This window comes from Apteryx mantelli, chromosome 2 (genome assembly GCF_036417845.1).
Source record: "Apteryx mantelli isolate bAptMan1 chromosome 2, bAptMan1.hap1, whole genome shotgun sequence".
Taxonomy (NCBI): Eukaryota; Metazoa; Chordata; class Aves; order Apterygiformes; family Apterygidae; genus Apteryx; species Apteryx mantelli.
In genome coordinates this window covers 148,770,820-148,914,998 of record NC_089979.1, presented here as the reverse complement: position 1 = coordinate 148,914,998, position 144,179 = coordinate 148,770,820, and the positions used below count along the sequence as shown (strand labels likewise).

Sequence of the window (144,179 nt, the reverse complement as noted above, 5' to 3'; positions counted from 1 at the left end):
GTTCCAAGAGAGCTGTAGATATGACCGGGGCAAGGGCAACAGGCAAGGAATGAGGTTGCTTGTTTGGCATTGCCTTTCGTTTAACATTATTTTCTGTGCAGCGTGTGTTTCTGGCATAGGTAATAGCTGGCACTCTGTCTTGAATCGAGAAGTCCAGTGACCAGTCGGTTTCCTTTCAAACAGAAATGAAGTGGATGAAAGGTTCAAAAAGCTTGGTGGTGATAAAAAATTAATTAGGATAATCAAAGCTAAAGGTCATGGCAAAAAGTTATAGAAGGTTCTGACAATATTGAGGGATTGGTGGGATTCCAGCCTATCTGGAAAAGGGGTAGAACAGATATTGAGAAGACACACAAGAGAATTGAACTTTAAGTTTGAAAGAAATGACTGAGTGGAATAAGTGTACAAAATCTTGGGTGGCATGGAAGAGGGAATAACAAAGGTGGTTATTCACTGTTTCTTATAAGGCAAAAATTAAGAGCATTGAGTGTAATTGTCAGGCACCGTGTTTAAAAGGAAAACAAATATTTTTTTCATGTGGCATATAATTAAACTTTAAAAGTCGTTAATACAGGAGGCACTGAGTCCAGAAGTATACAGTACATTCAAAGAATGATTGAACAAGTTCATGGAAGTTAAATCTGTCAGGAAATACTAACCATTGTGGCCCAAATGCAAGGGCAGGGTCAGGAAGGCTCTGGAACACTGACTGCAGGAAGCTGGAAGGAGCCTGGCAAGGAGAGGACTGGCTCTTTGCTCCTGAGGTCCCTCAGTAAGTGGGCCTGGATCAGCAAGGAATGCTTTGTTTCCTTCACCCTTCCACCAACTTCACTGTCTCTGTGCTGCTCCTTTCACACTTCTAAAAATAGATTGCAAAGAACTGAAAGAACTGCCTAGACCCCACTACAGCAGAGGTAATGTCATTTAACTGTCTCAGAGATGCTGTCTTTCCTCCAATCTATTGATGTTCCCAGCTCAGAAAAAAACAACACATCTTACTGTTTTTCCTTTCATGCTTAGCTCTTACAAACTCTCATGTCATGAAAATTGGCAATAAGCAGGTAAAGCTACATGTATTGCACAAACACTATTTGCAGACTATTTGCAGAATTGGGTCTAGAAGAAATAAAATGAAAGGTGAATTTGCAAATTCATTTTGTATGCTCAGCCAGCCTATCTTCAGTACATAATGTTAAACCTTTGCAAAATCACCAATTTTTATTTTCTCGAAATGCACTAAGCAGTATCAATGACTTTTATATGAATTGGGCTGAATATGGGGACTGGAGCATCTCTCATATGAGGAAAGCCTGTAGAAGAGAAGGCTGAGAGAGGATCTTATTCATGTGTACAAATATCTTAAGGGAGGGTGTCAAGAGGATGGAGCCAGACTGTTTTCAGTGGTGCCCAGTGACAGGATGCGAGGCAACGGGCACAAACTGAAACACAGGCAGTTCCATCTGAATATGAGGAAATACTTTTTCACTGTGAGGGTGACAGAGCACTGGAACAGGTTGCCCACAGAGGTTGTGGAGTCTCCTTCTCTGGAGATATTTAAAACCCGCCTGGACACGATCCTGTGCAACGTGCTCTAGGTGACCCTGCTTGAGCAGGGGGTTTGGACTAGATGATCTCCAGAGGTCCCTTCCAACCTCAACCATTCTGTGATTCTGTGATTCTGTGTTTCATAGCCATCTTCCTACGCATGCATCATTGAGTGGTACCAGCAACCTGATGGTATCATTGATGAGACCGACCCTTCTTAGTTCAAGACTTCATGTGATATCTAGCCACAGCTGTGGCTCAGCCCTGCTGAACAGTGGCCAATCTGTTGCTTCCTTGTTTATTCATGGCTGGGTAGAATTTACAGAGTTTAGAGCTAAAAAGGATTATTGTGCATCTGGCCCTACCCCCTCTCCCATATCGGATGGCTTCATTCATGACATCTGATTGCCTTCCTGGCCTTTCTATTACAGACTAGAAAACCTTCCTGATCCTTAAATGGCAAGCTTTTGAAGAGATGGCTGAGATGCAAGGGTGACTGGGGTATGACAGCTATTCCTTACCTATGTAGATTTTAATGGTATTATTGTTTATACAGGGGCAAATTGTCCTTAAGGTATTCAGAAACAAGCCAAGCCATAGTAAGGCTGAGGGGAGGTGGAGGCTGCTAGATATCTAAAGGCATCCAAAGCCTTTTAAAGCAGAGAGTTACCACCACTGGTTTTGCATGGCTGTGGTAACTGACTGTCCAGGTGTTACTCAAGAGTGGCATGGTGGGTGCCACAGTAGCATTTTAGCTTTGACTAGAGTGTGCTTTTGTAGTGAATCTCCTAGTCATCCCTACCTACCACATTTTGCTTGGCATTGCAGGACTGTTTTGGAGCATACAAAGTGGATTAATTCCCGATGAAACGAAACTGAATGATGCGCTCCAACCACTAAAGTATATCTGGTCCATTGGACCAGACTAGAGCTAGCACATATCTACTCCCCACACCATATAATATGAACTTTGTGTCCTCAGCACCAACTGTTTCATTCCACAGATCTGCTCCTGCTGTGCTACAATATTTGTTAATGGGAAAAAAAGCTGATGTTATACTTAGGAACTAGTTATCACTTTAAAGTTACATTCCTGTGGGACTGGAGAGTGATACCAACTGCAGCTAAAGGCTTTAAAACTCAGAAGGTGGAAGGGTGGAAGTACTGGATGCTGAAAATCAGATTGTTGCACGACCTCTGTTTGCCCTGTCAAGGGGTCACTGAGACTTGTCTGGAATGTGCACTAAACTTGTAATTTATGTTTGTGGAGAATGTCAGGAGGAAGATTCATGTCTGGATGTGCAGGTGCTCCATTAGGATTTAGAAAGACATGGATTGATTAGGTGGTTCTGGCCCCATGCAAAACTAGCTTTGTCAGAGACCCCTGACAAGGAAGCTTGGTGTATAACCAGTGAACCAGGCTGCAATTAATAGAGCCTCAAAAACGTTAACAGTAGGTAACTAAGATAACTTTGGGAGTGAATGGGTTGGTGATCACATAATCACATCCGATATGCTGGGCCTGAACTTTTAGGGGATGACATACTGCACCTATCAGATGTGGGAACTGACCTTGCCATGACCTTTAGGTCTGGATCAGCAGAAAATAGGTATCAGTGCCTCTGTGTGTGTATGTATGTACGTGTGATACAGGAGGGAAGTCAGGTGGCCAAAAGCGTTGCCATCCTCATTGCTGCTACTTCAGGAGCACAGTATGAACGAGACTTGGGAGCAGAATATGTCTCAGAGGTATTAATGAGACTTAGATTTAGCTGGTAGGCTTGTGTCTGTAGGAAGGGGTAATCCTACGGTCCAGAACAACAGAGGGACTCGGGCAATCCAAGGAAATCTGCTCCATGTTAGTAATTTGCTTATATTTTGCCACATGACCTTTTCTGACACTGATACTGAATGAAATGAGAGGGGTGAGAGCTGAGCACATGCAGTTCGTCTCTGTTAAATTAATAAAGCTTGCTGTTAAAGTGCATCCTGTGGATCCGGCATTCGTTCACCTGCGTATCCTGCTCACTGTTTGGTTTCTGTTCTGAAGTATGTATAGCACAGGAACTGGTCCATTTGCTCAGTTCTATTTCTTATCAGATTTCAAGGACTGTCTTGGTAGAAGAGAGGGGTTTCAGGAAGCGTTTCCTGTTTAATGAGCACTTCGACTCACTTAGTTAGGAACACCGCATTGGAGGGGTCACTGAGTCAGGTCCCCAACTGTCATTGGCACTACCTCATAGAAATCTTGTCATACATTTTTTGAGTCTAATCTTGAAAGCAGTGAGAGTTTTGGTCTTCAGGGTCTAACCAGGTGTTACCTTAGGTGTTTCTTCTTTGTCAGAAAATTTCTTTTAGACAGGATTTAGTGCATGGACCAATGCGGGGTGGTACTAAGTGCAATGCAGCTCACTACATGGGGATGTGGGAAGCCTGCTCCTTATTCCTAACTTTACTGGTGGTTTTCTTTACTACCCTTGGCAAACTACACCACCATTCTGTTTCCTTTTCTGTACAATGGGAATAATGATGCTGAGGGCCTTTAGAAAAGCTGTTTAAGGTTATAATGAAAGTCATAACAGAGCTGAGTGGTGTGGCTGCTGGTTGTTGATACTTACATGTGCAAATTTTGTTAGAGGTAACTTGGGAACGTAGGAAATAGTACAAGGGTGGATGTCCTGAGTCATCAGATCTAGTTCTCTCTCGTGTGGACAAGCATGTCATATAAACTTCTTAACAAACTTGTCAAGCTTCATATTAATCTGCTCAGGGCTTTAACCACTTCTTTTTGAAGACTGTTTCATAACTTCGCTTCTGGGAGGTTAAAAGCCTCATTCCGATTTCCACAATAAATTTCTTCATGGCAGGGCTATGCCTATTTGTTCATGTGCCAGCATTGTCTTTTAGCTTACATGGCACATCTAAATCCCTGATATATTTAGAGAGAAATGTCATTCTTGGACTTTGTTTTATGATGCTGAACAAGCAAGCAAGCAGTTTTCATCTGCCCTTGCAAAAGTCCGTCTATTCCACAAAGTCCCTCCTTTACTTGTTCTTATGGGAACTCATCTCTTTTGAGCACAGAGGACCAGAGTTTTACACACTACTTAGACTGAAATTTTAAGAATACCTCACCTGATTCATTTTAGGATTGTATTTGCACTTCTTCAGGGCCATGTTAGTGGCCCACAGTCATTCTGTGATTGACTCAGTCAGGCAAATATTCTTCCTCTTCTGTTCTTTCCAGCTATCAAGCTTCCATCTTACAGCAGAAAGTCTCTAAAGAGTGTGTTTTTGCATTAAGTAGTATTAGATCTCATCTTATTACTCCAGACCTCAAACTCAGTCAGTTTTCCTAGAGAATATTATATTATTTACCATACCTCATTAATGAAATTATTTAATAAAATTAATCCCAATAAGACCCTTGAGGTAGTTCCCCTTGGGAGCCCTTCAGTATTGTTCTTCTGTCAGCACAGCTCCCTGAATTATTTGTGTAATCAGCTGATCTCCTACATGTCTTTTAATTTGCAATTTTTGCATCAATCTCCATCCTTTCCAGCTTAATATATAAACCTTATTCTTTTGCAGTTCTTCACTGTTGATGCCATGCTTGATTTGACAGATTCATTAATAGCCCTTATTACCAGATTTGTGATTTCAAAATGCTGGGGGTTTATTTGGTGCATAAACATGCATTTTAATTCCATTTCATACTCAATTTTCTTTCCAAACTCTATTTCTATTAGCCATCCTGTCTTTTTGTTTTCATATACTTATGAAACCTAACTCAGTTTTGTAACAGTAACCTTGTCCCTTCACTCTCTGTTCTCCAAGATGCATTTCTTGCCTTTGGTGTTCCTTGTCTAATCTCATTTATTTTTCCTAATATCACTTATGAAGTGTTGTTAGTTGTGGACCCCCCCCCCTTTTTTTTTTTACACTTTTACTGTACTTGGGTTGGAGGTTCAAAAAAATATATACTTTTAATGACTCAGAGAAATTTCAAAGCTCTTCTATCACACCTGAAACTATCACACCTGAAAATCTCTCTGCTATTCTTACTGTCTTTACTATTATTAGTATTTGTTCTCTAGGCTAAATTTTGGTAATTAAAGTTCTCTTTTAGGATTCCATTCTTAGAACTGCATATCTTAAAGGGTTTTCTTAAATATGACGATCTAAAGCTGCCAGTTTGTAGTCTTCGAGTTTTGTTCCTGAAAGTTAACCTAGACCTGCTCTCCCAAGTAACAGGTAAAATTTATTTTCCACAGTACTGTTACATAACAGTACTTGACAATTATATGAGAATTTCCGTGTAGAGTTATAGATGGGGTAGCAGAGCTGGAAGTTCAGTGGAACCAATTTCTGTGATAAAAGCATTTACATTTGGCTGTAGCTTTAATAAATTCCACTTTTATGAAATTTTCTTCACTCTCATCTTCCCAGTCTGCACAGCTATTGCTCGATACCAAGTCGGTTGTTGGTTCTTTTCAATAGTGAGCTTTTCATTTTTCTCCCTCACAGTCCCGCCCCCAACAATTTTTCTACCAGCACCGCTGCATCAGAGCAAACTTCTCCATCCTTGCCTTGTGCAAAAGAAATGGATAATTTATAAACCTTTTCAGTGGCTTACTTCCCTTGCTGTCTCTTGCTGAGCTCATGCAGCACAGCCTTTTAAGATAGCCTTCTGTCTCTTACTGTTACCCTTTCTTGCCCTACCTTACAACTTTTGTTGCTTGCCTAAGTAGAAGATAGCAGGGGAAATGCTGAGTTAACCCAACCAACTGCTATGGGAAAATCTGTAAAGGAAGCCTAGTGAATGGATGAGAGGAAAACAAAATATTAAATACCAGTGCATTTTGTTTCAGCCAGTGCTAAATTCCACAGGAAACAAGGGCCAGATTTTGATATCTTCATAACTGTGAAATCCATAATGTGCTGACGGAGATTAATCAGTAGTTCACATGGTTTTTTTTAGGCTCTCTGTAGACTCAGGCTTTATTTTTAACCAGTTTTTCAGGTTACTAGAAAAGCTAAAAATCTTTTCTTTTTTTTTGTTTTCGTGTTAAACCTGTGATTTTTGAAGAACAATTCATGGGCAAGAAGTGAATTCCAGGAGATTCCAGGGTTTGACATGGAGTTTAGGAATGCATAATGCTGTGTAGTCTACGTGCATTGTGCACCTGCCTGCTTCCACAAGGCATTTAAGTTATGTTTTGTCTCATAAAGTCCTAAATGTTGTGGGAGCCACCATCTCTCTCCCAGGTTTATAATGCTATAGTTTGAGCAAGGCTCAAACTGTGTTAGAATGCCTCTGAGTTTTTCTTTGCTGGAGTCCTGAGAAATCACACCTGGGACAGAGACTTATATTGGCAGACCATTAGTTCTGTATGTTCCCCAAATAAAAAAGGTTATTCAGGCAGAAGTACTTTTGCTGATATGATGCTATAACTGCGACAGGTATTTTGCTGAAATTACAATACTGCAAAATGTCATGAGTAACATTTTCAGGGTAAGACAACATCCAGATTGTGTTGCCCTTTGTTTATGAGAGGAAAGAGTATCCGGCCAGGCTACTTCTCTTTCACTTCCATATTCTTCGTTCAAATTTCTGGAATTCGGGCATGCTGTAAAGTTTATTGTTCTAAGTGGAAATTTAGGGAGCTCAGCTTCTTGAGATCAGAGTATATGTGTGCTAAGTAGGAAAACAGAGTTTTGTAGGAATTGAAACTGGTAAGGTTGAACTATTTGTTGACTATCTGTTGGTTTGTTCTAATTTTCTCTGAATTTGATTGTTTGTGATGATTCATTTGTGAGGTTAAAGACTTTTTTGAAAGACATGTATGCTAAAAATCCCCAAAGTAATTCAACAATATTGTCTCCTTTCCAGCTCTGCAAGGTGGACTGATGAGGGTTTTAAAGTAGATTTAGATGTATACACTTTTTTTAACTTCAGTGACAGGTGTATGTTTTAGACATTGCAGGATTTCAGTGGCTTGGGAGTGGATTCCATAAATAACAAACCACATATTGGAAATATAGGTAAATTACTCAATGTAAGACATGAATATTGAGAAAAAAAAGATAAAAGCTTTGTAAAATTTCTTGTGTGTTGGTTTCATGTAGCTTTCTGTAAAGTGCAGATAATTATATTTACCTGCTTGAAAACTCAGTAATATATGTGAAACAGTACAAAATTTCAAAGTGATAGACCTTGTTAAAATTATTACTATCATTATTGATAATTATGCTAATGGCTGTATAATTTTAGAGATGGACATAGTTCTCACATTTGACCAGTTACAGTAAGAGCTTCCTGGAAACTTTTCACTTTGAAAAATATTGAAATATCACAAATGTTTTTGCTGTGCTGGCAATACCAGAAATAGGGTGCCTTTCAAAGTTATTCATAAGAGAAACAAGGACAATCTGTTTACCTGTGCTCAGAATATATGGTACTTTGTTGGTTGGAGCACTCATTTAAGATGCGGGTTGTTATATCTCTGTTTGACTATATATCTCCCATTGGAAATGTTTGACTTTGCAGACCTATTTTTCATGAAAAGTTGGAGGAGACAGGGAGGAGGAGGAAGGGAAAGAGAGAGGGATCAGAATAGTTAACATTCAGTTGCTTAGAGCCATAGCAGAATTCAGATTGGGTCCTTATCTTGCCTGAAAAGCTTGAACACATCTTGCACCTGTGTGAGATGCCTTAAATCCGATTTTATACAAAATTTTATATACATGGAAATCATATCAAACTTATCAGTTTTAGAGGAGAATAGTGTGCTGAGCATCCTATTCAGTCCTATTGGATAAGCAGTTATATTGGCTTGGGTTCATAAGCAGAATGAATGGTTGACACAGACACTTGAATTTGAAAGATCAGCTGTAGCTTTACATGCTGCATTAGTACATTGAAACCAAGGAGGCTCCAAGTCTAATATGTAGGTTTCAGGCACCTTCAGTGCTCCCTGATTGCTCTCTGGTTAGGAGATGCCAAAATCTTGTTCATTTTATGGACCATATTGTGTGAAGAGATAGAAATCCTAGTGATCTGGATCTGGTCGTCTTCATCCGTTATCCAGTACTCAAGGGCTCTGTCCTTCTGGGGCTAGACCTTCATAGAGTCCCAGGCTATAGCTCAAATTTTCCCAGTCTCCCATGTTTTTTACTGCTGAGATCTGACCTTTGGCAATTTTACCAGACTGAAGCCTTTCCCCTCCTCGCCTTTGTCCATCTCCACAACCACTAATAAAGCTGAAGCTGAGTTTCTGTGTGTCTTCTATTCTGCTGATGCCCTGCAGAAGGCAAGAAATCCAGATGGTCACAGCCAATTTGTCCTCACAGGAAAGTTCCTTTTTGTCCGCTTGACTCTATCCCAACCATGAGTGAGATGATGAGTGATTTCTTCTCTGTATCTGGAGGCAAGTGGTTTAACTTCCTGGTGAGACCTGGATTATACATGCCTTTGGCCAGTTTTGGGCTGGCAAGGTGTACTGACTTTCCTGAGAATGACTTAACCTCATCTTCTACCTGGCCAAGTCCTCTGCCAGCTCAGCAGATGGTCAATTCTCCTGACACTCTCTGTTAGCATCTCATTTGGGGTGGAGCATGTTTCTCAGAATGGGATTCATCTCATGTCAGCTTATTATTTTCATTAAAAATATGCCAGAAAATTTAGAGGGACAATTGTATTCTTGTGTTGGATTATCAAAACAGTAAATCTGCATATTTTTTTCAGAGACCATTGTAGTACATGAGACCAGAGCCCTTGGTGGGTCTGAGTGGCCAGCTCCAAATGCCTTGCCAACAGATTGTTGCATCAAGAGAAAACCCTTAGCTTTTGGGCAAACCTAAAAATGAGGGGGCATCCTGTCAGTTTTTTTGGTCGTCTTTATCTTGTAATGCATTGCGACCCTGCTAAACTGGACCTCATTGTTTCATCTACTGTGTTCATTTAACAAACCATTGCTTTTTAAGGGTCATGGTAGGATCCTGCTTCAGTGAACCAGTAGTAGTTTAAGTCTGCCTGCCTTCACTTAATACTTTAGGCATAATCTAGCACAATGCTCCTAAAATGAACTACAGAATGTTGTTAAACATTTTTAGATTTTTCAGAAGTTTTCTTGCATTGATACGTAAGGACCGTTGCATTTATGTGATACTAATGTGATATCAAACCTGATGATGGAAAGCATGGTTCATTTAATCAAATGCACTTGTCTATGAGCAGACATATTTTTAATTGCTAAGCAAAGTTTATTTATGTTAGAGTCACCACTCCAAATGACCTTGGCAATTTATGGTCCCCTGTAGATAATAGCTCTCTGAATGCAAACAGTAAGCCTGAGCTCTGTAGGTGAATAAAATAATGCTTTGCTGTGTGTTAAAAGAAATGTTCAAGTATGCTTTTTGGATGGCTTAATAATAGCACTGAACTAAGAGCTATTTAATCACAGAATCGCTGAGGTTGGAAAGCACCTCTGGAGATCATCTAGTCCAACCCCCCTGCTCAAGCAAGGTCACCTAGAGCACGTTGCACAGGATCGTGTCCAGGCGGGTTTTGAATATCTCCAGAGAAGGAGGCTCCACAACCTCTCTGGGCAACTTGTTCCAGTGCTCTGTCACCCTCACAGTGAAAAAGTATTTCCTCATGTTCTTTCTTTCCAACAGTTAACCTTGATGCCAAATAGACATTCAGCATTTTTTACTTTAATTTGGTTAGTGTGGTCCCCTCTTAAGTTTATTGCTCATTTTAAAAATTTGTTTAGTTTTCTTTTTGCTTTATGATAGTTCTTTTTAAAGTCTGCTGCCACATCGCTAGCAATAATCAGTCTTTTTTCCTTTTTTCCTTTCTCTTGCTCTTTTTTCTTCTCTTGTATAGCTCTATATTTCCTTGATTGCATTCATTTTCTATCTAAAAGTGAGGTTCAGAGTCATTGCTTATTGAAATGATGGTTTATAAAGACTCCTTGGTCTTTTTAATTAAATTTCCTTTTGGTATACTGAAAGTCTTGTTCTTGCACAGGGTTTTGCCAACATCTCTGCTTTGTCTATGCTTTCCCACACAGATGCCTTCCACACTTCCCCCTCATACATCTGTAGGTTTGGCAGGTTGGTTAGGAATTCTCTCAAGTCAGCACAAAGGAAATCAAGCCTTTTAAATACTCTCTTTTTTTCTTTCCTGAATTTTTTGGCTCAGTCGTCATTCATTAAATTTTGCTGGAATTCTGTCATGAAAATGTTGTGTTAGCTAGTAAAGATGTTTTTTCTCTGTGTCACAGCTTTGTGGGGACCTGTTTGAGGGAGTGTTAAAAGTAGCCTTAATAAAAATAAGTTAATGTTATTAATAAAATTGCGAGTAGCTCATGTGGTGACAGGCTGATCTGTCTTTAAAAACAATTAAAAAACATAAATCATCATTTAATTCTCATAAAGCTTTTTACTCTAAAGTTTTATAAGCAGCTCTTTTATATATGAAGAGCAAAATACCACAGATGAATTCTGCTTTGCAGAGCTGAGAGGAGAGTTCTGCCCTGAAGCTTTACTTTGAAAATGCGCTTTAAAAATAAAAATATTGATAGGGTGAGAGATTTCTGGTTAGTGAAAAATCTGTAGTATTTTTTTAAAAAGCAATGGTATTGTTCATCTTATTTTACAGTAGACCTTCACATCAATATTTACACACACAAATAACTATTATAGAAGCTCATCGAACATTAGAAATAAATAGCAAAGCAATAGAAAACAAAAGAGAAAGCTTTATTATACCTCTCTAGAAATCCCTTATTCACCCATTCTTTGAATAATGTTTTTAGTTCTGGTCCATTCAATGTAAAAAAAAAAAAAAAAAAAAAAGGCAAAACAAAGGCATCAAGGATGATCAGAAGTATGAAGTTATTTCCATAGGTGGTATGAATGAGTCCGGCTTAGTAGTCTTCAGCCTGGAAAGAAGTTATTTAAGGATTTATAAAGGTCTACAAAATTGTGAGTGTCATAGAGAAGCTGGAGACTGTGAATGAAGCTAGTCAATGAAGCAGGATCAAAGCAAGCAAAAGGAGGTTTATCTTCGTGAAACATGTTACATGATGGAAATTTTTTGCTAAAAGATGATGTTAGTGAAAAAAATTTAGATTATTTCAAGGACTGGACAGGCATTTAGAAGAAAAATCCACTGTGGAGTAAGACAAACCACACCAGGCTCAGGAAATACCCCAGACTGAAAACAGTTGGAGTCAGGGAGAGTGTAAGGGGGGAAGTATCATGTTTGTTTACCCTGGTTTTACTGCTTCCTAGTAATGCTTACAGCCATTCTTGGATAAAGAACACTAGGCCAGATGGACCTTTGGTCTGAGCCAGTACTAGACACTCTTTAATTCTTACTTAATATAGAAGCAGTGATAAAACATGTATATAAAATATTTTTATAAAATATATAGAATGTAAAGCATTTATGTAAAAGATAGCAGGAAATTGATGATGAATATAAGTTACTAGCTAAAATATGAAGGCTATAGAAAGGCAAAAGAGTCCATTATAAATGGCTAACAGAGTTAAAAATAACAAGGCTTTTAAACTAAAGGATCACTCAAAGATGTAGTTTTTAGCTCTAACCAAAATAATTTCTGCCAGCGTAATCTTATTTCAAGTCAATGGAATGCAGCTTCTAATCTGATCCTTTCCAGTGTGTGTTAGTGTTTTGTGTGTTGAATTTACAATCGAAATCACTGTGCCCTTATTTTGCAGTTGGGATTTAGCTCTTTTAAAGTTGTAAATAGGAGACACAAAAAGTTACAGTATATTTCAAATGAAGCAGAAGGATGTTTCCATCTTACTACTTCGAGGTATTTGATGCTGGACCACATAACAGTTTGTTTAAAAAGCATTTGTTGTCTGTGATTAGCAAGGCATATGTTAGATGGCTAACTGGCAGATTTCAAGATATAGTTGTTACTAAAGAGGTATCTCAAATGGGGAGATTTTTAGTGGTTTCACCAAGGGCTAGTCCTTGATCAAATACTTAAATATTTTTATTAGTACTCTAGACAGTGAGATAAGATCTTTGCTGGTAAATTTTGCAGATCCAAAGATAAGTAATACAAAGAATAAGAGGAAAGACTGTGATCTTTTAAGAAGTACCATTATAGAATAATTTCTAGATTCCAGGTTAATTAGTCAGAGTCCAATAATATTTATTTTTAATAGTCAGATGTAAAATAATAGGTTTGCGAACCTGGAAGGCAAATGATACATATCACAGGATAAGAGTTGGTTTTGAAAAACAGAAAAATACAGACTTCATTCTAGTTAATTGCTTCTCTTTGTAGTACTGGGGCAAACAAGCTCATATGATCCTTGGAGGTACGTAAGAACAATGCCAGGTAGAAGGATGAGATTGTCTTTACAAGTGGTTGTGTGGAATCCTGACTGATACTAGAATATTGCGTCCACATGCTGAGATGGCTTTCAAAAGACTGGATAGAATTCAAGGGAGGAAAACGGAAATGATCTTGGGGTTTGGAGAAAATAATGTTAAGCTGTTGGAGTACCAGCTATTTATACAACTATGAAAAAGAAATGGCTTTTGTATTTAGTGTAAATATTTACACAAAGAAAAGATATCAGAAAGTCTGGAACTTGACAGCATTCCTGGTAAAGATATGACAAGGTCTTGTGGCTGGAATTTTGATTAATTTGGATTTAAATAATCTGTAGCTTCCTAAAGATAGTAATGTGCAGTTTACCTGGGGACATGATAAGTTCCTTTTTTCTTAGGATTAGATATCATTATGACACTCCCAGGACAGGATCTTCAGTGTGGATGTCCATGTCAGGCTGGATGATTATGCTGTCGTTTTTTGTTTTAGATTCAGAATATTCCTGTCTTTCATCTTTGTAGACCTGTCCTGAAGAGGATCCCTTATGAGATGCATCATACTTGCACCTCTCTGCTAAGATTCTGTCCATGCTGAAATCTAATCTTCAGAGCTCTGGTTTTCATTTTCAGTTTCTTTCATGGTGCAAAATAGCATTTTCTCCCATTGGAGGTACTCTTTCGTCGTTATTGTTGTTGCATTCCTCAGTGTTTCAGAGATTGGTTATATCTAGAGGTGACATGGCCTGGATCAGTGCTTTTAGATACCACAAAGACCACTGTCTTCGATGTAGTCCTTTGTGTCTTGCTCAGCTCAGCATCAGGCTAATCAGGTTTGAGGCCTGAAGATATTTTCTCACACGCATGTTTGAAAGGACTTGAGGCATTTTCACTTTTTGTGCAGAATGGTTGTAGCTTCTTGTTCTGTGCCAAACTGCTTAACGTCCTCAGACTGTTTTTTTTTTTTTTTTTTTTTTTAACCTGGCACAAAGCTTTGAATTCAGTAGTGGGTGTTGCAGAACATCATGCAATGTTGTGCTATGGAGAGATACACAAACAAGCTGCAAAAAAAGGTACTCATCTGCTTGAGGAAGAGATACCCCTTGCTTGCTGGAAGCAATGGAGTTGCATCATCCTGGCATTCCATCCCATTTTTGTGGCTATATTGTTGGTTTTTGGAGTCTGTCAGAGCTTTTCTGTATGTCTTCTCCACATCTTACTGTGGCTTGCAGCGTACAGGAAGTCAGACTTGATGTTGTTTCTTCCCTATCACTCTTTTGAACTTAGGAAGAATTGTAATTTTTTTCCAAAAGCATTCCTAACAGTCTTCTCATCTAGTCTTTAAACTGTCCCACCTACTCCTCTTGCCAATGTTTATGCTTTGCTTTCATTTATTTAAAATTTTTGGTGACTGCAAGGCCAGAGAGAACTGGAGAAATATGTGCTATAATGTCCTTCCTACATAGATTATACTGGGTCTTTCAGCACATAAATACTTGAGTTTCTCTTTTCAAGTTCTGCTGACTGTGTAAGAGTTAAGTAAAGTATAATACAATATGAAGGGCTTGCACAAAGACTAACAGTGTCTGTGATGTCCAAGAACTACAATTTCTTAGGGCATCTTCGGTGAACCCAGCAAACTTAAGAGAACTGTAGAGTCTGAAAATGAACAAAAGTTAAGAAACTGCTGATCAAAGTGATTACCATGCTCAGCCTCATTACTGTGATTGGTAAGCATATATTTCAGTCTTCAGATCAGTTTTTCTTTTGGTTTTCTGATTAATTTTTAACATAGTCACAGGCACTGTAAGTATTCTGACCACTGTAACAGCAGCTGAACTGAAATTTGGTTATACTTTTTGTTGTAAATGGGGAAGTTATTTTTTATTAAGCAGTATACATGGAGAGTTCCAAAGGATGCATATTGATTATAATTAAAATTAATAAAGCAAAGAAATTGCAAAATAAATTAAAGAATAGAGAGATTCAAATCAGCCTGATTTTTCTATGATGTGTTGTTATTATAATTATCATATTATTTTATCTTTCCTATATAAGCAAAGCAGGCCAAGAGAGCAGATTATTTTAAAATACCACTCTCTCTTATAATATAGGGTGCCCCCTATTTTTTAATGCACCTTTTTAGTTTTTCAGCATTTAGGTTATTCAAGCTATACACTTCCCTTAGCAAAGTCAGTGCTTGAACAAACAAATACAGAAGCTAATACTGTGATGTCTGAATGTGAGTTGACATGTGGATACTTTATTAGAAAAAAAAAGTAAAATGATATGCAAGATGGACATCAGCTGCTTATGCAGGGACCAGAAGAGTTAACACAATCCTTACAGGTATAAACAGCTGTCATCATCTCTCTCTGGTATTAATATTCCTCAGTAGAAGCAGCAGTTTCAGTCCTGATGCCTACACTTAAAAAACTCCCAACAAACTAGAGAAGGTTTGGGGAAATGCTAAAGGACTGATCTAAGGCAAATTTTTTAATTTTTAGAGACTTGATCTTTTTATTTGTTGAATAAAATGCTGAAAATATAACTGGTTCATGATTTTGAAGGATCTTGTGAAGAAAGAGGATATTTGATTGGAGGTGTTTTGAAGAAAATATGTGGAAGAAAAAAGTACCAAGATCCTAGTGGCTGGAAGATGAATTTAAGTTAGAAATAAAGCATATGTCTTCAAGACAGTATAATTAACCACAGGGATTGTCAAAAGTTCCTTTTTTTTCCCCCCTGGATTTAAGTTATGCTTATATTTCTCTGAGCTAAAACTCATCCTTTACAACAGTTTAGGGATCCATGGCAGGAGTACTGGTCAAAATGTTAGAGATCAGGTAGCTTCAGGAAGGTTTGCCTACACTTGCCAGGAGTTAGGGATGGCAAAGAACAAAATTTGTAGAACTGAAACACTTATTCATCCGTGGCGGTCACTGTGTGTGGACAAGGCTGATGGTTGACAAGGATGCATTTCAGGCAGTGGTTTGAGTCATTTTGAGCTGTTCTAAAATTACGTTGCTGTTGAAAAAGGTGCTCCCACTCTCTCCAGTGACAGTGCCAGACTTGTTGCCATCCATCTGGGCTGGAAGCAGCACTCGTGAGTTGTGTGGGAAACTGAAGCTGGCTAGCCGTGTGTCTGCCAACTGCTAAGGCTAGTGCAAAGAAGGGGAAGGAGTGCATGGCCCGAGAAGGGGAGAGGACAGAATTGCTCTTATAAGCTACAATGAAGTTCTCAATCAGTTTAAGTGAGTTGTGAAACTTCACTCTGATATTTTTACTATTTTAATAAGGAGCTAAGAAGCTGATGGATATGGGTAGCAAAATACTTTTCATACTGCTTAAAGTGCCTCCACACAAAAGGTTTAGCTGATCTTATTAAATCCATTTTTAATTCAGTTTAAACTAGTACAGTGGCTGTGTATGTTGCAAAGGTTTCAGCAAAGGTGAGGCTGAAGATGGTCCAGTCCCTTTTTGTAAGAGGCTGGAAGGGCTAAGTGGCTCAGACTAACAATTAAAAGTTTTCAGCCATTAATGCTCCTCCATCCTGACTGCTCATCCTTTATTCTGCTGTTGCGAGAAATTATTTTAGTGCCTTGAGAATTTGGGTTCAAGCTGTGACAAAGGTAGGATGCATAACTGTGTGCAGATTTAATTCTGAATGAAAGAAATGAGTCCTTTTATGTATGTTATTTAGGAAAATCTCATGAAATATAATCTGGGTCTTTTTTATTGTTCTGTACAGAGGCTGTTTGAAAAATGTGTTTCCTACTTCACAGGAACTGTCTCCATCTATAGGTATGTCCTGCGGAAGAACCCATGAGAGTTTTGTAGTGACTGGAAATGAGTGGCATTTCTTCTGCCTCTCTCACTCAGGTAGGCAAAAATCTGACCCCAGCATGAAACTGGAGTTCTCCCATATATGCACTGAGAGCACCCCAAACTAACAGAGAAGACTTTCTGTTTTGGACATTTCTGTGACTTCAAAGGGCTTCATGGCTTTCAAACCATTGCTTTGTAATGGGGATGATAAACACATCAGTGAAACCACTCCTTATGGCTACAGGGAATATAGAGCTGTACAGGTGCATTGGACTAGAGTTCCTCAGGCAGTGGAGTCTGAGACATGCAAGAGTAGAGGTAGGTCATTGAGGAGAAAATTGTCCTCTGTAGCAACTTCATTAAGGATTTCTAAGTGCTTTCAAGATGTAAATAAGTTTTCAGAACAATTCTCAATGATATTCAGAAAAAAAATATAATCACACATGTTTACTGGTTGCTTAAAGTCACAGAAGAACCTCTGGTAAAGTTAACAGTATTCAAATATTGGCTTCATTGTGTTACATCCTTTAATTTGTGCCTTTATTCAGCTTGTCTTTAGTATTGGAGTCTTCCATATTATTGTCAGAAAACACTTCAGTTTTTGTGCTGACTTTTTAAAAACACAGTTATAAGATGAGGGTAAAGTTTAGGTAGAAGTGTCCCCCCCTATTTTTCCCTTTTCATGAATGGTGAAAATAAGGGAGATAACAGAATGAAGGATGAATGTTTTTCATGTCTTTAAGGGGTAAAGATGGAAATTAAAAAAAAAAAATTGCCAAAGACTGTATTTACATTGTTCCTGCTTGGGCATTTTTTATGTGCCAGTTATAGTAAAGAATAAAAATGCAAAGAATTTCATTGTTATATTGGTGAGATCAAACACGGTATACGAGATAATACAGGCGCTGTATTAGGCTTCTTAAATGAAAGTTGTTATGCTGCAATTTCAGTGTGTTTCACCACTGAGAAAAATTGTCCCATTATAATCTGGTTTTATGTAGATAATGGATGAAATTCATTTTGCAGAGACTTCATAATTTTGTTTTGGTATATGAATTACCACTTTGTATATGCCTTTTGGCATTTTCATGCAAATTATCTTTTCATCAAATGTGTTTTTTGTAGCATGAGCTCTGATTTTCAAAAGATTAGCATTCAGAATAAATGGATGCATAAGTATTGAATTTGTGCAATTAAAATCTCTATGAAGAGAGAGGAAGTGGTTTAAGAAAGAGTGTACTGAGTTGCTCACTGTGCTTAAAACTGTTGCAATGACAAGAGTTGCTTGTGTTGACCCTCTGTTACCAATTTAATTGCTCATGCTGATATAAATTTTCCCATAGAAAACATAAAGTCAAAGTTTTTATAGAATCGGTGGCAAACACTGAGGCATCCATTGCATTTCTTCCATAACATAAAGCATTCTTTCTTAGAGATAAGTAAAAATAAAGTATATTTCTCATGGTAGTGGCTGGAATTTTATTTGTTCCTTGTGAGCAAGAATCAGAAATGGGCATCAGGCTTTTGTTTTCTGCACAGTCAGAGGATGCCTCAAATATCCCTGCTGGCTGGCACTATCACTGTTTGCTGTAACTGTTGCAAAATGCAAGTCATGTTTTTAGTGAATTGGGTATAATCTGTTAGTAGTTTAAATAAGTAGAATATGAGTCTTCTATTTTTAGAGAAGCTTAAACCAGATTCTGTTTCTATTCATGAAACAATTTCTGGATTGTTCAAAATTACAGGGACAATTTCTGGTAAATATAAATTATAGACATCAATATTTTTCCTTCAAATTAGATAGGTAATTTACATTTATCATGTGCTATTGCATATGATTTTTGTAATTTTGGTTATAGTGTTGAACACTGCTCTTATGAGGAAACTCATATGGGTGGACTGTTTTGCCTGTACTGTCAAATCTTTATTGCTTTACATGAAGCCAGTCTTTACCTGCATAGAGCTTGTTGCAAAATTGTAGCCATAAAGACTACATTAAAAAATCTGGCAGGTATAAACCCAGATATCTTGTATATTTCCTATCAGAAAATCATATTTTGCCACCTTCTAAGGATAAAGCAAAGTAATATTCTGTAAATTACTCTGAAGATGCTTGAGCTGTATTCTCTTCCTGCATACTTTTTGATATGATCATGGTTAAGGAGAAATCCCTGTAATTAAAGGTAGCTTGATCTCTGTTGGTCTGTCTGTCTGTCTGTCTATCTATTTCTATCTATCTATCTATCTATCTATCTATCTATAAAAGAGTATATACTTATGCTACATTCTACTGACAGTGGTAGAAATCCCTAGGGATGTTAAAAAATCATTATGCAGAACTCCAAGCAGAATTAGAGCCAAAAGTTCACTTTCCTCTTTATGAAATATTTTTTGCAAAGAAAATACTGGAAAATGAATGGAAATAGATCCAGATAGCTGGAAAATATGAGGACCATGCCATAATAAGTAAAGTTCTCTTGTTCTTCCCCTAAGCAAAAACCGTGTTGTAATCAAAATGGACAGAATGAATTTAAATGCCTTTGCCTTAATAATCTGTCTAACAGTGATATAGCTCCTGTCACATAGAAGTCAATATTTATTAAATGATAAAATAAATGTAGAATTAGAGTAAGGCTTTTTATTTGTAGACACAATTACAGAAAAATACATGTGCATGTTTATGCTATTTACTGTGATGCAGGAATTATTATATGAAATTTTATGAGTTTTAATAGGCAAAAAGTTAAGAATTTAGATAACAGTGGTCCCTTATCTTAAACCATGATTTCAGTTTTTTTTTTTTTTTTTTAAGTTTAACCTTAACTCTGGATTTCCCAGGTTTGTACTTCATTTTGGTATAATTAGAACTATTTTTTTTTGCCCAGTCTCCCTTACAAATGTGACCTGATTCTGTTGTCCTTTTGTCTTATTTGTCACTCACTTGTAATGATTTTTGAAACTCTTTCTTGACTTTGACCTAGCTGAACAGAATATTTTATAGTATAAAACAAAACTTACTCTATAAAACAATAAAACAACCCTCACATAAGTATTTCTTTAGTTTTGCTAACTGCATCAGTTTGTTTATTGTGCCTGTTACCTGAGCCCAGGTCTAAGGCAGTTTTTTTTTTTTTTCTATTGCTCTTGGAGACATTTTCAGATATTCTTTGTTTAACAGCACAGTGGAGGAAGAACAGTTATTTTGAATTGCTTTAAATGCACCTTAAATAAACATGAAAATAAATGAAAGTATAATTTATACTTGCCTTTTCAACAGTGTTAGTATTAGATTTGTTTTTCCAATCTTTTGAATTGTGGCTGAAATGGAGCCCATCTTTTGAAGTATTTAGTGATTTTAATGACCTTTCAGTTGAGTTTGGCAATCTGTGGTCATTTATTCAGTGTCATTTTGGCATCAGTTGGCATTTCTACAGAAAAGATTAAACTGTCATTACCAATAGGCCCTCTAAGGGAAGAGAGATGCCTAGAGGGGAAAGTAAATGTGCATAATAACTTAAAGAAATTACAGTGATCAATACATAGTTTTAATATCAGTGTGCAGCAGTGAATATTATACATGGTCAAAATGTGTTTTTGTTGGAGAATGCTTGACACAGTTCCTGTTACCAAGGTAAAGGACTTTTTGGACAATGCATATTACTTATGTGTAACCAGTTCTGGGAATATTAATAAAATTGCACCTCCTACTTGGGTGTTCTAAAAATGCTGACATGATAGTTCCTGCAATCGAACAGCAATTTGGAGAGCCACAGAGGGATCTAGCTTACAGATCTTTATTTTGAATTTAACTTGTGTGACATTTCCATGTTTCAGCTAGGAGATGGGCTTTTATATATAGTTCATGGAAAAAAAAAGTAGTGTTACAGAGAATTATGAAAGGAGGAATTGGTTTCATATACCACTGCTTGTATGGAAAATTTTTTCAAAAAATGGCATGTAGTCAGCAGAGGGTGATGAGATTTATTCTGACTTTAGTAAGTTAAGAGTATCTTCTTTCTGCCTTATTGTTTCAAGGACACCAGCAAAACGCTGAGAAGGCCTGGAACTGATAAACGTTGTGTTCCATCTTCTTTTTTTCTTTCCATAGACTTTATAGGAGTTTAGAAAAGTAAAAAGAAAATAAGTGGGAGAAATTTGCTTCAAATACAAATCAAAATTGGACAATAAATAAAAAATTGAAATTGTTAGAGGGAGGCATACAGTTGGTCTTTGTGCTCTGGGATATTTTGAATTCAGCAGCAACTTTGAATGTCATGTGCTGTTGGTCAGAAAGAATACACTAGGAAAGAGGAAGCAAAGTCCTGTGCCCAAGGACTTGGATATGTTTGCTGGTCTTCCATGGACTTTTCGTGTGACCTCAGGCAGGTCACTTACATTATTCCTAGATGAGGGAAAAAAACCCATCTGCCATTCACATCTAAGAAGAGTTGGCATCCTAGACGAGGAATGCCATTAAAATGCAATGAATTATTATGCTTTAACGTTTATTCTTAACAGAACCCAAATTGTCAATATAATTACAAAGTACAGAAGATAAACAGTGGTGGAATTCAGGATTTGATAAAGGGTGGTCTCAACTTGTATTTAGAATATAAGCTGTTTAGGGGAGGGAATTCTGACAGATGTTCATACAGAGCTGATCACAGTGGAGACCTAATTGCAGATCAGGACCAGTCAGCAGATACCACAATGCAATGTGAAAGCATAGCTTGCAATTCAGCCAGATAGTAGGATATCAGTTAAGAATACAAACATAATAAAGAGAAGTGAGAGGGTCAGTGTAGGAAAATTAACCACCTCCAGTGGCATTGTGATGATCTAGTGACATTGAGACATACTTGATTCATAGCTCTTAGGCTTGAAATTTTTCATACAGGTGGATTGGTAACAGAAAAAGAGGAGTAGTTAATGAAAGAGTCAACTTCAAGTAAGGAGGGAGAAAGAGCGGGAGGAAGAGAAAAGCTACTGGGTTAGAATTAGATTAATGTGACTATGGTCTCTTCCTGTCCTGATGCTGCATCTGTGTATTTTGATAGTATGTACCCAAGAAGCACTAAATGTCACCAGAAATACAGTCTTCATTTTCTTTATTTAAATTGAGAGCAGGCATGTTGTTAACAAGAGGAGGTACTCTCTGTTTTTTTGGTGTGTTTTAAGAATACAGCTTGATAAATGAAATTCCCCTAAATCACAGCATCAATCTCTGTTATTATTTTTTAATATACCTAGTGATTACAGGATTTACTTTTACACTCTAAAATCTCATGTGATTTTCTCAAAGACCTTGAATGAAGTCACAGCACTTGCCAAGATTCTCTCTTCATTGGAAATAATGGTGAGCAGCCAAAGCAATGAAGGTTACTGTGGCTCTGTACCATTTCCATGTTAGAAGTTATCAGTAGTTTGTAATTTTATTCATTCTGGTTTTGCTACAGTTATCTATTTGCATTGCTGGAAACTCACCCTTCCTTCATTATGCAGAGAGTTTCTGCACCATGCACAGTAGATTTTCAACTCTACTTAACAGATTGTTCAAAGGTAAACTCTGAGCTGCAGGGTTTTACTATTAGACCTTGTACAGTTGTCTTTTATATTGGTTGTCCAATCCTTTCTATTCTAAATGCCTTCTTTTGTCTAACTTTGATACTTGGAGCTGAAAACTTCCATGACAGTTTCTTCCTGGAACAGCTCTTCCAAAGGCTAAGGGAAATATATATTATTTTATGTTTTAAAAATTTCTCTCATTTTTTTTCTTTGAATAACTTCAGTTATTTCTGCTGCATTTGCTATTTTTGCCCCCAAAATTGAAATGAGGCAGAAGAGGAAGGGGGTTTATATGACAGATGAGTCTTTCTCTGTTGATCTCTGTCTAATTAGCTTTGGGAAAATAGCATATCTCGAATTTACCATCTGACAACTGCTCCTGATTGCCTCTGCGTTTACTGCTGAATGTTGGACTGTAACATTTTGGACATGCTGGAATACCTGAAATATGAATAGGGAAATTCTCCTTTCTGGAGTATGTACTACACTAGGAAGCTGGGATTGCTAGGGAAAGGCTGATCAGACACTTCTACAAAGATGAGGAGATACAAATGGTGATGGATTTAAGATGGGGTGACGACCTGTGAGAAGGATGTGCCTGACGGCTGAAGGCAGTTACCATGTCAGCTGTACAAACCTAACCCACTTGTGTTCTCCTTAGCCAACAGCCCTGGAGCTGGGGTGAGGAGCCAAAGCAGGGGAAAGTGAGAGCTGGGGCAAGACCAGCTGGTGAGACAGGAGGTGCAAGGGATTGTGTTTAGGAGAGAAGGTGAGAATGGGGGCAAAATGGAAACCAAGGCTATTCCATTTGAGGAAACATCTACAAGTAGGTTTTTCAGAGAATGGCAGTTTGTTCTTTGTCAGCTCAGCTGGCAGAGGTCTGTATGATGGGTTTAAATGCTGCAGCCCTGGGTTCTGCTTTTTCTTTTTTTTTAGAAAATAAACCAGAAAATTGCACATGAGAGACTAAGAAAAGTTACTGTGGATGCAGTGTCAAACACCCAAAGGTTAGGAAATGATAATTTTCAGTTTGTCTTGGCAGTCTCAGTAAATACTCTTTCCATATGTATTATGATATAATCCTTAATTACATAGAACAATATTTTGGGGTATAATATTTTAATGCTTTTAATATCCTACCTGCTGTACCTCATTGTGCCTGCTGTGTTCTCCTTGTGTAACACTTGTCTTTTCACCCTGTGATTATGTATCCAAATCTGACCTTCTGTTAAAAATATCAAATATGAAGTTCATTCCAGCTCCTGATGCATCTTGGCTTATCTTGACACATCAGGCTTATCTGTTATAGACTTCCTTCTCTTGGCCCTGTGACTCCTTGCCTGGCAGCCTGTTCTTTCTTAGTTTTTATTATTGATTTTGTGTCATTTCATATATACTGATTTTAATGTTGACCTAGACCTTTTAAAGTTCTTTATAATGTGAAAATTTTCTGCAGAAGTATGTTTTCTTTTCACGCTGCTTTTGTGAAGTTTTTTTGTAGCTGTATGAAGTTTTTTTAGGAACTAGAGCTCTCATCGGTGGGGTGACAATGTAAAACTGACATCTTGAGACTGAATGCATCTGCTTTTTTGTTTACTGCTTTAGATATTTCTTGATGGTGTTGGCTCTGTTGTATGAGAAAGAAAAATATGAACTCAGCTGAGCTCTGTATAGTGTGTATTTCATAATATAGTCTGCTCTGGTCATGGTCATATATGCTTTGTAGGAATAGCTGTCTTATTGCGTCCTGGCATCTGCTTGCTAGTAATATTCTGCAAAAGATTGTCACCCAGAAAACAGTTAGTGGGATTAAACTACCCTGGCTAACTTTGCACTGGAGCATATTTGGTATATAAAGAAATTTTAGAGATGGTACTTGTCAAACTCTGGTGTGCCGGCAGAGCATGCTCCAGCTCAGATGTAAGGAGATTTATACATTTGAAATCTGTGGAAGAAGGATAGCAATGGGAGAGAAATGGGGGTGAGGCAGGAACAGACAAGAGGTTAGCCTGGGAGGCACTGGAAAACTAGTCTGCAATTTTCACTGTGGCTGTCTTCACAATAGTTTTGTGAGAGCTGACCTTTCTTCCCTTTCGCCCTCTTCAGCTCCTTGTCATATAAACTGTGCATCTGTGCCCTGTGGTAGTGTGGAGAGTGTTAGTGCAGACAGCATGCTTGTGATATTACCAATGGGATGTGTTAGAACTGCTCTGATTTTCAAAATATGATTGGTTATGCAATATGTTTTCTGTGTGGGTGGTCTCGCCAAAATTACCTCTGAACTGCTCTTTGGAGTTGTGGAAATATTATCTGAGGATGGGCTCGTATGACGTAGCCTGCGCGTTATGCTCAGACTAAAGAGATTTGAGAAAGGGAAGCATGAGGTTAGTGATTCTCAAGGTTCATTCAGTCTGGCCAGGAGGAACTTAGCTTTGTTGAAGGCATCTGGTGGTTGGATGCAGGATAAGAAGGATGAGGCAAAGTAAGTGTAACGGTCACTCAAGCATTTTGATTTGCTTTAGTACTACATTCTGTGGAAAGTTGAATATGTGGCAGTAGTCTTCAATAAATCATATCTGCGTGTATGATTTCAATAAAATACATTTTTAAACACACCTCCAATACAGCAACATGTTATTGAAAGTATCAAACAGTGCAGTGTTTTCACAAATTCAGCTTTAGATTTCAGAAGAAGAATGCATGCTCTGTGCTGCAAGCTTTTCTTTCTATTTGTGTCTTCCATAAACCTGAAATGATAGTGGTAACTTTGTGCAGCCAAGCACTACGAGTGAATGGAGAAAAGTGTGAGAAGCCACAGTGGTATGGAGGAAATCACGTGGCTATTGCTATCTCTAGGAAAAATAAACATCCTTTTTGCCACTACCCCACAAAAATGTTTTTCTACCTGGAAAAAATAAGAAGCGAATGTGGGTAGAATACTGAAAGGAATTAATGTCTATACACAAAAGACATTGCCTCAAGTAAATATAATGTTTAACAAACCGTTTCACCTGAGAGGAAAAATATGTCATTACAGCTGAATTTGGGAATTAGATCAAATCCATGGAAGGGCATATAACAGTACGGTTGAAAATTAAATTTCAGTTAAATTTCTCATGGTGCATAGTCTAAAAAATATTGCAAGTTACTTGTGGAGGTAAAAGAAAAAAGAATATATATACTCATTAAAACAAAAAAATATAAGCGTATGGCAGAGCTCTAGACTGTCACTCATTATGAAATATTTTCTTTTCTAGGTTTCTGTGGCTGTGCATTCTTTTTTTTTTTTTTTTTTTTTTCATTTTTATGCAATGTTTTGGTTGCTAGCTGCAATGGTTCGCATCCTCAACCATGGTATTCTGTATTTTTCCGAGAGTTGGTGGCTGATTCCATCAATATCTGAGAACAGAGTTGCAGGTGCAGAGAGACAACATTTTCAAAATCACAAGTTGGAACATAAAGTTGGGACATGGAAAGCATGTTTTTTAAGCTTACCGTTTGAAAGAACTATTCCAAAGACAAAGATACACTTTAACAATGTGTATTTTTGTAACTGTTGCCAGCTTCTGATTCAGCAATGGCACAAGTACATCTCTCCAAGTGGAGGATTTTTTCCAATACCATAGTGTTCTGAATGAATTTTTGATGAAAGACTGAGCAGGAGCCATTAATATTCACTCAGAACAAAAGAAGAGCTTTACTAATGTCAAATCCCATTCTATTTTTCTCTTTATCCAAACACCGTTCATCATTCTGAACACTCATCCCACCAAAGTGCCCAGGGTAAATGCAGAACAAATTCTTCATGCTGATATGCTTTGAACAAACACTTCTAGTTTTTAAAAAGGCAAAGTGTTTCTTGATTTATTAAATGAAAGACCAGGACATCTAGGTGTCCTGGAAGGAGGTGACAGGAAACTGAGCTACCATGTGGAAAGACACAGGGTTGTCCAGTTAAAACCAGGATATACACTGTTTAGTTCTTCAAACTAGTGACATACATGAGGATAGTTCTACACCTTGTATTGATTTTCTGACCTATCTAGTTGCTTAATGAGTCTTAAATATTGGCAGATAGACTATTTGACATAATTTGACTCAAAACCTATTTATTCTCTTTTGCAACGAGCAAAGATGTGAGAAACTTTAGTCTGTTTCTCTGTAGGTTTGAATCAAGACAAATAATATATATTTCAGTATATAAGAGGTGATAGAAGAACACAATGGTCAATTCTAAATTATTTTTTCCCCATGGATAGAAAATATAAACATAGACTTTTTTCCATACCAATGAGTACATTTACTGCTTTTGACAGGGTATATTGTGCAATTCAGAGTGCAATAGCCTAAACCATACTGTGTATAATACTTCTGGTAAAAGAAGGAAGCCCAAGTATTAGTTGTAAACAGAGATTTACTTAATGATATAATCTTATTTTTATGCCTAATTGCTTTAAAATTTTAGATGATTTTAGCCTTATTCCCAAGCTCTGCCCAAATCAAAAAAATTAAAACCTTTTTTGGGAATTTGGAATACATGTATTGATTACACTGGCAGAACAAATCAGCTACTGTATCTGTCTTTATAGTTTTCCTGAAAAGATTCCATCTTAAGGAGTTCTGAAATTATCCTGATAGTGATTTCAGCAATTTCTTGTTTCAACGCCTTAGGTAAATTAAAAAAATCCTATTAAACAGCATTTTTGAAGGCTTGTGTTCTTCAGATTATGATGACCTGAGTGTGATTTGTCTCGAAGTTCACATGAACTTAATCTGATAGTTATGGGAATTGTTTTTCACAGATAAAATTGAAGATTATTTTGTATTGAAATATTGAAAGCTGTAATCTTCAGGATACTCTTTAAAAGAGGTCAGGAAACATTAAACTACATCTATCAAATTTATCTGTGCTAAGCTGTCATATTAACATCCTCTTTGCATTGTACCACCAAATATTCAGGATTTTGACTAAAAAACAGATCTTGAAACCCAGGAAACAACTAGGCTGCTGTTTCTTTAAATCTGCATTGAATGATGAAGGTGCTTAGTAAATTCTACTATTTTACATTTCTTGGGAATGATTATATAGTGGGTGCAGAGCACCAGCAAGTGACTCACACAAGTGTAATATTTTCAACTAGTTAAGGATTCTGCCATTTTCATATGTGAGAATTGCATATGGCAGAGAATTACTCATGTATTTAAGGTCTGAAACATGATTCTGATTTGGCAGAACTGGACCTTTAGGGATTGCTTTTGTCTGGTTCCTATCAGATGGAAAGATATGGCTACTTACATGAGATGAAAATTGGTTTTGATGCTCTTTTTAGAATATATAGCATGTTTATTTTTAAAATGCTCCTTTTTTTTTCTTTTGTAGGTAGAATACAAGGAATCAGTAGTGGCTTAAAGTGCATCATTAACTTGAGTCTCCAACAGAATGAATTATGATCTGTAGAGGACAGAAAATCTTTGAGGAATGTCTGTATCTTTTTTTCATGTTGTCTGGAAGTCATTTTACACTAAAGGAACTGAATAACAACACAATTTCTGTACTTTTAAAATTAAAGCAAAGCAGGAAAGACTGACAGAGTTGAGTAGGAAGTAGAGACAAAATGAATTTTATGTAACAAAACCTGATTTTGATTAAATTGGACAAATGGCAGATTCATTTAAATTTTTGCATATGGACAGAATTCACTTATGTGGTTTCATAACTTGTATCTGCACATCTATTAAGTCATAGCTGGGATAAAGATGACATTTTTGCAGTTAAAATACAGATGGAAGCAGCCTTCAAAGCAAAAAGCTAACTGAAGATTATGAAATTAAATCTTAGTGTTTTGTTTGACTCCAGATAAGATAGAGAACATATCATTCAGGGTCATTAAACTTGAGTGCAGACTTAAAATACTTAATTCATTTTCTCTAGTTTACTTATCTATCTTTTCTTTTTTATGTTTTGTCTGTTATCCCTTTCTTTTATGTTTGTATTTAAGGATTTTAAAGAATTCTATAAGATTCAAGAGTTCTCTCCTTGAAGTACCTCTGATTTTTAAAAGCTGAGTCTTGGAGATAAAGCATTTCTTCCAGGGGGGTCTCACTTCTCTCAACTTGGTCTTGACAAAATGCTAATTATTTATTCTCCATTTTAAGGTTGTTGGCACTCTCATGTAGGGTCATTTGTTTTGTTTTTGTTTTTTTTTGAAAGTGACTAACAACTATATACATCTTTCACTTGTCAGCTGCTTTTATTTTTAAAACTTTTAACTAGCAATGTGTGTAAGCACATAACTTACACATTTTAAACTTTAGTCCCTTAATTTGACTTTAAATGCTGCTAGTCTGATAGATGCAATCTCTGCGTGCATCCAAGTCATTATGAAGTTATCTATATAGTACTCAGAAAGCCACTGGGGCTGTTTCATTGGTCCATTGTTCTAAAAGTTTTTATATTAAAAAGATTCTGCAGTTATGTGGTAAGCTAAAGTCTGATGATCTGACTTTTTCTTAAACTAAGAAGTTGGAGTGTGGTTCCCCAAAAGAATTGGATACCTGAAGTGAGACTTGCACAGAATGCCATTTTCGAAACTCGGAGGTGTGTGAGGAGGGTGCGGAGGAGCCTGCGGATCTGTGACTGGGTTGTTTAAGTGTTCAGTGTTCTCTTTCCAAAAGCTTCCTCATCTGCCCGATGCTTGTATCCCACCAAGATCTGCTATCTGACCTCTTCAGGTATTTGGTGCCTGCCTAGCACTCCACAACTGAAGCAGGAGAGTCACAAACACTTTTACTCTGAAACTGGACTGGGTGTTTGGGGGGGGAGGGCTTATGACCATTTTCCCATTAGATCAGGTGTGATGGCATTAATCTAAAAAATGATAGATTTTGCTTCCAGCCCAAAATGTGTTTGAGCCCATATCTTCCAGTGTAATGGCTTAATCCTGAAGTTTGAGCATGTGATGGGGGGTCCCGTCAGGCATTTTGCTGAAGTTGTACCATGAAGTAAAAAAAAAAGAGAAGATTCAAGGGCCAGAGAAGGATCTTGGGAGGGAGCAGCTCTCTCTAGCTGACTGATTTGGTTATCATAGAGTAGGGATGGGGTATCTGGGTTCTGGACCCTGCTCCAAAGACTGTTTATACATTTAACAATGGTGGAATAATAATCTTAAGCTTCTTATTGACCTTGTGGCCAATATGAGATTACCGTGACTTTTGTTGTGATATTCTTTTTTGTACCTCAGTTGATTTTTAGCTGTAGAAACTTCTAACATCTTAAAGAAAAACCCTGTGGGTAACATTAGTCAAGTAGTGGGTGTTAATATCCTAGGATTTAAACGTAAGCTTGGGGAAGGTGAATCTGACATACTTTGCATTTCAGTACAGAGCGTATTATAGCTGCATCTTCATCTTGAGAAAAGTTTGTTTAAAAAAATTAATAGAAAATGAAATATAGAGAGTTACTTCTGAAGCTCTAGAATAGCATACGTGTATATAAGATTAGACATTTCCCGCCCCCAGAGTTTGCAGGTTTGTATTACAGATTATTATTATTGCATATCGAGATTGAGAAAATTCTTTAGCTGTAGTGTAAAGCTGCCAAAATACATTTACCACAGACCTGAAGGCAAATATCATTCTTCTAGAGACAGCCTCAGGCTTTGGAGGGTTTTTTGCTGAAAGGCAGGCTCAGGCTTCCCATGAGATCATCAAAGAGATAAAAAGACTAAAAGTTCTTCAAAGCTAGGCCTTAGGCCCTAACATAAATTAATTCTCTGGTGATAGTTTGTGTATGTAAAGAAAAAAAAATTACAAAAAATGCAATTTAAATAGAACTATATCCATCTAGACTTGATGTTTACTTTTTAATATCATCTATTCTTTTTAATACGATATAAAATCATCTTAATATAGCTTTAATTTAAACTTCAGAAAGCAAGGAAAGAACATGGTATAATCTCTCTCTCTCTCTCTCTCTCTCTCTCTCTTTCTTTCTCTCTGTATGCCCAAGTCTCAGAGAGGTTGTCTGCATTGTTTCATGCCAAATAGTTACTAACTGTAACCCAACAGACATTAAAATTAATTTGCCTAACAAATACCTACACTGTTATTTTAACTCTATGCTGCATGTTACTGCAGTTATTTAGTAGTTATAATTTAGTATAAGGTTCTGAATTAAAGAATGCTCCATGTTCTGTCCTCTCCCCCCTTTTTTCTGTCTTATTTTTTAAGGTATATTAACCATAGGAGTTGCTTAACAGATAGCAAAATGTTCTAGAGAAAGCATTTTCAGTGCTGTAGGTGTAGTATTAGAACTTAAGAATTAGTTTATGCTGGAAATGACTTGACAGAAATATCACTGAAAAAGAGCCAGATACTGTTGAGAAACTCTGTGATATCAGCATTAGAACTGTAAAGCTGGGAGTCATGAAGTCCGGATTCGTCTCAGGCTTCCTTTCTTCCTACGGAGGTGCCACTTTACTTCTTGGCCCCTTGTTCTCCACCTTGTAAAACAGGATTGTAGGAGGATCATAAGCCTTTGGATATACAGCAAGGAGTGTTCCAATAGAGTAGCTATTTAATGGGGTCTGAATTCTCTTTGCAAAATTCCAGATGTTCAAAGGAGACCTAAAACAGCTTGTTCTCAGAATAAAGTCTGCTGCACCTCCCAAACCTCTGGCCAGGGAGAGGACTTAGAACAGCTTACACTATGACTGTGTCCCCCATCAAAGGCTCTCACCATGTATTTATAAAATTCTTTAAAATCTTATCCACAAGAACCTGTGTGAGTGTAAAGCTCTTATTGTTCTTTAATATTATCAACAGCAACAAGAGATCTAGTCCAAAGGCAATATTTTTGGATAATTTGTAGTGTACGAAACACTTGCTATGTTATTTCTTTAAGCTTCCTCTTCTCAGAAGGTACTTGCTGGGTTGTTTCACCTGGTGTGGGCATTAGCATTCCTGGGCTTGAACAGGTGTAATTCAGTATGGTAATTTAAAGGTACTGTTATATGAAGAGCACTGTAGGGCTAAGTTTTTATTATGAATTTATAGGAAACTATTTTTTCCTACAGTATAATGTGAAAACCAACATATTTTTATAAGTAATATGGTGGTACTACTTTATCAGTTGAGAAATATGCTCACTTAGAAGTATCAGTATGTAGTTAATTGCAAGTTTAAATTCCAGTGATTCCAGTAGAATTACTTATTTACAAGGTAATCAGGTCCCAGGAACTTGTATAGCAGTTGAAGCAGGAAATGCCAAATTTGTATCCAGTATAGTTTTGAAGAAAACAATAAAGACTAAAAGTAATTCTGATGATTCTCTAATGTGAAAACAGATTATATAGTTGATAAAGCAGAACTTCTTATGTAAAGTTTATTATTTTTTTATGAGTGATGGAGCAAAATGAAGCCAATTTAAAAACAAAACATTAAAAAATCACTGTAAATCATGATAAATTCAGTGCGCACTAATGTTTTTAGTGTTCCTTGTTTCCTATGTTTATAGTAGTAGTGCTGGTCTATTGTGATGTTCTTTGAATATAAATAACATGAAGTTTGACAGGGTAGGCAGTGTATTGTGCTAGATTAACTAAGTTAGAAAAGTTGGAAAACTCATGAGTTTTCAGGCATAAAACCTCTTCTTCAGGCCTGAACACATTTGCATTCAATTTTAGTTGCTTATCTTACAGATGTTTTGCTACAATCTGCACTGTTTCTTTGGGTAGTGCTAGATCAGCTTTTTTTTTTTTTTTTGGATGTATGCAAAAGATTTCTGTATGAAAAGAAAGTATTTAAGCTGCAACTAAACTATGAACAATAACTAAAATAAAAGCTAAAGTTTTATGTAACTTGATTTAAGAGGCCAAAGAATTGCCAGATCATGAAGCATTGTAGTCTGCATGAGATATTTGATTAAATCCTTAAAAAATACTATGTGCACTTCTTTGAATATTAAAATGTTACTAAATGCATGGCGGCATTTCTAAATTAGGTGCTTGTCACTTCATCAATGATATATGCAGAAATGTATTTTTGGTGGATGATGGAAGAAGGTGTTTTTATCATCTTGTCACTGTTGTCATGGAAACTTACGTATATCCTTGTTAAACAGTGTATGTAAGGATCTAACATTCCTCTACCTCATTATTACCAGCTATTATTTTTTTTGATGTATTTTCTTCAACGCTGTAGATCAATGCTTAAGAACTTGTAAGTTGCTCTCCTGAATTACAACTGTAAACTCAATTACAGGATTAGGCTGTCCAGAGAGCCCTTGGAACAAGGTTCTTTGTTATAAGGTTCTTTTTAATACAGGGTTATTACAGTTTTATTTCCAAATCCATTGTAGCCTGTTAGGAAGACTTCAAAAATAGTATTTACTGTATTCAAGCAGATTATTTCGAAGCAGCAGCTTTTTGGAAAGAAAGAGCTATATGTCAGACACTCTAATTCTGTCTCTTGAAAACTGTGGCTATTTTCTGAATGTGCATTTTATATATTAACTACTTTGTCTTCAAATACACTGCTAAATTCATAGTACAGTTATTGTGTACAGTTGTCTTAACCTGTCATTCATGGAACTGTAGGCTAAGAGGGAAGCCTGATTTGACAATGCAGATTTAAACCTTCCCAAACACAAAGTATGTGCAATTTCTGTTTTGTTGTTTAAATTTTGCAAATGACACAATTCACTAAATAGGAAAAAAGTAAATATTTTTTCCCAAATCAGAACTATTCAACAATCAGTATTATTAAGGATAATAAGGATGTGTTTGTTTCACACAATTACAGCTTTATTTTTGACTTTTTGTGACTGAAGATTTTCAAAGCACACCTATCAATTAGTTTATGACTTGAAATTGTCTTGATCAAAAAAATGAAGTTATTTGAATAGTTTTTCACCACAGAACAAGAGTCTTCTGTTTCTTCAAATGTGTTCATTAAGTTTCTTTTGTTACCCTGTTTGTTTTTTTCTTTTCTGTTCTGGGGAGCTTTCTGAAGACTGTTCTGGAATTTAAAAGCAGTGGTTTTAAATAACTGTGCATGAGGAATGTGATTATTGGTGCAGCATTAGCTGTCTATAGCAGTTTGATGTAAAATTGAACTTACTTGAGGATCGTAATAACATGAAATGTTCCGGAATGGTAAAACTAAGCTTTTTTAAAGGCATGTGTTACTTATTGTATTGTTCCCTTCAGAGATAGTAGGACAAAAGTACAGCATTCGGTCTTTTAAAACTCAAGAAGTGCAAAAAAATTAAGAGAAAAAAAGTCCACTTAAATACAAATACAATAAACCATTGTGGGTTTAGTTTCTAGAAAAAAGCATTTATGGGTGATGTTAAATGAATAAGTGAGGATTATAGGCTGGTGGAGCTCATTAAAAGTGAAATGAAATTTATAAGGAAAGTCTAATTTTCTCTTCCTGCTCCATTAGATTCTATCAGTTCAGACAGTTGAATTCTAAATAATGCCCCAAGAAAAATTTCTGGTAAGAACACATGCCCAGTCATAAGGCTAAGAAAATGTGTGCAAGAAAGCAAGCGAGTTTGCATATAAGCCATATATATATATTTCTAATATGTCAAATTACATTAAGCTGTATTTCAATATATAATCACTGAAAGAAGAAGGGGAATATCTTTAGCTTTTTGGGATTTACCGATGCAAAATAAAACTTGTCTGTCACTACTGGCTTCATACATTTTGCCTACAATCATCGATAATTTTAGCTGTGATTTATAGCAAGGTTAAATCTCCAAATTCTCATTGTACATTTCTGTTTTTTTTCTTCCATAGGATTTAGTTTTGGATATAATGAAGATCTTGTGAATGAAAGTCTTTGGTATATTATCTAAACTTTGTTTTCTGCATTTAAGACGTCCTAAGAGAACAATCTTAAATTCCCTGTTCAATCCCTCTTCTGCTGAATGAGATTTAGCTTTTATGAAGACCTCACAGAGTAACCCAGTCAGCTGATAATTTCATTTTTTAGCCATCTTCTGTTGAGTTGCCTTCCATTTACTGGGAATGATCTGCTAAAGCCAGACATTCTTTAGGAGGATGAAATCGAGCCACAAGGTAGAGGGTAGCTCAGGTGTGTAGTGCTCTCCACCAGCTGTAGGTGACTACCAGTGTGTAGATGTCTGAAATCTGTTAACACAAACCCCACTGATGGAAATGAGAGCTCCAGCTGTGTGGGTAGTTGGAATAGTTATCTTGGCTATTCATTATTAAGACCTCCTGAGTGCTGAAAGCCTGAACTGCCATGCCCCAGAACCATTAGCTCTGGTGGACTTCCAAACCTGCTTGGTCACTTGACTAAGGTGAAAAGGGTTTTATGACACTGGGCAAGAAAGGGAAATGCTATAACTACATCATGTAGAATAGATTAAACAGTTGCAATGTAGCCAGATATGAGTGATTCTAGTCTGAGCTCCTGATGCATGAATTTGTGAATACAGCTGTAGGATCACGATCATGAAGCATTATAATATGCATAAAGCATTATAATATGCATGAAGCAGATTTTTCAGTTTTCTGGTTAAACTTGGGAGTGGGGGAGGAAGGAGGGAATCAAATGCCCTGTATTGTTGAGAATTTAATTTCTTGGCAAATGAAAAATTAAAAGAAATAAGTGAAACTATATAACGCATTTAGAAAATATCATCACCATTTTCTTGGGCTAAAAGCTATTATGCAAGGAGCTTATGAATATTGTCAGACAAATGAAACTTTTTTTTTAGAACATACTTTATTATGTGAAAAGTTTTATGCTGGCCTATTTCAATATATTGTAACTGATTACAGCTAAGGTAACATCTACGTGGTACAACCTTGTGCCATGAGAAATACTCCCACTTCTTCTGAATGAGTTAGTGTGATCTGCTTTTCAGGATACTTAGCTGTGTGGGAAAGAGTTTGTTAACTCAGGCAGTGTCATGCTAACATAGTTACACTGCTTCTGTTAGCTAGATTAAGTCCTGCTTCTGTTAACTAGATTAAGTCAGGCATTACTACGTGAAACTAGTTGTACCATGCAAGCATCTTAAGTGCTGTGACATCAAGGTCCAGTTGTGCTAGACATCTTCTCAGTGAGCATTCATTTGGTCAAAAAACATCTGTATTTGTGGTATGTAAGGCACTGGAAATTCATTAGGTATTCTGGGATTCACACATTAGAGTTCTAACATCTCATTTGTATGTGTCTTTAAAAATACTATTCCAACTCTCATGGATTTACCAAAATCTTTATAAAAGAATTTTCATTGATTTGAAAACCTTCGCTTAGAAGCATAAGATATTTGCAGATTTTGAAGTGTTGTTGATAAATGTTTTGTGATCTGTTCGTGATCTGACAGATACAAGCTTATGGTTAAGCTTCTTCTATAAATAGAACCATCTCTTGAATTTCTTTTGTTAATGTTAATTGGTGTTTCATGTTCAGGGGAGATTAAAATAGGCAGTTTGGCAACCCTCGCTTTCTTTCTGTTTGTGATTGTGATGCTGATAGCCTAACTATGAACTTCCGTGTGCAGCGTTGCTAGTAACTTCCAGTCTGATAGATGGATCTTTCTTGAAATGAGAAGTAATTGAATTTCAGTGTTTACCAGTTCCTTGCGTGCTTTTTGAAGAGAGACCAACAGCTGTGTTGTGTTGAATTAATTGTGCTTATTTCAGTGATGTGTATAGCTGTCCAGGGAGAACAGAAAATAATGTTGTCATTTCAAGGAAGTCTGTGGGTTGATTTTGAACTCAGTGGAAGCAGGATGGTTAAAGCATTAAAACTGTCTGCTTCTGTTCTTACTGGAGTTTCAGTCCAGAATTGCAAAGCAGTGCAATATTCACAACCTACACCTCTTACTATAGTGCTGTGCAGATTTTTCCAGCTGAAGTATCTCAGTCCTTAACTTGCAACCTATGTTCAAGTACCCCATGAAGAAGTCTGCTGTATATGTTTGAGGAGCTTGTGGCATTTCTGGTACCCTTTCTAGGACAAGCACGGTTACTGCTGTTCAGTGAAGTGGTAGAGAACCTCTTTTAGCCCAGTGATACTTGCGGATATTGCAAGTCTAACAGGGGCTTTTGGGAACTGTCCACAGAATTGTTTGTTCAGTGACAGAACTGCGACTAACTGCTAAATTGCTGGGTGTATCAGGGTCAAATGAGATAAGGCATTTTAACTTGCTGGGCTAACGTCTCCCAAATGCATTTCTTAAGAGACCATCTGATGAAGGAGCAAGGAGGTGGCAGGGGGGTTGGCCAGGTATGGACACAGCTGTGTGATCAAAACAGAAAAGCTGTGCAACAGTGTGACTGAATCATTCACGTACTGTGCCAACTGGTGCTAATGGAGAATAGAGCTTCTTTATTCCCCGTGCTTTCTCTCTTTCGGCCTCATCAGTAAATATGCATTTAGGCCAAGCACTCAAGTAATGTTCTGTGTCAAAAAATACTGACACAATCACGTGATGACTGTAGGTGTCCAGGGATTCAGCTGTCTCCTTTCATGTGATAAACTGTGTAGGTTACTTCTGGAAGGCTTTTCTTCTTTGTCTGAAGTTAATATGCAGTAAGTTTGATGTGGGAGTGTAAGTATAAGTTGCTTACTGCAAATATTGTGGTTCTGTGAACAATCTAGACATCACACATAATTATTTTGATTTTGTTGCAGTTTCTTTAACAAAACAGCCTAGTTCTTACAGCTAAATTTGAGGAAATATACAGCTTATATATAAAAAGTCTGTGCAGAGTGACTGGACACAGAGATTTGGAGTTCTAAAGCACTTCCTTATAAAATTTGAATGAATTATAATTGGGTACTTCCCTGAAGAACCCACTTTGCCCTGTTGTGTGTGTGCACAGCTCCTAAGATATTCTTAAAATATCAAGAATACAAGAATAATGTATTCTAATTTTGTCATGGCTTGTATGTATAGAAATATTATTTTGTGTATGCACCTTAGCAGCCCATTAGAGTGTTGTTTTCTTAAAATTTCTGTGCCATTGGACTTTGTGATAAACAAATCTCTGATGTTTAATGCCAGAACATATGACTACAAATTCCATTATAGAGAGTGGAAAATATTTCAGAAATGTAAGTTTGGAGGTTTTGGTAAAAATGCAGATTTTGCAGGTGAAAACTCATCTTTAATGAAACATGCTTTATAACATGCTTTTTAAAGATGTAATACTGTCAGTATTTAACTAGGTCTTTGTTCAGATTAGATTTAGTATTTTAGAATAGCTTTTAAAATATCTGTAACCATACACAAATAGCTATTATGCCACACATGCCTGCTGATCCTAGTTTATTTATTGCCTCTTATGAAAGTAACTTAAACTTGTTCTTGACCTGCAGGTTCCTAATAGAACCATAATGCACTTCTAAACTGTGCAACTCTTAATTGTTCATAAGAAATTCTTTTCTTAGTTATATCTGGATATATTTATTTGTCAGGGTTGTTTTGGTGTCGCTTTATTGCACATGCAATGTTAACTAACAGTACTCTGTGTTTTGGGGAGGAAGAAAAGAGGGGAGATGGGTTTCTGTATCTTACAGTCTCTTCTTACTGCATCTGTTACCTGAAGCTTGCCATATTGAATAACTTCTGTATGTTTAGTTGGTATTTTTCCCTTGCTCCTTTAGAGCTTGGTATTATAATTTTCTTTGATATCATGAGCTATGGCAGCTGTCCTGCAATCCTGGTATTATGAAGGTTGTATGGGACACAGCACATTTGAATGCTCAATTATGCCTGGCCCAGGAGATGCAAAATTGGGAAAGAAAATGAATTCTTTCAAACCAATTAAAGAAAAAGCAGATTTTTATTATGAGGAAATCTTTATGCGAAAACCACAAATAATCTGTAAATATTGGTATCTCCAACCACTGAAAACCCACCAGATATAATGTAAGCTGGTTAAAAAGCTAAAAAACAAAAAACAAAAAAAACCCTGAACAGTTTTGTCTCTGTCATTTTGACAATATTTGATTTTCAGTGCAAAAAATAACAAAAGATTTCCCCACATTTGACAAGTTTTGCAGCTACTAATAACTCTTTCCCACTCTCTTAAATACTTTTCAATGTCTCCACTTAAAAAATTTATTAAATATATGAAGGAAAGGGAAATTAACAATCCTGGAAGAATACAGTGTTGGCAGTATTATCACAAAAATCCAGAACTGAAGCCTTGGTGCTACATTTCTGTGTGGCACTTCTGTAGATGCTCTGTCTCCTTGATGTGTGGTCCTTCAAGTCATGCATGAGTCTGTTGCTTAGGAATGTATTTGCTATGACCATAATATTCAGAAATGACCTGTTATTATTAATACCCAACTCAAAAGACTAAACTGTTTGTTTCCACGAAGATAAGACATCTTAAGCTCCAAAAGTAGCCAGTGTAATTTATAGGTAATCCTCACCTGTGCAAACCAGACTTCCACGTTTCAACCTGAACAGCAGCAATGCTTATCCAAATCTGGACTTTTAGGAGCTTATGTTTGAAACAGTGGAATAAAAAACCCTGAAGTTTTCTGTACTATGAATGTATAAGGAATCGTGTCTCCTGATTATTATGGACTGAAAGCTGTTCATGCCTTTTTTTCTTAAAAATTCTTTCAATTTTTCAGACTCTTCTTTAACACAGTCAAATGCTGTATTTTTTCCATCCTTGAAATGTTTCTTTTTCAAAAGAAATGTATGTTTTTTAAAAAAGCTCTAGGAACATTTTGTTTGGGCACAAGTACTTAATATTCCTTAAAGAGTTCTTTTTTTAAGAGTATGCATTCCTTATATCTTCCATATAGATACAGGCTCCAAATGGAAATCTACTACTCTAGAGATTTTGCCTGATTGCAAACCTCTGTAGAGGTGAATCACTCTGCTAGATGAACTTCAAAATCATGACCTCTATAAAATGAGAAGTATACATGCTACAGTTAGGACAGAAAAATCGTATTAAAATGCTGCTTAATCCAACTGGTCCTATAATACATCCTTGCTTGTTTTACAGAAGCAAACACTGTGGCACTATATCCATTGGCAAAAGGATATTTCAGTTTCATTGCAGCTGGAATGAATGACTTCATACTGAAAAAGGTTGGTTTTGAGTCTACAAGTCATGACCATTTTTTATCAGTGAATGAAAATATGTATGTGTGTAAATACATAACCATGTATATTTGTAAATATGCATACGTGTTTGTGTATGCATAGGTTTCCACTTCAGCTAACCTAATATGCAGAGCATTTAAGGAATTTTGTGTTTCATGGGAAAAATATGTTTTCTGAAAAATGTACTAAAAGTTCGATCCACTGGAAAACTGGAAGAGTGTGTGTGTGTGTGTGTGCATGTTTTTAAATCAAAAAGCTCTGTCATTGGACCAACTAAATAAAGTTTTGTGATAACTGGTTTTGGAGTCTGTGATGTCTTAAATCTTAGAACTGGGTAGTTTTCCCATAACCTTAGAATCTATGTTCCTCTTTTAAGCCTGTTAATTTTAGTGAATTACTTACATTATGAATTTATTGAATTACAGGATTTTAATTAAATATGTTCTTAGACATTTTAAAAATAGTTGACCGGGAAAGGTCACAATTATGTTTTATCAGTAAGAAGCATTAGCTCTGCTGAGACTGATAGCTAGCAAGGCCATCTGCAGTGCCTTTCAGTTCACTCACACTGAATTGTTCAGATAAAGACTGTCAAGTGCTGCCTAAATAAGGAAGGAGCCTTGGTAAAGTTAAGTGCAGTGGAGGACACAAATGAAGCATTGATTCCAGGCATGCTGTAGAGTCTGAGCTGTTTCCTGCAGCACTGAATCTTCTAGAGTTTTTATTGTTGTTTTCTCTAAAGTACTAAAATGCGAGTATCTGTCATTCAGGATTTCAGGGAGGATGAAAATGAGGAGGGAAAGGAAGAGGAAAAGGTGAGTGAAAAAACAATAGCTTTGAAAAGTACTTATTTCTTTCTCTTCTTACTGTTTTAGAAGAATAACCCTGGAATGATTATCTTTCTTTTATAGGTCTTCCTCAAGCCTGTTATTGAAGACAGAAATATAGAACTGGCCCGAAAATGCACTGAAATAATAAGTGATGTAAGTGATAGTGACTGTTTGCACCCTAACATTTGCATTTTTTTTTCAGTGACTATATTTACCATGTGTATACATTTGCCATATATATTTATTCAGATATGTACAATGCTATGTGTGCCGATTGAAGGCTCAAATACAAAAACAGAGTAATACAAAAGCACTGCCTACTCTGATACCTGAAATGATCAACCCCAGCAGGATGAGCTTCTCTGAGTGCTTGGGCAGTGTGAAGCACAGGCACTTACGGGCCTTGGGAAGGAGGAAGTTCTGAAATGTCGGTCTCACAGAATGATACTGTTACAGTGGGTCTGCTCTAAAAATGAGAGGGTTTCTCCCATGAGAATTTCTTTGCTGATTTCACAAGGAAAATGCAGTATCTTTTCTAGTTATAGCCTTATCCTGTCAATTTTTATTGGTTAAAACGGAACTGGGCGCCAATATGCATAGCTGTAAGGAGGGAGGATAAAAATCAAATAGATGAACTTTGATTAATATCTGTCAGTCTGTTTACAGAGGAAGTTAAATTGCTATGGTGATAGAAGTTCAATACTGCTTAGCATACTATTCTTGACTTAGGCTTATAGGAAAAATTCATTGAGATGTTAGGGTATCTTTAAAAATTATTTAACTTGGTAATTGAAGTCAAGAATTTCTAATACTTTTAAAATTGTAGATCAGGTATAAACATTATATAAACATTGCAGATCAGGTCTGAGATATTTCAATTGAAATTCCAATTGCTTCAATGCAACGACATCAAATTTAGCTTGGTTGATGTTTATTTCCATGTTCTTCTGGAAACGTGTTTCTGAAAAGTAACTTTTGTCATGTGAATTGGAATTAGAGTGATAGTTCTCCTTCACAGCCTGTTGAAGATGGCAGCTTGCAGCTGAGAAGACGTTACTGGGGAGAGCATGACTTGCTTTAACAAGTGTTCTTCTAAAGAAACTGAAAAGTGAGGGCTGGTTCGTATTGTAATATGATGTTTAGATTCAGGTTATTATTGTTTAAAGTGAAAGAGTATGTTGACTTTGTAAGAATAATACATACAGAATCTACACGTAAGGTACAAATTCATTAATAGGGCATAGAAAAGCATAGATAAGTGCCAGAATGACATTATCTAGGATGTGTAGGCATTACAGTGCTGGCTTGAAAGTGTGACTTGACAAGGTCAAAGCTTCCTCTTTGTCCATAGGCCATCTTGTAATACTTTTATCTTCATGGGATGACTGCTGAAAATTGGATAGACCCTTATGAGAAGCTAATAAGATGGCTCCCTTATAATCTCAAGCTATTTTAGAAAGTAGTAGAAGTTATTAATATTTTTATTGATGACTATCTACATTCTTTCTTTGGGAAATAAATGGCATGTGACACAATAAGTGCCTGCTAATTTATGTAAAGGCCAAAATGAAAATGGAGCTGCAGCACTAGCCTGACCTGAAAGATATTCACTGCTTCTGTGCAACTTGTTTTTAAACATGGTTGCTGTAAAGGCAAAAACACCCTGAAAAATGCTGAAGAAATTTTTGCTTTATTTGAAAAGGAACTGTTACTGAGCTGTGTACCCATTAGGAGTAATATTGGCTGTGGCTGTTAATTAACTGATAAATGGAGTGACTATATTTTCTCTCATTTTCTGCAGAGGCTTGGGGCTAAGGTGAATAAGTTAAACCAGGTTCCTGAAGTCTATAAGGTTCAGAGATGTGGGCTTTTGCTGAAAGCTTGTGATGCATTTAGCCTGTAAGTGTGTCAGATTTTCCCTGAGATATGTAAAGCATAATGGCATAGCGTCATTAATGCTTTCAAAGCGATAGTAATGTGTAATGGTCCAGAACCAATTTAATTTCAAAGAAGATTCTCTGTGTTTTAAAATGGGACCCAGTTTTGGGACTTATCCAGCATCCACTGAAATCAGTAGGTGTTTTTTCATTGGCTCTAATGGAATATGAGTATGGTTCAGGGATTGATTTTTGTCTCCCAGAATTTTTTTGCTATAATTAGAATTTCTTGTGATTAGTGGGGGTAAGTTTCCTCTCCCTGCACATTTTGTAAATTGTGGAGGCCAATAAGCTGCAAAGAGTTTGCATATTTGCTTTTGATTTTTTTGACTTATCAACATTCACAACTTTTTAGATTTGCTCGATGCTTTTTTGCAGGAGTCTTTGCCCAAACTGCTTTCTGTTTGTGTATATGTATCATTGGTGCATGTCTGTACATTTTATGTGTACAGTGGTTATGGGTCTTGCAGTTTTACCCTAAGATGACCTTGTGACAGCAGCCTGTGTCCTTGTTGACCACAAGACTAGATGATTGTCCTTTTCTGCCTGTGGAGCTGTCAGCACAACCACTCCGTCAGAATGCAGTGGCGTGAGTGCTCATGACTTGAGATACTGTGATTGCATTGTGCTCACCCGGCATTCTTTGGAGTCTGACTTTAAATTGGCAATATTATTTCAAAAAACAGTTGTGATGACAGTCCTTAGTGCATGTGTAACTGTCAGCCTTGAGCTGTATGTAGGGGGAAGGTGTGAAGTGTGTATGTGCTCCTGTTGTTGAGGAAATCCTCCATTGCATTTGAGGTTGGCAGATGTTTGTTCTGTGGCTGTGATACCCCCTGAATTGTTCTTCTCCAAAGCCATTTTATTTAATCTCCCTCCATTAAGCAATTTTATTTCAAAGATTTTTTTCAAAGCTGTCATGTGTACTGGGTTTATATGAGTTACCTTCCTATCCAGGCCTTTTCTCTTCCGTATTGAAATTGAGCCTGTCCATTTGCTTGTATTATTTGTATTTTATTATCTCTTCATCTCTTCTTTGTTTTGATTATACAGTGTGATGTTATGAATACTATTATAAGCAGAAAGAGGAGTTATTGTACAAATAAAATGATCATTAACCAAATTGTCATAATCCTTTCTTGTGGAGAGGAAGACACTGTGCCGTGTGAAGATGCTACTGAATTTTAGTTATGCATGGCACCAATGTTTCTTTTCACCTACAGCAAAAAATTGCACCACTTACTATCTAACTGCCCCTGTATGAAGTCCAACTGTGCTTTAGCATGTCTTCTCCTCAGCTCAGCATCAAGTTCAAATCTTACTCCTCATTTGTCATGCAATAATTCTGTGGTCTCTTTGTTATAAAGCAGGAGCTACAGAGGCACAGAGTCAAGTATAGAAACAGAGTGCCTTGCCACTGATACAGTAGGCTTGTTGCCACTTCAGGATGGAGCTATTCCTCTGGTCTGACCATTATTAATCACAGCCTCTGACTCAGGACGACTTTGAAGTCCAAATTGGTGGAGGCTAGGAAAATACCCTGGGGCAATAATCCTGTATACTTGCCCCATTCTTACACTTCTGTCTAGACTTCTGTGGGCCACAGAGAGAGGATTTTGTATTAGATGGATCTGTGATCTGACACAGTTCTTCCAGTCTTATGAGAGATTATAAATTAAGAAGTGTGGGGATTGCAAAGGGAATCGGTAGTGGAAAAAAGTCCATTGTGCTCTAGCATAGGAACTAGATGAAACAGTTCAGACCTTTTTGTGGCTTTTCTAAGCTTAATGGATCTTTGAGAGATGACGGTTCTGTAATGGATCTTTGCATGATGACTGTCAACATAGTTAACACCAGTGATGTCAAAATACTAAGAGCAGGGTTTACAGTTTACCTGTATTTAAATTTGATTAATATGTGCTCCTGAATACAAGGGAAAGGTGGCTGCTTGGATTAGGCTGCTAGGACCAGAGCCATTCCCTTAGCCTGCTCCTGAGTTTCCCTTGTGAGAAAGACTGATAGAGCAGGCCATGGGCAAGATGAGTTTCCCTAGGGAGCCACAGCCTGCAGGTTGGATGACTTTGTTTGTAATATAAAGTTTGGTTTTGCCATATAAAAGTCCACTGAGGAAAAAAAATTACAATTTGAAACTTACTCTTCTGTTGTCATATATTGCTCTGTGATTACCTAAGAGTACAGCGTCACACAAACAGGTTACATGGACCATTGGATTGGTGAGGCCCTGAGCAAAGTGGTGACAGACTGTAATTTTGCACCCTGTGTTCCAGAAAAAGTTTTTATTTAAAATACACTGTTCCCTTAAGGGAGGCAATATGACTTGGTAATAAGATGTAGACTCCTTCAGTAGTCCAAATCTGGATGAGATCAGTAAAAATTTTTCCCTGTGTGATGGTTATGTAGTTGCCTGTCTGAAATGAACTTGACCTTATCTAATCCGTTGTGTGGTGGACAAAAAGCTTACATCAGAAAGGCCAAGAGCTGATTCTGCGTAAGCTGCCATCTTTCTGATGAATTTTCCAAGTCACTTTTGAGTAACGTAGGCTAGAACTGGTGATGTTCATTAAGGTTTCAGAGAAAGAGGAAATGAAGACTGCATATTTCGGTAATGTTCAGGCGCAGGTCATACTGCTTCTGTCAGTGCTTGTCAGCAAGTCTGCAGTGTGTAGAATATGCAAATGAGGTTAGAGAAATGGTAGCAGATAACAATCAGGAAATTTTAATCCTAAATAATTAAATTTTCACTGAACTAAACCATGCTATGTACAAAGAAAGAAATGTCAGTAAAAAACGTTAAGGCTGCTTATTGGGAGTACCTTTAAAAGTAAGGACTATCCATGTAAGGTGTCAGTCTTTTTAAGATGTAGTCCAGCTCATCATATTCGCCATGTTCCTTCATACAGATCCTATCTTAGAAAACTCCCTATATCTTCACCATGTCCAGTTTCATCATACATTTCCTACTCTTGACAATCCCACTAATACAAAATGTAAGTCTGACTTCATCAACAGTCAGGTGATTATTTTTAGGTAACTGCTTACTGGACCTGCATACTGCTAGAAATATTGTTTGCCCCTGAGTAAGGAAAAGATTGGGACTTTATGTTGTTTTTGAAAAGAATAAGCACTTGTTTTTCTGCAAAATACGCTTTGTTTCAAAAAGAGTTTCTGTTGTGCATAGACAGAACTTTAGAAGTGGCTCAATTTAAAATTTGCTCCCTTTTAAAGAGTCTCTGACAGACCTGCATGTCACAACTATCTGGGTGCTTTGTAGCCAGTGATTTGGCAATGACCTTCTAAATTTATTCATGTAACTCTCGGATTCATAAAGAGACATTTTATTATACTATAGTAAAATACAGATTCTGTGCTTGCAATGTTGGGGTTAGAACCTGGTTTAACAATTTTATCTTTGAGATCAAGGAGAAAATGCTTTCTTCAATTACCCTTTCTTTAGAGATACTGGAACATCTGTGAACAGTGGTGAAAGTGTGCTGTAGGTATAGAGAAGAATTCTGTCTTTTTCATCTTTAATATCAAAGAGTTTTGTGATTTTTCACATAGACCTGATACCCTGTGTGAAAACTATGTATTTCCCTATGTGGCTTAATTTGATCCAGCCTGTGATATTTGCTAGCCACCCAGCATAGTACCCAGAATTTTAGCATCCGGTCTGAACGAGTAGAATTACTCTAATAAAGATAGCCATTGTATGCTTTTCTATTTTTAAGAACAATTAAACTTCTTTTTTTTCCTCTTTGTAGATACACTATAAGGAAGAGTTTGAAAAATCTAAGGGCAAGTGCATATTTGTACCTGACACCCCTCAGCTAAAACATGTGAAAAGTCTTGGTGCTTTTATTTCTGAGGTAAGACCTAAAAGATTGCAGAATTCTCTCTTGGTACTTATTCCTCCTCAAAACTCTCTGAATTGAAGATGTGTGTTTTTCAGTAGGGGAAGGAGGGCTTATTCCAAACAACAATTCAATTCAGTTTAAAGATCAAGTGAGTTAAAGAACTGGAATTACTTTATGCTGGGTGTGAGTAATAACAATTTGGAGTTATATAACACTTTTCTTTGAGGGTTCCACGCTATTTTATTGACAGTTCTGAGACAGTAATAGCTGTCCCATTTTATAGATGGATAAACTGAGAAAGTGCAAAATGATTTCTTTTAGTTAGTTATTCAATAATGACAAGGTATGTGAATTATAACTGTGCGTAGTTGCCCTGCTGTGGAGGATTCACAGCCTCACTACCAAACAGGAGGAGAGAAGGAACTGTTATCACCCCGGCCGTCAGTGAGGGAGCTGGGGCAGAGATCAGGTAAATACCATCTCCATGTGCATCAATGCCCATGCATGCCCATGTGTGAGTTTTTTTAGGTCTTCATGTATGCACACGTACACACGTATATTACTACAGTGATAAACAATTGGCATCTTCTGAATGACAGAGCACAATTTACCACCAGCTCTTTGTGTCGCAGGTATAAGGTGTCATAGGGTTGCATCTTTGATTATTTTTCGTAGCCGAGAATAGCATTAGGAGTTTTAACTGACAGACAATTGCTTTTGTTGAGGAGCTGTTGGTTCCGAGTGATTCTTCTGTCCTTGTGACCCTTGGAAAACTTAATTTTTTGGTGCCTCATTTTTTCGTGCTACCTCTTTGTTTATGATAAATGATATTCCACTATCCCTATCTGGAGTTATGTAATTTATATACATTCTCTATACTATGATATATATTTGTTTGCTGTACGTCTACATCCAATATAAATGCATCTGACTGATATTTTTGTGCTATTTATCTTCATATTTCTGAGATAGAATAATTCCCAAATAGCATAAATATGAAATTATATTAACTTTCTAAGAGACAGACTACTGTATAGTCTACAAAAATGCAATACAGTGAAAAAATTTATAGAATCCACTTGTATGATATCAAAGAAAAGCTGCTAATCATTAATTGAAGAAGATTTACAGATACAAGGATATTAGTTTTTTTTTTAAAAAAATACAATATCTTTTATAGTATGAAACTTTTGTATAGTCTGCTGCTAGATGCATTACCTAAACCCAATAATGTGATGAATGGTTTATCTGGTAAATTACTGACCTCTAGTGTCTCATAACCTGTTTTGGTGAAACTTGAATACTTCTAAAATTGTCTCTTGGCAGCATGTCTACTGAACTGAAAAGGAGCCTTCTGTTCAGGAGAACATCAATAAATACTATAGCAAATTATTGATATATAGAATTAGTCTCTAATAAATAGTACAGTAGGTACTAGTAATAGTACTAGTACTGTACTAGTAATAGTACAGTAAGTTAATGACATTAGACAGTATAATTTCAGGTATTCTTTGGTATTTATGATTACTTTCAAAATAATACCTGATATTATTGTTTTTTGAGTTTGAAAAACTTTGATCTGGAGGAAAAGCCCCTCAAATTTAGAACTATTGTTCTAGCCTGTCACAAGGCCCTTTTATTAGGAATTGCTAGTATTGAGCACTGGAGAAAGCACAGAAGAAATAAAAAGGAATTTAAAAATGAGTCTGTAATATGAAAAGATTAAGTAGAAATGATGACAGAAATGCTAGTTTCAGTGTTCCTGCCTTTTCCAGTTACATTTAATTGCTACTACATACTAATCAGTAAAATATTTTACTACTGGCTTCTCATTGTTCCCATTGTGAAAAACTTTGAAAAATGGAATGAAAAATATAGTTTGAGTTTTTTTGGAAATGATTTAATAAAGGGTAGAGACAATAGCTGCCTTGCTTACCTTATTTAATACTTTCCTCCAAATTCTTGAATTTAATTAGCTGGTACTTCACATAGCTTCGTGAATTAGACACGTGCATCTGAAGTATTTTAAAGTTATTATTTGAAGATCTATTTTTGCTTGAAAGTTTAGAAGACAGTAGCAGAACTTTTCCAGTTCTGCTGATCTTTATGCCATTTTATTTAACAGAAAAAAACAATATGTATTATGACTATTTGACTTAATTTGCATTACATGTCACCTTTTTATCTCCTGTAGGTGAAGTACAAAGGAGCTGCTAAGAAAAACCTTTCCAACTCTCTGTATCAGCAGATGCCAGCCACAATTGACAGTGTATTTGCAAAAGAATTAACACAGCTACAGAGCAAGGTGCAATTTTAAAACAGAAAGATTATTGTGGTATTAATTGCATGACCGAATATTACCAATTTGAACAGTGCTTTTGAATGGATACTTGATTGCCTATTTGATTTATTTAGGTCAGTTTATCAGCATAATGGAATGACTTCAAGAACTCACTTTTAAAATGCTGAGAATCTGACTCATTATGTTGATTAAATACAAATTTAAAAACAGGCAGTCTGTTCATCAGTCCAACAAAGCCATTAGAAATCCACGGACGCAATAAGGAATTATTTAATTCCATGACATTGCATTGTGTATTTAGAGGAGAGAAACCTTAAATTACAACCATTTCAACTTTGCTGTCATAATAGATTTTTAAAATGTTTGATGCTGAAGCAAAGTGAAAAAAACCACAACACTTTAATGACTTCTACAAGTGCTCTACAAGTGCTCACTGCTAACGGTAAAAATGTTTTTGATGTCATTATTAGTCCACATAGCACCACTCACAACAAAATTTAGAGAATTACAAATATAAAATCAAGTATATTGAATATAGTGCAAAACATGCTAACAACCAGTAAAATATTAAATTGTAACTGCTTCTATAGCTTAGAAATAATACCCTTAATGTAGGCTGATGACCCCTAGCTTCCATTGATTTCAATGGAATTGTATTAAGCTCTTCTAGCTTAATACAGAAAATCTATGAAGTGAACATACTCCTAAATCCCTGTTATGGACTATATCCCAATATTTATTCTAATAATGCAGCAAATTTTTTTCCAAACAGGGAAAAATATTCAGAACAAAAGAAAACACTTCATTTTAGAGACAGCTTGTGGAGATATGCTTTGATTTAAAGTGATGTGCTAATCAAGGCTATAATAAGCAAATATAATAACATAAGATGTATTTTACTCTTTATAGTTTGAAATGGAACATATATACACTCAAAGGAATAAAGTAGTTGAAATGACATTAATGAGACATTTCATTGTGATTAGAAGAGTGATTAGATAGAAGAGTGATAGAAGAGATAGAAGATTAGATAGAAGAGATTAGAAGAGTGATAGAGTGATTAGAAGAATTACAGTAGAAATAAATTGAGAATTAAACTTGTATAACATTTTTAAACAGTTGGCTTGATTTATAAAACATTTCCACAGGATTGACTCCTGGATTCATTCCAAATGAGTACGTTCTACGTTAGTTTACACAAATGAGGTTAATTAACATTGGTGATGTGGCAGAAAAGATAAAGAACTGAGACTAAAAATGAAAGCATTTGAGTCAGCAAAAAAATAAACTCATAAGGAAAAGACTGACATTTTCATTTCATATTTTTGAAGGTTTTGTTCAATCATCCAACAGTCATGAAGAAACAAATATGCATATAGGAGGAGTTACAGTAAAGCAGAAATGCTTCCTGTAAAATTCATACCATCCCCTCAGGAATAGATGCATTATAAATCATAATGTACCATAAAACTTAAAGATACGCTGACACATTTTTCCAACTTGTGGTTACTGTTGCAAGGGACCTGAATTTAATGCTACTTTAAGAGAGATCCTAGGGGATTTTCTAGTGGAAAATCTTCTCTACAGTATTCAAATCTAATCCATATTGTGCCTATCACTGTGGTACCTAAGTTGCTAATACAAGGATTTTATATTTCAACTGGGTCAGGCTATGGCAAGGAGGATTTCTGCTGCATCTTCCTAGCTGTGACTGTAAATTTTCGGGTCATCAATTCAGCCAGGGGAAGGGGAGCGAGCACGGTGCCGGATGGCTGTTGTGCTGACACTCGCAAAAAGGCTGCTGGAGAACCAAGGCCACGGACTGTTTCTCAATCATACTGAGTTGATTTTAAATAGGTTCTGATTTCCAGAGATGGGGAAAAATATGGGTACCTGTCCTCCTTCCCGTTCCCATTGGAACACATTGACTCCTTTGACTCCCTCTTGCTGCTCCTTGGATGCCAGGCCTGGATCCAACGTGTTTGTTGCCAGCTGTCATGGGCGCTCTCCGGCGCTGCGGCACCGTGTTCCTGGCTGGGTCCGGAGCCTCGCTTGCCAAGCGGGCACGTTGCAGAGCGCACGAGACAGGCACTGCCTCTCCCCCGCCACCACCGGCTGCCCCAGGAGAGCAGGTGTGTGCTTGAGAAACGGCCTCTCTCCTGATTTCATGTTTGATTGTGAAACGGTGTGGCCACACCGCTGCTGCCCAGCATCTCCATGTTCTGCCTACCTGGATCTAGCCCAGTTTGTGGATTTTTATACACTATCTCAGATCATGCTGGTGATTTGCGAACTCAGAGGCCATTTGTGGAAAATTCCTTTTACTGATAAGAGATTATGGAGATAATTTCCCACCTACAGCTACCCTTCCCTGTCCTCTCCAGAGCAAATAGCCTCTGGTAGCGCTGTCTGCTGACTTGGCATTTGTTTGTGATGGCCATTGTCACTGCCGCCGGCAGAGCTGGGACTTTGTTCTCCCAGGACTCCAGTCCCGCAGTGCCAGCGCTGCCAGGACCTTGCCATGCTGCAGGGAGACCACAGTGCCCCGACAGCTCTGTTTCTCCTCCTGTGGAGCTTTCTGCCCATACTTGCTGTATTGGTGCATGCTCAGTTCCCTTGTTAGATGTACAGGAAAGAAGAAAGATGTTCCATCAAAAAAAAAATTTTTTTTTACTCTTTTATATTTCATGCAGAGCTGGCCTAAAGATGGAAATAAATACCTGGAGAGAAAGAAATCCATCCAAAATTTGGACAAAAAAATCATGACACTTTTTATGGGAAAAAATTGTTTCAGAAGAGTGAAAAGGAAGCTTCATATAAGCTTCACATATTTGGGCAGCTTCTATCAGTTTCATTTTTTCCCCTGAGTAGAAAAAATGACCGTAGCTTTCTAAGTACCTTTCTTAAGGTTGAGCAACCAGGTTTTCCTTGCTATCACTCTTTCATCCTGGCTGTCCTCAGGATAAGACAGGGAACAGCATTCTCTCTCCCCACCCCATGACTTCACCCTCTTTGCCAACTTGCAGAGCTCTCACCAATTTCACCATTCAGTGCAAACAGAAAATGCAGTTGACAAGAGTGGTCTAGGCAGGGAGCCCCCATTTTGATTTTTCCAGAGAGGAAATGGACATTTTCTGGAAAAATTGCAATTTTCTTAAGGAAAATATTTCTGAAGGAAAAATTGAAATCATTGCTGGCTTTGTGCCAGTTTTTTTTCCTGTCTGAACACCAGTATACTGAGTTCTTACTTACATGGAATATTTTTTTTAATAAGGTGTCACAAACCATGATAAAGGTATTTAAAAGGGCTTGGGAGGAAATGATGTAAAGAAAAGAAAAAAAAGAAGTATGTGCTTCATCACTTTTTTTCATCACTTTATTTCTGCCATAAGAAGAGATTGCACTGTTTTTCTTCTTATCTGAAAGGAAGAATCTAAAACAAACTGAAGGCAGTTTAATTTTCTCCTTTGTGCAGTGCTGCAGTATCTCAGGTAGTAACTATATGTCAATGCTCAACAGTGTTTTCTGTTGGTTTTTAAAGATGATGACCCAAGTGGATCTTAAGCAATATTTTCAAGCTCTAGAGAAAGTTTTAGAGTTTTTTTTTTTACTTATGAACAGAATCCTTTAACTTTCAGATTTTTCTTTACTATAATATATCTATTTTTGTGGTTTACTGTTTAATTTACAGACATATCACACATTGTCCAACTGTTTAATGTAATTCTTCATTTTTCTTATGGTATAGCATCTCATGTTCAAGATTTCTTCTTTTTTAAGGTGGCAGGTACACTAGTCTCCTGGACTTCACTATTTTTGTTTTAAACAAATACATTGGATAATCTAATTCTCAGTCTAGAGATTAAAATGGCATTTTCTGTGTTCTTGAACATTTCCTCCTACAAAATCCTACATTAAAGATTTTAAGGTGAGAGTTCAGCTTAGTTCCCATTTCAATGGGAAATAAAAAAAATAAAAAATGCATTTAAGTTATTCTAAATTATTCCAAAACAGAGAGTGAGTCAGAGTTAAGTTAAAAGCCTTCCTTAATTCAGCTCTTTAATGACACAATGGTGTATGAAAGAGAGATAAGAAAAAGAAAAAAACTAATGCTTACAAATCAGTTCAATCTGAAATAATACCCACTTAAATTATTGTCTTGTATTCCTGGAGTTACTAAATAATACCACAACAGTGCAGCAGTTATGTGAGTGACCCCCAATACTTGATCTCTGTGTAGAGTACTGTGATGCATATGTATATTTGATAATTAAAATTCAGTTTAGTTACAGCTTGGAAATTCAGCAGGAAATGGGAAGTATGTGTATAAGCACATGGTAACATGTAAAATAGGAGTTCTAAGAATACTGATGAAATAATCATCATAAACGTGCTTCCATGCTTGCTTACCGGTGCTAGAACTGATTTACAAGTATGGCAATATTTCTTTACACCTGTCCGAATGACTACAGGAGACAACCATTTAACTCCCTCTAACCTGTGGTTCCTTCAAGGTTACATGATTAGGTTATAAAAAAATATTGTGAAAAGTTTAGTAAAAATGCAGCTGTCAAATAGCAAGCCAAATATTCTTACAGTAAGCTAAAGCAACAGTCTTTTTTCCAAGAATAGTGGACGCACAACTATAATTTCCATTAGTTCTCTCACACTGGGAGCTGATTTGCTTTTGATTTTTGCTGCCTTGGATGCATAGCCCGTTATGTCAACGTAAAAGTGTAGATGTTGATGCGAAGTGTTAATGTAGTAGAATATCTGTAAATTACTGGATTTTGGAAGTAACTGTAAGGCCTGCTTTTCAGAATTGTATTCAGTGGGGAACATCTTAAAAGTGACACTGTGAAGTAGGGGAAGTAGCAAAAGAGTTTTTGGGGCATATGTTTATATAGTAATTACAGTTTTGCAGCTGATTATGTGTTAGTGTTGCTTCAGTCTTGTTAAAGAGTATTTGCTTTCCCATTTGCAAAATGTGATTGGTATGGAGAAATCACGGTCATTTTTTGTTTCATTTAAGTTTTGCTTGTTTGTTTCCCCAGAGACCTAATCATTTTGGATTTACATTGTGTGAGCAGATGGCACATTTTATGTTTCCTAATCTTATACTTGCATTCATACAGTAGCAGTGCAAAAACCCTACTTTTTGTCGTAATCTTTCAGCCGATATATCATTTTGTAATCTGAGATAGTCAGTGCAGATACTTATATATTGCCTTGGGCATCCTGATCTGTGACTTGGATGCAATCTTGCTGCCTTAAACATAAACAGATACGACATTTTCTCACAGTTCTTAGTATCCTTTCCTAAAAGAGGCTGAATCACCATACCGAATCTTGCCTCAAAATTTTCACAGTATTCTTTTCACTGCTCTTGAAGGTTTTAATTTCAAATCCTCCTCCTGATCAGCTTTCAATCTTATTTAGTATTTGCTGTTTTCTTAGGGATTATTTTAATGCTTGCTCCAGAGAGTTATTAGAAAATGAATTTTCTTGATGCTTGCTGCTTCTTCAGGCATCAAACCTGGTGAATTTTCTTAATGTAAGCATAAAAGCTTATGACAAGGATAAGTGCAATATCAGCTTTTTGAGGCAGTTTTCGTATGTGATGCATGAGTATATGTAAGTATAACACAGTGCAGTGAAAGCTGGATGAATGCCCAACTTTCAACTCAATTTCTGTTATAAAAATGATTTTGTTTATAAACTCACATTCCAATTCCATTTTCCTTCAGAATGGTGACAATTGAATATAAATATTATTTTTCTTTGTGAACCTAGGGGCTAGTCAAAATGTGGATTGTGCTAATAATTTCCTAACAGTGGAAGAAATAGATGTTTGGCCTATATGTAATTCATGTAAACCTATTTATTTACAAGGAATGCGCAAAACACTTTCTTTTTTTCTGAACACAGGAAAAAACCCCAAACCTCAGAAAATACTTACTTTGCTAATAGGTTCAAGTGTATTTTGACCAAAATCCCTTTCCATTACGCTTTTCTTTGGGCCATATTTTCATCTTGTTAAGGTAACTTTTCTGTATCTGTATATGTGTACTTTGTTTTCTTCCTCATTTGTACTCATTCTTCAGTTAAAATAATAGACTCAGAGAAATCTCTCTGCTGACTGTGTGTCTGTTTTGGATAGAAGCTGCTCTTGGTTCAGGGTTCTGGTTCTGTTAAGGAGCTTTATTATTTGTTACATTTTTTCTGAATAGAGGCACACTACTACACTAGGTTTAACCCAGCTCATAATGTTATACCTGCTCTGCCAAAGTATACTGTTGGTCTTTTTAGGTTCTCTATAAACAAAAGCATGATGCTGAGAAGGGAACTTCAGATTATGCACACATGAAGGAACCTCCAGATATCAAGCATGCCATGGAAGTCCATAAATACCAGAGTGATGTAAGTATCCCCCTCTCTGGAATTAGTTCACTGGTTTTGGGTAGATAACCCTATTATATCTAACTGAAATAAACTGCGCATGGTATATTTTCATATTTCATTAGTGGGTTTTTTATATTATTTGCTATAATGTATTTTGGGATATGATGTGTATATAATATGCGCTACAAGTAATGTTATGTGACTTTTATGCTAAGCTGCATTGGAAAGTATTTGTTGTTATTTATTAATAGTAATTATTATTGTTAAATGCTATCAGTTTGAAACAAAATTACAAAGAAAGGCTTGCTGAATTCATAGATACCTACTTGAACTTTAAAACTATTTACATAATACTCTTCATTTACATAAACAGCAGTGTGGCTTCAGTATCTTATACTGTCAACATTCGTATAGTTCTGAGGGGTCTGTCTAGAGGAGAGAAGGGGAATATTTCTGCCCTGATCTTGCACACTTTTATGCACATGAATAACTTTATTCCCATCTCATGAATAAGTATCTAAGTGAGTTCCAAAGAATGACTCATGACTGAATTTAGAAAATCTGAGCCATTGAGTTCAGTTTGATGCTTAGAATTGTTTTATGTCATTGATAGAAGTATTTGTTCTCATAGTTTTAAGTACATAATTTACAAAAAAATTAGAGTATTTATGAATATTTTAAAAGTTTTTTTTACAGCTGTTTATTAACTTTTTGGAGTCTTCAGGTTTTCACAGTATAAAAGTATAATAATTGTCTTTATGTTTTTTATTAGTATCAAGTCAGGTTTGATTTCATGGTCTCTTACGCTAGCTCAGTGCATCATTGTTGGCATTAGAAATACTGCCAGGATCAGTGTTTTGAATTATACAAACACACCTATGAGGAAAAATATATGTTTTTTTTAGGTTTTATAAAAGGTTACTTATGAAAAATGTGAATTTTAAGAGAAAATTGGCTAGAATAGTGAGGTCATTTTAAAGGGAACACAAAAACTGTAAGAACGGCCAACAAGTAAATACCTTCAAAATTATGATCCATTTCTGTTCTTTGTATGTAACAAAGTCAAATCAGGTAGATATGCGATTTTATTCCTCTTTTATTTTTCAGACAACTTGGGTATTTGTTTGTTAGCAACAATGTAGAAAATGAAGCTTAGCTGTTCACTTTGAATTATCTTAAATTTATCTTATCTTCCTTACTGACAGTGTAACAAACACTATTAAGTTATGTAGGCAGAAAGCTAAATGTCATCCTTAGATATATGTCCATGTGTGTAGAATCTTGACAGCTGGCCACTGATTGAAAGGCTGCTGGAAAACTTCAGGGAAGCATTATATTTGAAGAATAACTTCTTCTACTGCTGGGAAATACCTGAGTAGGAACTCCCAGAAGTAATTTGCAGCCTGCCTTGATTACAGAATTCCCTCTTCCTGTCAAACTCTGGCTGTCTCTGCTGTTGGGAATGTCAGGATGTCAGATTGACAGAGGATAGGAGTTGTGAACGTGAACTTCACTCTTCCTAAGCAGGAATTTGTTTTTACTTAACAGGAGGAATGATGGGGGAGTGCTAGGGCAGGAAATAACATTGGGAAGAGAGATGGGAATCCCTCTCAGAGTAGGTGGTGGGACCAGGAGGAATATGAGACTAGTTTTTGCATCAGATTCTTCATAGTCTGAGGATTAGTGTGCTATTGGCAATTTTGGAGATCCCCAGTGCAAAACCCATTTCCCTTGTGCTACAACTGTACCTCACCTGCTAACAGAATTAATGAGAGCAAGGTACAGATGTGAGAGTAAATTTAAATTCAGTTGTTTTATCTTCTTTCACCCTTAAAGCAAGCAAAAAAAGGATATGAAGACAAACACAGGAGGGGGAAGGCTGTTTTGATAAACGGTAACTTTTAACAGCATGTTAAAAATAATGAAAAAATATGAAGGAAAGTATTCTCAGCCTGGCAAACTTCAAAACAAAGCAAACAAACCCTCCAAATCCAACATAAAACTCAAACCAGTTAGTTTCATTTAAGAATGAAATCTTTGTAATTGCTTGAAGGAAGCTACAATGGGATGGGAATGCAATTTTATTATACATAAAGATGCAAGTTATGTATGTTCTGTTATTGTTCAAGGGAGTTACCCAACTATTGCAGGTAATTATTTGAGCACCATGCTGAATATTTGTTTATGGATTTCTTGTTTTATAAATAAAGGTTTGATTAAGAACCGCATGAGTTTTTGTGTTTAAGGCAGAATATGGAATAGTAAGCATCCCCAGTGTGAAGTATTTGTCTTCTGAAACTTGGGCTATTTGTAGAATCACAGCTTTGAGAAGTGCAGTGTAGAAGAGGGAAACTACTGAGGGAATAGGAGGACAAAGCTCTTTTATCCACCGCTCAGTACAGTATACCTATGGGAGCAGAATGCATGTTTACCTACAATGGTCTGCCAACTCAATTCAACCTTTACATGCAGGGTTTGCATCTAATAGGATTAGGATGTGTTTAAGACTATTTACTCAGCCTTAAAATAAGGCTGACATTTATACTCAACTGTGTGAAAAGTGCAATTTCCTTTAAAAATTAAGATTGTATTCAACTTACAATACGTTTGTGCTGACATTTTGAAACTGTCATGTGCTGTAGGCCTTCACACCGCTTTGAATATCATTAACACGCTGTATAAGCGTGGGTTGAAGCTGCATAATAGGGAAATGCTTTAAAATCTCCTGAACAATGTGATCACGTATGAGAAAAACATTTTCCCCTTATTCATGCTTCCACTGAAGGAATTGCTCTCAAAAGAACAAAAGTGACTTATTTAATGATAGGGAATTTACTTGAAAAATTATTTAAATACTGTATAATGTTAGAATGAAAGTGTGTTTATCTAAAGCAGAGTACTTTTCTCTATAAATTGTGTTTTTGTTTTGTGAGATGAATGTTCGTGATGGGCCTTTGTCAACAAAGGCATTTGAAGAAAAGTGAAGGAGGGACCATCAGCCTACCTTATGTCTGCGTTTGTTTGATGTCTTTTATCTCATCTGGGAGTTTCTAAACTTGGGGTAAAAATTAGGTGGTGGTCCATAGAAAACTGTCACTCACAAAATAGTGGTTTTCCTTATGTGTAGCTGAGAACCAAACAGATGGAAGAAAGAGAGCAAGTGAACAGCAGAAGGAGATGATAGTTAAGTTTTTCAAGAAAGGAAAATACTCGCTGCATTGTCCCCAGGTAAAAGCTGCACATTGCATTCTGTTAATATACTCAAAGTTGTGGATCCCAGTTTTGCTTATTCCATGCCATGGTCCATTACTGTGCATGCTGAGTAGCAAAATAATGTTAAGGGTTTACACAGCAGTTTACATATTCTGCTTGGTTAAAATTACTGATTCTCCTCACAGCATTATATTGTATGAAATAAATACATGTTGTTATTCTGATTTTACAAAAAAGAAAACCGGGATAGACTCATCTGTGGATATTTAAAGGGCAGTTTGTAGATCTGAGGTTAGCACCCTGGTATCTTTTCTCTAATGCTTATATACCAAGCAGTGCTGCTTTTAAAATGTTAGTTGACAGTTAGGCAAACATTTAATATGTATGTATGCTCTTTGCAGTCCAAATTATGTCGGTAACAGTAATTTGTAATGTCCTATTGACCTTCTAAATTTGAATATTTAAGAAGTCTACATTGTCTTAGGCATATGGCTTTTTTCCTATTCATGATATTGTGCAGTCACAATCCACACACACAAATGAGTGATTTTAAACTGAGTGTGCTTAAACACCTTCAGTAACATGCTAGAATTTTTGAAGTTTGTTCTGATGCAGATCATGTTAAAGCCATGCTTCTTCTGGCTCTCTGCTCAGCGTCTGTGTTAAAAAAATCACCTTGCACTGACTAACTTTCTGCTGACAGAAGTTGTCAACAGCAGGTCCCCCTGGGCCACTTCCAACTGGTGCTGAAAATGATGTGTTTACTCCTGATATAATTGGGACCAATCAATTTTCAAGCCATTACTAGCAGGGATGACTGCATCAATCTGTAATGGGCCAGAAATGTATTTGTTTCTTCTACACAAGCAGGGAAACAGTTTTCACCACTGTTTGAGGAGGGGACCAGAAAAGCTGTTGCCAATGATGATTGTCACCAGCTAGTCATTTTCCTAGTGTTGATGGACCCCAAAGTGCAGCTGAGAGGAAAGGGGGCAGAGACCCAGCTGACAGACCGTTAGTAAGCAGACTCGCAGCCATTTGAAAGGACTAATCAGGGACAAACAGTAAGAGACAAATTCTCTTGCAGATAGCTGTGCCCAGCTCCTCACCGACTTCTGTGTGTGCATCTCAAGAAGGCAAAATGCGTCCATAGCTTTTTGTATGTACTTTAATAATTTATTCTGGCTTGGAATTGGAACAGGGGAGGAGACAAAAGATTGCAAGAAAGGTCTGAATCTCTTAAACTGGTTGAGTCACTGTATAGCAGAAGTTTTCATTTGTTGTTTGAGAGCCTGAGATGCTTTGCAGACGTAATAGAAATCTGTTTACTGTGCAGCATTGCATTGCATCCCAATGTACTGGCACTGTAGTGGAAGGTGAAGCATCTTCAGGGCTCTCTGTTGGAGGAAATGTACCAGCACGTTCATCCTCAGTGGACCTCATGCCTGTTTATATGAGCTGGAGGTTTGGCCCTGTTAAAATTAGTCTACTAATTATGAGCAAGGCCTGAATATTTGCCATGCTTTGCAAAAACTACTGGTAAGTCAGACTGTGTAATCACATTTGGGATTAAAGATAGGAAATGGCTTTTGTTCAGATTGTCATTAGTTTTATGGATGTTTCTTTTAAAAACTAATCAGCAATGTAACCACTTTTTATTGCAATTTATAACACTGTAGTTAGTATTTGTAATTTAGGCTTTGCAACTTAGAACTAGAGATGGTACAAGTTTTTGCCTTTGTGTCCCTATTTCTTTCTTCCTCACATTTCCCACTGGCCTTTTGTAAGTCTCCACTTAGGTCTTTCACTGGTGCTCCGAGTTGTCAGTATCTCAGTTCCTTTTTCTTTTACGAAAGACAGTTAGAACAGATGTTTCACACGTCTGCAGTCCTCAAGAAAACGAGTAATTCTTGAGCCCCTGGTGATGATTTTTGATAGAACCTGAGCAACCCTTTGAAGTGAGGATTGAGTAGGGGCTTTTTGTAATGCCTCAAGGCATTAAGTCAGGATTTAAGTCTCTTGATAAGGGGCTGAACAAACACAGAAGAAAAGATGGTCCCTTCCCTGGATATTTCTGCTGTTCCCTTTCCTGTTGCTTTCCTTTCTCTTTTGCTTGACCAGGATAAATTTTCTCTTCTCCCCTTTTGCAGCCTTCTTCTTTTTCCATCTTCTGGGTGCCTGTGGGTGCACACACTGAGCTGGTGGCTTAGCCCCTTCTACAGCTGTTCCCCTTCTTTCACAGAGTAGCTTTCATTTTACTGTTCTAACATAGCACCATAAAAAAAAAAAATCTGTAGATGGAACAGAATAGCAGCTGTGTAATAGAGGCCAGCACACTGTCCCAGTGGGAAAGGGTCAGCATCCAGGGATTGAGGTTATTCAGGAAATGGGAAACATATTTTTTCTTTCTTTGGCCTACCTCTGACAAACTACTGTTCTGCTGCATAACATTTTTATTCTCACCGGAGTATGACAAGCTGCAGAATGGAGCAAATATATATTGCAGACATTTGTAAAATGTTAGATGCCTTTCCCTCAGACATAAGTAATAGGTATACTGGTTTAGGTGCAGGAAGAATAATAATTCACTCAGGGAAAGCTATAGCAATTGGCCTTGCATCTAATATAATTGAAAATGGTGAAATATAAAGGACTGTCACTGTCTTATTTTTCCCCCCTTTCCCCCTGAAATTAACCACAGTCCATTATTCTATGTACTATATGATCATGTCATTTGGGAGCAATAAGTGACCACATTTCCTCAACTTTATCACCACGCTTCTTGATTCTCTGTTGTTTAAATTCACTCCATTCCTAATTTCTATTTTGAGCACATATGCTGGCCTTTAATTTGCAATTTACATGGATGATAGGGTGCTATTCAGAAACCTGTTTCTGCTGCCTTTGTGGTTTTCACCTCACCTCATGTGGTCATTAGGATGAACAGCATATAATTAACTAAATTCATGTAAAGCCCTGAATTGCAAGTGCTTGTCTGTACATCTAGTTTCTTAAAAAAATAAATACCCAAGCCTAACCAAAACAAAACTTCCAGTGGTTTTAACAAGCTATAAGAAACAGTTTTTATTTTATTGGTAGGTGATAGTTTGGGCTGTATTTCATCCAACTTACCTATTTATTTATTTTATTGTTGATTATACTTGTGTGTCATTCATTGTAGGTTAAAAATTACAAGATCTTATTTGTGGGCAAGCAGCCAACAGAGTGAAGCCTATTTAGCTTGTCTACTTAGCTGAAGCCATATGGATGCAAAATTACTTTCCTGTTGCCTGTAAAATATTTGCCAAAAAAACCACTTTTTTTTCATAACATTTCTACAAATTGTATTTGTAGAGTGGTTGAGGCAGTTGAGTTTGTTACATGGTACCCAGAGTAAAACATTGCATTGGAAATAGGAGGGAGATCCACAGGTTCTAATAAGTGAAGCTTCAAGCTGAGGGAACCTCTGAGGACTTTGTGATGGTGAATTACAATGTTGGGAGGTATAATAACTTGTTAAGCTGTAGAAGAAATCTAAAAGACTGTCCAGTAAAAAGGAAACTGTGCCGATACTTTCCACTTCCTGTAGAGTTTATTTTCTGTTTTCCAACTTTTGCATGAAATGTCGATTTTTCAGATGCTTTGGACTAGCAGGGACAATTTTCTTGATTATTCAGAATAATTCAGTAAGACCGCTCTTGAAAATTGGCTTGGATTGGCATATGTGCTACTGCAAGGGAGGGAATAAGTGTAGGGATCTTTAAGAGGAAAAAGAAGGATAGCTTGTGGTCTGGGAGCTTTGGAGCGTCCCTGAGGTCTTTGCTGTTTCTCTGATTGCTTTGTTAAATGGAAAATATTTGGACCTCTCCTACATGTGGTTTAGCCTTCTGGCCAAAGGTTTCTGAGCCCATTCATTATATTAGTGGCTTTTGCACAAACAGAAAGATTCAGTCTTGTACTCCGCATGCTGGAATGCTCAGCCTTCTTGTTCCCATGATTGTGTCAAGTAGCAGATAAGTAGAGTTATGGGGAGAGGGAGAGGCTGGGGTGCAGTGGTGTCATTTAATTACAGACCAGCCACATGGCTGTGTATTACTGAGAAAGATGTTCACCGTGCTAGAATTACAGTTTCTGTTCAGTGGAGCTGCAATCTGCTAGACTGTGGTACTCAGTTTCATAGTGGGATTTTAGTTTATATTTAAAGAAATGTATTTAAAGAAATGGTGTACCCTTAGAATTCCTCTGAAATTTAATGACAAAACCAGATGGGTCTTTGCAGTGCTTTCATGTTCTATTATACTTCTAAACAAAACTGATTTTCATTTTAACATTTTATTTTTATGCTTCTGAATTTCTTCCTTTGTTAACCTGTGTGTGGGTCTTACGAAACAATCTCTGTCAAGCAGGACTGGGTTGCAACAAACCATATTAGGCAGTTTTACTGCATTTGGTGGCTGAGTTGATAAGTCACTCAAAGATTATTTATCAATGTCTAACGTTTGTTTGTTTGTTTTAAATAAAAATGTTTTTTGTTTGGCAGGTATCATATAAGAAGGATGTGCAAGATACTCATAGATACACTGAAGTGCTGAACAGGCCAGACATAAGGACAGCAACTGAGATAGCAAAGATAATAAGCGATGTATGTTCTTCCATTACTTGTTCTGTATGTTTTTCAACATACTACTTAATTTATTCCAATTGCACTGAGACCATGTAGAATGCTGCTGAAATACTCAAATTTCATATCGCAAAGAGAAAACTTGCAACCCCAAATCTTCCATGTAGGTTAAAAAAAAAAAATTTGCTTGGAATGTTACAGAGTTATGGGTTCCTTCTGTTCTGATGTCAATAATATGAAGTTTGCAGTTACTGGTCATTGTTCTAAGGGCAATGTTAAGCTTATAAAAGTTGGGTTTTGTTTTGGTTTTATTCATGATAACCATACTCAAACAGGTCAGCATATACTGGTGTGCCATACTGCACTTCAAAAGACATACCAGACCTCTTTCACCTCTGTGCAAAAAGAGATTGCATCCCAGGACTCCCCTTTCCTCCTTGCCTCTTGGCTGGCAGTGGCAGGGAAATGCAATTCCTTGCTGGCCGCCTAAGCGCCACTTGCATGAGTCTCTTCTCCTCCACACTGAAATTCTTTTCCCTCCCCCTGTGACATCTACTAATGGATAGGTCAAGGAGCAATTTGAGAAGCAGTAATGTGTGATGCAGTTTAATATTTTATTGTAGGAAACTGAAACACTATATATATATTAAAATCTGTGAGCCAAGATTTTAAACAACTGCTGATAGTTTCAGGTGAGACTCTAATTTGGCATGGGGAGATAGCTTTAAGAGGTCTGAGATTCACCTTTTGGATATTCAGCATTTTCTGAAAACCAGAAACTTCTAATAGGTCTTATGGTCAATGCCCAGAGTTGCTAATTGCATTTGACTTGGAGTGGCTGTGAGACTTTTTTCCCTCAGTCTGTTGTTATGATGTATCCTTGCCAATTTTTAGGCAATGGGTAATTTCATTTGTGATATTGCAAAGCACCTATTGTAGATTCATCTGTACTCTTTTCTAATGCAGCTGGGTTTTGGAACAAATGTGCAGTGATTTGCATGGGAGGTAGTTAACTAGAAAGATCACATAACACCAGCCCTGTGGGACTAATTCCACTGTGTTACACCAATGCAACCTTACTGACTTCAGGAAGATTGCAATGGCAAAACTGAGAGTGGAATTTGACCCTATATTTCAAAAAAGCTGCCTTTCAGCCTAGTTTTGTTTCAAGACTATTTTCAGCTGCTACAAATAATCTTGCGTAAACTGCAGACCATGTCTTAAGAAATGCTGAGCCGCTGTAACTCATTCTGCCTTGATTGGGAGCAGTGGGAGAACAACATTTCTCAGGCTTAAGCTATGCATTTGGTTAAAGTTGAATTTTGTGAATGCTGTGTATTGTGTTTCAGAATAAATAAATATTATGTTGTTAATGAGCTGAAGCCTGAGAAGGCCTTTTTCAGAGCTGATTAGAACATTAGTGAGAGCAGTGTCAATGCAGGTCACTCGATGATACTTTTCTTCCTATTAGTTTTAATGCTTACATTTCCTGTGATAAAACAAAAGCAAAAAAATTTAATAGTAATTCACATTCATTTGTGGTGATTTTTTTAAGGCTGAGTACAAGAAAGGAAGGGGAGAAATGAATAAGGAGCCTGCTGTACTTGGAAGACCAGATTTTGAACATGCTAAAGGAGTTTCTAAACTTTTAAGCCAAGTAAGATTCTCCATCTTTTACAATGACTTCATTCAGATATCCCATTCCTAGTAATGCAAGAAAATATTGAGCTTTTTAGATTATTATCTTAAATTGCTTGAAGATAATGTTCCCAAATGCATTTCCTATAGAATTGCAATGATTGGTAAATTTAAGATACTTCATAGATACAGTTTTATGCAGAAATACAATGAACTTTGACTGTTACAACTTGGCCTTGGTGGGCGTGGTGACTGTTTTATTCATACAGATTATCTAGGATTTCTAAAATATTAACTGTATGTAATTTAGAGGCAAATTTTGCTACTTATTCAGTTTGAGTGGAACCTTATCCTTTGATTAATCCCACTGAACTAACTGGGGTCTTTTGTGTAGCTGCTTGCTAATGTGAGTAATGGGATCTGAATTTGGCCTGACATGTAAACCGCCCTCCCTCCCTCCCCCTGCAACTGAACCTTTTATGTACTACTTTCTGTTATATATTAACCTCAAAAAAAAGAACGGAAGAATTACGTTAGTGCACAACTAAAAATAAGGGACCCGATATTCCCTGTTTTCCTTTTATGACAATTCTACTGCTATGGATCAGCCTCATATCAAAAGAAGGGATTTTTGGTTGCTGACCTGTTTTTTTCTGGAATAGTTCTTTAATAGCTCCTTGCATAACCCTTGCTAGTAATCCTGTCAGACTGCACTTAGAGCTTTTCTAAACCCAGAAACAAATTCTGCCTTTCTGTAGGAAGGGGATAACTCCCTTTGATTGGAGAAGGCTGTGTCAGTCTTCCCTGAACTAGAAAAAACCTGAGCAGAGTAGTGTGTAGACTAGAACAGTCTGTAAATCAGTGTCATGCAACAACTTGTGAGCTAGATACTAAAGGTCTTCATTAGAACTAAAATAAAATGAGAACAGCATGTCATAGAGACCAATCTGCAAAACAGTGCAGTGTCTGTTTTTAAGAGGTTGACCTCCTTTTGCTGTCATCAAACATTGCACTTAAAGTATCTGCTACATAAGCGATTTCCTCTTTCATATTGGAACATTGTTATTTTCGAAGCGTTAATACTGCACAAAGAGAGAGGAAAAAAAAAAGACCCCCCCCTTTAGTTGCTCTGTCAATGAGAATTTCAGAATCAAAATTAGATTATGTTTTCCAAGTAGATTTCTTTCTCCTGTTTTGTAATGGATTATGTGCTTGTACCTCTGCTGATGGGCAAGCCTGCTAACAGATTCTTGGTCTTCCGTGTTTATCGTCATTCATGCTTGGAAGTCAACCTGTGCTCTCTTGGAAGAGCCAGTGCTATGCTGCTCAGACCTGGGTGTCAGTTATAAAATGTCTGTCATTTAGCAAACACTTCTAGTGTTTTTTAAAAGACCCCTTCTTGTTTGTATCTAAACTTAGTGCGTGACATGCTGTATTTCTACCTACTGGCCATCTACACACTCACTTCCTTGCAGCCTGTTGCAGAATGTAGTGAGCTTGCAGCTGCCTGCAGTCACAAACAGACCCAAGGCAGATCCCTTTCCAACAGCTCTCTCCGTCTCGCTGAGCCTGGTACCACTGAGATTTTGCTGTGGTTAACAATCGCAACGATCAAAAAATACCAGCAGGATCATGGGGTCCTGCAGTCTGGTGCTGTGCCAGCTGCACCATAGGCTTCAGCAGAGCACTTTTTATCTCTTTTTTTTTTAAGATGTGTTTTTCCTCTTGGACAATGCATGCTGCATCTGCAAAACTGGTAGCTTTATAATAGAGTCACTTCACTGCCAGGAACTGGGGTGGCAGCAGTTCCAGTTGAGTTCGTTCTGCAGAAGAGAACATGTGGTGTGCAATTTAAACTTCATTAGCACTTAATTGGAGTCCAAATAGTGCAGAAGCTGTGGCAGGAAGAGAAGAGCAGTTGACAAAATGTAGCTTATGTATAGTTTATTTGTAAATCGGATTCCCATTAATCCTGCTTCGTTCAACCTCTGCAGCCACTGGGCCTGGATCTGAGTTTGGTGATCCTTGCTCCTCCTGTCCTCCCAGCAGTCTGTCTGCATTGATGAGGCTGGTGACAGTGTCTGTGATGGGCCATGTACTTTTAAAAAGGGAGGCAGTGCTTCAGCCTGACACTCTGCTGCCATGTGTCTGCGTGCAGCTGCATGGAGATTTTAAGTACCAGGCTGTTTGCAGGTGCAGGGAGGAGCGTTCAGCCATTCCCCACCTCCTCTGAAGGAAAGCTGGTGGCCATGAGCTGTCTGATGTTTTTATATATTATTTATTTGAATCATTATAACACTTAGGCACACTGATCATAAATCAAAAGCATGCTGTACAAGCAAAGAAAAATGAAGATGACCCTGTGTCCACAGAGGTGGGTGGTGGGGCAGGGTGAGGAATGCACCTGTGCTGTGGATGAGGAAGGGCCCTCAGTGTGGGTCACTAGTGTCCATCCTCTTCATGCGATGATTGTGAAGCAGGCTTGCAACAATTACAAGATTTAAAAAATAGTAAAGTTAGAGATCTCATTATTGTCTGCAGACTTCCTGGCTTTTGGGGTTTGCCTTTATATATCTGTTCTCAGCGAATGGGAACATTAGAAACTTTTTGTGCTGAAAGTTGATAATTTCCCTTAACAGCATGAATCTATAAGCTGTGACATGCAGAGAAATATTAGTTATTTGACCCTCACAGTAAATTTGCAAAGTTGACAACTCTGATGGATGTAATGGGAAGAGAAAATGATAACATGTTTTAATGTGGTGCATATGGGTAGGTAATTTAGGGAGTAGAGAGAACAGGAGCAAGAGGAGGTCAGGCAGTGTGGGTGTAACGAAGGGAGAAAGCAATCAAAGCAAGCAGGAAGGCAAACAAAGTGAAGAAAATAGTGTTAATGTTTGACTGACACTCAAGACTGTACCAAATCAGTGTACCAAATCTCTCTCTCTCTCTCTCCCCCTCCTTTTTTTTTTTTTTTTTTTGAGAAAGCTTTTGACAACAGTAGTAGCAAAAATAATAGCTCCCAGGGCCAGTGTATTTACCCATAGCACAAGGTAACCCCCTTCTGTTGATTTTAAACCAAATAAAACAGAAACTGTGTTAGCACTTGTGAAAAAGGAAGCTTTCATGTCATTTTGCTGAATATAAATTGCATAATATGGGATATCTTTTGTATTTTCTGTCAAAAAAGTCTTGTTTGTGTCTTCTGTTTCATTTTATTAGCTTTCTCAAAAGCTGCTGTTATTAAGTACTTTCCTCATAGTGTTTAACAATTGGTATTATGGTAAATAATTTTGGATTTCCTGTTTTATGCTAGATCAGTGTGGTGCTTATTGTTTCATGGATAAATTATTAAAGGTAAAATCTTTTTTAAAAATATACCTTCTGTGAGATTATCAATAACAACACAAAGAGCCTAGGATTTTCTCTTTCTTTGCTTTAAACTCTGCTAGTGCTTTTAGGAACCAATCTTTTAATTTAGCTCTTTGTTTATGTTACGTTTCCTTCAATATCTAAGCTCTCTGACAGGTTTTTCATTTTTTAATATGTTTTTTCATATGGTCATGAGGAAATGATTTAGCTGCAAGTGTCTGCTTCATCCTGGGATGCCAGTGGTTGAAGGATTCAATTTTTGTAGCTTCTTTGTAAATGTGAACAGTGGGTGATGTCATCCGCCTCTGAAACTGAACACTCTCTGTGTGAACAGCTTTGAACTGCAGATTTGATTTAGGAATGTTGCTGCAAAGCTTCAAAAGACACTGTTCTGTCCAGCTGCAATTCTCACTTTTATAGGGTTTGTGCAAGGCCAATGAGAAGTTTGTTTATCCAGGCTTTATTTAATACCAATTTGGTTTTTCAGCGATATTGTGTTAAAAGCCTGCAAGGGCGGCTCCTTCTTCAGCAGCAGTTAAGAGTACAGCTTCCACACATTTCTTTTAAATTACCCCCCCACACACACTACAAACTCTCTAAAAAAAAATAAACAGATGTAAGACCTTAATTAAGAAAGTAAATAGGTAACCATCATTTTAAGCCCTCATTAGAGTCAAGCTTTTGGTTAATGATGAAATTTGTAGATAAGCTTCCGCTAACAACTGTCATTTCTACTCCCACATTTTTGTTTGCTGTTCCACCGGGTTACAACGTTGCTAAGATTCCCCCTTCAGGTGTTTTAAAAATCATCGATGAAGTATTTTTCTTGCTCATTTTTAGTTAGAACCCTTTTCTCAGGCATATTTGTCCTTTAAGCAACATTCATAACTTTTCTATTTAAAACAGAACTGAAATACTGTGCGAGTTCCTTCTCTGTGACTCATTTGTTTGCTCGCTCTTCTCTCATTCTCCCAAGCCTCCGCCACCCCACACTTTCTTTCAAAAGGGAGAGGGAAATAGGAAAATATAGATAAAAGAGAAAGTGAATGTATGTGTAGCTTTCAATGAGATGAATCCCCTATGACAAGTCAGAGTTAAATTACTGCTGCGAGTGCTGTTGAGATACTGCCAGGGTCATCTGATATTATTGTGCTGCCTCCATTTTGCCCCAGAGCGACGTGTGCGGTGGTGTCGGCGCGGAGAGCACAGGTAATAAGCAGTGCAGGCAGACAAGGTGGCAGGGCCTGGAGGGAGCGAGATGTCCCTCGCTGAAACAGAAACCTTTGCAGTCGGACCAGTGGGTAGTCTCCTTAAATTTGGGACTTCTGCACTTCGGCATCAGGATACGCAGTCCCTTGAAGACCAGATTCACTGGCTCCCACTCTTCCCTTCTACAGCAGTGATGTGATCTGAAGTGACACTAACTAGGATTTATTACTGAAGTCTCTCAATTGAAATGTATTGGTAAAAAAATCTTTGGAAAAAAAAAAGACATGAAATAGCTGCAGCTGGAAGATGACAAGCCAATTGTGAAGAGAGGTCCCTTTGGCACTGATGTTTTCACACCTAACAAGAATATCAAGGACCGCATTGTGCATTTAGTCCACACACACAGTTTGAGGCCATTTGTTGACCGGGCAGAAGACAGCCTTAAGTCATTGGCTATTTAAGCTGGTGTGCAATGTCCTTGTGATGCGTTCTGATGCCCAAGGAGTAAAAAGACAATTTCGCTCACCATCCCTCTTTTCGGAGGCTTTCTGAATCAGATATTCCAGCACTGCCTGATTTTTATTAGAAGGCAAGTTCTGGACACACCTTTTAAAAGAGAAAAGCCCTCTAATTTATTCCTTTGCTGCTCCTACAGAATGTGGATTTGCCTCTGACAAAAGCAGTGTCTTTGTATTCAGATATATACTTTTGCAATTGATCCAAAGCCAAGGCAAATATCAAACAGTATGAAACAGATGAATCTGCCAAAAGGCAATAGATACTCTTTTTTAGAGTCAGTCTGAAAGATTATGAAGTTCATCGTGCTCTTGCAGAAGTTTCTCTTTCAAAGTTACAATGTTTTAGGATTTACTTCCTTTGAAAATTAATGTAAGTGCTGGAATCATAATGTTGTTCTTGAACATATACGGTTAGCTTCTCTTTGGGTGGCTTGGGTTTGGTTTCTTGTTATCCTGATTAATGAAATATTGGGCATTGTGGCTAAACATAATGAGGTTTTGTAACCTAAACCATGTGGAGAATCTTTTGTAGCAGGGAGCAACTAAAAAGTAAAAAGAAAAATCTTCCCACAACTAAAGCTGAGAAAAAAATAATTTTTGAAGGAGATTGTTTGAGGTGGTCTAACCACTTTATCAGGCATTCATGTGGGAATAGAGAAAAAAGGAATAAGGAAGAAAAGCTGCATATTTATTTAGTGCAGAGCGTAGCAAATTAAAATGGATGTTGCACAGGCTCAGATATCAGGTGTCTGACTAACACTCATGAAAGCAGCATAATTCAGACTGAACTTTATTCTCCTCCATTATGCCCAACTGTTGGAAAGCAGCAAGGCATGTGTGCAAAGTCTCCAGATGTTTGATGATCATGCACAGTAAAGGGAGGTGTAGGAGGGAGATTTACTATTTTCTCAGTTTCATCTTTTCAGATTCTGAATTCAGTTCTTGAGCATGTTTTATGGAATTTTTGTGGTTTATCTGCTTCTAACGCCGTTACATGAATATTTAAATATTGCTTAGCTACCCTTGCACATCTTCCCCCTGCCTTTTTTTTAAACAAAAAGAAAAGACAGTGAGAGTGATAGCAGGCAGACATTTAATTATGCTTTCTAATGCTGTAATGAGGTGGGCAGTGTCCCCAAGAAGGAACTGTACTACAGAGAGATTCCTAGGGGTTCTCATGGGAAATCTGTGGCGCCATTAGAAATAGAGCTGTGGCTCTGGTGACAGCCTTGCACCCCGCAAGTAAAATAATGACCTAGCAGTGGGAAAACAGTGGACTGGGAAGTTCAGTTCTGACTGCAGAAGTGACTGAAAAATTTACAAATGATATATTTTACAAGTTTTACCATTTTTTCATTAAAAACACATTTTGACATTAATCGTGAATGATTCTCAGTGATGAGATTATTATTGCTAGTCAAACAATTAAGTTCTGGTTTATTATGATTACTCAGGTAAGTCATATGGTTTTGTTACTCTTTCCTTGTATAAATCCTTCAGCACCAATAATTGCACATGACAATCTTTAAAATATTTTTTTATTTCAGTAGAATTCAGTTATATGAAAACTACTTTGAAACCAGCACAAGATGGTCACAGGTGTGGCTAAACTGAGCTTCTTTAAACATCAGTGTTTAAGGATTTATGGATAAAGCAATTGCCTTCAATAAGCTCCTTTGCAGTCTGAATTCTCTGTGCCTCCTTCTAGTACTATGTGTTAATATCAAATATGTTTGTTCTGGTGGAAGGTGAAGTACAAAGAGCAGTTCAATAAGGAAATGAAGAACCACCAGTACAATCCTCTTGACAGTGCTTCCTTCAAGCAAGCACAGATTGCATCCACCTTGGCAAGTGATGTAAGTGAATTTGCTTTGTGTTTTACATGTATTTACATCCTGAAAAACCTAACATTTGTTCTCAAGCAGAAATACTTTGTATGTCTTACGAATTACTGGAGCAGCAGTCTCCGTAATATATTGTGTCTGTATAGCAGGTACAGTATGTTATGCACTTCTTTTACTGCTTCTGATAAAGGTCTTCTCCAAGGGCCTACAGCGTTTTTCATAACCTTTTTAGATGAGATTAATCTCTCTTAATTTTACGTCAAAAGGTATGGCAGCTTACTCTGAGCTAGTCACCTTGTACTCACTCCCTTTGTATTCGGGGAAAGAGATAAACAGGTCTAGAGGGCAATTCATCTGACCTATCCTTCATGCCTGTCTTCAGGTGAGCAAAGTTCCTGTTTCTCTCCTTTGATTGTAGAAGGAAGTTAGGGCGAGTAGCTCAGATTTGTATGTCTATTTTCTAGACTTCATTCTGCCTGTTGATCTTCAGTATGGTATTACAAAGTACTGCAGTTACCTGATTCCTACTACTGGAGTCAGATTGGAGAAAACTTCTGTATTGTGTGATATAGCTGTTAGGATGATATATGTAATGGTGTGTCTAACGCTAAAAATGTGAGCTCTTCTTTGAGACAGTGATCGCAGATAGCCTAGAGATAACCCTTCATTCTGTATGCCTCCGTTTCCAAAGTGTGGGGCACCACCCAGAGGGAACAGGAAGGGTCAGCGTTGGGAAGGGTCCAACAGAACATGAATTGGTTCTCAAATCTGAACATTTAGTTAAAAAAAAAAAAAGAACTTCTTTGGTCTGAAAAAAATGGTGAAAATAGGTATTATTTTAGTAAAAATATGTAAATCGAGTACATTGATTTGAAGTCTGCCTGAACTGGTGAAGAGCATGATACAAGTCTGAAGGTGACTGAATGTACTGGTGTGAAAGATTTGTCATCCAGAATAGGTAAGCATTTCACACGTGGCAGGGGAGCTGGATAGTGTTCTTCTGGTAAAGATGGGCCTGCAGCTATCAAAAGTATGGAAGATCCTACTGGAGGCTAATAGGAAGTTGTCTTCTGCTACCTCATTATTATCTTTTGCCTTAGGTGACTTCTCTTTGCTGAAAGCAATCTGTATTAAATAAAATATCCTGGAGGACTACCCTTTAGCTGTTTTATAGAGAACTTCTTTTTGGAGCAGTTAGTGTAATACCTGAATCAGGAGGAAAAGAAGAAGAATAAACAATGTTAAAATAATTAAACTCAATAAATTGAGGAAGATACCTTTGATTAGGTGTTTTCTAAAAAAATGTTTGGAAACAAAAAAGAATAGAAATAATATTATGTGCCTAGTTCCCTTCTAATCTGAAAAGTCATACAAAGTATGATTTTGTTGTTGTTGTTGTGAGTATCCTTTTTGAGGAAGAGTTTGAGTAGTTACCAAATAATTGCTTAAGAATCCTGTACTGATTTTTTTTTTTCCAAATAATGGTAAACGAGCACCATCTAGTGGCTGATATAGATTATTCAGGCAGGCACTTCATGTTTTATGTTTCTGGAAGCATGCACTGTAATAAGAAACTGTGAGTTATTTTGTTAATCTTTATTTTATGTAACCTTAGTTATCATTCCAGGTGAATTACAAGAAAGATTTGGAAAGCCTGCATGATCCAGCCTCTGATCTACCAAACCTGCTTTACTTAAACCATGCATTAAATATCAGCAAAATGCATAGTGATGTAAGTTGTCCTTATAATGATTATCTTTGGCTAGTCTGAAAAATACCTGTAGTAAGAAACACAGTATAGATAGTTACTGTAGAAGACATCAATTTTTGGTACTTTCTTCCTGGTCTCAGTGAAGAAAGGGCTTTTAGAGAGAGAGAATCTTTTATTGGAACAACTAATATAATGGGGAAGAATCACACAGACTTCTGGTACATGAATATTTTTTCTTATATGCCTGAAAACTTGCCTGTTTTTTATTTAGTTGATCCAAGATACTTCTTCCTCTGCAAATCTTGTCTTGCCTAAGGTCTTATATATTGCCTTTCATCCGCAGGACTCAAAGTACTTTATGGAAGTGACCATTATGCCTGTTTTATATTTGGAGCTCTTGCATAAACAGCCTTTCAAGTGTTTTTCTCCAACCTTCTATGTCTAAGCCTTTTTGTTCCCCTAAATGTCTCACGCTTTCTACACTGGATCGGGTGATAGGCCCAAACTCCTTCCTGTCACATAACAGGAGATGTGCCTTGAGGGGCCCAGGGGTAAGAGGTAGTAGGATTGCGATGTGAGGGTTGAAATGGGGAGGAAGATGTGGGAACCCCCTGGCTTCTGTGCAGTACTGAAGCTTCTCTCCTACTCAGGGAGCACCTATGCTGCATGAGCAGTGTTAGTAGGCTGGTCAGCTGCATTTACCAGCTGCATTTGGGTTTTGACTCCAGCAACCAAAGAAAGGCTGAAGTACTGCTGTGGGAATGCGTGAGTGAGTGGTAGTGGTAAGGAAGGCTTGTCACTGTCGGCAGGAGGCGAGAGCTTCACACGCAGAGGGTGCGAGCCCTCGTGAGTGGTCTGTAGCTTATTCTGAGTCAGTGCCACTTATGGAAGCCTGTGTCTGAAATAAGCAAAATAATCCCCTTCCAGTCTGGATTTTTGTGTTGCTCTTTGGTGAATTGAAGCCTGTTGTTTATCTGCCTCACTCCCACGTGTGAGGCTAACACTGACTATCCCTTTTTGTACAAAGGACAACTGAGTTTATAGCTTTCACTTCCTACATTCTCCATTTGTATTTTGTCTGGCCTAATTCTAGTTTCCTTCAATAACATAAGATTGGCATTTGTTTTGCTGGTTACATGAATGCCCTCAGAGTGGACTTCATCAATTTGTCATCTTATCCCTGGTGGGACAGAAACAGGGATACTCCCTTAAGACTGCCCATTTCTGGAAGTAAAGGGTTGTCTTTGCTGGGCATAATTTCTTTCTTTCTGTTGCCCAAGAAGGGTTGATTTGTACTGTCTATGTCCTCTTCTGAGGACGCCCTAAGTATTAAATCTCTGAATTTTGCATTGTCCAGATACTGGTGGAGGTTTTTTCTTGCTGTGACCAGGAAGAAGAATGCTTTGCAGATCCCTGAGGTCTCTGATAGCTGTTTGTCTACTATAGAAATCCCATTTTTCAAAATTTTCTCAGATTTGACCCCCCTCCTTGTCATCTCTTTGATATGCATCTCTTTGCATCTTTTAAATCTGTTGCTGTTGTAGACACTCATGATATTCTAATGGATTTCAGGCTAAAAAATGGAAATTAGATGTATTTGATTTTATGAAACAGTGTGAATAAGTAAGACTTTAGAGACCAGATCTGATGCTGCAGTTTAGTGTAGTAAAAAGCTGTGCAATTTCCCTCATTAGCTTTTATGGACTTTTAAAATTTTTAATTCCACTAATTGAGGAATGGAGGAAAAATATGAAGTCAGTATCTGTGGATGGAGGTAATTTTTGTTTATTTCCACTACAGAAGCTATTTTGTTGTGTGACATTTATAATTACTTCCACTAGGAGGCAAACAGAGACCATCACATGTGTTCCTATGTACTTCAAATGTAAATAATAATGGTTATTTTTTTTGCAAAATAAACATTTGAATTTTGCATAAGGAGGACAAGCGTTTTCTCTTGGAATTTATGATGTTATTTTTATCACATCCTTTTTCATTTCATCACATTATACTTTTTTCAGAAAATGGAGGTATTTTAAATTCAAATTTAGCATTAGAACTCCTGAAGTGTGGAACTAAGACATACTTTATTTTATGGTGTTTCTCCCATAGTTATTTTAAATGGTATTTAAATTGCAAATCTTCTGGATTTTGTTTGTGAAAACATTCTTGGATATTTTTTGTTTCAGTATGAATATAAGAAATCATTTAAGCAAAGCAAGGGCTTCTATCATTTCACCCTGGATACAGCTGAACAAATTCATCACAAAGAAAATGCGGTGCTTCAAAGTCAGGTATACACAATCATAAATAAGTCTTGCAAAGAGAAAAATGCAACATTCTTGCAGTGATTAAATCAGGCACAAAATTGCATGATAAATTACCATGATGTACAATGCATATTCAATCAGAAGCACCCCATGAGGAGAGAGAAGAGTGTTTTGGCAGGATCAGAACCTAGTGCAGAAGCCTGAAAATAAGAGATTCTTAACACGTTTCTCATATTCAGACATCAGTGTTTTTGAAGAGACAAATAAATTAAAATGACATCACTCACTCTGAATGTCATGTTTTGATTTGTAGCTATTTGTTTTCTTTTATAGTTTGTGTAGAATATTCTACCATATTACTCTCCGATTGATGAGGATAAATGATATGTTTGCCCATGGTCACGTAGTATCTTAATCGAAAAGGCATGAATGAATGAGTTCAAAGGTTTCTCCAGGCTTCCAAACAAAGTGTATTTGCTTTGTGGGTTAGCATAAAGATGTATGTTAGTGTCTTAAATCTCTGTCCTTCAGTGTGATTTTGCTGCTAGCTTTAGGGTCATATTCATGGGTAGCTGTGAGCCAAAAGTAGGTCCAGATCCAACTGAGTCAGTAGTTTTCCTTTCCTTTCTCCTTCCACAGGTGCAAACAAGAGTGTGTTTCAGAATGGTGCTATGGAGCCTGAAAAACAGACCAGTGGGGCCTGGCTGTAAAACAGATTGTTGTTATTGTTGTTGGTACAGTTAATGTGTTGCTTAATGGAAGTGTGTCTGGGTGGTTTTACTGAAAAGCTGGTAACTGCTCAGACATAGGTGATTCAGCAAAAATCATGCAATTAGTTTAAGGATTGTAATTGATGTTCCTCACTCTGCTGTCTTCAAAGTTCATCGTTTTAGGCCTTCCACATTGAAGCAAAGGAATAAAAGACTCTGGAAGAATTTTCCTGGTCTAGCTGCCCTGTTCCTCCCACAGGTTAAATTTGGGAGGAATTTTCTAAGTCAAAACCTCTAAGGAGTTTGGCTAAGACGGAATTTTTCTAAAGCCATAGCAAGCAATCAGATCTCACATACTCTCAGCTGTTAACAGTATTTATTTTCATTTTCCTAGGTCAAGTACAAAGAGAATTATGAAAAATCTAAAGGCAGATCAGTGCTGGAGTTTGTGGATACACCAATGTATCAAGTTTCAAAGGAGGTTCAAAAGATGCAAAGTGAGGTTAGTAAAATGTGTGCTTGAACTAGCAAAATTTAGCTCGCTAGAGAGGTTAACAGTCTTAAGAAAATGGTTGAGGCAGATTTTAAAGGTTTTATAAATTGAGGATGGGAAAGAATTAGCACTGAGTAGTTCTCTTTTCTATTCTATAGCTCAGTTCTTCCATCAAATGAATTTTTTCTCTAACGGCTATTGGTGCTAACACTTGTCAGAGATTGACAGTATATAGCATCACTTAAATGAGAATTGGGAAGAAGCTCAAACGGTCAGCTCGATCAGAGGTTACTAACTTTTTTCCAGGGACTCCTTCCCCCTCCTCCCTTGGAGAGGCAGAGATGATATTGGACTGAAAAGCTAGGGGAGATCATGGGTAAGGTAATGCAGGCTTGCTCTCTGCAGGTTAATGGTATGATGTGGGGGAAATCACATTAGTGGTCCCCAGGTTGCTCTTTCTGTTTCTCTGAGCTCCTCTTCCCTGTCTGCTTACTGCTGGGGAGAGCACAGTGGGAAGCTTTGCAGGAGGGGAGCAGTAAGTAAGGGAGAAGGACCAGATCCTTTTGCCTTTAATTCCTTCTTCAGTAAGGGAGGGTTTTTGGGTGGGAAGGAGTGGAACCGCGGAGCCCAGTCCAGCCCCATGCCTTAACTGAAATACGCTCTTGTCTCGTCAGCTGGGTGAACTCAGCAGTGGGGAAGGACTGTTCCCTGGCCCCGGGACAGCATCAGCTATCCTAAACCTGATGGCTCCCTGGCCATATTTTTTTAACTTAAAAACTTCTGGGGTGGAGGTTTCATGAGCTCCCAGGGAGTCTAGTCCAGTGCTTCACTAGTTGTTCTATGAGAGAGTTTTTCCCTACATCTGCCTTGCTGTCGTTTGAGTCCATTACTTTTCCTATCCATCATGGAAAACAGATGATTACATCCTCTTGGTAGCAAACTTTTATATGTTTAAAAACCATTATCATGTGTGCCATTTGTCTTCTCTTTTCTGTGCTGAGCAAATCTGCTTCTTAAACATTCTCTTTAGAAACAGCATATATATTTATATATATGTATATATAGTGTTTATCTGAACTGTGTCTCATAATCTAGGTAATAAAATGAGTAGCTAATGAGTAGCACTAAACTAACGTGATAACTGATCTATGGCATGGCTCATTTCTGTGTCTGTTTACAGTGTTTTTTCTGAAATATGTTTGGAAATGCACATGCATATGCCACTAATTGTTGTTTTGCTTCAATAGAAAATGTATCGCAAAGATTTTGAAGAAAGCCTCAAGGGAAGGCCCTCAATGGATTTAGACAAGACCCCAGAGTTCTTGCATATAAAACAAGTCACTAACCTTCTGAAAGAGGTAGAGGATTTTTATTTATTTTTGCTTTTGTTAAAATGTGAATGAGTAATAAGCAGCCTCACTATTGAGTGCTGAACAATTTACAGTTAACATTGTAGCTAAATAAAAAGTGACTTCAGGAATAAAAATTGCAATGTGTCACTTTATATTCTGAATAGTCCTGTAGCAAGAATCAATATTTCTGAAGATTTATAAACATAAGGAAATGATAAGTTCAGCACATCTGAACCAGAAAAATAGAGTTTACTGAACAAATCAGATGATTCTGTAAAGAAATGGATTGTTGGCCTGACATTCTCTGTGAGGGCCTCAATTTTGGAATTTGTTCCTCCCCTGGGCTTGAATAGCCCAAATTTGGTGACCTTCCAGGCATGCTGCAAAAGACATCTGTTTGATAGGGTTTTGGAGAGGGCCAGGAGTGTGCTTTCCAGATAAATGAGGGTGTAGAAAGGAGGATTTTTGTTTGTATCCAGATGGCAGTTTTTTCTTTTGAGTAATTATTTCATGTTTTTGATGATCTGTTGTAGTTATATGGATGCCGCAAGCTTTGTGTAGGTCCCTTTTTATTAACTATTTTAATTGAAATAATTATCTATCACACATGTTATGAATGAAAATAAGGAAAACCAGAATTCCATTATATAGCTCTGACCAGTAAATTACACGGTTTGCTTTAAGCACATTTTGTTAGAAGTTGCCGATTTTCTGTATGCCAACTGTTTCTTTATTATTTGTCCAATGCTCTTAGGTTGAATGTATTATAAATTAAAACATTACTGAAAATGACAGGAAGCTTCTTCGTACATTGAAATAACGGTTTATGATATATGTGAATGCTAGAACATTTTGTCCATCACTCAGAATCTTTTTGTCTTTAGTCTTTTACTTTTTATATTATTATTCACAGCTGTTTTCATGTTGGTTTTGGAGTATTGGTTGCTTCTATACATAAAGCTTATTATTTGACCAAATTTAGGAGCAAATATATTAGAAAATTCATAGTTGAAAATTAAAATGTCAGAGCTGCCAGATATTCTACCTTTGAATTTGGGATCCAACAGTACCTTGCTTATATTTATGGTATTAAGAATTGATGTTTTTACTCCAGCCCAAATAGACGGAATTGAGGATGATAGAATTAAAAACCCCTGACCTACTTTGGAAGTTCCTTTGCTTGTTCTTTAAATAACTTATCCAAGTTTATGCTAGATTTCATAAGGAAAAAAAAGACTTTCTTTTCAAATATTTCTTTATTATTCATATTCTAATAAATAAATTATTCTGAGAATCTTGGCTGTCAGATAGACAAGTCTCAAGCTAGGTCTAGTCTGTGCAGTACCATTCTGTGCGTACAAAACTCTCCCATATGTCTCATTTATGACTATTGGCTGGGGAAAAATGCAAATGTTTGCATTTCATTGAGTTAACCTTGCTGCATGCTGAATGTCCATGGAAGTGGTTAGTGCGTAGTTGCAGGTGTGCTGTAAATTTATATCTTTGAAAACTTTGAGGTAACTTCACTGTGTAGTGCTACATGGATGAAGCTGTTTCTTAATTTTTACCTCCTTAAGTTTTATGTCTCATTACTTAGGGAGTAGCCCATATCTGGAAGTCAAAGAGGAAGAATATGAGAAAATGGAAATGATAATGAATTTCAGATGATTTCATATCCCTATTCAAGGAACAGATTCCAAAATGAAAGATTACATAAGTCAAATTAATTATTATTTTTCAAGATGCAGGAAAATAATTTATTTCTTCACAGTCAAGGATGTAGCTCAGTATTTTTTGAATGAAGGTTTGTCATAAGCTTTAAATAGATACCCCATTAGGCAAGAAGGAAAACCTGGAGTTATTAAAAAAGGAATGATTTTTGCAATTACTTTTTTTAAAGTGTCAGTGTGTTCCAGCTTCTTCTGCTGCCTTCCCACTGTAGAGAATTCTACTAATATTTCACATTTTGTAACAGTTAGAGCCATTTTCTCTGTAATCACAATTACAACTCCTGCAGAAGTGAGAACTGACTAATTTTTCTCTAAATTAATAGAAGAAGTTTCCTGCTTATTGTAGAAAATGCTTATGATGGTAAAGAGGGAAGCTTCTTCAGATATACCTGGTTTTCTTTTGTTTAAGTAGAAAACTTATAAGGAGGCAAAGGTTCTCCCTGTTTCTTGTGAAATTTAATACACGATTAATAGCTTTAATTCATGTCTATATAAATCCTTCTGATTTTTTTTCAAATTTCTGTAAATCTCCGAGTTTCTTTGCTTTAAAAAAAAAAAAAAAGACTAACTCAAACCTGGAGGTAGGAAGAGTAATTAAAAATCCTTACAAACCTTAAAGATCTTTCACTTCAGTAGGGTTAGATCACCTCTCTAGGAATGGAGAGGAGAAAGAAGAACCAAACGTCTACAGGCACATTCTATTGTGCTTTTGATTTTATACTGAACACTTGTGTATTCTGCAGGTTGCATTTGCTAAATGATGGATCTTATCTCAGTGCACTGTCTGAGGAGAACATAAGGGAGATAGTAGGAATATTGCTTCTAAATCATAATTTAGGAACCAGTCATTTTAACAGGTCCTAATACAGAGTTTAGAACATACATCCTGATTGTGAAGCCATTAGTGGAACAGAGGTAAAAACTGCAGCACAGCAGACATTGGTCTTGTAAAAGCAAATGCTACTGCAAATAAAATTTATGCAGATACGCAGCTGATGCCCCTAAACAATGTGGTAGCACTATACAGAAACGGAATATTTTTCAAGAGCACAACAGGAAATACATGGCTACATTAAAACATTTTCACTTTTGGAGCATCGTACCTTTTGATTTGATAATTTCCAATTCTATTTTAACTCTGAAACCTGTATTTCAGATAATTCATATTTCATAGAAATTTCAGAGAGCCCCTTCAAGTGTTTAATAAGTGGCATTTCTTTTCAAGATCTTGCACGAAATATTAAGTGGAGAAATCTTTCTTTTTTTAACTCCTTAGAAAGAGTATAGAAAAGATTTGGAAGAAGGGATAAAAGGAAAAGGAATGACAGTGTTTGAAGACACGCCAGATTTGATTAGAGTGAAAAACGCAGCTCAGATACTGAATGAGGTATGTTGTGCTAGTCAAGGTTATTGATGTCACAGAAAGTTCACTCTTTATGGTATACTCTATTGAAAATATTCCATTTTTATACATAATCTACAATGTTATATGCATGTGTTGAAACTAATGCTATTTCTATTTTGCATTAAGAGTACAGAAAAAATCTTTCAGAAAAGTAAAAGGTCAACTGAAATTGTTAGTGGGGTTAGCAGATAAAGCATTTAAAATTAGGTTCATTTGGGAGCTTATTCATTTGTTCAGCTAGTATAATTAACAGTGTAATGGAAAAAAAGAGTTGACTGTTAATGGACTTTTAAAGAGAAGTCAATTAAATGTTTTTCAGCTTTTTGGAATTATATGCCTATTTTTTGAAAATAAATATTGGTGATGACTGTCAGGCATCTTACAAAGAACTTTTATCCAAAAAATCTAATTTGTTTGTGAAATCTTTCTTCCAAAAGTAGAGTTGACATGAAGAAATAGCTTTTCTTGAGCTTGTGGTTAATCCTTTGCAAATAGATAGGTAGATGCTTCTTGCAGAGTGTGTATATATTTTTAGGAGTCAACTTTGGTATTAACAGTCTAAGGTGTTATGGAGGTAGTGCGGACCTACTCCTGTTGAAGAGCTGGGAGTGGAAATGGAAGACTCCTTGATCTATTGCTGCATCTCTTGAAGACCACTTGGAGGAACTCATGGCCTGATGTGTCCTTGGCAAGACTGCATGTTCAGCTGAGCCCCACACAGGCTGCTTGTGAAGCAGCAACGGGGCTGGAGGGGGTGGGAAGGGACAGGGGAGGGGGAGTGCGCACTGTACTTCCACACATTTTGGAAGCCATTCTTTCAGAGCAATACATATTTATATAGCCATAATAACCGGAGGGGCAGCCGTGCATAGGGCTAACCTTACCCACCATAAACAAGTGCACAAATACATAACTATAACTCCCAGGGCTATCTTTTCCTTGGTGTTTTATACAGTAGGAAGCTAGGAGGAAGCATCTGCCATTCCACCTTCAGCACAAAGGATATGTGAGATGACCTCTTCTCACAGGTTAATTTATATTTTCTGCAAAAAATGTGGTTTGGGAAGTAAAGAATAGTTTTGTCATGCTTATATCCTCATCACAGTGAAACAGAGATGGAAGACTTTCAGTCTTTTGCGATGGTTCTTGTTGCTTTATGCTACAAGTGGTTAGGCTATTGTAAACAATAGAAAGATATTTTCCTTCTTTTTTTTACTGATGTACAACTTAAAAAGATAGTTAACAAATAGGAAAAATAGGAAGAAAATATTTTAATTATATGTATTTATTTTGCAAAAATTACCTGTTTTCAGCAGGCAGAGAACGATTAGTACTGTAGTAGCAGAAGTAGCAGTGCCTGAGAACATAATCTTTTTATTTTTTAAATATAAAAAGTATGATTGTATACAACATTTCAGTATTACATTTTAATTACATTTGCTGATGAACAAGAAATATATCTTTGCTTGGGTAAGCTGAAGATGAAATATTCATTTGGTTTCCTCGTTATTGGTTATTTATAATTTATATTGTGAGGAAAAAGCAGCAATCATGGATGAGTGCTGCCACTTGTCTAATGGCTGTGGTTCAGGAAAGACCTATTAAATGAATAAATTACAACTTCCTGCTCTGCAAGTTCACTGGAAACAATTCTATACGGTGTTACATTTCTAATATGTAGTCTTTTCATAAATAAAATATTTTCTTAAAAGTAAAATGTGTTTGAATTAGGCAGATACCAAGTACCAGCTTATTACACTATGTTCTGCAGAGCTGAACTGTCCCTTTACTTTAGAGGATAATTATAGCGAGCTGTACAGACTGATTCCTCCAGCCCCTCTGCCAAATTTAACATTCATTGGTAGAGTTTTTCACATTCAATGAATATCTCCTGAAGTTTTGCTCCTATGGTTTGTTCTGGGTTTTTGTGGCAAAAAATTGCCAAGATTCTTGCCAGTGACTCTCAACTTGAGATTTTTGGTAGACTCAAGATTATGACTCTGAAATTGGATCTCTTGTGCAAAAATCTACCTGTAACTCTCTGGTTATTGTGAATCTATAATTTGAAGTTTTATCTTCACAGAAACAATACAAGAAAGATCTGGAGACTGAAATTAAAGGGAAGGGCATGCAAGTTGGTCCAGATACTCCTGAGATAAAACGAGTGAAGAAGGCTTCTGAAATTGCAAGCACTGTAAGTACTGCACCTGGTGCAAGGTTTCCATTTTACAGAATACAATAAATTATTTTCATTAAGAATTCTACATGGTGGCAAATTTAAGGCTGTAGCAGTAACACAAGTTTCACCAAATACCTAGTCTGTGAGCTGTTTAGAGTCTAATGTTGCATAATCCTTACATGAGTAAAACATAACAGCTTCCCAGAACTCCCTTCCATCATCTTTTGCAAGTTGCACATTTTCCTTACTAACCACACCTGGCCTCCACTGTCTTCTGTAGCTGCAGGCCCTATTGCTTTTAGGTCTAAATAGCTGCTGCTTGTTTGGGTAGGGCCAAGTGATGCACAGAGTTGGAGAGATGCTAAAGGGCTTATGACCTCAGTCTCACAAAGCACAGCTGAGTGAGAAAATCTCATCTAGGTATGTCAGTGATTGTGGCTTCCAAAGTTGGAAAGACAGATCCATGTGAAAGGCTGCATAAATTTTGAAGCAAGCTGTCTGTTAAAAGAACTTTTTAACCTGGCAGCAAATATAGCATAGGTGTCTTGAAGATAGATCCCATAAAGATGATGATGTTGATACAAAAGTTATTTGCTGTTTTGTGGTACTGTTCAGTGGAACTGCAGAGATTAATGTAGGATCCATACTCAGATGTTCGATAGCCAAATCTTTATATTTCCAATGTTATTCTTTACAGAAAGAATACAAGAAAGACTTGGAGAATGAAATTAAAGGGAAGGGAATGGGAGTGGGCATGGACACCCCTGATATACGACGAGCCAAAAAAGCTTCTGAAATTGTAAGCCAGGTAGGTACAGAATTGATCTATAAGATTACTTTTGAAGTAAAACACAATGAGATTTTAGAAACATAAAATCTTCCTGAACACGTTTGGGCTAACAAGAATAAGCAATGCGCAACAAAAAAATAGATTACAGACATTGCAGCAATTCTTTTGGAATCTGATTAGTGTTATCAGAATAGCTTTGAAGACAGCATGTACAAATTACTGTAGAATTAGTTATGCTGCATACTTAGGAATTTTGCTTCTTGTTGTTTTTGCAGAAAGAATATAAAAAGGATCTGGAGACTGAAATTATAGGAAAAGGGATGCAAGTTGGCCCTTATACTCCTGAGATACAACGGGTCAAAAGGGCTTCAGAAATAGCAAGCCAGGTAGGCACAGAACAAAGATTGAATGTTTTAATTTTGCGTAACAATGAGTCCTTGACATTGCTCAAAATGCTTCTTTAGCTCTGTAGAGGCTTTCATAGATGCATTAAATGAATTTACATGTAGGAAAAAGCTTACAGCCTGATTCTTATCTATATTTAGGCCTGTCATGCCATGCATACTTGAATTGTTTACACCTGTTTACAGGTGTTTTTATATTACCTAATGGGAAGGAGATACATATATATATAGGTATATATATTCTTTTCACTGTCCTGTGTCCAACAGTCAAGGACAATGATGTCATGGAGGAGAGAGGGTGAAATAAACACCATACAGGGCTGTTGAGGCTCATCAGCAATAAGCACCTTTTATTGCAGTGTGGATATTCTGAGCCCGAAGAAAATAGGACATGCATATTTTAAATTAATTTTCAGAAAATGTACAAAGATGAAGCAGAGAAGATGCTCTGTAACTATTCTGCTGTCCCAGACACTCCAGAGATGGAGAGGATTAAAAGTACTCAGAAAAACATCAGTTCAGTGAGTAATAGCACTTCTCCCTTTACTTGCAACTTTTCAGATATTTTCAATTTAAATAGTCTCTCCTGTGCCTCAGCATGAAATAGGGAATCTATGAGTAAATGTCCTTTGAAGCATTTGCATAATTTTCCTGGTAAAGGCTGTATCACTCATGTCTTTCAGGGAAAAAAAAATACCCAGCTTTTCTAGGTGTGATGCTGTTACTTTGCATTGCTAAACCACTTACACCACCTTGCCAAGCCACAGTTATTTTTAATTGAAGATTGTTTTTTCTTTTTCCTTCAAACCCCAGGAAGTACTTCATTAAAAAGGACAAAAAAATCTAAGGTTTGTTACTCTGCATATAAGATCTATCATCTAGTTCCTATCACATGTACAGCACATCAAGATTCTAGTATAAAATTAGAACAGATCAGGTTTCATAAATATATGTTTAATGATTTTATGTTATACTGAATATATATATATTTAATTTTATGCTAGATCTGAGTTTCAGTTTACCTCTAAATGTAAATTGTGAGCTTAGATTTCTAAGATTGTCCAGTATGTGATTGTTGTATTCAGTTCTGTTCCCTTTTGGGGCCCATTAATTCTGCTATATGTAATTCTGGCTGTGCTTGTAACGTAACAGCGAAGAGAAGATGGAGAGGAAATTTAGCCTCTGGAACCAAAGGCTATCCACTTAGTGTCTCTTTTTCTGGCAGACTAAGTTCAGTAACTCCAATAAAGCCAATGATTTGAGAGAAAGGAATATAAATTACTTAAATATTTTAGTATTATCTGACAGGGATGTGATTCCTTAGCTTAAGAGATATTCTTAGGTTCTCGTCCTCCATTTGAGTGCAAGGTCAGTGAGTTTTCCTGGGAGGTGTTGACTGGATGCTTCCACACTGCGGCTTCACTAGGGAAACGGGAGCCTGCAGGGAGAGGGGAGCAGAAGGCATTGCAGAGACTGCCCTAGGCAGTGATCACTCCTGTAAGGTCTTCCTCACAGAATCACAGAATCACTGAGGTTGGAAGGGACCTCTGGAGATCATCTAGTCCAACCCCCCTGCTCCACCAGGGTCACCTAGAGCACATTGCACAGGATTGCATCCAGGCGGCTTTTGAATATCTCCAGAGAAGGAGACTCCACCACCTCTCGGGGCAACCTGTTCCAGTGCTCTGTCACCCTCACAGTGAAAAAGTTTTTCCTCATGTTCAGATGGAAGTGTCTGTGTTTCAGTTTGTGCCCATTGCCTCGCGTCCTGTCGCTCGGCACCACTGAAAAGAGTCTGGCCCCATCCTCTCGACACCCTCCCTTCAGATACTTGTACACATGTTCCTGACATTGTCTCCTCCTTATCTTCCTTCGGATAAGAGCAATTGAAAGCTACATCTTTCCTAATATGAACTGTTGACAGGCCGGGCACTGGTGTCCTGCCGTGCCCCCTGAAGCTCCCCGTCCCAGCCACAGCCAAGCCGGCCCCGGCCCCCGGCCTCTCCTCCCGCCGAGCCGGCCCCGGCCCCCGGCCCCCGGCCCCCGGCCCCCGGCCTCTCCTCCCGCCGAGCCGGCCCCGGTCCCCGGCCCCCGGCCTCTCCTCCCGCCGAGCCGGCCCCGGCCCCCGGCCTCTCCTCCCGCCGAGCCGGCCCCGGCCCCGGCCCCCGGCCTCTCCTCCCTGCTTCAGGCCCTCTTAGCGTTTGATGGAGCCCTCAAACAGATCTGTGGGTCTAAAATCTGTAATAGCGTGGGCTCACCAGCAGTTACAGTTTTTTTTTTTTTCCTTTCTCTTCATTGTAGTCCTCTCAAGTCTGTGCAATTTAGATCATAAAAATAAGTTACTTTTTAGTATTTGAGGTAGAACAGGGAGCAGTCCCAATTTAGAAGAATTAAGACAATGACCTTAATCGATTTCCGATTTTTTTTTGATTTTGTCTGAAGTATTTTCCTGCTCTAGGGGACGAAGAAGCGGTTAGCTCCGCAGATAAAATCAGCGCTGCTTTTAGCTTGCTAGCTCATTTGGCAGATGATTTACAATAGGATCTTTGCTGCACAGTCTTCTCTTTCATAGAAAAATTCCTTGCTCCAATATTTTTTACTGCTCCCTCCTTGGTGGAAAAGTATATTTTAGTTCAGTTCAGCATGTAAATCTTTCTACCTTCTACTAACATGTTTGTGCAGAGAAATTTTCAAGTTCTAACTCATAAACTGCCTCTGTTTTCACATGGTAAAATTCCAAATTGTTGGAAGTTTTTCTGTATGTTAAATAAAGAGTTGTATACATGAGTAATTTACTCTCCTCTAGAATATTTGGCAGTTTTGGTCACCATAGGTTACAAAGGACTTTATGGAATTAGGAGAAATGCATCAAGAATGATTTTTTTTTGTTTAAGTTTTATTGAGAAAAATAAAAAGTTAAATGAAAGTTAAATAAATCTTGGTTTTAAAAAGACAGAAATATTAAGTGGTAGAGATTTATTTTATGACCTCTAGGATCAGGTTTGTTTTTAAACTGCCAGCCTGGAAATACTTACTGGAATGACAACATCTTTGACACCAAATACTGAAATTCAGATAAAACGTCCTTAGGAGTTGTGCAGTCTGAACTGGTACTTCATGATTATTTAAATTATAGCCACATTCGGAATTTGTGGAGCAGATAGTTACTATCTTCTTCAGTAACTTTGATTCTACTGATGGGCTTTGTTTTTTATCCTTTACTGAAACAATGAAAATAGGAGAATTGTGTAAACAGCATGTGTATCTTTTCAGAAGTAGGCTTTGTTTTTAGATGCAGTCCTCAGTTTTCTGACTTGAACCCGAAAGTTAAAAATTGCATGACTTGGATTGTAGCTCTGGCTCTTCTGGTTACTTAGTCATGAATATGTCAATTTTCTAGTTTGTTAAATCAGAAATAATAATAATTATTCACTTCTCAGAGTATCTTAAGATCTGAAGATTAAAAAAATTCAAATCTTGCATGTACATACACATTTAAGTAATTACATTGAAATCAGTGAGATTACTCAAGCATGAAGTTGCACTTGTAAATGTTTATAGATTATGATCTAAATTTTAATATTATTTCTGAACTTAAAATTTAGCATTACAAAAACTGAAAAATATTTGAGGTCGGTCTAAAGGATGGTAATACATTATCTGGGTTACATTTGAAAACAAACAGTGTTATTACTGTTACTGATAATTGGTCTGATTGATATGATTTATGAAAAATTAAAGTATTTGCTTTCTTAGCAAGATTTATAGTCAGACCAATTTGGAACTTGGAAAATCACCCGGCCCTTTTATGAGAACTTATACTTGCATTGCTAAGAGTCTCATAATTATTTTTTTGGGGGGGTGTGTGTGTGGAATGAAGGTGTTTTATAAGAAGGAACTAGGAGCTGGCACAGCTGTAAAAGAGACTCCAGAGATTGAAAGAGTAAAGAAAAATCAGCAGAATATTAGTGCGGTAAGTGTTATTAACATTAATTATCCTTACATAAATAAATAGAGTCAGATTTTTTTCTAAACTGTTTACTAAAAATTCAACGTTTTCCTGTCTCACTTCCATATATCTCATTCAAATACTATTCCACCAGAATTTAGATATAATGCTCATATAACACACTAATGGAGTTCTGAGCCCCAAAGTAGAGTTCCATATTGAAGTGTCATCAAAAATAGGAAATAAATCTTTTAACTAAATATTTGATGACAGAGCTTTATTTTTTCAAGAGTGAGAAAAATGAAATGTATTTCATGACATGGCAGACTGAACAGCAGTTGTAATTTGCAATTTATAAAAATAACACATCACCAAAAAGAAAATCTTTAAAGTTGCTGTAGAGCCTGCGTGTATGACATAGGCTTTGGCAAAGTTTGCACTTCGAAAAGAGAAAAATGGATGTCTTGATTCAAGCTTTGTGAGAAGGTAGAGGGTTTGTGCTTCTTGACAGGCTGATGACAAGTTGAATTGTGGATCTGGTGGGACTGCTTCTGAAATGATATTCTGAAATGAATTATCTGTGAATGCCTGATGTCTTTGGCACTTCAACTGGCAACTCGAAGTAGAATATCTAAATGAGAGTTTTCTACAGGTAGAACATGCTTTTAGGATAACTTTTATATATGTGGCATAACTTGGAAAGCAATGGACAAGCAGTTTTGAAACAAGAAACACTTGCACAACAAGAAACAGTGCACAACTGCATTTCAGTTGTTTGGACCTTTCTGTGTGCTGTCCTTTGGAACAATTCTTTGTTTGTGACATGACGTTTCTGATGATTAGAAACTTTCTTAAAAGGAAAGTTTAAAAGTGATTCATGGACATGACATTAGTTTGTTGTTTAGGTATTATTTCAAATCCAGAGAAGGCACATCTGATATTTAGTCTACTAGAATTTCCTTGTTTACCAGTTAGTATTAAATACTGCATTTCCTACCAAAGTAAGGGCAGTTAGGTAATTTCCATAAAATTTTGGAAGGCTCATGTTTTTCATCTTGTCATATTGCCAGGGACAATTTGCAGATTCAGTGCAAGTCATCACATGTCCTAAATGCAGTAGTCTGTTCCTGTGTGCTGACTTACTCTTTCTGGTTGGGAAGCTGTGAGTGTGGGGGTTTTTTTGTTTTACTTTTTTTTTTTTTTTGGTCTAAGCAAATATGTTTCTTTTTGAGTCACATTTGAACTGGTGTCCTAGAAACAAAAATTTCTCTAATTTCCAGTTACCTCAGTCATTTACTTTAAGACTAATCACACATACACGCACATATACACACAGTGAGAGGCTTATTGAGAGTAGTCTTACTCTAATGCTTTTTTCTCAATGTCTTTCAAAGTGACATGGAAAAATAGTATGCAGTGTTCTTGCTGTTTTAGAAATCATAAACAGTGGTGATAAAGGGAAAAACAAAAGGTGCATCAGTATGCTAGTAAACACATCTGACACACTTGCATCTTTCCCATATCAAGAGAAATGCAAAATGCATTAGTGGTAAGTAACATGGCCTTAATATTGCTAGCCTACATGAAAAGTTAATATTGTATGCAGATATTTTATTACATATATAGTGTACTTAAGTTTACTTTGGTATTGTACAATATTTATTAAAGGTTTATTAAAGCCAGAAGGATTTAGGACAGGTTTAAAACTATTTGCTGACCTAGGTGAAACTTTATGGCAGTTGAAGCTCATATGCAGTGGAAGAAAACCAAGTAAACCAGGAAAACAAACCAAGATAATGATCAACATAAAACCAAACCATGCAAAGAAAGTCCATTGCATCATGATCTGGAAGTGATCAAATTCTTTCAGATGACATACATTGGAGACAAAGCTGAGAACAGTCTATCTTCAAATCTTAAAAAAAAAAAAAAAAAAAAAAAAAAAAAAAAAAAAAGTGGTGACAGTCAAGATGGTTCATCTAATCTAACCTGTTGTGATGAGTTGTTAGGAAGAAACAGCCTCCTAAATAGTTGGAGTCAAGATCTTGTAGAACTTCAAAAGCAAGCATTATATCCATGGACTGTAACTGCTGAATTTGAACTGAGAAGTTACAAATAACTAAGCATTTTTTTGTTACTTCTTTATTTTGAGAGGCAGGATGGGTTGAACACAGCACTGGGAAGAAAATACTTGGGGGAAGATTTTTGTTTTGTTGTGTGTTTTTGATGGCATAAAATCTATGAGGAAACTCCTGTGATATGTCACTCAGTACCACAAAGGCTGGGACCTGATTAAAGCTCAAGTAATGAACATTTTGAAGCACTTTTAAATTACTTTAAGGACTGGTAGCACTGCCAATTTTTAAGCTTACCTAGTAGTCTCTATTAAAAGACCCTGTTTCCAGTGGTTTAGTACTTCTGCCAATCTTCAGTAGTCTGGACTGAAATTTTCCACTCCTGTCTGTGCTTTGAGCTGTTTTTGTTTTTTTCTGTCCTTTTTTTTTTAATTTCAGCTAAAACAATTTCCAGGAATGAGACTAGAGAAAAATAAGTTGTTTTGCCTGTGTTACAAAAATTTGGCAATCTCCAGCAGTACGTGTCTTAGAGAAGAGCTGATATTTATCTAGGAAGTGACTTCTGGTAGAGTGGATTTGGGGGAAAAGAGACTAGGATGAGGAACTGAAAGTGTCGAAGGGCTTGGTCATGGCCAAATTGGAGAGGCCAACTGTGGAGAAAGATGGGCAGGGTGGTGTGTTTCTGTGCATGGATACTTCCCTCCAGAGCTGAAACAGACTGTTTAGGTCCAGCATGTCTCTGCTGTCAGTATGTATTTGTGAAACCCTCGGGCAAAATGTTTTTTCATTCTTTAACGATGGTGTCCACAGAGGTAACAATCTATGATTGTTCTTATGGGTTTGTGCAGTCAGTCTAAAGGATAGTGCCTTATCCTACAAACCAAACGGTTTAAGATGAAGGCACACAAAGGAATGTATGTTTGTGCAGGGTTCCCCTCCCTCCCTGCCTTTTTTTGTTTTTAAATCTTGAGAAATTGCCTCCCCAGGAGGAACCTTTAGGGAATGGTATTGAGGTCACAAAGTCAATACTCAAAAGCACAAAGCCAAATTCAAGTCCCTGCATGTAGGCCTGATGAGACAATCCCTAAGTATATGATTTTATACTATGCCATTGAGCTGTCTTCTCTGGCTTTCCATTTTACAAAGAACAATTCAGTGGGAATTGTCTGTTGAATGCGAGTGCTATATAATCTTATGTCTTACTCTCTAAGTAAGGGCCATTGACTCTGTGCACTGAGCGAGGCAGAATTGTCTTGAGAAAAACAGTTTTTGATAATAGACAAAGAAAGTTAAAATGCACTTAAACATGAAAAAAATGAAGTAGTATAAAATATATTAAAAACTCTATATGAAACATTTATGTAAGGGGTAGAACTAAGGTTACATTGAAGTTAATTGTGCCATTTTTCTGATTTTTGAGTGCTGGATTTTGCAACCTTAAAGATTTATTTAAAATAAGTTTTGATTGCCACATAAATATAAAACTATACAAATTGATTCATTATGCTGTTCCCTTGTTCTTACCATTCTTTACTTCCTTGAGTCTGGCTAATGAAAAATATTTCCATCTAATATGTGTCACTGCATACACAATTCTGAATGTTTTTATGAATTTTGCTGTTTTATTACCATTGTAAAGAGCAAGAAAACGTGCCATGTTACTGTAAAGAATGACATGATCTATGAGTATTGTTTATATTACACTGGAATAAGAGATTTGAAGCTCAATGTACTGAGTACTGCACTGATATTTAGTAATAGGCAGTAAGAAAGACATTGCACAGATTTGCCCAAGATTGTGCTATTGGATAGCATATGGAAAACCAGAAAATATATTGCCTTTCTCTCCAGGAGCACATCCACTTAACTTCACACTCTTTCTCATTAACTTGAATTCCAGTTTTGGTACATATGTTGTATAATTGAAGTCTTCTAGTTTTATGCATCTTTGCCATATCCAAACATGCTGTTATTTAAAAGGGATTAAATATGGCAATAGCAACACTAAATATATGACAGCATCTTCCAAGGCATCATAGATTTCCCAGTGTTGGAATCTGATGATCTGCATTCTCCACAATGTGTCTGTGTGTGTGTTTTCAGAGAACTTGAATTAGACTTTGAAGCTGCCCACCCTTTTAAGGACACATCTGTGAAAAGTTTGCTTCCTGTAATGGACTGGTAGACTCCTTAGCAAGCTAATAGCAGACAAAGTCATTGTTAAAGTGCTACACGTCTCCAAGTGGTATATGCAGCATTCTAGTTATCATCAAGGTAGCCACAATCCCACATGATGCTTACTCCCACTGTAGCAGTGTTCAGATACCATGCTTGTTATATGCGCTCTGTGCTGTATCATGGCAAACAAGATCCACCCAAGACCATAGCGACCCGTTTAAAAAATTAAACATAACTGTTCCTGATCATGTCAGGAGTGTTGGTAGGTCTAGCTGTGCACTTAAGTGTAAGGGAAGGATTACAAAATGTATGTTGTGTTTTAGTGCTTGTCTGTATATTCTTTAAGGTGCTAATATTTGTAATATTTATTGTGCAGATTAAATACAAGGAAGAAATTCAGCATGCAACAACTATTTCTGATCCACCCGAACTAAGGAGAGTTAAGGAAAACCAGAAGAATATTAGCAATGTGTGCTCCATATTCATTGCTTGCACTCTTCTCTCTACTGTATTAAATGTGTTGGTGCTTCTGTGAATATGTCTGTGATGCTTGTGCTAGTTCCTCTTTGTCCAGAAAGACTAATTTAACCAATTAACAGTGAAACGATAACTGCTTAGCCTTGCACTTTGATTAACGTCAATGAGAGTGATGTGTTGAAGTATCAATTGTCTCGCTGTCTGAAATAGAGGGAACTGCAAGAGGGTAAGTACTAAGTATCGTGTGGAAAGATGTGGGTGTTTATTAAGGAATAATATTTTCCAGCTAAATGCAGTGCGCTCTGTAATGATTTCTAACACAGTGATGTATTTGTGTTACTTGGAAGTCTCTGTGTAATATCTTATGCCATGTTTACTAGGTTCAGTACAAAGAACAGCTCTGCAAATCTACCCCTGTGACTGTCACCCCTGAGATTGAAAGAGTCAAGAGGAATCAAGAGAATGTCAGCATGGGAAGTTGCTCTAATTTAATCCTTTCTATAATTTCTAGGTGCAGAGGATGAGTACAAAGTTCTGCCTCCAGAAGCTGTGTCTTTTCTTTAGTTAAGCACAGACTCAGTAATGGAATTACTTGAAAACCATTTCCTAGGAAGCAATTGTGAAAAGCCATTGCTTTGTTCAGAAATGGCATGTGAAGTGGCACAATCTTGATTAAAGGCTGCAATTTTTTTGGAATGTTATTCTGTGTCTTAGATATTTGTGGGAAATCTTGACAGCTTTTTTTTTTTAAATAAAAATAGCCTTTTTTAAATACAATTGGCTACAACTGTACTCAAACACTAGCTCTTTCACCTATCTCTTTCTGGTTCCTCAGTAACCTTTGTGTCAGAATTTAGTATTTAATGACTGAAATAACCATTAGAAAATCATGCTTTTTCGGGAACACGTGGAAGAAGGTAAGGAATTTTGGAGCACGCTTTTCCCTTCTTGCACTTTTGAAGCTGTATCTTGTTAATAAGTCTTTGAGGGACAAGCCATTTTTCTCCTTGGGACTTCCATTGGCACCCATATTTCATAGGGCTACAAATAGCCACAGCATTTCTCTGGGATATTTTCTGCCATTTTCTCCAAATTAATTTTCAAGAATACTGTCCCTCTACCTTAAGTGTGTGCTAGACTATTCCTATATTTCTGGTGATTCATCCAGCTCTCTTAAAATGCATATTGTTCCAAAAAACCTGCTTCCCAAGTGATTCAAGCCAGTATGTATAACTGTCCTACTCTCATCATTGTTTACCTTCCACCAGTTTTTGTGCTGTACAAATTTTACTGGAAAGATTAAATTCTCTTCCAGGTCTCTGCTAAAAACGTTGAATAGCTTTGGGCAAAGATCGTATAACTTCAGACCTTCCTAGAAACACTAAGTCTTGAATAATTATATTACCTTTACAACTGTCATTTTGTAAGTTTTAATCCATTTGACAATTTATCAACATTTTTATAAGATGTTAATTTTCAACTGGGATATGTTGATGTGGACAGATCAGACCTGGCTCACATGAGGAAGACAATTGTTTGAAGGATATGCATTTTAATGCCGCAATGCACTGCAGAATGATGAGCATAGTATGTCAGCACAGCTATGCTTATGGTACAAGTCATGAGAGCTTATAAAAACATTCTGCTTTGTATTGAAACACTTATTTTGCATAAAACTTTGTTGATTGGTAAAAATCATCCAAGCATCTCTAATTATTAAATAACCGTACCATATCAGACTTGCCAGTATTTTGGGCCAAGGTTAACATCAGACTGATTGGTCAGTCAGTGCCACATTCTGTCATTTTTCTTCTTTAGATACTGGTGCTGCCTTGAGCATGCGTTTATTTAATGCATCATTGCTGCAAGCGTACTTTTGTGGAAAGTGACAGAGGGGATATTTCTGAGCTGAAAGTGCACTTAAGTAAACATGCGGTGAAATTTAGAAAGTTGGGTTCATTTCACAGTCATCTGATGTATTGCATCCACTGTGGTAAATCACCTCTAAATATACAGAATATAAAAGTTAGAACATAGATGGTATCCTTTATGGGATCTCTGTGTGTGGACAAATGTGCATTTACAGCAGGCATTGGTGAAATTGAGGTTTTCACTTGCTCTTCTTAAATCAATACATTGTTTGTGGCTTACCCCATTCCAAATATAAGGTATTTCTATATACTGGCAAATACTAGTGTGTTAAATGTCAGGTGGTGTTGTGTGCCTACGTGTGTATATATTCACACAAATGCATTAAGACTATACCAAAAGAATTCAAGGTTATGCTTCAAGAATCAAGTTTTATGAGCTTTAATAAATTTCAAATGCATTTTAGGCTTTCATTTGTTTCCTGGATGACCTTTTAAATCATACATTTTAATGTAATACAGTGTGATGTTGCTTTAGCTGAAACAGTATGTACCATTTTATTCTGTTAAATAATAGGTTCACTACAGAGAGCAGCTTGGCAAAGCTACTGCTGTGAGCGTCACTCCTGAGATAGAGAGAGTCAAGAAGAATCAAGACAATATCAGCTCGGCAAGTTGTTTGAATCTTTTTGTCATTTATATTTTCAGTCACTGTAGGAATATAACAAGGGTATGCTTTTCCATTTAGATTCGATGCGTTAAATGAATCCAACTGCATCATCTATTGAATGGATTTTTTTTTTATCCTTTGAATATATATACAGCACTTATGGGCAACAAAAATATTCATACTTGCCTGATTATTCTTACAAAAAATGTAAGTGGGTGTGTTGGAACCAATATTTTTCAAGGAGAAAGTCATTAGAGGTCGGTCATTATTCTTTCAAGAATCTTTGTCTCTTGCCACCAAGTTTTAGTTCACAGACTTCAGAAGTAAATTACAATAAAGGACAAGGGAAAAGAGAATTTAAATTTTGTGAAGATATCTTTTATTCTTTTTTTTTTTTTTTAGTGGTTCAAATCATGGAAGCATATAGTCATCTGTTCCACTCTCAACATGCCACATATGTCACAGCTGAGTATTCTAGAGAGATCCGATTACATTAAACAGTAAAGAGTGAGATGCTATATTTATTCTGGCTTTTATGATGATACTTAAAATTTTTTTGTTTTTTTAATTATTCCTGTGATGTTGTAAGCAGCAGCAGGCAGTACAAATAAGGAGCAAGGGAGAAGTCATGATAACAAGGTGATGTAAAGGACCAGACTAGTTATATTACAGTTTGTGTCTCCAACACTGAAACACTATCAGTGACAAAATCCCTACAAATGGTAAATGGAACAGGCTTCCATGCAGAGCTACTGTCTCAAGGTGATAGATGAAAGTTAATAGTAGTGAACACTTTAAAACTGAGTGTATGAGAGAAAAGTAATGTAGGTTGGGTTTATCAGAAGATTTGTCTAAGGACAAAGCAACAAAAGCTGACATGTAAGTGACTATGTATGTCTTAAATATGTTCATAAATGCTGATGCGTATTTACTGAAGCCAGCTAGTTTTGAGGTACTTAATTAAAAATAGGAAGCAAACTCCCCTACAACTGAACAATTTAAATAATTTTGTCACTTCTCAAAATTATGCTTTTTTCCAAATGACTCCTTCACTTTGTTTCTCAAAATCTACAAGGATAAATGCTCATCCATGACCCTAGCAAACATGTGGACAGTAATTATTCTGTCCAGAAAATAGAAGAACCTGGTCCTTATATTCTAAAGCATATATTTGCTAAGAAAATTCATTGTTTAATTAAGAAAGGTATGAAGAATATGCAACACTGTATATTTCTGTTTCTCTGTCCATTGCTCTCAACTTACCTAGAAAACACAGATACCAAGGCTTATGTTTTCATAGGTTTATTGTACTTAACTAATATGTGATTTTAAGGGCAGTTAAACAACCTGAATTCTTTTGAGGATCTGGGACCAATATATTCACTAACATATCCATTAAGTCTTTGAAAACAGACTTTATTTCTCTCATCACAAATGCACACTGAAATAGATTTGCACGACTGATTTGAGAGATCATATCTTTGAGTGTGGATGTATAGGGTTCTAAAATGATATTTACTAACATTCAGTACACAGTTACGATAAAATATAGGAGCTAAGAGAGCCCAGTAGTAAAAGAATGACACAAAAATGACAATGAAGTTTATAGTGAAATATTCAACCAGCCAGTGGTAACTGCAGTGGTGTTCACTGGGCTTGTGATATCAACTACTTTTACTGTTTTACAATTTTAAGAGTTTTTTCTCCAAATAATTAACCTTGCATCTATACTTCTAGCACAAGTCTGTAAAATGCCACCAAAAAAAGCTAATTAGAAAAATGCAACATAGGAAGTTTCAGAGCCCAGACGTTCTCTTTGAAAACAACATGGCATATTCAGATTTATTCCAGACACATTGCTTTTGTGCTGCTAGCAAAAGGCCAGCTATCAAACATGAATATGAAGCCTGCCGAAAGTATACTCCGCTTGTAAGGGTTCAGTTCCCTAGGGATCTAGGGTTCTCACCTGGAAGTAGGCTGAGGACAGAATCTGGATCTGTCTAGGTAATAAGAAGATAGCTTATCCTCAGCCACAGAAATATGTTTTAAAGATGTCCAAGAGAAGTCAGAGTGGTGTTTTCTTACTATCTTGACCCTAACTTGTAATCAGTTATAAGCTGATAAATGTACTATTTCACTTATGCCATTAAAAAAGTCAGGAGTTGTAACTTTCAGGTAACTACTATTTTTTGAGGAAGTATTGCTGGAATAAATGTGCCTTTGATCTTACCACTACACTAGCCCATCTGTATCTTCCCTTTAAAATAAATCGCTAGAAAATGAGTATAAAGAAAGAAACCAGAAAAATGTTGGGCACTGTGGTTTGGATAGGATACCGTTGCATGGTGTAGTTCTCACCATCCTGTCTACTATAAACAAAAACTTCACATGTGCTGTTGTTGCTGTTTTGCAGGTCAAGTACAGCAGTGATCAGAGGCAGATGAAAGGTAGACGTAGTGTGATTCTAGACACACCTGAGCTAAGGCATGTCAAAGAAACACAAAACAACATCTCAATGGTAGGGTACCTTTTTCCTATAACTAGAGTATACTAAGGAATGGCACTTGACTTTCCACTGGATTTTTGCCTTCCATTAATATAGGTAACTAATGAAACTCTGCTAAAGTATGGAAGGAATATTTTTCCTCTTATGCCTGTTGAGGGAAAGAGTGTTTGCTAACTGCATATAACTGTAATGAACATTTTCAAAATACTAATAAACAGTTTTCTAACAGTTAAATGTCTGTTCCTTTGTTTGTTTCTTTTTCTTTAAAAAATATACACCTCATTTGAGCATCACAGTTTGGCTGGATTAGGTGACACACATCACCTTGTGCCTGTGCACGTTCTTGGCTCCCGTGTGAATTGTGTCTTGGAATGAATTGTTTTGTGTGCATTTGCTTGTGTGAGAATGTTTGTCAATTTAAATCTTTGATTATAAAGACTATTTAAAAATTAAATATGCGTAATTAGGGATAATACCTTTATAACTCCTACTAATACCAGTTTTGTTCCAACACTTGGTTATATAACACTTCCTACTGTCCTTTTTTACCTTGTTTTCTCTTTTTTTGAAAGCAGGCTACTTAGAATAAGTCCAATTTTTTCTAAAACCTGTTTATAAAACCAGCTGGAATATGACAAAATGAAAGAGCAAAAGGGTACCATTTATATGAAACTTTACATATAATCAGAATTCTCAGTGAATGAAAGTATTTAAGAGTTTTTAAGAACTATTACTCCTGGAACATTTTCATTGGCAGCCATAGTTTTCTACATCATTATGGAGCTATCCTGTCTCAGAGAAGGGGGAATGGACCAGAGGACCTCTTCAGGACCTTTTCTGTCCTTTTTTTCTATGATTTGAGTGACTGTAGTTTGATGATTTGCCACTTGACTTAACGCGCAATTCAGTGGCAATGTCAAACAAATGCAAAAATGATAACAAAATATCAGGAAATCAAGCCAAGGAGATAGGCTGGATGACTTGCCAAGTCTTCTCCATCTCATGTGTGTAACAATTCTATCATGGTGCAAAACCCAGAGAATAAAAGTGCCTCATAAAACAAGTATGCATTGTTGCGTAGAATAATCATTTGCTGTCAATTGCAGCTTGGGGAAAAATGTAATTCTTCTTGTTTTTCCAGGTGAAATACCATGAAGATTTTGAGAAGACAAAGGGCAGAGGCTTCACCCCAGTTGTAGATGATCCTATAACAGAGCGGGTGCGAAAAAACACCCAAGTTGTGAGTGATGCAGCATATAAAGGGGTGCACCCACATATAGTTGAAATGGATAGAAGACCTGGAATAATTGTTGGTAAGTTGTTAAATAATGTTGCTCTCCCCTGTGGGGGAGGTGAAAGCCTCTGCTTGTCTTCTGGATTACAACCAGGAAAAAATACTCCCAGGTTTCATTTTACTTTCCTGTAATTGGGAAGTTGCAGTGAAATCGCTGTTTACTCTTTTCAGACAGGGTGTGCTGTTCATTATTTTACTGGAAATTGCTTCTCTTGTTGTTTTTACAAGTATGTGTTAGAGAATAAATTGCCCTGGAAAATGGCCACTTCTGAGGATATTAGGATTCAAGTGATAAAATGAAAGAATTTTTTTAGATATTAATTAGCCTTGAAAACTACATGAAAATGAGAAATACAGTGTAATATAAAACCATTCCAATCACTGCATCCAACTTCAAAAAGTGAATTACTGTATTTAAGAGACTTTACAATTGTTCCTAAAAAGAGATATTGGTAGAAATCAGCTCAATAGTTTAATACAGATTAACTCCAAGAGAATGTGATATTAACCCAGAAGTGCTTCCCCTTGTTTTGTTATTCCCATGCCTGGGGAGGCAAAGATATGTGAGCAGATAAAAATATTTCTGTAATTTCTGAATAATATATAATAATATATTTCTGAAAATAATTCTGAAATTTCTGTTAGAAGTGTAACTTCCTTCTGTGTTCATCTCCACTTTCTTCTCAGTGTGAAAATTGTGTTGAACTGCTGGTACAATGCCAGCCTCTAATAAAGATCGTTACATAATGAAGTAGTAATAGGAACAAATAGGAGATAGGTTGTCATTTTCTGCGTAATTTTTTTTAAATATAGATAGTCATTGCTGTTGCTGTGCTTTTGAATACTCACTCTTCAAGAAAGACCAAAATATCTGCAATAATCTTCATTTTGCACAGAGGAGAGGGGATTAAAGCTACGGTTCTCCAAGGTTTAAATGTTTCAGACCCATTCCACTTTTCCCCTCTATCAGTCAGCTATTTCTCCAGAGCTGCACATACTTGTTGTACCTCATGCTGTAGAATTTCACACAGCTCTCAAAATATCTCAAGCTGTAACTCATCAATACCTCACCATCTCTGATGAGCCAAACACCAGAATTCAGAAGCGATGTTCTAAAAGACGGTCCAAGATAAGACCCGGTGTTTAGAGGGTAGGATATAGATAGTTTCTGTGTGTAGAGACAGAGTATTGCATTAAGATGTCATTTGATATGTGTTACAAGCACTTGTTCAAAGTGAAAATACATATTCGAAATCTCCTAGAAGCTTGCTAATCTCCTGTGGTAAAGGAAAAGGTGACCAGCCATTATTCATTTTTTCACTTTTCTTTTTCTTTTGGTGTTTCTTTTTCTCATTTTCTGTGCTTGACAGCAGTATAGACCACAGTAATCCTGAGATACTCATTCTAAAATCCTTGATGCATTATAACAATAACAGGGGTTGACTTTAAGTGTGCCTGTCAAAAAGTCACGGAAATTACAGGCTGAACAGGTGGAATAGACTAATCAGTGAGCCATAATAGTCCACCCTCCTGCCTGAAACAAGGTTAGCTATGTCTGTATTGTTCCTGGCAGATCTCTCTTGTCTTTTCCTTAAAGCTTCCAAATGAGCCTCCACCCCCTGTTCCAGGGCCTCAGTATTTTTCTTGTTAGCATTTTTGTTTCCTGAGACCTGTCCCAATCTTTCCTGAGAAAAGGAATTATGTCCATTATTCTTTATCCTACCCACCATGAATATGAAGAAGTGTGTTTCTTTCCTTGCCTATGGCCTCCTTTTACACATCTATTGCTACAGCCTTATGTCAGAGAGGATTTCACATAAGTAGTGTTTAGCAAGCTCTGCCTAGGGAAAGTGGTGTAGCTTTTAAGACCATGAAAGTCTCAGAAGGCCATACATTCTGGATCTAGGGCAATAACTTAAATCGTTGTCTGTAGAGACCCAAATACTTGAACAAATGGATCCCTTCTGTTGCTGGAGGTGGTGCTGCCAAATAGGGATAAAAAAGCTCCTGCGAAACTGGAGTTTAATATGCAGTTTGCAATGTGCTTATCAGTGCTCATTTCAGACCTCCTAGGCTATGCTGCATTGCACATGTACCATAGCCCTGTGTGCAATCCTGTGTCCAATAACTGAAGGCTTGCTAGCACAAACATACTAGGATTAAGAACGTCTCTCGGAGAGATATTTTTATCAACCTAAAATACTCCAGTAAAGAATCAAAACACACGAGCATTCTTAACTCCCTATCCCCAGCAAACAGCAAAAATAGTGCAATTATTTAAAGGAAATAGGCCATGACATACCTGAGAGCCTAATATCCAGTGATATTTCAGCTAATGCTTTTTCAGAGTGAACTGCAATTATAATATCCACTTGTTTAAAAAAAAAAAAAAAAAAAAAAAAAAAAAGCAGTGATCTCCCTGTTCATGGAATGTCCTTGGCAGCCAGGAAAAAAATCACAGACTGAAAAAACTATGACTCTCTTGGGGTTTTTCCGAGCTAATAAATGTTCAACCATTTAGGAAAAAGAACCTCTCTGTTAGAATCCATCTGGTGGGTTTTTAAAGAATAATCAGTGAAGCTGTAACAACTTTTTCAAATACCTGATTGCTAAAATTAATGCCTCTGCTCTGGAAAATAGGCACTGGTTTTAACCATGGTAGTACATTCTAAAGCCATCAAAATTAATTCTAACTGAGCTTTGGATTTGTGATTTAAATCATGATTCTCACGTGAGTTTAAGGATATTTTAAATTGGCATAAGTAAACACAATGTTAAAACTGATTGATTACCAGGATAGTAAAATCAATACAAATTAATGGTAGCTGTACTGATGCTCCCGTGAAGCTATATTTGTTATTTTTTTTACCTACGAGTGTATGATTAAACAGGAAAAGCTGGGAATTCACCAGTTCCCCCACCCCTCCCATGCCTGTCAGTGCTTTACATAGTTGCATAATTTATCACTGTTAGGACTAACGCATAGTTTATCAAAAGACTGTATGTTGGCTTTTATTCATCTTGTCAAGTGGGAGTTAGCACCATACTTCACCTTATGGGAGTTGCAGTAGATAACACATAATGTACATACACTGAATATATTCTAAAGCTGTGGGATTTGTTTTATTAGCTATGTCTGTTCTTTCCATTGCCTCTAGGCAATTAATCATTTGAAACACAACATATTTTGGGTCCCCATAGTCCTGCTTTACCTACCAACACATCATTTAGCTTGGTACCACTCAAACGAGCAAAAGGACCAAGTTGGGAAGACAATTATTTTGCCCACCTCCAATTTATTGAGTAAATCTTGAAGACAAGTCTGCTTGTGAAGCAAGCCACTAGTAGAAAGGTGTGATCTGATAGATTTATGCTTAAGCTGATTTCACTTTACATCAAAGTTCTATTTTAAACTGGTTTGGGGAGATTAAATGATTATTATGTTTTTAGATGGATATGACTGTTATATATAGTACAGATTGTTGTGAGCAGATTAACAAGTCTCACTGTAGCTGGTTATGCATTTGCTGTAAGCCTCCTTTTAACCTGTACAACACTAACTATTTGTTAAAAATTTATTATAAGCATAGTTGAACCTGTATTCACATTTATTCTGTGTTTATAATTTGAACTTGGATATGTAATTAATTGTTTCTTATGGTTTCTTTTTTCTCTAATTATCCAGTTCAGACACGTGAATTCCAGAGATATTTTTAATTTATTTGTATGAATTAAAGCTGAAGATGTTATGGGTACTCCTGTTATTGAATTCATAAAATGACTTCCAAAAATGCTTTTAGATAGTGGGAAAGTGGGGCAACGTTAAGTCTGTGTCCCAGAAAACTTAGATGCTTGGAAGACAGAGGGAATTAAATAGTTAAAATAGAGAAGCATTAAAGGTGGGATTCATTTTACCCAACTTTAGATGTCTACAATGCAGATTTCTACAGCTAAACTTGTCACCCTAGTCCATTTTTGTATTAATTAAGGAGGATAGATACTTTTGAGTTTTAAACGAATTGAGCAACTTTAAGAAGTTTATTTTAGGATAAGATGAACTATGCCCCTCATTCTGCAGATTAGGCTGACTCTCCATTGTGTGCAAAGAAGGGCCTGTAGTGACTACATCAGCTGTAATGATGTTTGCTGCTGATATCCACGTGGAGCAAGAATCTCACCCAGGATGCCTGTGCTGTTGGTGGGCTGGGGAAGTCATTTTGTATCTATCTCTGATGATTTTGATTCTGCTAGTGAAGAAGAATACTCTTATGTGTTATTTAACTTGTTTCCGTTTATTTAGACTTAAGAAAATATTATGGTGATATTTAGCAAAATGAAAATAAAAATTGGGAAAAGTCTCCTTAAAATGATATCAGCACTTAAAATGGATGCACCAAGTTCTTTTAAGTAGGAAACTAATGCTTTCTGGTCCTCTCAGGTGAATATTTAGATGTTTTAGTTAATTCCTATATAAAGGAAATTGTTTGGTCACTAATTTTTAAACTCATTCCTTTCATGCTTTTACTTCTGTTTGTCTGTCTTATCATTTCTGTGCTTTGGGAAAAGATCTAAAAGTTTGGCGCACAGATCCTGGCTCCATCTTCGACATTGATCCTCTGGAGGACAATATTCAGTCTAGGAGTCTGCATATACTTTCTGGTATTGCTTATATCCTGACTTTTCCTCAAATCAACATTTTATGTTTATGAAACTAAGCTGATACAGTAAATTTTCAGGTCAATATGCCAGACATGTTTTATATATATGTTTTCCTATATATAAAACTGTAGTTTTTTAAAAGCAGTGTTTTATAGGAACTTTAGCTGTGATTGCATGTGCAGATAAGAAATAGTGGAAGAAATTTTATCCTAAATAAGATTTGCTCATGCCAGTTAGAAATAGTCAGTCATTTAAAAAGCATTAACCTTCTTTGTCCTCATTATAATTAGGGTTTTCAAATAGCTGGACCTTACTAAAATTTCAGAGATCTAGAAGGTGGTTTATTTATAAAATTGATTTCTTCTCTGTGCAAATATGGTTTCTGTGGCACATGATATTATGCCTTATGCTATTGCTTGTATCTTTCCAGGCATTCATAATTTAAGAATAGATAGAAAAGGCGAGAAGTTAATGTAATAATAGGCAATAATACTTTGGTTCAGAAAGTATTTTTTTGTTTTCAGATGTATTTATTTTGAGTCCTAAATTTTGCACATGTATTGTCTTTGCTACCAATACTGATATCTTAACTGTTTTTTTGACTGTCATTCAAAAGTATTTCTGCATGCATGGCAAAGGGAAGCAGAGAAACTTTGGAAAGTGCATTTTGTTATTATTTAAATCAAAGTGAAAGCAAATTTGCAAACTAGTCCTAGCACATTGAAAGCCTTGGGAATTACAGGATGCAATTCCAGTCTCACTGAAGCCAATGGGAATTTTTTTATTGACATCACGGTGTTAAGAATTCGTTTTGGCTCTTCTTTGAGAATATGCATTAAAGCATGTCATGTTAAAATGATTTACTTTTTTTCTTCAATAGTTCTACTTCTATGGTGTTTTTATTTTTGAATCATGTCCTATCCATTAATTACCTAAAGGCCATTCTAAAATCCTCTGAGGTCAGTGGAAGGATGCCAAAGGCCTTGGATCTGATCCTAATTGGTGGCCAGACTTTTTTTTGAATCCAAAGCACTTTTATTTTACTAGAAGACTGTCAGTAAAATAAAAGCGTTTTTTAAGACCTGTGCATCCTAGAATGCTTTATAATCTTCCTTTAAGTTTTCCAGCTACATGAAGTGTATTTGAAATCTTTTCATTTCTTAAATACATCTGTTGTTTCATACATATATACGTCTCATATGTGTCTATGCATTTGTATTCATCTGAAAATAAAACTGTGGTTAAAAAAGAAGAGAGATGAGAAAATTGAATAAAGGATTTCCGACTTTCTAAAATAGGCAGTCTGTAGAACATCTTCTTGAAAAAAAGTATGCTCAGTTTAGCAGTCACTCCTGTATCTGAATGGACTGAGTTTGAAAATTACTAAAGAACACATACTAGCCTGAAATACTCTGAATCAAGTTTCAGACTCAAGCAAATTTCTCTTTGAGTTATAAACCTCAGATTTTTTTTTATGAAAATATTTATACAACCTTAATTGTAATAAGGAAAATAATCATCCAGTGAGCAAGGTTTCAGAAATAATATGGAAGAATAAATTTTTTTCAAAAGAGTTAATCATGTGATCATAGATGAATTATTATTGAATAATAATAAAAAGTCACTTGCAGCTGCATTCATTGCCATGGTAAAAATATTAATGAGATATTATGGATGACATTTTTTTTATCTTACACAGTTCCCTGTTCTTAATTTCCCCTCAAGCTATATATCTTTTAATTTTTGAAAAACAGATATGTCCAAAAAACACTTCAGTATGATTTCTGCTTCCTTCTGGGGCTCAGAATTACAAATGAAAATTAAATGCATTTTCTGTTATCTATTATATATCAAGTGCATTAAAGAATAGTATTTTAAACCTGGTAGCATACTGCAGTGATACTGGTCCAGTGTCTCCCTAAGTCAAGGACTGGCGTGGCACAGCTTCATACTGTGAAATGCTGTTTCTTAATCAGCCTGGTATAAAACTGTTCCCAGAAAATGCATATTATTTTCATTCTTATCACTGCAGTGCCTTGGCATTCTGCAGTGGCTAGTATTTCCTAATCTCTTGTGATTTCATGGTGTTTTTGTTAGAATTTGCAGGTCATTTTCCATGTAATTAACAATTTTTTTTCCAGTGAAAATCTAATTGAAGAAAAGACTCAGACTGTTTTCTGACTAGGAGAATTATGTATGTGTTGGGATAAGGAAACATTTAGATTTTCCATTGGAGACATTTCTCTGCTTCATCTTTGTCCCATTTTTCTTCAATATATCTATCCTACCTTCCCCTTCTGCTGTTCTTTTAAAGCAGAGGATGAAGTTGTATCTGAGTTTAAAGCAACCTTTTGAACTAACAGTGTTAAAAAATGGATCCAAAATTTCATGCAATTCACTTTTCTCTCATTTTAAAGCTATCAATATATTAATATCAATATTTGCAGTGGGTATTTTTCTTGTTCTGCTTCTGTCATGTGTTTACTGTGATACTCTTTCTTTCTACTTTTGTAGAAAGAGCAAGCCGTTACAGTAAGCAGTATTTACATTCTACCAGTCTGGGAGACGATAAATCAGATGGTTCTGACACGAATCCTACCTTTTCTTACTGCAGTGAGATAACAAGGCCATCTGATGAAGGAGGTATCCCCTATTCCCACCCTTTTTGCTAATAACACCATCACAGAGTGTTGAGACCTACAGGCCTGTATTAACTCAAGTATCCTTGTATAGTCACAAGTCATTAGAACCTGTGTAAGCTATTGCACTGACTGATTAAAGAGGCAAAGCAAAATCTCAAGCCTGCACACTTTTTGCATGCCATTATGTTATTTCCTGTATTATATTTCACCATCTTGGGAACTGTGTCAGTCTGAAAGCCCTACTAACTCCAATTTACAGTGATTAAATGAAAGTGTCTTTGTGTTTTTGCAAAACTTGCATTAATTTTTTTTTCCTCTTGAAAGACACAATATAACTGAAAAAATACACCTTTCAGCTGGAAAATTTAAATTTACCTTGTGATTTTCAATGAGCAAATAAACCATATGATAGTGTTTGAGTGACCAAAGTACTTCCCATATTAAATGTTGCAGGTACTTGAAGCTTTTGGTTTCCACCCTAAAAGGAAAAGTGTATCAATAGGAAAGATTGACATCTTTCTACCATACGAAAAGTTTCATATACTCTCAACAGTTAGGAACCAGAGTTAATATTCAGCTGGGAAGCTGGTATAGTATGATATTATTTTACATAGATTAATATTAGAATATTTTGGCAAACCTGCTTTCCCAGATACAAAACCATGTCTTGCATCTGTCTGATGTGATAGATTAGGACAGAATTTATGAGAATGATGAATAAGGGTTCTAGTCATCCCAGTGGAATTAAAACGTATATTAGACTTAACTGGTGAATTGTGAATGTTCAGAAACATTGTGCTGTAAATATAATTAAAAGAAGAAATAGCGATGTGATCTCTGTTTCTTAATTCTGGAAGAAGGTGCATTGAGAAGGTCATCCAAAAAGTCAAAAAGTTACCAAGGTGGTTTTGCGTGTGTGTGTGTGTGTGGTGTTTTTTTTTAAGAAGAGGTCAGAGTAAAGATACAGCTACCATTTAGTTACCTGGGATCCTTGGATTACCCGTGCTTTTAGAAGATTTTAAGACATTTTAATTGTAGACTGCCCGTTTACATCCTCCCATTCACCAGAGTAGTATGTTACTATGTTTGCTAGTGTTTAGGGAGTCTACATTGTGTTAGGTACTGTGTAGATACATACAAGCAGCTCTGATTAAGAAAAGGTGACAAAGAAAGTGTTCAGATTGAAGAATACTGGCTCTGAACAAACCAATATCCATGTCTTTGACTGAAGTGGAATCCCTTATATCCTATCTGTCCATCTTTATTTGATATTTTAGCTTTATTCCAAACTCTTTGAAATGATTATAGCAAAAACATGCATTTATGCCCCTCTCTGTCTTGATGCAAAGTAGACTTCTCAGTCCACTGCACATTGTCCCTAAATATCCACTGATCTTTTTTGGCTCTACTCCAAGCCATTTTAACACTGCTTTGTCAGCTTGATTTGATTGTTAACAGATATTTTTTATTACTTACCGTATTGAGAATAGGAAATGGGCTTTATTTTGCTGGTTGTCTTAGCATTAGCAAGTTTGCTTTCTATGTCTCTTTTTAAATCTATTGTTATGGAGATGTGTGGAATAGATCCTTGCCAAGATCAACATATTTTTGCAATATATTGTTTCCTCTCTTGACCCAGCTGGTTAGCCAATATCTGAGTGCTTGTAGACAGTTTTCCTTGCAGGAGAGAAAAAAATGCCAGAGCTAAGTACTTTGACACAATTCTGATTATTTACAAGAAAGGTATCTAAAGGCCCATTTCTGTGAACACACTCCGAAACAAACAGCAGAAGATAGCGTCTTTGATCACAAATAGCAACCTTTTTCAAAGCAGCATTCCATCCAAAATCTCATTTGTCACATAGCCAAAGGCCCTTGACCGTTAAAGAGTGTCTGTTAAGGTGCACCACAGTAAATGAGAGCCAAACTCATTTTGCTGAGATTTCACTGCTGTTTTTCACCGAGTTTGTACTTTTCGGTCTCGCAATGTTTCTCACTGGTGATTGCTCAATCTGATGGTGCACCAATATGAAATACAACTGGAGACCTGTGACCAATTTCACAACCTCTAAATAATGTCTTTGGCCTGTTTCATTATGTTTCAGCTGCTTCTAAATTGTTCCATTGCCAATTTATTCTGTAAACTGTTACTGATTTTTTGACCAAGAGCACAAATCTTCACCTATCCACTGGCACTGCTAGTGGTGTCTTTCCTTAGGTACTCCTTGCAGCCCTTATCTGGGTTCTTGACTATGGCTTCATCGTAAACCTGATGTCAAAGGCTTATCCTAGATCTAAATAACTGCCTCTGTTGTCCTGAGGGAATTTTGGTAGCAACATCACCAGAGGCTACTCAGGTTGTTTGCTAGAATTTCTTCTTCCTATTTGACTTCCTGATCATTATTTTAGGTGATGAGGTTAAGCCTCAACATCATTCTTTGTAATTAATTGTTGCCCTAACAAAGATTTCCTTTTTACCTGCAAGCCATTCTGTAGCACTTCCTAGAAACAATTGGCTGCCACATTAATTCTTCTTGCAAAATTTTCAGCTATTGTTCAAACAGCTATTTTCAGCTTGGCTAAAGAGGAACAGAAGCTACCAATGTCTCTCTTTCAGTCCTGCTTTTTACACTGGTGTAACAGCTTCTCAGGCATGGAGCTATTTAGTCATTTTTGGGAAGGTCTTTCAGATTATTTTAGTGAGAAGAAATTGAGATATATGGAAGTTAGATTTATTTCTGTTTATAAAAACTGATCAAATCCTTCTTTGCAGAACACTGTAGAAAGAAAAGCAACAAGAGATGATTTCTTTGCTTTCAATTCAGGTCTTCCTAGCCAGCACTGTGCCCAGAAGATCTCTCAACCATTTTCTAAGGATTTCATTATAAAGTTTTTTCTCTCTCCTGATTTTCTGTGCTGCCATACACACTGTTTTCTCCCAATTATTTTCACGCTTACCCTCTTGCTCCCCTTCCTCCCCCAAGAAGTAATGTCTTGTCCTGGTTGTTTGCATTCAGGCCCCCAGGAGAAGACTATATGACTCAACTCATATTTCAGTCTTGCATTATTTTGGACAATGGTACTTGTATTTCAACCATCTGCTCTATGGAGGAGACAATTATCTCAGTTTTACATATATTTATGGAGTTTTCATTTCTAATGACAGAAGGAAACACAGCTATCGCCTAATTGGACTTCTTGGTTGACAGCCTGTACAGTTTTTCTCAGAAGATGCGCTGAAGCATGTATTTTTAGAAAGATATCTTCTGTTATTTTAAGGACTCAAAATAACAGTGAATCTCTTACTGGCAACTTAGGTCGATACATGAAAATGGCATTCAGCTCCCTCCATGTCTCAAGACTGTCTAGTTCTGTTCCCCCAAGGTGAGAGTAAAAATGCTTGAAAGTAGCATAAGTTCACAACAATATTGGAGATTAACTTTTTTTTTTGAAAAGCATGTTATTTTGCAACAATTTGTGTATATATATTCTTCTCAGTAGTTCCATCTCTGGAGACTGAGGAGAGGAAAGGACTGTTAACACTGGAGTGTTAATGTGTGGTGGGATGTAAGATATAGAAATGAATTTGTGGTGTATGATCTAGTGCCAGTCATGCTCAGTTGCTCAAAGGCATATGTGTGCAGTTATAGACAAAGAATGGCAAAATAAAGTGAAGGCTGCAAGCAAACATTTATGATTAGTTCATATTTTTCTTCAAGCCCATTGTTAGAAACAAAGAAACAAAATATTACAACCAGATGAAATTCTGGTTTAGGATTAAAATGTCAAGCAATTTAAGTGTTTTAGAGCATGGAAACTTGTCGTTAAGAGAGTTGACCTACATCATCATCTGTCACCAGGGGCCACTCAGCTACTACTAGAACAAATTCTAGGCTTTGCCGTGATGGCTAGAGAAGTGACTGTGCACATTTGTGTACTACTAGAAGAGAGTGGCCTGATGATACCATTACTTTGGTCACTTCCGTTTTGCATCAGTCTTTTGCTCATTTTGAGGTGAGGAATTGCTTTTGGTGTTTGGAATGAGAAGACCCATGCACACTGGAAGTTTCACTGTTACTTCACTGTTATTCTGTCTGTCTCTCTTTTTTTTTCTTTCCCTGTTTTTTTTATTATGCAACAATTCATGTCCACATTTTGTTTTCATTATATTTCAGTGAAAATATTTTCTTTAAGGTTCCTCCTTTTGTTTTAGTTATCAAAGTCTTTTTATGCAGCTTTCCTTCCATCCTGTTTCAACAGCAGAATGTTTTAATTTCACTTTCCAATATTCTTCCTTCACTCAGTTTTTATTTTAATTATCTTTCAATTTATTGTATCTCTGTGGGGCTGTTTAGCTCTCTCCTGTTTTTCTTTGATTTAAGTCAGAAGGACTTTATTTAAATATTACCAAGTTTGTTTTCAGTCTGAAGGCTTCTACTTTAAAATGATCTTAGTGATCATCCTGCATTAGATGAGTTCGACTAGTTTTTTGCCTGATATACCCTTTTTTCCTTTTAGTTTAAATCTTTTGGGTTGTTTTTCTCCCCATTTGCTTTTAAACTTTCTTTTCTTCATCTTTTCCAAGTTAATTGGTGTCCATCAGCATATAGACATGATATATATATGTGTTTTCTTACCACTTCTTCAAAGTTTTTCAGTGTACTAAAGTGCCCGTTTTGTTCTTATTTTGCTCATATTTTAAATTGAGTATAATCTTTAGATGGAGAGAAGTCAGAGGTGAATATCAGGTCCCTTCATTCATGGATGGCAAGATATAGTATTGTTACTCTGCTGGGAAAAAAAATTGATTTCTTAGTTATTTTCTAAGTCATCATCATGTTATATTAAAACCTAGGGAAAAGTCTTTCTTCAGGAGGGAGCAAATCAGGTTTGCTCTACTCCAAATAAGCTTTGATAGGTCACGTAGGATAGGTCATGTGGATATTAGGACAGAATTTCCAAGTGTCTTTTGTTGCATTTTAAAAATGAATGCTAAGATTTCCATGTATTGGTTGGTGCCAGTGTGTTATTTGTTGGCCTCATAATCACTATACAGCCTTGTCTCCTTGAGCCTAAATTCTTAAACCTAAGATGTGGTTCACCTGCCACCAGAAAAAGTAGTGAGAATAAAGATAAAGAGGTCTTGAAATAAGCTTTGAGGTCTTCCTTTCTTTATTCTGATGAAAAGGGTCTGCAGCTAACACTTGAGTCTCTCACTATTGCTTTTTCAGGGAAGCTGCCTCCTTTCACTGACACTGGAAATCCAAATACACAAATTTCAACTGAAGTCTGAACACAGCCCTGCCTGGAGCAAATGTAGACCCTATGTATTATTGTATGTTACTAGCAACAGCCTTGCACTATGTACCAGCACCTGCAAGGTGCTTTTGCTGCTCAGGCCTGACACGGGGAGAATTTCAGGGAGAACTCCTTCCCTTCCCTGAGCGCACAACAGTATTTGTGGCTCTGTATCTAAGATACTTGTTTGTAGGGTTTGCCTTCCCACTTATACCACAGAAGCTGCTACAACCAGGAATTATGCTGCTGCTTTTGCTCCAGGTTTGTCTGGTCAGAAGACAGACTAGTTAGGTGAAATGGAGGAAAAAACGTCTGTTTTCTCTCACTGGATTTACAGAGATGCTCCCTGGTACCTGGACCAGGCAGTCTGCTTGGGTTGGGACTGTGGTAATACCCTTCTGTTGTACCAGTAGATAGAAGAGAAGGAAGGGATCAGAATCTGGATCCCTTCCTTTCTCTCTCCTTTTCCTCATTTTTTACTAAAAACCTCTTGTTTTGAGGGTGGAAAAATTCACCATTAGTAAAAGACAAGTCAAAAAAAATGGAGGAAATAATGTTCTACTGCTCATTAGATTGTAATAGAGACATCTGTCTTCCATCTCCAGGTTCAGTTGGCAGGAGCACAAGGCAGAAATCCTTCACCCCTCTTCATATTCAGTTTCTGAGCTCTGTCATTTTAGGAGGTCAGGCAGAATGACACAGCAGTTATATTTTCTTCTGTAGCAGCCAAGGAAGAATGGGTCTTTTATGTTAGGAAGCTGAATTCTGTTTCCATAACGTTGTTTCCTAGAGTCCAGTAATCAAATATGGCATTTGGAGGGAGAGGGATTGTAGATTTCACAGGAAGAACTTCACTGGCTTTTGCAGATTTCTTGTCCCCTTTTAAGTGTATCAGCAGGCTGCACTACCACAAAAGCCTGAACACATCAAAACAGAATGCTCTGTGCACTCCCTCTTGGTTGGAGTCACATACATCCTTTTCTTATCCACCAGCTCTTACATCTGTTTCTGAATTTTTATTTTTATTTCAGACTAGATGGTGCTTTGGTTTTGCTTCTTTTACATTTAAGCCCCCAGCAGATTTGCCAGCCTGAAAGCTAATGTGTGGTGAAAATGGTCTTTTTCTACTGAACAGCATCATGGTAAAACTTTGTGCTTTTCCATCCTGGCAGACGCATGATTTTCTGGTTTTAAGTGTATATAGTGGTACAAATGCTTGGAGTCAAATTATAAATACCTCTCTAATAAGCCTATTGTAATATTTTTGAACTAAACTAATTACTCTTCTGTGTATGTAATATGTACACAGCTGCTTCATATCTGTTTAGTACCTATCTAGTACCACAAATTATTTAGCATAAGCAATTTTCATTGTTTAGAGAGTTTACACTCCTTCAAGATTGCTGACTCCTGGTCTTCCAGTCTCAAAAATATATTTGCCAGGATAACTTATTTTCCTTTATAGAGGTTTGCTGTAATGATGCTGTACCCCAAAAGAAAAGAGATTGCTTGTTCAGGCAGCAAGACAGAGCTCTTTCTCCTTTGAAACCTGCACCTTTCATTTGAAGGAGGTATGTTTTGCCCTTTCAGCTTCTGCCTCCTGTCATGCAGCAGTTCCTAATGTTCAAAAAGGAGTAATTTTTGTTTCTGATTAAAAAATAATGATGTTACAGGCAGAGGACTTTATGAAAACAGTGGGAAGTTTCCTGGTGTTGGAAAAGTAATACTTTTTCACCTACAGATTTGAGGTAAGAAGGGAAATAAAATGCAAGGTTAGTTGTGAAAGTTCAGATTTCAATTAGAAACAGGCCGGATGTGTTCTTTATATATGTGCTAACTCCCAAAGAAGATTCCGTGAAAAGATCTCTGACAGTGTTTATATGATCTCATCTCCTCTGAATAATCCATTTCAGCCTTTTAAGATGAGTAAGTCTAGGAATCTGGAATGGTGACAGTGGGACCACTTTTGTGTATTACAGCAGTTTTATCTAAAATCTATCTGTCGTAGTCTGGACTATCAGACTCTTACATAGTGTCCTCTGATTTTACTGAGTGCTTTGTTAATGCAGAAATTGAGAGAAACGAGTCCAGAAAGCTAGATTTCATTCTCTTTCACTACAAAAGAACTAGGAACTATCTAAAAATTATGGTTTGTAGTGTGAAACCTGAAGCTTTGTATGGAACTCTAAAGCGAGCGCTAGATTTTATGTTCAGTTAAACTTTGAGTGAGGTTTAATTTTTGGCTCTGAGAATAAAATTAAATATCCCACATTGCTTGAAATACATTCAGATAGAAATTGTGATCCAGCTGAAAGCACTTTTTCATTCAGTGTACGTTCACTGAGGGTGAGTTAACATTCCAGGGAGAGCTTTACATTTCACACTTCCAAAGTGTTTTTTGCTTAGACTCCCTCAGCCTGTATTTGATTCCTGCACTTCTCCCCCACACCAGTGAGATTTTACAGCATAAAAAGGCAACCGCCACACACCCCAGGGAAGATGAATCCAGGAGACATTCCATTTGCAGTTTCTGTAGCCTGGCAGCAGTTCAGGGGATCCTCCTCCTGTTTGCCCTACTGGTTGTCAGAGTCTAATATTCCCTTTTCCTTTAGACAGCTGATGAGCAGAAGGTGGAAGGGAGATTGTTAAGTGATTCAACAGCTTAAGTGTTAATGGCTCCCTTGCCAAGCAATTGTTTCAGTTGTTCAATGTGGTCCCTTATAGCAGCTTTTGATACTCTTCAGAGAATTTTATCTCCAGCAGACAATAAATATCACCAGTAAAATTATGTGCAGTCATTTTCTTGATCTGGGTTCATACTGTCCTTCCCCCATTGCTCAGATTGATAACCTTCATTTTACTAACTGTTTCCATTTGTGAGAAAGCCTAGAGCAGAAACCTGCCTGTTCACAATGCAAGAAAGAATTGCAGCTTTCTGTGGTACACTGTGGCCCCACCAGGACCTAGGATGACTCAGGCTAGCTTTCAGCCTTTTCGTGCCTTCATAAGCAAAAGGATGTGGTGTGGCGTGCAGGGAAAGGCAAAGCACGTTGTACTCTGTTTTCTCAGCTGACATATGCTGCAGTTCAGGTGGAATGTCAGCCAAAAAAGTCAGCTTGTGATAAGGTCTGTTATGTCCCTGACACTAAATGCGTACTGCAATTCATAGTCAGAACTCCAAAGCAGGAGGCTGTGTGATTTGTATTCCAGTTACAATAACAGTAAGAGAAATGGGGACACATATAAATGTTATGGTACACCTGCTGCTTATAGATATAAAGGTTAAACTCTTTGGACTCTGTGGCTAACAGTGAAGACTAATTCCAGTATAATATTATAGCAATTGCTGCTATAATCCATACAAAGTGAATGAGGACATCTGCTTTATATTTGAACTGCTAGAACAATTCCTAAGACATAATATAATGTATAATATATATGCAGAAGTATGTATATTAGAGGTTGTAGAGATGAGAGTATAGTCAGAAAAATCATGTTCACAGTCCAGATAGGTAAATGGGTCTACCAAAGCAAAAACAACCAATCAGCACCTCCTCCCCCATAATATTTGGTATAAACTGTCCTTCAAAAATGCAATCCCTTCTCTTCTAGTCCCAGTAACTAATTCTTTTCACCTTAGCTTGAATAGACTATTTAATGCATTAAATCTGTTTTTGTGAGCAAAATGAGTGAATTAACATCTATAGAAGATTTTGTGGTTGAGTATTTGAAATGTTACTTTTCCTCAGTTGCACTAAATTTAACTGTTTGAAAATATTCTGTGTTCATGATAACCCTAAAACAACATTTTAAAGTTTGAAAATGGGGACAAATAGGAATTCATTTTTAGGTTTAGAAGCCAAATAGTTGAGATGGTTTTATTTTTACAGTGCTGTAGGAACTGGCCAGTGGGATCTGGAAGCAATAATAATGTTTTGCGTTTATTTTAGTTGAAGTGAATTGTTACAACTGTCCATAAAATTTTAAATATCAGATATGACTTCATAAAGTTTTTAAATTTATCCCTAGAACAACTGTTTGTGTAAGTTTAATGAAGAGGATAGCTTTTGTCATTCATTCTGAATTCTAATTTTGTGTTGTGTTCACTTCTACATTTTCCCATTTTTTAGCTAAAACCACAGAAATGTGTCAGTATGTGTGAACGTTGCAAGAGCCTCTTACTACATTTTTACATGCTGGTAACCTTCTGAAACATTTGGCTTCTTGAATTTCCTAAGAGATTGTGTTGTATCCTATTTTAGAACAAACACTCTGTTACCTATAGTGTGAAAAAAACTTGTGTTTTAACTGGCTACAGAATCACAGAACGGTTGAAGTTGGAAGGGACCTTTAAAGATCGTCTAGTCCAATCCCCCTGCTCAAGCAGGGTCACCTAGAGCAGGTTGCCCAGAACCCTGTACGGACATTTTTTTGAATATCTCCAAGGATGGAGACTGCACAACCTCTCTGGGCAACCTGTTCCAGTGCTCAGTCACCCTCGCAGTAAAAAAGATTTTTCCTCATGTTCAGACAGAACTTCCTGTGTTTCAGTTGTGCCCCTTGCCTCTTGTCCTGCTGGACACCACTGAAAAGAGCCTGACCTCATCCTCTTTACACTCTCCCTTCAGATATTTATACACATTGATAAGATCCCACCTCAGTCTTCTCTTCTCCAGGCTGAACAGTCCCAGTGCTCTCAGCCTCTTCTTGTATGAGAGATGTTTCAGTCCCTTAATCATCTTAGTGGCCCTTCACTGGACTCGGACCAGTTGCTCCATCCCTCTCTCATACTGGGGAGCCCAGGACTGGACCCAGCACTCCAGGTGTGGCCTCACTAGGGCTGAGTAGAGGGGGAGGATCACCTTCTTCCACCTACTGGCAATGTTCTTCTTAATACAGCTACTACAGCTGTCACCGAACCACAGCTACTGTGGAATTAAATCTATTCTGCCTATTCGAACCTTGATGTTTATGGTCTTATAGTCTCAAATGACCATTCAAAAGGCATTTTTAGAAAGTTGTCACCGTTTCCTGTTCATCAAAATTTTGCTACTGTGCTAGGACAGGACTAGCTCATGCTCTTTGCAGGCTATGAGATAGCCGCCCCCCACCTCACTCCTTAAATGACACATTCAGAGGCAGGGACTCTGTGGATCATTTGTGATGCTGCTTCTCCTGCTAGGAAAGGTCAAGACTGGATGTAGGTAATACTTTACAACTACATGATGCTTTACAATTACCATAACGTGTTGATCAGAGAGGCTTTTGACCTGTGATTCAGTGTCCTGCACCCCCTGTTCCTCTGCAGTAATGATGCTCTAAGGAATATCCACAAGCATTTCCTAGCAAAAGTCTTCCCTGTATTAACAACTTCTGCCAAAGAGGGTGGATTTTGAGTTGACTGTCCTCTTTAATTTTGACAGTAGAAAACTGAACATCCTGGCTTCCTTTCCATTTTCTCTAGACTCTGACAATTAGTACCTGCTTGTAGACTTGACTTCTTGGAGACTCTGCTCTCCTGGGCTTTTCCTGAATATAGCACTTTCCTGCAGTTCCTCTGAAGGGGAATGAAAGCAGTATTACTTTTATTTAAAGGAAACATATCCATGAGGTTAGAAAAGAGACTTATTTGCAGTACAGAGCTTTAGACCCCCCTTAGAGGGGCCAGAAAGGAGCTCAAGAAATAGAAATTGCTCTGTATTCCTCAAAATACGATGAATTTAGGAGAAAGTCTGAATGACCAGACACAGACCGTGATGTACTAGAGAGCCAGTTTGCCAGCTGTTCCTCCACTGGACTGGCTAGTACTTCCCAAATTTCCACTTTTCCTGCTATTGGATGTATGAGGGACTACTTACACAATGAAGACCAGCATGACAAGTGGTAGTATTATTGGCTGTTTATGAAAATCAGGAATTCCTGAACGGATGAAGTTTTTGTGAATCACGTTTAATCTCTGGAGAGTTCCCCCTAAAAGGAAAACAAATTAATAAATAAAATGTAGGATTCCATGTGGCATGAACACATTACATGTTCTTTTGTCATTCCTCTTAAAATTTCTTTGTTTTCTTTGACATATATATAAACAGCTATGTGTGATCTTCCTTTGTAATTTCATTCAAAATCAAATTTTAATTTCTTATAATGAAACTGCAGTAAGAGTTATAATTGTACAACTCTGCATTTCCCACAATAATTTACTTCAGCTTACATGGTGGGTACACTTATTTAGGCTTAATTATTATTAGCTGATTTTAGAAAACCCTGTTATAAGAATAATGGTGCTGAAAACAGTCTATTAGTCTGTTCATTCATGACACTAATGCAGTTTAGTTTAAATCATTTTATTTTATCCATTGTAGTATATTAGTAGGTAGCCTTGAGAATACAGTCGTTATTTGATTTTTTTTTTTTTGTATCATGAATAATTAATGTTTGTTATTTTAAATACAAAATTACTAATTTTGTTGAATGTTTTTTCCCCAGAGTCAAATTTTTCAATGATTTGAAGATTGCATAGATTATTTGTGATTTTTTATAATTTAGGTTATGGAAACTTCCTAAGGTTCTAATGTTCTGAATTTACCACAGACTCCAAGTAGTTATGTGCTTCAGTTCTAATGAGGTCAGTGAACATGGCAGATATTTATTAGCACCCTGTGTGAATTAGGCCGTATTTTCAGGTTGTTATTTCAACAACCTAATTATATCTGAGTTTGATACTCCAATTTACTAACTAATACTGACTCCTCTGATGGATAGTACTCAGACAAACTGCTGCTTCTGACAGAGCACCACTGAGAGCAGCAAGCCTCGTTGTTCAAACATCCATGAAAGCAGCGTAACTCACAAGTAAAGGGCAAGAAAAAGAAAAAAAAAAGAAAAGAAATGAAGAGAAAGTTAGTGTATGCACAAGAAAAAATGCCAAGATGCCTTACCATGTTGTTCTCCACCGTTCTAAAAACAGCACTGTTTTGTATCAGATCTCACCACCTGCAGTCTTCAGGTTAGTGCTTTTTATATGTTTATGCAGTTTGACCTATTCTCAGTGAATTTTACTGTGCTATGCTCCTCTTTGTGCCTACAAAATAATAAAATTCTCTCTAATAGGTAAGGGTTAAAGCTGATTTAGAATAAAGCTCAAAGCAGTTGTTTTCATTTTCTAGCTTCTTTGAAAAGCTAACACTGAGCTATTTAACTTTAGAGCTAGATGGGAATTTTTCAGTATTCTTAATCAGAATATAGCAATTTAATGCCAAACTTTTTGACGGGAATGGGCCACTTCTGATTAATGTCCAGATGTTTTATTAAGTTTTGAGATTATTAAGTTTATAGCTTGACATTTTTGAAACAAAAAATCCCATTCTATTTTGAAATGTTTCATTTTAAAGAAGGACATTAATTATAACAAATATTGAAAATGATCAAAATTAAACCTAGATCTTTTGAAGTGATTGGCATAAAATTATTCCTTTATTTGATTTGTTTTTTTCTTTTTGCATGAACCTTTGAGATTTTTTCTTTTCATCGCAGTTTGGGACAGAAGCATTTTTGGCAATCAATTTTGCACTGAACTAGAAAATTATATATGAGGTTCACCAAATGTTATCTGTATACTCTATACTGTATTCTCTATACTCTTCTGGTTGCTCTCTATACTTCTCTGACTGCTTCTTATCATGTCCTCTAGAGCATATCCCCTTGTGCTGAGTTCCGTGGGGATGCAGTGAAACAGTTCTATGCCTGCTAACCTCCTCCTTGCCCTCTCTAACTTGTCTCTGGGTGGTCCTTGCACCCTCACCAAAGTCATTAAGCTGCTGGACTGATGAATGCACCAGGCCTCATTCTCTCTGACCAGGTTACAATTTTGACCTGTTTCTCTGATATCTGCTTTAATGTAAAGCTTTCAGCTCATGCTGGCTGCGTCAGGCTTTCTCAGCTTCTCTAAACTTGCAGTATCTTTCCTCAAATACTGTGGAGGCTTAGGGTATGAGTATTTGGATCTCTAATGTACAGTGCATGTCAATGGTAGCATATAGAAGGATGCTGAGTTACATCAGCATTGCTGAGTGCTGGGTGCTGTGATACCTGGAGGAAGCATCTCTGGGAGGTTCAGTTCTTTTGGGTTTTGAGCTCAGATGGAGCTCACACAGAAGCAAGGCACTCGGCAGGTGCCTCCATGGGTCAGCTGAGCTGATCTAACAGTTTGCTGCCTTCTGCTGCTTATGGTCTTGGGTGCCTGGTCCTGCCTCCTCCCTTGCACTGGGTCTGTCACTAGTCTCATCCCTTGTTGAACTGACTCAATTCACCAAACCAGCAGCAAAACAGCCCAGCTGAAAAAAAGAGAAAGGGTGGCAGGATGCCCGCTTTTAGTAGCAGTGAACTGTTAGAGTGTCTCAGCCAGTTCATGGAGCATCAACTTCAGATATTCAGTGAGGATCTGGGATTGCCTGCCTGTGGCCTCTTTGAGAGGTAGCACCTCATGGCTCCTGCTGAGTTCTTCCAGCGCTCTTAACTTCAGCAAAAAATGATAGAGCTTAGCACTTCATCTTCAAAAGGCTGCTAACAGCTCATCTATCATGTCAGACAGGCTGCTTTTCTTCTCTTTTCATGTCTTTCACAACCTATCCTCATCGTATGTATCCTCCCTTATTTGCTGTCAAGATATCAAGATTCTCATTTCTGATTAGCCTGTGATCCAGGCTTCCTTCAATACTCATTAAATTTTTGGTTGGCCACAGTTATGTTTCATTTATCCTGCTGTTCATGCTTGGTCAGGATGTAAACTTCTGCAAAATTAATGCCTGAAGAGTCTTCAAATTTCTCCTTATTTCTCCTTTCTCAAGATACTTATGTGGTTAGCTCAGTGCTGTGCTGAGCCCATCTCGAGAGCTTGTACATAAATATACACAGAGTGGGAAATAAGCAGGAGGAATTAGGTTACTGAAAGAGGTGTAGTGGAACTCAGAATTGACTGGACAAGGGCCTAAGCAACCTAAGCTAACTTCAAAATTGGTCCTGATTTTAACAGGGGGATAGACTACATTACCTCTAGAGGTCTCATCCAACCTAAATTACTCTTTCATGACCAAAGTATATTTTTTTATTTTCTTGTACTGTGATGTCTTTTGGTTTCCACTTTTGTTTCCTTTCTTTGGCTATAAGCTCTTTGAAACTATCCCTGTTATTTGCATATTGTATTTGTACATATTTCATATGTAAAAATATTTAGTTTATTTTATATTTATATAACTACATGTATTTATAAAATTTAATATTTATATTTAGAATATAAATTTAGATACATATATAAATAAATGTTCTTTCTCATTTAGTCTGCTTTTTTGCCAGATCTGTTTAGCACTCATTTTTCTTGTCTTTACTCAGGGTGATTAGTACTTTATTCCATCAAAAGTCTTGCTGAGAATTTTGATGGGACAATTCCTGGCAGGAAAGTACTACTTCAGCATGTGAGGGTGGCCTAATCAGACCCAGAGTGATGTCAGGTACATTCCTGTGGAAGTAGTTTTGTTGTTAGAAACATTAAATTCAATTAGATTCAGGAAAGAGGTAGAAAATGATGATAATATTCAAATATACCAATCTTGGTAAGTGATGATAATGTACCACTTTGTTCAAGGATGTGATTGGTAATACAAATTGTATCCCCAAAAGCTTTAAATATTTTAATGATGGGGAGCAGCAGCCAACATCTGGGAAAGTGATAGAAAACAATATAAAGTACCAAGTCAGAGTCTGAAACCAAAGTTACCTCAGTGACACTTTCAGGAGCAGGCTTTTAACTGGTATCAATCGTTATTGTCCACCAACTTCAATGCAGTAATAAGAGTTTACTCTAAGGCTGTATCTCCTTAGGTATGTAGTCATGTAACTTGGATCTGAAAGTGGCCAAGGGAGTTGTGCAGTTCAGGGAATGATCCACACATACAACACCTGGGGTATACATGAATACCCCAGACCTGTGCTCTAAATGTACACCTCCCCACATGCAGCTGTGTCGCTACTTTGACAATGTATTCTGTTGAACATATGCTGGACATAGCTGACTAATTTCTAAGGTGAAGAACAAAAGAAAGAAGGAACTGAAGGCTATAGGAGAGACTTTCTAAGGCAGAAAGACCATGAAGGCTTTTCTAGATGTTGCAACCTGTGGAAAAGAAAGCACCAGCAAGGCAAAACAGGGGAAAGACTTCAATGTAAGTGGAGCAACACAGTTCCTGTAAGCAGCTTCAGGGGGGCTAGTCATAATGTCAGTAACACAAAGATGTGTGATAACGCTGTATTCTGTCTCTATTAAAAATTTGTGCTTCTTGGGAAATCTACAGCTTGATCATTGTCTTACAGACATTACAATTAAACACATAATAATGATTGTCTTTCTTTTTACTTCCTACTCTCCCATGTTTTATTATTACAAAACGTTGTAAGGCATTTAGTGGGTGCTCTGAAATCTTAGTGGGTTGATGGTGGAACCGTGAGTTGAGATCACATCAAAGCTTGAAGTAAAATAAATAATTAAAACTGTGTCATGTCTGTAAGAATAAATAGAGTGATTATTATTGTATTATGCTGCAGTAAATGAGATGTATTTTTACTGTATGCTTGCTTACTCACTAGTTTCGAAAATGCAGTAGTTAGCAGTGGCTATCCAGTGTTTTACCTTGAGCTATCTGCTGCACAGAAGAATTAAGGAGAATTTAAGTGTGATTTTGATAAAATATTGTGTCTTGGAAAATGCCCTTTAAATGATTTTTATTTTCAGCATAAACTTTTCTTTTACCTTGTAGCTATATAATGCTCTCTTAATTATTCTTTCTCTGTTTCTGCAGTCTGACCTTTTTCTTTCACAGTCGTTCTCAAAGTGTATCCTGATAGGTACATACACTGCAGACCCCACTGTCTGCTGCAGCAAGCTGATACCTGCTATCATTCCTGGGGTGGTTCTTTTTCTTGGAAGCTTCCTCTCTGACTTTTAACATGGTCATTCATTTTCTACTCTCTTTTATTTATTTATTTTTTCCTCTGGGGAAGCTTATAAAGATATAGTAAGAGAAATAGGATAAATTCCTTCTAGCAAATAATTTAAAATGAGTATCTGGCTTGATTGTTAAGTGGAACAAAAAAAAAAAAAGAAAGTTTCGATACATCAGAATGCGTCTGCTAAATTCTTAATGCAACAAGAAAAAACTCCCACCTGTACTTCTGGGAGCAATGGTCAGCCTTCAGATCCCTCACCAATAAATCTGACTTCAGCTAAATGAATTTTATGTTCCACCACTGTGCTTTATTGTTCCCTTAGGTTAACTAAAACCATTGTTTTTGCTGCTGCTTCAGTCGATGTTATAGAACTTTATACTTTAGTCTGAGCCAAAATATTGCAGTTAACTGTGGGTGATGATGAGGAGGAAAAGTCAAACTCTTTTTCTGCATCATTTAGTCTCATCTTGCGTTATCTGTGTGCTACCAGAAACACAGCTCACATCTTTTCCCCTTCACTAATTGGCTGATATATATGATATTCAGATAGGCAACAGTCTGAAGATTTCTTGAAAATTTCTTAAAAACTACAAATCGTTTTTTGCAGCCCAACTACAGTATTTTTAGTGGAAGAAAAGGTGGAATTATTCAGTCAGGTAACAACACCAATTTCATATATGCAGCCTAACTAAAGGACTGAAAGATCAAGCTGTGGAATCCTAGAAATTCCTTCTCTTTGTTTGTCTAGAAGCTTGTTGTAATATTTCAGTTTATAATGCTGCCCAAAATTTTTCATGCTTTGGAAGACGTTTTGTTCCTCTGGGCTTAATTTCAATTGTTGCAGGTAAATTAGTAAGTAGATTCTCTGGCACAGCTTGAGGGAATTCTCTCAGCTGGAAAGAAGCTCGACTGCAAAAGAAGAAAGCATGGCTCAGCCCTGCTGCTGACAGTTGTCACTGAGGTGGGAGGTATGGGTTGTCCTTCCTAAATTAAGCCTGTCGATTTGGAGGATATAATAAAGCAGACCGTCAGTTGGCTTGCTGCCTCACAGTGACAAGACATGATTGGTAAGAATTACAAAAGATGAGTTTTGGGAAGAAGGAGTCAAGAGTGAACATTTTTCTACCAGCATCTTCGCTTTTCTCAGGAAGAGGAAAGGGGTTTTCAGAGTGTCTCTGCCTCATAGCAACCAAGGAAAGCAGCTACTAGCTCTTCGTGGCTGCAAAGCAGACAGTGCTGACAGATCAGCAGCTGATGTTGGCTTAGATACTACTTCCTAATAAGTTAAAAGGTTCAAGCTGTGCTCAATTTTGAACCCACTTGACCAATTTACTACTGATATGAGGAGATGAGACTCCATTGGTTTCTGAGAGCTGACAAGCAGTTATGCTTGTGGTAAATTAGGCAAAAATAGGCAAAATGTATTCATCCAGCCTTGATCGCAGACTTTGATTAAATTATGTTTCTCTTTTTTTTTCTCATGAAGGGCTACATCTGGTCATGTAGAAGTAGCTTGTAACAACACTTAAACATAAATTATTTGATGAACTACTTAGGACTATTCACTTAATGCGTGATAATTCTGTGAACATGTTAACGAGCAGCAATTCTCTGATGATTAAACTGCTTTAAAATGTCTTTGTACTCATATGTCATTAGAATGAACTTGGCACTTCTAAAACATCCATTATTCATCATGTTCCAGTGTTGCATCTGACTGTGTATCACTTTAATTTCACTTACTTAACAAAGCAATCTATTCATTACAATAGTTTGAAACGTGTTTACTAAATCAGAAAAATCTTAGTTAAATATATAGTTTTCTATCTTTAAAAGTATAGTAGGCCAAAAAATGATATCCAAAGTTGTAATTATACACTTAATGAGTTTGATTATGCTAACTAAAATAAATGATTTTTTAAGAAAAAAACTTTGTTCATACCCATGATATTGCTAGCCAGGGAAGCAAGTTAGGTAAAACACCTTGCTGAAAGCACAAGGCCAACCTTTCTTTCCGATATAGTTCAGCAAACTTTCTCTCAGTAATCCTTTCCACATGCATCTGTTCTGGTCGCTTGAGAAGCAGACAAGGACAGAGTATTATTACTCCAAACATAAGTATTCACTGTTTTCATGTGTTTGTATGAAGTATATTTTTTGGTATGAAGGTTTCCTACTTTTCCCATATTTGTTCATTCTACAAGTCCTGGGTCCTTCCATACATTTGAAACCCATTAAACCCTACATTAGTTTTGCTCCTGTTTGAATCTGTGTGTGATGGCTCTGGAAGTGGTTCTTCGCTTCCCAGCCAGCCCAAGAGACGTATCACATGTGCTGAATGACTCCGTATTTGAGGATTTTTGATTCACAGGCTTCATGAACTCCATCTCCTGTAAGAGAAAGATGGCTTTTGTCCGAGGAATCTAGTAGAATATGGGCTGAATGAATTGCTGGCAGATGTGTCAGAGGGAATACATTTTAGTGTTGCTAAATGAATTTCCAGTTGAACTAGTGAATGTTTCATCCCAGATTAATAAGACTTGCAAAACATGCACAAGCATGAGTTGACTAAACTTTTAATCTTGTAGAAACCATTTCAATCTTTAATTTTCCTTTAAAAATGCTTTTTGGGCTTGCTGAGAGAACAGTGAATAGTCATCTATGCTGAGCTTATTTCTCACATGCTATGCTTATTTCTCAGTATTTTCAGATTTTTTGTCAAATGTGGTTTTAACACATTTTGGTTCAGCCTGTTGCCAAAGCAGGGTGTTTGAACTGATATTGAAGGGCTACTAATGCTTTCCTAGCAAGCAACAGAGGTGGGAAGTCCTTGGTGCAATAAAAGGCAACATATTCATGATTAGCCGATGGGATCTTCAGAACTGTTAAAATAATATGAACAAAATACATGAGGGAGAAATGGAAGAGATATGTGGTAAGAGGAAGATACTGAAAGAGACGGGCTTTGAAAGATTTAAATAACTATTGACCTCTATTTTTGGTTAAGAATGTTGATGGAGTAAGAATATACTAAGAAGCCCAACTCTGGACACACTTCTTTACATTCATGTCTATTCCTGTGAAGCAGTCTTTTTTTGTTCATGGCCCATAAGAAAGAGTTAGTTTGCAATTAGTTAGGAATTAATTAGTTAGGAATTAATTACTTGGGAATTCTACTAAGACATTTCAAAACTTTGTTAGTATATGACTTTGTTTCGATCAATCTTTACTTAAAAAATGGCTTTTTATGGCACGTGATAGCATTCATATTTGGTACATCCTCTATGGCACTATCAAAACTGCGTTAGTGGTGTGTCCAGTTTTAGTATGTCTTTTTATGGTCAGATTCCTTAAGGTCTGTTAAGCTTTTCCTTCCAACTAAGCTTGATACTGTTTGTGGGTATATTGCCATAGCTTTGGCTACATTTATGTATAATTCAGTCTATGGAAAGCCATATGTTGTATATGGAAGTCATTCTGAACAGTTTTGTACTGAGGAGTTGTTATGTACAATGTAGATGCTTAATCAGAAAACAATCTACAGCCTGTGTGAATTTCTGGATAAGGACATTCTTTTAACTTACAGTGATGTGTTTGTATTTCCTTAATGCACAGCCCCTGTTCTCCCTGGGGCATATCAGCAAAGCCAGTCCCAAGGGTATGGATACATGCACCAGACCAGTATGTCATCCATGAGGTCAATGCATTCACAGCCTCATTCAGCGGGTCTGGTGAGTACTGAATTTAAATAATAATTCCTTTTGTTAAGCAGCGTCTTCAGCCATTGTGAAATCGTTTAAATGCAAGTGAATTGGTCCCCTTGAGTTCTATAGTTTGAGAATTTTGGAAATTAGTATTTTTCTGGCTTCTGTCAGTCTCTTTATTTTTGTTTCTATGACTGACCTTTTATGTATATTTGACTGTCATAGTCCTAAATGTGAGTGATAGTCATAATGTATTAAAAAAATAAGTGACTGAGGGCAGTGGCAAGAACTTTTATGTCAGAATGTATTACAAAAATTTATTTATGATCTCCAGAAGTCAGAGAAATCACCTGTATCTTCCACCTGCTAAAACAAGTAGTAAACACTGAGGTAGGCTGAGCTTTGATGTTATGCGATCTGATGAATTCAGGCTCCTGCCAGATGAAAAACACCAATCTCTTTTATGAACATTCTGTTGTTTAAAATTTTTTTAAAAAAATGTTGACTTGCTGATTTTGTCCCAGCAGGCTTTATGCCTATCCATGTTACTCAGCTTTGTTTGTATGAAGCTAGCATATTTTCTATATTGATGTGCCCTTTCTAATTCAACAGAACAGTCATGCACCCACTCAGACCTGATGCAAATCAAGTTACATTGCTGGGCAACTGGGAAGAAGCATTATCATGAAACCATGGCCACAGTCATGAAGTTCTTATTTGTGGTGGATGGGAATGTAAAGCTGGAGTGAATCTGTAGTTCCAGAAGTAACTGACCATGGAGGGAGATCTGAATGTTTTTTCAGGAAACCAGCTTTTGAAAATCAAGCTTCTTTTTACTTTTTGAACTCTTCGGATGTAAAGTTATGTTTTTAATGGTTCTCATGTAATTTTTTTTTTTTTTTAATCATAGCACTGCCTAGGTATTTCACAGTTCAGATTCCATCACCTTTTACTTTAGGAATATCAACTTTCTTGTACTTTGCAGGAAAACCTAAAGATTGTTTTGAATGGATTTATATTCACAGTTTCTGCCACCTTGCTTAGAAATGAAGAAGCATTCAGTTATGAACCACACTTGTAGCTGGCTAGAAAAAGGGAATTTGTTGATCTGAAAAAAAATTGAGTTTCCAGAGTTGCCTGGATATTGCATTTTTCTTCAAGACTGAAGCTCCACAATATTTCATACTGCAAAGATCACAACATTCTGGGAGGTTTCAGTGCTTTCAGGCTTGCCAGTTCCTCAGCTTTCTGGAAAGTCCGGCATTAAGATACTTGGATCTTTGGGTGAGCCGAAACTGGGGAAACTTAGGATACCTGCCTAAGAGCTGTGAGGCAGCTGAAACTAGAGTCAGACATTCAGTTTCAAGGATATCGCAAGGTGCTGGGGAATTGGCTGCTTTCCAAAAGGGATGGAATCAAAAAAGTGGGGGACCTAGAAGCCGAGGCTTTGCTAGCAAATTTGCTAGTGAGTGGGGGAGCAAAGCCGATATAGCCTTCAAGTCTAACATCTAGAGAATGGACATGCCCGAAAATCTAAAGTTCATTTGGTAGCCCATATGGCTACATGGGCAGGTAGATAGCCTACTATTTCCCTAATATCTCCATCTCCCAGTGACTTGCCTAGGGACTGCCTGTTGAAACAGTATCATTTCACTTCTCTTGAGAATCTTCATTTTCCTCTTCTTTCCAGAGCTGACAATTCAATGGTGATAGGAAAAGGAAGGAAGTGGAGTTAAAGTATTTTAAATATTAAGGATTGAATGAGTCTCTCATTTCAACATGATTTCTTACCTTTTTTTTTGAAGGAGTGTTGTCATTTGACATTCTTTTAAATGATAATATCTGTCCTTAATGGGCAAAAAAGGCAAACAGCAAATATCATGGTTTGAACCCATCCTGTTGCTGTTAAAGTCTGAGCTGGTTTCCTTGAAGACAATACAAAACAAACATTTCCAGAGGGAGGAAAAAAAGGACAGCACAGGTAAACATGTCTGATGCTGACTGTTAATTTGCCAGTCCAGTGAGGAACACATAGGGTGATCTTACAACCCGTTGGGGGGATGATTCTGCTCCCAAGGAGGGAGGGCTTATAGCTCTGGTACAGCTATAAGCCTGACATGCTCCATCATCTTTCCACCTCCCCTTCAAATGACTATCTTCTCTTTAGCCTGTGCAACTTGTCCAGGTATGCTGGGCACATTATACTTGGCTATGGGGATGGTACATGGGATCCTCAGTGTGTGCTAGGGGGGAACCCCTGGTTGTATCTGGGGATCTGTTTAAGTGTAGCTGTCCTCATAGACAGAAGATGAAGGCAGCCTTGGAGTGCTTTTCAAAATGCAGTGTAGACATACCCTAGGAGATCTGACAAACTTCTCTACAGTGTTAGGTTCACTGCTTTCAGCTGCCTGTTTGGTCCTGGGCTTGTAGCAATACTGCCCGAGATGCAGTATAGTTTGACTAAACCACACGGAGGCTGAGGAAGAAAGGAAGAGGAAAAATGAAGAGGAAGAGACTACAAGAAAGAAGTCCTAGCCCAAATATTGGTCTCAAAGTCCAAGTGGTTTTTGAGACTTAATGAAAGTTAAGAAGATGATGAAATCACCTATCCTTGCCTCAGTTTGCCTAGGACATCTCTAGGATGAGAGAGTTCCTTGGGTTATCTTAGGGTGAGAATGATCAGAGAGGTAGTAAAAGCCACTCCTTTCAGCCCCTTCCTTCTCTGTGGCATTGTTACCAAATCAGGGTCCTTAAAAGACATAAATTCATCTTATGACTACCAATATGGGAACATTTCTAATGTGCATTTTCTGGTTATTTAATTTTGGGCCCTGTTTTTATCAGGCATCATCCCAACACAGTTCTTGGGTAGATTTATTTTCTTTAGATGAATTGCATTTTTTTTTCTGACTCTTAACTTTTGTTGACTTTCTATGAGCAATTTTACATAATAGACTGAATGAAATTGTTGCTCAGAGTACAGTATGTTTTGTAACAGCTCCCTTAAGGCTTCTGCCAGACTATTTTTGAACAGACCTCTGTTCAAAAGAAGAGAGGTTGTTTTGAAGCCTTTAGGTAAGGAAAGGTTGTAGGGAAACAAAACCCATGTTGCTAGTTGGCTTCCCTTGAAAGCTACTATATGTGAAAGACACTGCAACAGGTAACTGCTGCTTGCAAGGACCAATCCAGAAAGTGAGTTTAAACTGATGGTGGAACAGGAAATATGCTCTCTTAACTCACATCTGGCTGGGGAGCTAGATAGCTGTGCTTCAGTACTTCATATGCACAGATTTTTTACTGTTTTGTCTAAGCAAAAGCTGCAAGTTAGACCTTTGAGGAGACAGGAGATAAGTGAGTATTTGACTGTTTTACAAAACCCCGACCTTTTCTTAAACCCCCGTTGTGCTCTCAGTACCTGCTAAACTCACTACTGACAAAAGAATAATTCACTTAAATGTATTTTAAAAATCCTCCGCTTTGAGTCCTTTAAGCATTGTAATTCTCAATTATATAGCCCAGACTACACTCTGAAGTGATAATTAGGCATTAAATGCTAACGGGATTATTATGGAGATTTCTCCTGACAGCCATTTAGCACCTAATTAGGTGTTAAGGCCATAAATTTAGGTTTCTCAGCAGCATTTAGGGCCCTATAAATTTTTTTAAAGTTTGAAATTACCAGCTTGTCTTAACAACTTTGCACCATCATGATGTAGTCAAGCTGCCTTAAAGGAGACAGCAGTAGTTATGTCCCATACCATGGTGATTTAAGGATGGATGAGCATCCTTCTGGGTGAGCAAAAACTTGCCTGTTTCTTTCCAATTGCATCTGTCAGTCTAATAAAACATTTCATCTCTTGCCCCAGTCTTTGCCCATTTAAGGGGGACATAAAAACATGGCTTAGGAAAAAAATCCATTATCTCCTTCATGCCAGATATGGACATCTTTTCTGAAAATAAAATTTCATTAAAAAAACAAAACAGACCAAGTGCATGAGGTGGTTTGGAGTTGTTTTTCTGAGATGGGAAGCAGACTGAAGGTTGCTGTCTCTTAAAAGGTTAAGACAATCATCCTGGGTGTTAACAGTTTTTACCTTTGTTCTCTTTAAATCATTTTACCAAAAAAATTCAGCTAGATATAGTGACATACGAAAAAGAGCTGGCAGGCCAGTGAAGTATTATCAGTGATGCCTGAACTGCTTTTGATTTCTGTTGAGAGACAGGAAAAGGGGAAAAAAAGTACTCCTGGGAATTTTAAATTGAGCTCTTTTTGTTCTGCCGTTAAGATACAACGGGAGACTCTGTTCCCTGTGAGTTGGAAACTATACTTTGAATTCCAATAAATGATAGCATATTATTGATTATGAATTTAAATAAATATATGAAAAGGAAACTGAAATCTTTGCTTACAGCTGACAGAGATATCAGGGAGTTTGACTTAGCTAATGACAGGACTTTGTGTTCCGTTTAGATTAATCTTTTATTTGTACTTGAATAATTGAAAAAATGAATATTCACAAAAACTGTTTTTGCCAACTTTTTGAAATCGTGTTGTACCTTGATTTCATTAGATAATAATATATTTGTAACTCTTAATTTTGGGTAAAATCCTAAAGAAAATGAAGGACATTTAATGAGATGGCAAAGTTAATGACCTGCATGAAGATGTTCCTTTTCTGAAGTGAAGACACAGCACAAGCTGTGCAAATAAGTAGCAGAACCACAGTAAGAGGCAGTGTACACAGCCAGCTGTGGCTGAACATAATGAACTGTTACTAGTGAGTATATGAAGCAACAGTTGGAAGGAATATTTCAAAAGTCAGTGTATAGCCTGCAATCTTTTCTTGTGAGGACTTTGAACAATGTAGGTTCACAAAAATCACTGTTTTGGTACTCAGAGAAGAGGGCTAAATTTATTGAATATTTGACAGGAAGGGATGTGTTGTTTCTTTTTAACAGGTAACTTATATGATTTCTCTCTTTCCCATGCTCCCTCCCTTCTTTCTCCTGCTCTTTTCTCTTTTTTCTCTCTGTGAAAGAAGACAAAGACGCTATCTCTGCTTAGGCTCGAGACTTTACAGCCTTGTTTTCTTTTCTTCAACAGAGAACATACAGAGCTATGTATGACTACAGTGCTCAAGATGAAGATGAAGTTTCCTTCAGGGATGGTGATTATATCATCAATGTACAACCAATTGATGATGGCTGGATGTATGGTACTGTTCAGAGAACTGGGAAAACAGGAATGCTTCCAGCAAACTATATTGAGTTTGTTAACTAATTTTTGTCTCTAGTCCTTTGAGCTTTATTCTGATTAACTCAAAATCTAACCTTTTAGAAAAAATCAAAAGAATCTTTTAAGACCACATGTTCATTACTTTTTCACTGCTATAACAGTCTGCATTCTCATTCAAAATCCAATTTAGAGTCCTTTAAAGTGCAGATAAATGAACAACAAGAAGCTCAGAGCTTTGAAAACAGCATTGCTTACAATAGTGCTCCCTAAAAATAAAATATATATATGGAAGCCTGGCGCTGCTAACCCTGTGAATGTTTCAGTCAATTAGCTGTAAAGGGGAAATACCTTTTCCCTACTTCTCAAAGAAGTTATTTCTCTTTATAACAGAACTATAAGATTGATTCACTTCTTATGGCACTCTGAAGTCACAAGAGGTTAACACACTGAGTTTGAACATATCTTCAAATTATTGGAGGAGTGTTTGACTTTTGAGCAGTTAGCATCCTAATAAAAATGTTGAGTAGAGAATTCAACGTTTTGAAATAATGACATAAACAAAATCCCTGTTGCCCAGCAGCCTTACAAGAAACAAGTCTATTTTGAGAGCAAAAATTTCCTGACTGTCGCTTACCCACATTTACTCCCGGATTGCCCATTTTCTCTTATGCGCAACAGTGACCTCTTCTATCAGCTTTGCTTGCATCCAAGTCCATCAGTTATATCCATGCCAGGATTCATGGTTCTTCAGTATCTTTTCCACAGAAGACTCCTCACAGAGACTATCTAGAGTATAAAACCTATGAGCTCTTCTGTTTCCTTTTAATAATACTTGGCATTTAAATAGAAACTTCCAGTAGGGCAGTGTACAACCAATACTTCATGTTACTTCCTTTACCTCCACCTGTAGTGCTGTAAATAGCCTGTGTGAGGCCCCAGTGCTGTGTGCTTGCACGAAGCATGCAGTCACATCCCTCATTCCTGCCACAAGTAACTTGCTTAATGGCTGCTGTGCTGACAAGCTGATGTACCTACCCTGCTGCAGAAATCCTCGCCCCTCCATTGCAGAGTGGTGAAGAGCTCTGGTTATTGTAGTGCATTTCAGTGCGATGGCCTATCACTCAGTTTCCTCCAGATAACCTGGTGATCCAGCAGTGGGTTGTCTGCTTACCAGATGATTAACGAAGGATGGATGTTATGTTTTTTTAACTGATTTATTCTTTCTCATAACTGACACTAAAGTGAAAATTAACCAAGCAGAAGTCGAACATGCTCTATTCCATCAGGCTTCAGTTTAGCCATCCACAGAAAACAGTAGAATACTGGAGACATCATAAGTCCTCTGCTAACAAACCTTCACCTGTTCTCCTGTGGCCCATTAGCTTATGCTCAGGACTGAGGGATCTGGGTCTCAGGCTGTGAGGCTGAGCAGAGGATCAAATAATTGGTGATATAACGAATCTGTAAGAGGGACTATATCAACAGACTTGGGTCACAGGGAAGGTCCTTTGCTTTACCTGGATTCTGGGAGATGCCTTGTTCCCTCCCAGGGAGAGACTCTGGGAGGAAGCACAAAAAAGTTGAAGATTCACATAGGAACTTGCTCATGTGGATGTACACGTGTAAGAAAGAAAGCATTTTTCCTGCTGGTATCATTTATGGTATTCAGCCGTGTGTTAGAGAAGTTAACTTTAAGGAAGTTGTCAGAATGTTGAACCTGCACTGGCGTTCTTATATTTTCGGAATTTTAAAAGTAGAACTAAATGTAGAGTTTATAGATACTTTTATATTTCCTTTTTCGCAAAAATAAGTGAGCCTGCAATATCTCATTAAACAATAAAGAAGGAAGGCAGTATGGATTTGTTTCATCAAATGAAACCTGTCAGTGCAAGTATCTGCTAGTTCTGCTTTTGCATACTGTTAAGAAGTGCAAAGTTTATGTATTTTTTTTATATGTTAATAAGGGGCAGGTCTCAGGCTGCCAAACAGAAAGTGGAGTGACTGCATTAAAAAAGAAGCCCACAATTGTGGATTTGCTTGTGCTTTCTTGTCAGCTGCCTGATTTCAAGGATAAAGCTGCCCAGCAGCATCTAACTTCAGAAAATGTAGTTTAAAGCAAGGAATGTGATACTGTAAATGTGAAATCAGTACAGGTCACACTGATGTTGCTAAAATTCTTGGAAGACAGAAGAGTTTTGCATATAAAACTACTGCTGCAACAGACCCTTATACATTACTGGTGACTTCTGTATTAAACTTGCTAGCTTTGCAAGTCAAATGGCTTTTTCAAAAGGCTGATATGGTAAGCTCATCCTAGAATCTCTCAAAAAAGCAGTCTGCTTCTGCATTGGTTATTATCACCAGCCACCAACAGCAAATAGAGGAATCCCATTTTATAATGGCTGGCAAATTTTTCTGATGATGCCTGAGGCAGAATTGGTATCACTTGCTGCTGTGCTGCTCTAATAGCTGTGTAATGCTGACAACAATAAAAACAAGTCAGTCTACTAAGCAGATATGAATAAAAAGAAATACAGGGAGCAGATATGTTGCATCAAGTTGCAATTTTTAGTGACTTATAAAGAAGAAAGACCCAACCTATAAATACACTAGTGTTCTTTCTAACTTGGAAGATGGCTTCCGGTGTTGAACACTGTATGTATAGTGAAAAGTAAATCAGGAAATGAGCATTTGATGACATTAGAGGACTACGTTATGCTAAACCATGAAAATAAAATTTCCTTTATGAATTTTGAATGTTCTATAGCTTAGCAAAGCACCTAAAGCAATTTGCAAAAATAAAAAAAGGTCAAGAAAACAGTATGTGAATCATGTTTCTCTTGAGAATGGTGTGTCAGAAGAATTATTAAGAGCTGTTTTAAGTTACTCGTATAGGTAGTCATTTTTTTATATTGCATATGCTTAGTAGTTCTTGTTCATTTGGAACGGTTCCTGTTTTTCTGGTGCAAGACAAAATTTATTCTCATTATGCAGCTTTGTTCTCAGTAGTGCTATCAAATGCCCAAAATTATCAGAGTGCAATTATCAAAATGTTTTACAAGATCTAAAATTTATAAGGTGGGGAAAGTAAGTCAGAACCAAATTGTGCCAGCACAGGTTTTACAAGGCATATATTGGAGCCTGTTACATGCAGTGGGATATAGGGGTGAACAGATGTTATATGCTGTCTTGTCACCTTTAAATTGTCTATTTCTTTTTAACACAGTGTGTTCCTCTCACTGTACTTTCCTCCTGTAGACAGCATTTTCCTGGAGAAGGAAAAGACTTTTCTAAGAAGCCAAGTTTCCCAAGAAGTTCCAAAGTTCATGTTAGAAGTTCACACATTCCCATTTGAAGCATTTTAGAAAGTTTAGGTGTTATAATGTGCTATAATTCTTACTAACACAAATATAAATATAGAAAACTACATATAGCATATTCATACACACATATATATGAGAACAAATGGGTGCCTTGCTTTTCATTACTCTTTCTTGCCTGGCTAGTCTTCATTTTCTAAACAAAGCTACTTAGAGATACTGCAGTTGTAATTTTTCATTATGGAACATTAGCATTTAATCTTGATGAAACAGGGTTTTCTTGATTACATTTGACATACCATAAACCACTTCAACAGATTGGGATTTAACAGTGAATCACCTCCCATGGATTATGTTCGTGACAAATGTGTCCCTTCCAAGTGTTCCTCAGGGATATGGAAGGTCTCCAATACTTGGGAAAGGTAATAATTCTAGTTTTTATTGTACAATGACTGCATGTACAATGAAGAACAACTGACAAATACAGAAGTCTTTGGCAGGAAGTGGTATAGGGTATAAAATGTTAGATTTTAATTATATTGATTAATACTCCATAAGAAATACAGAATAAGCTTTAGTTAGTGAATGTTTAAATAATATACTGAAACAGACAAAAGATGCTGTTGAAAAAAGATCTCCAAACTGATGTGCTGGCAAATGCAAAGTACTAGTGAACTATAGAAGAACAAACCATTTTGCAATGCTTTAGTGATTTTCTCCAGCTTTATGCCATAGGAACTCCATCTCCCCCTTTGAAGGAGAACCAGAAAGCTATATTCTTTCCTAGACTGCCTGCACTACAACAGTATATTCAAAGGAATTTCATATGCTTCTTGTGTCTGATAAGTAGAATTTGCATATTGTACTTAAGTTGTAATCCAGTTGCTGTTGACATTTGTTTAATTATTATTTTAGGGGGGAAAATAAGCTATACTGTAGCATTTCAATCATGTGTATTTAATATTACTATTAGAAATTGCTAGACCATTGGAAGGCAGCAATGACTGTATTAACATTGATTAGCATGATGTGGAAACTCTCTCAGCTGTTGGTTTTTGCAGTGTAACATAAAAAGCAAAAATGAACCGCTGTGCAGTTTGGCTTATGTTTGCTTTAAAGTGTGTAAAGTTTTAGTTATTTTGCAAAACTGTACTGTATTTGGGAGTATACGGTTATGAAGGTAACACTTGTTTTTCAAAGGACAGATATACTTACTCTTGAATCATATGATGTATCATCTTAATTTGGCTTTTGTTATGCAGAAAGTTAACACCAGCTATTAAAATATATTTTAGTAGAAATGATTTAATTCCTGTTTCTTCCTCTACACTGTGAATCTTTAAGCCTTGGTGGACTAGAGCAACATCATGCTGCCCACAGTACTAACCTATGCAAACTAGTTCACATTTTAGTTGATGTCGCAGTGGATGTAACAAAAAATTTATTTTGCATAACATTAAACATCATTCAAATAAAATATTAAACCCAGCACTATGTATGTATTGTATTCATAAACAATACACTGCAAAGCTATCATACCCATTAATATAAGCTATCAAAGATATATATTGTTTTAACTAAGGTTACTTTGGGTTTTCAAACTTAAGTGGAATATATATTCCCCAAGCTTGGTCTCAGAAAGTGATTTCCTAAAACAGCATTTTATTTCAGAAATGCACTTTCCTCAGAGGGTTAATTTGCTTTTTTAGTCTGTATTTATAATCCTTCAGTGGAACACTAACTTCATATTCCATGTCCCATGGTTTGTTTAAATAAACAAAGGTAAAAAGTGAATGAGGTCGGCTGATTTGACTGATCCTGGTTTGCTGATCTTTGAATGGGCATTTGACCAGGCACACTCTCAGTGCAACACTAATGAAAACAAATTGGAATACTGGCTTCTTTAAGACAATTTTGTATAGAAACATGGGTCTTGGATCATATTTATTCACTTAGGTGAGTAAATTATTTTTTCAGAATTGTAAGAAAGTGTAAGTTTAAATAAAATCCAGAAGTATTTTGGAACTGCTTAGCCTATAGATAGCCTATTTTCCTTTATAGCATGTTTTATTTGTCTCAGTGTTACGTGCACAGTCCAACATCTTGCATTAGAATCTTTTGTTTTTTATCAAGTATTAGTTTGAGGAAGGCTCTTAACAAGGAATGAGGACAAATGACAGCCAGAAATGGAATTGGTTAGTTCATTCTAGGTAAGTGACACACAGTTCCTATCACACTTAAATTTCTCTTTAAGAAATGCATGTTAGCATTTCCTATGAAATTTAATTAGATATAGAGCTTTGATTCCATATTCTGTAATGCTTTCTTATATTGAAATGCCTCTGGTATAGCAAAATCCATTCTTTAAACTGTAGCAAACATCACTTTTCAATAAGAAAAGACTTATGAGCTGCCAAAATGAACCTCAAACACTCAGAATGCATTTGTGTCTAAATTCCTCCATAATCTATTAGAGCAACTTGAATACTAGATTTCTGTCTCTGTTCTAAATATATCTTTCAGGTAAAGGGTCTTTTTCTGAAAGCTACTGATGTGAAGTCAGTAGGAGGCATATGTTCAGCATCCAAAAGGATTATGTCCTTATTCCACAGCAGTGTCAAATCTAACAAATGACTGGCATGAAGAAGGTTTTTTCTGTGTTGACTGACCTCATAGCCTACCATTATCAACAGGATCTGTGCCACCATGGATAATTTTTGAGTAAAAGGTGGGACTTGAAAGTCCTGTGGGGACCCTCTGCACTGGATATTGGACAGGCTGAGAGTTTCTCGCTGTCACTGCTTTTAACGTGTCCTCATTTCTGCTCTCTCACAGAACTTGGCTTTTGATTTTCTCTATTGTATTGATTAGCAGAAATAAAGCTGATTTTGCATAGCGTTCTTAGCAATGAGGGAATGGTTGCCTGATGTATTGACTCTGACAAGTCGTGTCTTTCCGCCCTCTTCCCCTTCAAACCACATTTCCAATCCTGTTCCACAACTTGTCTCCCCTCTATGTCCATACAGCTACTTGTGAGACATACTAGTACAGTATCACTGAAGTGATCCAGATTGACTATAATCTGTTTTTTTTTTTCCTTGATGATTGTTTTTATCATCATCCTTTCAGTGATCTGGTTTATTGCATAACCTCAGAAACATAGTATCAACATAAGGAAGGAGGTAACCTGAGACAGGTGGGAAGGAATGGCTGAGACGAAAAGCCACGGATTTCTTACTCAGGTTTTGCTGCAGAGGCTAACACAATTCAACCATATTCAACTTCATAGGGAATGTATTGTCAGTGTATGTAAACTGCATGTTCTGGTGACCTGCTGGAAGGAAATCCCTCATGTACAGTCAGAGCCCCACTGCACTGCAGCAGGTTCCTAAGACTGAGCTGTTGAAGTAACACCACGAGAGGATGTGCCACAGAGCTCACCTGCTCCACAAATTAGATAATGCATGATGGGGGTGGGCACTTGTTTAGCAATGACAGCAGAAACCAGAGATTCATATTTATGCATTATGCCCTAAATGCAGTCTGAGCAGTCCTTGACTGTTGCTATAAATTTTAACTTTGGTTTCTTTCTTACCTGCTTGCTGTAGATAAAATCTACATTTTATGGAGAGGCCTGTGCTCATGTCGAAGACTACTGGCTTGTGGCTTTGGCCACTTGTGTCTAGAAAGAGAAATGTATGCAATTTTCTCCAGGCATTAACATTTAACCTTTAAAATCCTACTTGGCATCTAAGTATCCATTCTCAATGCTTCCACATTGCAGGCAGCTTTTGTGGTTGTTTTTTGATTCAAGCCATAATTTTTCTGTATTTTTTCCTTCTTCCCCATCTTTCTTGTCTGACAGGCTTACAGCCTCCAGGAGCCTGTTGCTCTGGACAGCAGCTTTGCCAGGGCCTAAGGGAGATATTTTTAAGAGGCTTTTCAAAGCACTAAGAATTTAAATTGCTTGAAAAATGCCAGTGTTCATCACCAGTTGTGTCTGAGCCCACTGACGTGCCAGCTCAACACACAGCATTTGGCGCTCATCTCCCTCTGCTCCCCCCTGTTGTACACTGGCTTCACTGCACGTCCTGGCCTTTTGCCTCTTCTTTCAGCCAGGCTTTGACATTTCTGTCACTGAACTCTGCTGGGCTCAGTGCCTTTCTGGTCAGCTCTTCAGATCACTCAGCCTCTCTCGTTCCCACATTCAGGATAGAAACTTCAGCGTGGCTCAGCTACTTCTTCTCCTGTCAAGACCTTTGAGCAGAACTGAAAGAGGATTGACACGTGCCCTTACCCCAAAGGCTGTTATATTTCTTTTGATTCTACTATGAACAGTTCTCTGTGAACAGTCATCTTAACTGTCCTTTTGTTGTCCTCCTTGCTTTTGGATGGATTTTGGCTGCTTGTGTGCTCAACTGCTCCTTTTGGAAAAGAAGGTGATCATATTTTTCAGTGTTTCACTAATATCCAAATACAAATGAGTTCTTGATCATTCCATTCTTTAGAGGATTAGCATCTTCATTATGTTTTCACTATCATTGTTAGAAAAATCCCTGATTCCCTCTGAAGGTCAGATTCTTGATTGAACTCTTGATTCAGGAGAATTTTCATCAAAGAAGGTCTTCTAGACCTTCTTCAAAAGTCAGTACCAGATCCAAGCTTAATTCCACATATATGTAGTGTGTTGCTCACATTGGAAGTAGTGTTGCTAGGCACTGTCATACTTATTGTAACTTTTCAGTTGCTAATGCTACTTGTTCTGAATTCATCAGATAGTATGTCTGTTAGACAAGATTATCGGTACCGGAATCCAGCTTTTCTATAGATTAATATGCCAATATAAGAAAACACACTTCTTCCTCATTAGTATTTCCTATGATGCAAGATGATGTTGACATCTTCCAATTTCATGGCTTATATTCACCTTAAGAAGCATATATCTAAAATAAGTTAAATGAATTAGGCTATAAAGGACTGTTTAGGCAGACCTTGATGACTCTAGCTATTTATAGTATGGATGTCTCAGGTTAGATGGGTTAAATGGCCTCTCAGGTCAGCCAGCCTGTGGTTCCTCTGTGAAATGAGTTCATGTATTTATTTGAGTGACCCAACTATTCAACATATTGTCATTTTCATTTCTACTCCAGCAGTTCAAAACAAATGCAAGAATTTGATGATGACAATTTATAATCAACTAATTAGCTGTGCAGCTTAAACAGTTCCTCAGTCAACACAGAAGTGGAGAAACTGAATTGGACAGCTTTTGCAAACCATGTACAAAGTGGGGGAAGCAAGTAGCTGACTGTCAGGCTAGGCATTTGGCATTTGGATTGACTTTCAGCTTGCTTGCACTTCCAAACACTATCTTTCCTTCTTCTAACTTTTTCAAAAAAATAATGGGAAAGCTCTGTCCCTCAAAGCATGACTTAGTGTGTTTTTTGACAAATTTTTAATTTTAAATTTTTGATGGAAAGAATAGATTCAAGGGCGGGGGTAAAGTCTTGGAACAAAACATTTGACAGTTGTTCTTTCATATCCTAAAACTACAGAAGTCCTGTTACTTAAATGAACTTTTGTTTTGATCCTTTGCATTTTCTGTTGGCCTTCAAAAAGCATTGAAATTATTTTCCTCTGCTCTGCTATCAATTTTGCCTTTTCTGTGGCAGTTATCTTTGTGAGAAGGGAAAAAAAGCAGAAATGTTGGTGTACTTCAAATGACTTTCTCTTCATGCAATATTTCATTGTTATCCTAACTATCATCTGCGATGTATTTTCCATTCAAAGTCCCCTTATTTCCACCCTGAAGTAAAAAATGTTGCATTCCTTGTCCAGACGCCACTGGCCATGATGCTATGTTGGACAGCTGTGATTATAACTAAAGGGATGATGTTTGCTGCAATGACAATAGCTACAATCTCTAGAGCAAGCACCTGTCAAAGACTCCTGTGAGACCTTTCTAAACTCATCACTCCTTGCAACTAAGTGGCCATCACTGCCATAACAGAGCTCTGAGAGACTAGTAAAGTTGCAACTTTGGTCTCACTTGGTTTATTTGCCAGATGCTATAAAGTAAATGATCTTGTTGCTGCAGCTGCTTTTAGACATACTGATTTTAGATGCTGTTTTGACTAGTTGCTGCTTATCTTTTTGTTACTGTTCTACTACTTTCTTCTTTTGCTCCTCATGATATGAGGGTCAAGCCAGCAGAACACATCAGGCCTGCTCATGGGATGGCCTTCTGCCAGTCTAGATATGTATGTTTTCTTATTGTAAACCTTCCTTCTTTTTCCCAGCACCGCCAAACTGTTTCTTAAAGATCAGGGGTATGCACAGGAATGTACTCACCCTCCTACCAGAGGGCCATAACTGTGATCTGAGCTGTACAAGATCACTCAAAACAAGGGCATATTCACTTTTAAGTCACAATCAAACTAGCTTGGCCACTAAGTTCAATGCATGATCCCCTGTGCACGCGTAGACCTATTTCCCCAGAAACTTTTCCTTCTCTAAATATTGCTGGTCTAGGGACTATGTATTCTAGGATTACATGAATCTGGCCTGAGAAGCATATATATAAATATATTTTAATAAAATAATAACAGGCCTCCCAAGTGTTAATTGCAACATTGTTGCTAACCCTGATGACCTACAACTAGGCAGCAGTTTCGTAAGGTAGGTGGAACAAGCTTGCCTAGTCTGTGTTAGTTTATTTTAAAAATCTTTTTACAGTTTGAATTTTGTACAAGTATGCACTTAGGTTCTGTGTAGTACCAAACATTTTTATCTGGTTTTCGAAAGCAATGTTGGGAAACCATGGATCATATCAAAATAACTGGACCTTGCTTCTTAATCCAGGGTAAGGTTTCTTAGTCTGCCGTATTTCTTGTCTATATCATGGTTTATGTTCAGCTGAGACAAAAGCAAGCTAGAAGGGGCAGATTTTAAAAAGTATTTAGGTTCAGAACCCTGCAGATGGAGAGGCAAGTGGGATTTTCAAATCACCTGTGAAGTTAGTAGGGTTGGTTACAAAATGATCTTGGAAATTTCAGTCAGCATTTTAACACTCTAATGTGCTTTAGAAAATCAGTCACAAACCATCTGAAGATGTAACTATAAATTGTGAAATATTCAGTGAATTAGACACTATCAATCATAATTTTGTTTCACCCTTAAACCAAGTACCCAACCACTGGGCTAGAGCTATGTTGACTTTTTTTCTATTGCTTTAGACTAAGGAATATTTAATTAGGCTATATAAAGTGAAATGGATGTCAATTCTGAATTGCCAGTGGTTTGGCATTTAGGATGTTATTCTTGGACAATAAACTTATTCAAAATGATTTTGATGATGAGAAGAGCAAATAAATTCTGAATGAGGATTTGAGTTATTGGTTTTAAAGAGATGGAAATATGTCCCCTAGTCATGCTCTGAGAGACAGGATTGACCATCACTACTACTTCTTCTTCTTTTTTTTTTTTTTTTTTTGTTAATAGGGCTGAGATATACCCTCAACAAAGTGTTCAGGGCTGTGAATTGTGAGCGGGGGTGGATGGGTATCTGTGCCACCATATGATGCTCCTCAGTCCTGCAGATACTTGAGGCCCAGTCTTGGCCTCAGCATTTCCTATCTTCTTCCAAGAAGTAGAGAAATTAAGTGCGTGTTAAACCCTGTGCTGCTATTGTATGGTGCCTTTCAGTATTAAACTAGCTTCCTTAAAGCTAGCCTGATGCTATTCTGTAAGACAGATCTGCTTGGTGGCATGTGGATCCCACTGGATTAATCACAATAAAGATAGTACTTACAGACTACAGCTTTAGGCACCTAAATACCATTAAGCTGTGTGGCCCTGTTGGATAAATATAAGGGTGTTTAGTGCTAGGTGCTTAACTTTATCCCTTTTATCAACATCAATCTATGTATGGTTAATGACCTTGTTCAGGTCCTATTGAAGGCTATAAATCTGCCGTGTGTGTTTGTGTGTGTGTGTGTGTGTATGTTGCTCCTTAGAATCTGCTCAGAAATGAATATGGTAAAAGTTTAACCAAAGTCCACTTAAATTCTTATAAAGTTCATTTGAAGCCAGCCTGTGTTTTCTTTCAATGTATGTTGATAAATGAGGCCTAAACAAAATAGATATAAGCAATTTCAAACAATATGTGTCTTTGAATGAAATTGCTTTTAAAATTGAAGTTAAAAGTGATGCAAATTCTGTTTGCAGACATACTGAAATTGCACTCGATATTTTAATGGGGAGGGAAATACTGACAAATAAAATGAATTATGTTGATTATTTTTCCTTCAAAAATGTAAATTTGCATATGAACTTTGTGGAGAAGAATGTTCTGTGAATCCTTTTCTTTCCCTCTGTGTTTAAAGCAGAAAACCATTACAAGAATTAATTGCTGGAAGTTAAATTTAGACAAATTTAAATGAGAAATAAGGCACACATGGTTTATAGTAAGGGAAATTAAATTCTAGAACTAACTACTAAGTAAAGTGCTGGATTCTTCATCCATTGATGAATTCAGAACAGGCTGCTTTTCTGAGAGATCTGTTTGAGGCAAAACATCAGCATATGTATCAAATGGCCTCCATTTGCCTTAAGATATAAGCCAAATAACCTGTCCTTCCCCATTGGTTTGATGTCTCTCCTCCCAGCCTTCTGCTAGCCTTCTCTATTATGAGCATAATGAATGTTTGCCATTCTAATGTAGTGACAGTGAGAGAAAATACCTTTCAAAACTCCTCTCTGAGGATATGTCTTCTTTCTCCTTCTTCCTTCCTTCCTCCCTTCCTTTCCTTTTGCACTGGCTGTTCGGTTTGTTTTTCAGATGGGAAAATAATGGCAATATAGTGATCAGGCTTCTGAAATAGAATGGCCTGCTCTGGTCTAAAGGAAAGCCGTCTGCCTGAATTTTTCCCTTAAAAGCATGAAAGTTATTTCCTCTTATTTTATTGGAACAGATAAATAGCACTTTAACAAGCAAACAAGTATAAACAAAAAAGGCAATTTGTCTTCCTGTGACATGTGTCCAGCCACATGGGACATACT

At 37.0% G+C, this 144,179-nt stretch overlaps 1 protein-coding gene across 1 annotated transcript; it reads left to right on the top strand.

Moving 5' to 3' along the window:
- Positions 1-39,292: 39,292 nt before the first annotated feature.
- Positions 39,293-132,003, top strand: NEBL (nebulette). Its single transcript, XM_067292512.1, is given in 29 exon segments — positions 39,293-39,378; positions 39,380-39,428; positions 40,214-40,258; positions 40,355-40,426; positions 45,993-46,097; positions 48,280-48,390; positions 54,697-54,807; positions 62,543-62,644; positions 64,179-64,280; positions 71,109-71,216; positions 72,832-72,936; positions 75,105-75,209; positions 76,290-76,397; positions 77,636-77,746; positions 80,747-80,857; positions 82,959-83,069; positions 83,752-83,862; positions 84,120-84,230; positions 84,665-84,769; positions 88,129-88,221; positions 92,827-92,919; positions 93,308-93,399; positions 95,372-95,465; positions 97,879-97,983; positions 99,113-99,284; positions 103,832-103,924; positions 106,439-106,567; positions 126,478-126,593; positions 131,671-132,003. Coding segments are annotated over 29 exon segments (3,033 nt in total). The 3' UTR covers positions 131,848-132,003.
- The last annotated feature ends 12,176 nt before the right edge of the window (positions 132,004-144,179 follow it).